At 35.3% G+C, this 144,179-nt stretch overlaps 1 protein-coding gene, 1 long non-coding RNA gene and 1 other non-coding gene across 30 annotated transcripts; 1 reads left to right on the top strand and 2 right to left on the bottom strand.

The window, feature by feature from the left end:
- Positions 1-5,470: 5,470 nt before the first annotated feature.
- Positions 5,471-5,573, bottom strand: LOC111773331 (U6 spliceosomal RNA). Its single transcript, XR_002807715.1, has one exon. It is a non-coding gene; the product is annotated as a U6 spliceosomal RNA (small nuclear RNA).
- An 18,488-nt stretch (positions 5,574-24,061) lies between these two features.
- On the top strand, positions 24,062-116,823 carry POT1 (protection of telomeres 1). 28 transcript variants are annotated; one of them, XM_070265016.1, is made up of 21 exons: positions 24,162-24,432; positions 25,225-25,409; positions 30,766-30,838; positions 36,314-36,405; positions 43,617-43,696; positions 49,478-49,588; positions 50,357-50,404; positions 52,652-52,766; positions 81,516-81,646; positions 84,114-84,404; positions 88,834-88,989; positions 94,306-94,475; positions 95,562-95,650; positions 99,330-99,386; positions 101,498-101,654; positions 103,172-103,377; positions 106,882-107,017; positions 110,105-110,193; positions 112,282-112,373; positions 113,998-114,103; positions 115,651-116,823. In XM_070265016.1, exons 5-21 carry the CDS (start codon positions 43,670-43,672, stop codon positions 115,761-115,763), a joined length of 2,094 nt encoding a protein of 697 aa, XP_070121117.1. In that variant the 5' UTR covers positions 24,162-24,432; positions 25,225-25,409; positions 30,766-30,838; positions 36,314-36,405; positions 43,617-43,669; the 3' UTR covers positions 115,764-116,823. The 28 variants fall into 28 exon arrangements, with proteins under 28 accessions (XP_070121120.1, XP_023495369.1, XP_023495367.1 ...); XM_070265017.1 differs by having other exon boundaries at positions 24,325-24,385; XM_070265014.1 differs by having other exon boundaries at positions 24,333-24,385; positions 25,228-25,409.
- LOC111773240 (uncharacterized) lies at positions 94,267-95,559 on the bottom strand. Its single transcript, XR_002807573.2, has 3 exons — positions 95,512-95,559; positions 94,950-95,063; positions 94,267-94,467 (listed from the first exon to the last, which is right to left on the bottom strand). It is a non-coding gene; the product is annotated as an uncharacterized lncRNA (long non-coding RNA).
- Positions 116,824-144,179: the final 27,356 nt, after the last annotated feature.

Here is a 144,179-nt window from a genome sequence, read left to right as displayed (position 1 = left end):
TTCGTTGGTAAAGTGAGGGAAATTTTTTTGCTAGAATTTATCAGCTAACTTGTTTTAACATGTCTGTGTATGTGTATGGACTTTTTTTTTAAGATTGGCCCTGAGTTAACAACTGTTGCCAATCTTCCTCTTTTTTTTCTCCTCCCTGAAGCCCCAGCACACAGTTGTATATCCCAGTTGTAAGTCATTCTAGTTCTTCTATGTGGGATGCTGCCACAGCATGGCTTCATGAGTGGCGTACAGGTCTGCACCCAGGATCCAAACCAGCGAAGCCAGGCCATTGAAGCAGAGCATACGAACTTTACCACTTGGCCACGGGTCTGGCCTCTATGTACAGAATGTTTTAAGGAATGCTACAGCTGAATGTAGAGCAGTCACTTTGACAAATTATTGAGGAAAACAAACAATAAGCTATTGTTCACTTTTAAGGAAAGGTGTTGGGTGGAGATGAAATTAGTTGAATTAAATATGATCTGACAGTAGGATGATAGTGCTGAACTAATTAGCGCAACACCAAGTGAAAGGAAGAGATCATTGGGCACCAAACCAAGATATCTCATTTTAAACAGACTCCTCTGCTCCTTTTTAAAGTATATGAAAGAAATGATCATGTCCAAATGAATTTCTCACCTGCCCCGTAAATTAAGACACTAACAGTGAAGAGGGTAAAAAAGTGTCACACGCCTCAGTGAGATTGTGGATCATTTAGCACTTCTATTTAAGTAGCCATTCTTTTCCTTCATTTTTTATGTAAGGCCATTTTTTATAACAGTCAAGACAATAATACCTTGAAATATAATAATTTTGTAATTATCGTTCTAGCCTGCTGAAGTCTTCTGTCAAAGTAACTGCTTTCACTGGAAGTTGCTCAATTCTAGGGTCAAAGTAGATAAAGCAGGGTACAGGTGAAAGACGATCATTCTCTTCAGGAATTGGTTGTAAAGTAGACATTCATGGCAGCAGGAGTCTAAGCCCTCATGTGCTGTGCCCTCTAACTCCCCATTTTTAGTTGTTGAGACAGATCATAAATGTGTTGCGCAGCCTTCACAGAGGGCTGGGCTTGACAAAGAAGAGTGGAGAAAGCGCACATCTATTGATAGAGCATTCTAGGGGTAAAGGTTGCTTAGGCTCACCATTTCTAAAATTCATATAGAACTGGTCCCCAGGTTCACAGCAGAACTGGTTGGTGCTGAAGGTTTGCATATTTCTAACAACTCTGGACATTTATCTGAAGCTGACTCACTCTCATATTTGTATCCAAGGGGATAGAACTTTGCCTGTTACTGGCAAAATATCTGGACCTTCTATTCTTGCTGGGATCTTCTCTTTTTCTTCTCTTTCTCCCTCTCCCTCACTCCTCCCCCCGCCCCTCCTCCTTCTTTGACATCACTTCACCTCCCTCCAGATCTATTCTTGATTTTATTTAGCTCTTCCTGCTCCTATGTGTGTTACCCTGGAAGTTATGGAAAATTTGGTTTTCTGGTTTGATAGTCATGCCCTACTCTCTGACACGCTTTACTTCTGGCCATAACAGAGCAAGAATAGGAATCAGACTCAGAATCAAGGAGAGGTTGCAGGCAGGAAAATGGCATTAGATAACAAGTCTGCCAAGTCGATAAACAGAGAAAAAAGGCTGTATGGCCAAGAAGATGAAAGATTAGAGACAAATTAGAACGTGGTGGATGTAATGTTAGGATTTACTCTTTAAGACAGTTACCAAGAAAAATGCAAGGATGTTGATGACCACGTACTTGAATTGCCAATTGTGTGTTGTAGAAGGGAGCCAGACAGCTTAAAAGGACATGTCCCTTAGAATGCCCTTGTCCACTCTCACCTCATCTGCCTGAAGAGCTCCTATTCATTCCTCAACTCCCTCCAACTGTCTCTTTCATATCACCTGCTTTTTTCTTTGATAACATTCGTCATCATCTACAATTAATGTATTTTATTTATTTGTGAACTTGTTTATTGTCTCTGTTTCCTAATACAGTGTATGCTATGTGATGTTAGGAGCCTCTTTCCCTTTTACAATTTATAGTCAGCACTAAGCATGCTGCCTGGGATAAAACTGATACTTAGTAATTTTGATAAATGCTGAATCAATGAATGAATGAATTCTAATTCAAGCCTCATATCCTTTGTGAAGTTTTTGCTATACATCTTAGCAACTTCTTTCTTGTTATAATGATGGCACTTTCTATATACAATTGTATTGTATTCTACTTTAATAAATTCATTTGTTGACTGTGAGTTCTAAAAGAATTTGAGTCCCTTAAAGATTGTGTCATGTGTTATTCCTTTTTGGAACTCTAGACCATTTAGTATGTAGTTTTGTGAAGGGATGAAGATTTTTGAGAAAATATTGTTAGGTTCCCAGAGCCATTTTCACCACATGAGATAATTTAAATTTAAAAGTTATCAAATATGGAAAATATACTTCTTTATAATTCAGATAGCAGACAGGTTTCTATTATCTTCTTATGGAAATATATCATAATTTAACTATATATTTTCTCCTTACCTGTAAATTCCATGGTCAATTTTAACCACTTCCTTGCCTAAAAATTTAGCTGTTCAATATAAGCAAATCCAAGGCTATGAAACATCTCTGAAGTATTCTTTTTTTTTTTAATAAAGATTTTATTTTTTTCCTTTTTCTCCCAAAAGCCCCCTGGTACATAGTTGTATATTCTTCATTGTGGGTCCTTCTAGTTGTGGCATGTGGGACGCTGCCTCAGCGTGGCCTGACGAGCAGTGCCATGTCCGCGCCCAGGATTCGAACCAACAAAACACTGGGCCGCCTGCAGCGGAGCGGCGAACTTAACCACTCGGCCACTGGGCCAGCCCCCTGAAGTATTCTTTTTAAGAATTGGTAACTGACTTCATAATTCCTTCACCTTCTTCAATTTATCAGATGTAGTACCGCTTGAAAATAATTGTCCATTTCTCTATAATACTTAATAAAATTTCCAGGAATATCAGAGAGTTCTTCTTCTTCTTCTTTTTTTTGAGGAAGATTAGCCCTGAGCTAACTACTGCCAATCCTCTTTTTGCTGAAGACGACTGGCCCTGAGCTAACATCCATGCCCATCTTCCTCTACTTTATAGTGGGACGCCTACCACAGCATGGCTTTTTGCCAAGTGGTGCCATGTCTGCAACTGGGATCCAAACCGGCAAACCCCGGGCCACCGAGAAGCAGAACGTGAGAACTTAACCGCTGCACCACTGGGCTGGCCCCTATCAGAGACTTCTTGACGACAGATATTAGTTTCAAGGAAAAGTTATTTTCCACTGTTTTGCAAATTCTTTACTCAATAAGATGTCCTACATTTAATGAAATTGGAAAGAGATACTTAGCCTACAAAAGTATAGACGTTTTCTTTTTTTTCTCTTTTTACTTTTTTTAATTGAGGTAACATTGGTTTATAACATTATATAAACTTCAGGTGTACATCATTATATTTTGATTTGTGTGTAGAGCACATCATGTTCACCACCCAAAGACGAATTATCATCTGTCACCATACACATGTGCCCTTTTACTCCTTTTGCCCTCCCCCTCCCCACCCCCCCCAGTAACCACCAATCTAACCTCTACATCTACCTGTTTGTTGTTGTTGTTGTTTTTATCTTCCACTTATGAGTGAAATCATGTAGTATTCACCTTTCTCCATCAGACTCACTTTGCTTAGCATAATAGCCTCAAGGCTTGTTGTTGCAAATAGCAAGATTTTGTCTTTTTTATGGCTGAGTAGTATTCCACTGTGTATGTATACCACATCTTCTTTATCCATTCATCCATTGATGGGCACTTACGTTGTTTTCAAGTCTTGGCTGTTGTGAATAATCCTGCAATGAACATAAAGTACTTATATCTTCTTGATTTATTGTTTTCATGTGCTTTGGATAAATACCCACAAGTGGAAAAGCTGGATCATACGGTAGTTCTCTTTTTTTTTTTAAAGTATGCTTTTTGGTGAGGAAGATTGTCCCTAAGCTAACATCTGTTGCCAATCTTCCTCTTTTTTTTTTTCCTCCCCTAAGCCCCAGTACACAGTTGTATATCCCAGTTGTAGGTCATTCTAATTTTCTATATGGGAGGCCACCACAGCACGGCTTGATGAGCAGTGTGTAGATCCATGCCCAGGATCCAAGCTGGATCTTTTCTATTATCTTTTTAGTCTCTGTTTCATTTATTTTCACTCTGATTTTTATTATTTCCTTCCTTCTACTGATTTTGGGCTTTGTTTGTTCTTCTTTCTTTCTAGTTCCTGTAGGTGTATTTTTATATTGTTTATTTGAGATTTTTCTTATTTCTTGAGGTAGGCCTGTGTTACTACAAACTTTCCTCTTAGTACTGCTTTTGCCATATCCCATAAATTTTGTTATGTTGTATTTTCATTTTCATTTGTCTCCACGTATTTTATTATTTCTCCTTTGATTTCTTCACTGAAAAAATAGTTGTTCAGGAGCATTTTGTTTAATCCCCACATATTTTTGACTTTTCCAGTTTTATTCTTGTAGTTGATTTCTAGTTTCATACCACTGTGGTCAAAAAAGAGGCTTGGTATTATTCCAGTCTTCTCAAATTTATTGAGACTTCTTTTATGGCCTAATAGGTGATCTATCCTGGAGAATGTTCCATATACGTTTGAAAAGATGTGTATTCTTCAGGTTTGGATGTAATGTTCTGAATATATCTACTAAGTCCATCTGGTCTAATGTGTTGCTTAAGGCCAATGTTTCCTTATTGATCTTCTGTGTGGATGATCTATCCATTGATGTAAGTGGAGTGTTAGTTTCCTCAGTATTACTGTGTTGCTGTCAATTTTTCCTTTTATATCTGTTAATAATTGCTTTACATATTGATGTGCTTCTAAGTTGGGGGCATAGATATTTACAAGTGTTATGTCCTCTGGTTGGATTGTTCCCTTTAGCATTATGTAATGCCCTTCTTTGTCCTTGTTACAGTTTTCATTTTAAAATCTATTTTGTCTGATATAGATATTGCTACCTCAGCTTTCTTTTCATTTCCATTTGCATGGAGTATCTTTTCTCACTCCTTTACTTTCAGTTTGTGAGTGCCTTTAGGTCTGAAGTGTGTCTCTTGTATCTCTTATATGTAGCATATGGCTCTTGTTTTTCTATCCATTCAACCATGCTATGTCTTTTGCTTGGAGCATTTAGTCCACTAACTTTTAAAGTAGCTGTTGATAAGTATGTACTTATTGCCATTTTGTTAGTTTTTTCTGGTTTTCTCTGTTACTTTCTTCTCCTTCTCCCTTCCCTTGTGATTTGATGGCTTTCTTTAGTATTATGTTTGAGTTCCTTTCTCTTTATTTTTTGCATATTTATTATAGATTTTTGGTTTGTGATTACCATGAGGTTTGTATATAATCACCTACTTAAAGAGCAATCTGTAATAAGTTGATAGTCTCTTAACTTTGACCTCTTACTAAAAGCCCTACAAAAAATATGGCATGCTTCATTAATTTGCATGTCATTTTTGCACAGGAGCCATGCTAATCTTCTCTGTATCATTCCAATTATAGTATATGTGCTGTGGAAGCAGGCATGATATTTTCTTTTTTTAACAATAGAAATAGAGGACTTTGATTAAGGAAAATTGTTAATATTTTTCTCCATTATGGATTTTAACTTTTGGTCTTTTGCTCACATATACGCTTAGATGAAATATTCAGTAAAAGATATAAGATGAGTGTGATTTGGATTTCTTAGAAGAAGAATGATATTATTGGGCAACCAACCATCCCAGTTTGCTGGGACTGAAGAGTTTCCTGTGATACAAGACTTTCAGCTCAAAATCAGACAACTCAGGATGCTTGTTCATCTTAGATTGATGCAGCATTATTTTTTTCTTTTTACCTTAAATAATATACTTGAAAGAGTTTCTAGAATTTTACAAGAATGCGTCACTAAGGTATAGTTAAAGAGAGGAAGGTAACTCATTTTTATTTGAAAGGCTGACACTTTTATGTTTTATTTTCATCCCAAGAAGATGATGATTATTTATTTATGATAGTTGTAAGGATACATGGCACTTACAAACACATAAAAGACAAAGCTCCTGTGAGGTTTCCCATCTAACTCAATATACAGTACACCACATAAGAGCAAAAGGGAAGATAGAAAAGGGCTGGAAAAAAATCAATACTGGAAGGCTTAGTGAAAGAAATGTGTTCTAAACTTTCAAGGAGAGATGTCAAGGAATAAAAGGAAGCTTGTTCAAGTAGGACTAATCTAGTTTTAAACCTTTTGAGAATTATACATGCATAAATAAAAAGAAAATGGGTTTCTTTATCTTTCGTATTATATCTTCCTAGTATTTTTTTGTAATTTGCAATGACCCTCTTTAACCTTATCAGTGTTTTCTGCCTTAAATTGTTTGCCCTGAGAGTTATGTAACTACATCAGCTTCTTGTAGTTAATATTTATCAGGTACATCATTTTTCTTGCTCTTACACTTTCAAGTTTATCACGTCACTATGTTTTGGATGCACCTTTTAAAAAAGCATATAGCTCGAAATTTGTAATCCGATCATAGAATTTCTGTCTTTTAGTTGTCAAGTTGTTTTACTTTTCCCCTTACTGTGTTTTTTAGTATTTTATTTTTGCCACCTTACTTTGCATTTTATGCTCTTTTGTTCTTTTTTACTCTCTTCAATTGGACTGATTATGTCTTTGTTCCATTTTACTTCTGTAAATTCTTAGAAGTCATACATTATGTTTCTATTTTAGCAATTCTTCTCAAATTTCTAATATGTGTAAACTGACCTGACAAAGTCTAATATTAATCACTATCTTTAAGCTTCTCACTCATAATATAAGAAAAGTAATTTATAACCCCCTTCTATGTCTAATTTAATTGTCTTGTTTTTAAACCACACATGATTAGTCATTATTTTTACAGTAATTTTAATTTAGATTTATCACAAATTTATCAATATCCATCTTACCATCCATTTATGAATCATGCTCCTACCTTCTGGGAACAATTTTCTTCTTCCTGCAGTAAATCACTGAGTGGTAATTTAAGTGATAGAGATTCTCTAGAGATTAAAAAAGAAAATCCAACAAACAAAAAAATCCTCTTTATCTGAAAACATCCTTTTGCCTCACTCTTAAAAAATTATTCAGCAGGACACAGAACTCTAGACTGATAATTATTTTCTCTTAGCATTTTAAAGTTATTATTTATTCTTTATTTTCTACCCTTTCTTGTTGCCTTTGAGACTTCTGCTGCAATCCAAATACTGTCTCTATGTAGTTAATCTCTCCCACCACTTTCTTTCCTGATTATCTTCTCTCTCCTTGTTGTCTTTAAGATTTTTCTTGTTGCCTCTGGTGTCCAGCAGTTTCAACTAGATACGATAGGTATAAGTTTATTTTTATTTACCTGGGTTAAAAATTATTTTGTTTCTGGACTATAAGGATTCTTATTCTTCCTCAATCTGGAAGAACTTTTAACCATTATCATTTCAAATGTTGCCCCTCTCTTATTCCACTTCCATAACTCATGTTAAAATATATGTTGGATTTTCTCTTCTAGCTTCCATGTGGCTTAGTCTCTCTTTCATATGTTTAATCTTCATATCTCTCTGGGCTACATTCTGAGAAATTTCACCAGTTAATCAGTTCACCATTATATCTTCAGCTTTATTTGATCTACTGTTTGATCTTCTCGTTAATTATTTGTATTTCAAGAATCATAAAATTTTTTTTAATTTCCAGAAGTTTTAAGTGATGATTTTTCAAATCAGCCTGCTCTCTCCTCATACTGCCTAAGTCTTTCCTTATGGTTTCTATCCATGTATGACTATATTAAATATACTTATTTCATTTTCTGTTTCAGATTGTTCTATTCTTCTCCTTTTTATATTTGCTGTGTCTCAGATGGATCATTTCCTTGTGAATTTTTTGATATTTGATTGTGGTCTTAGCTTCCAAAGCAACTATCTACTCCATAGGCATTTTGTGCAGCATAGATTATGGAAATATCTCTTCAGAGTAGCTTTGCACTTATTTTTTTCAGGTCTATCACATGTAGCACTACCCCAGGAACAATTTTTTGAACATCTTTTTGAGATAGGTCACATACTATAAAATTCACTAACTGAAGTGTACAATTCAATGGCTTTAGTATATCCACAGAGGTCTGCAACCATCACCACAATATAAGTTTAGAAAATTTTATCATCCCAAAATAAAAGCCTGTACCCATTAGAAGTTACATCTCACCCTTTCCTTTTCCCCAAGTAGCCACTAATATATTTTCTGTCTCTATAGATTTTCCTATTCTGGATTATATTTTTTAAATGAATCATATGATACGTGGCCTTCTGTGACTGGCTTCTTTCACTGAACACAATGTTGTAAAGGTTGCATGTTGTATCACACACCAATAGTTTATTCTTTTTTATTGCCAACTAATATTCCATAGTATAGATATACCACATGTTCTTTATTCTTTCATTAATTGATGGACGTTTAAGTGGTTCTTACTTTTTGACTGTTTTGAGTATTTCTGTTATAACTATTCATGTACAAGTTTTTGTGTGGATATATGTTTTCATTTCTCTTTGAATATATACGCAGAAGTGGAATTACTAAACCATATGATAACTCTATGTTTAATATTGTAAAGAACTGCCTGCTTTCCATATTGTTTGCAGCATTTTTCATTCCACCCAGCATTGTGTGAGGGTCCCAATTTCTCCACATCTTATCAGCATTTGTTATGATCTATTTTTTTATTATAGCCATTCTGGTGAGTGTGAAGTGGTAGCTCATTATAATTTTGATCTGCACTTCTCTAATGGCTAATGATGTTAAGTATCTTTTTATTTGCTTGTTGGAATTTTGTATATCTTTTCTGGAGATATGTCTATTCAGATGGCTTGCCATTTTTTAATTGTATTGTTTGTCTTTTTATTATTGAGTTATAAGTGTTTGCATATTTTAGATACTAGTCCCTTTTAGATAAATAATTTCCAAATGTTTTCTCCCATTCAGTGGGTTACCCTTTTACTTTCTTGATGGTATTATTTTCAGGAAAAAGTTTTAATTTTGATGTAGTCCAATTTACCTATTATTTTCCTTTTGTCACATGGGCTTTTGGTATCAAATCTAATAAAACATTTCCTAATCCAAGTTCATGAAAATTTACTTCTTTACTCTTATCTTTTCTTTTCGGAATTATATAGTTTTAGCTCTTACTTTTAGGTCTATGATCCACTTTGAGTTTATTTTTGTGTATGGTTTAAGGAATGGGGTCCAACTTCATTCTTTTACCTGTGGATATTCAGTTTTCCAGGTACATTTGGTGAAAAGACAATCATTGTTCATTGAATTGCCTTGGCACCTATGATGGTTAATTTTATATGTTAACTTGATTGGGCCATGATGCCCATATATTTGGTCAAACATTATTCTGGATTCTTCTTTGAAAGAGTTTTTTCTCGATTTTTTTGAATGAGATTAACATTGAAATTGGTGGACTTTTAATAAAGCAGATTACCCTCCATAATGTGGGTTGGCATCTTTGGATCAGTTGAAGGCCTTAATAGAAGAAAGGCTGATCTCCTCACCAGCAGGACAGAATTCTGTCAGCAGACTGCCTTTGGACTCTAACTGCAACTTTTTCCTGAGTCTCCAGCCTGTAGGCCTACCTTACAGATTTCAGATTTGCCAAGCCTCCACAACTGTTTGAATTAATTCCTTAAAATCTCTCTCTCCACACATACATATATCTTATTGGTTCTGTTTCTCTAGAACCCTGAGTAATACAGCACCATCATCAAAAATCAATTGGCCTTTATTGTAAGGGTTTACTTTTGGACTTTCAATTCTACCCCTTCTACTCCATTTATCTATATGTCTATCCTTATAACCCAAGTACCCATTGTAACACTTATGTTTCTATTTCAGGACCACACATGCAAGAGTCACACATACAAACAAGTAATTTAGGATCAAGCTCAAGCCCATGCATGGTACACACTTTGTTTTGAACTTTTGTAGGTTATTTCAGTTTTCCACCCAGAGAACTGAGCAGACACACGATAACTTGATTCATATTAGCTGACTGGAAGCATTTGCATAGGCATTAAAACTCAAATCCTTGGGCATAGTAGCCCATCTCTGAATTTGATAATGACGTCCTAGATGTACAGCATCAACTTGTGTTCCTAATTGATCTTTCTCTTTATTTCTGTTTTTTTTTTTTTTTGAGGAAGATTAGCCCTGAGCTAACTGCTGCCAATCCTACTCTTTTCACTGAGGAAGACTGGCCCTGAGCTAACATCCACACCCATCTTCCTCTACTTTATATGTGGGATGTCTACCACAGCATGGCGTGCCAAGTAGTGCCATCTCCACACCCAGGATCTGAACCGGCGAACCCTGGGCCGCCAAAGCAGAATGTGCACACTTAACTGCTGTGCCACTGGGCCGGCCCCTCTCTTTATTTTTAATAGTTTAAGATTTTCATTTGTTCATTGCATATATATATATATATATATATATATATATATATATATATACATGTCACTTTGAGTTACAATTTATCCATATTTTCTAAGTATTTATGAGGGTAGAGATATTTGGGTTACAATCTTTGCTAGAAGCAGGATTCAAATACACTGATTGTTTTGTTTGACAAACTCAAAGATCTGCATTAAAAATTCAAGTACAGTTGAAAAAGTTCAAATAAGGAATATATTCTCCTGTGGAAACAAAAGTATGATTACTCTAAATTCTATTAGTATGAATACTCACATTCTTTATATATTGAATGTACAAAGCTATTGTCAAGATTAAATGTGATAGTCTAAGCAAGGATATTAGTAATCAGGAAAAGCCAGTAACCCATTAATAAGTGGAATTTAAAAATGAATAGTTATATTAATTTTGTCATTATTATTCAGTTATACATAGGATTAAATGTGTGTATGATTTACCTTGGGAGTTACTTAACACTCAATATTTCTTTTTCCATAGGAAAAAATGCATTCCAAGTTCTAAATAACCTATCTACAAATGAATTTTGAAATACAAAAAAATTTCCATTCTATATTATATATAAGGCTCTGTTTACTTGAAGGCAAAACCATTTAGTCAAATATAAAGGCAGGTTATGTCACAGTGAAGCATGCAATTCCAAATGCTCTCCCTCACTGACAACAATGAAACATTCATGGAAATGCTTGATTTGAATAATTGATTTTTAAGGTCTCAGAAGAAAGTTTCCAGAGAAAATTTTAACTATTTTACTGTGAAAATAATCAGCTCTGGGAAACTTCCCAACTTCAATGATTAGTGCATCAAAATGATGCAACAAACCACAATAATCTTCACAACAATCACCTTTAACTCTTGAGATGGGCCATTCAGCTTCCATTTTCTAATGAAGAGGCAATAAAAGAAACACAATTCTAATATTTTCATTTTTAAGCTCACAGTGATGATCATGTTATTTTAAAAGTTCATCGTGAAATATATTTTTCAACTAAAATTTTAAACATTTACAATTTTTCATGTCAAAATGTCTTTGTATCTTGGAAGGTTTTCCAGTGTTATATGCTGTCAAATACATTTTTTAAGAAAAAATGTTGCTGAGGAACATTATCCCTGAGCTAAGATCTGTGCCAATCTTCCTCTATTTTATACATGGCTAGCTGCCACAGCACAGTTGGCGAGTGGTATGGGTTTGCACCTGGGATCTGAACTGGCAAACCCCGGCCACTGAAGTGGAGCACACTGAACTTAACCACTAAGGCCATGGGGCTGACCCCTCAAATACACTTTGAGAAGCAATAAATCAGTATTTTAATACCAAAATTGATTCTTTCCAAATAAATGTTTCAACAAAACATTTATTACAAATCAGAAGTTTTCTTACAAAACATGAATAATTTGATACAGCCCAAAAATATCTTCTAACCATACAGCTTGGATTACCTTCATCTTACCTAGTTAGAGAACTAGTGAGTTTGGTAGCCATATTAAATGTCTATGAGGTTTATTCAGGAAAGAAGACAAGCAAAATCCAAGATAAATAATGTGTTTAGCATGTATGAGTTTATAGATATGGTTTACTTCATCAATTAGAATGATTACTAAGCCACATACCTCATAACTGTATATACCATATTGTATAACCATAATTTTTCTTAGTTTCAACACAAAGGTTTTACAGGAGCAGATGGATATGTCTACAGAATGTAAAATGTTTAATTTTATATAACATGCTAAAATCATTTCATATATTTTTTAACCTGTGTTTTAGGTGAAAATTGATCTAATTTAAGCATCATTCCAGTTTATTAAAATAGATAGTTGGCTTTGCATAATTCTATAGGTTTGATATTGTAGAATGAAGCTTTAAACAAATGCTTTCTCAACAAAATTAACAACTGACATAGTCTGCCCTAGCTGTGCGAGCTTAGTTCACAGAGAATTGCTTTGCTCTGTTGCATTTCCCAATTGATGTCAATCTGATTTTCTCATAATTTAATCTTTAAAAATCTTTACAGGTGATGTTTTTATTATTATGTTAATTATCTTCTAAAGAACATTTATTTCCATGTGGAAATAGTCTACTCATTTTCACATTTAGGTGAAAGTGTTAAGATTTTTATTTTTAGCATATCTGTTTCTGTAGTTCATTTACTTTTATATAATCTATTATTTAAGTTTCCTTTGATTTGTTTAATGTCAGATAACAATGGTGCCATAAAGTAAATATAAGGGCTTTTCATTAAAGATATATGAGATACAATAGTGTCTCGATTAGTTATTGATAAACAAAAAATGTCTTTTTCCCCAAAACAACAGGAATAAAAACTTCACTATATTTATCTGAGAACTTTTCTGTTAAGATAAGGGAAATGGTATGATTGCCCTGCATTTCTCATATCTGAGAGGTGAAAATTCAAAGTTGAATTTCTGGCCCATCCCCATAAAGTTTTTGAAAATGTTGACAATTTCCTAGATATCAAGAATTATAAATTACTTCTAAAATAATTCTTAAATATTTTGGAATAAATTAGCATAATTGGAGGAATAATTTCAAGTACAAATACACTGTATAAGTTTTTGTCACTGCTTATATTTAAATTTTCTATAGAGATTCTCATTGGTGTTATAGTTTACCTAGCAGTTTTTCCGTAGAAAACTGTGTGTTCATAGAAAGATTCTGAAGATCAATCTGAGATAATGTCTGAACACAAGAATTGAGAGTAAATACGATTCTGTTTTCATTTAAAAATAGTTTCAGGGGCTGGCCTGGTGGCATAGTGGTTAAGTTTGTGCCCTCCGCTTCTGTGGCCTGGCGTTTGCTGGTTCTGATCCTGGCTGCAGACCTACGCAGTGCTTATCAATCTATGCTGTGACAGGGGTATAATATGCAAAATAGAGGAAGATGGGCACAGACGTTAGCTCAGGGCCAATCTTCCTCAGCAAAAAGAGGAGGATTGGTGGCGGATGTTAGCTCAGGGCTAATCTTCCTCAAAAAAGAAAAATCTTCACGTTTTTGAATTAGTTGAAATTCCACATGAGCTCTGTTATGAACAACAAACTGTGAGGGCATTCTCTTCTCACTGTAGATTTTGCTATGTTTTCACAATCTAAGGTTCCAGTTACCAAATCTAAAAACAGTAGCCTCTCCGGTTGCAAAGATAGCCTTCATGCTATAAATCAATGCACTAGCTTCTTGTAACCCGCTACGAAGCCAGACAGCCTGGAACAGTGTAACACTGAGAGGTGTGAATTTCCTCTATTTATCTTAATGAAGTGTTAACTTCAAAATATTTAAGTGCTTGCAGTTTTATTTCAGAATAAAATGCTCAGACCCAGTGATGGAAACTTACTTAAATCACTTTTCACTTCTCAATGTCTTTCTTAGGTTCTGCTCTTTAACCACTATTGTAAAAAGGAAAAGTTCTCCAAAACTAATGAAAATAATTGGTAAAATAAATTTCTGAGCATAAACACGAAAAGCGTTTTACTATAATGCCAAAGATTTTATCAATAATAGCACTGAATTCATCTCTCGTAATTAGATGTGATGTTACTACAGTTATCCATTGGCATAGAATAGGAATTGAGCTTGGTTATAAAGCACTGAGTCTGGAGTAAGATTTTCTAGATGGAGTTCTGGGCTCTGCTATTTACCATCTAAGACTTTTTTGGGGTAAATTATGTAACCAGTTTAGTCATGTTCCTCAGTTTAGTCATCTGTAAATGGAATGATAATGTTATTTCCCCATAAAGCTGTGATGAAGGTTAACTGGGTTGATATTTCTATTTAGAACAGTGCCTGGCATATATAAATGCTATATGTGAATTCAAGAAGTACTTGATCTAATAATGTATTACCATAACATGTTTTGAATAACAAGCATTTTCAATTTTATGATGTTTGCTCTTTCTGGATATTGGATTGTTCTGGATATAAGCAACACAAGTCAATCTCTCACCAAGAAGAAAATAAAAGACTTAGTAAATTTGTTAATAACCCAGAATTGAGAGTACAGTTAATAGTCTGGACAGCACACTGGCATTCAAAAACACCTGTTAGAAAAAATGAGCTGATTCTAGCCAGAAAATATTGTATGAGGAAATATAAAGTTCTATGTTTAGATTTTTTAAATACCACGTTCAGTCTTGTGTCTACACAAAATAACCGATAGCCATTCTATAGATAAGAGAGATAAGGTGACTTTTACTTGAACCAAGCGGAGGATTATAACCTGGGAAGGCAGGTAAAGGAAAGAACGCATTCCAGAGAAGCATGGTTTTCAGTACCGTCTTCTACCTTTTTAGAATAGAGAACACCCAGGATACATATTCACCAAAGTTTCAAAGAGGTATTCAGTCACAAACTAGCAGGTCAACATGATCCTGATGTCGGGAAAGGGAACTCATTTTAGCAGTACTCATATGGGCGCTACCGATAGGGCATTACCAAAACAGCATTACTGGCTTTATAGGAGGACAAGTATAAATTCTTGATTTAATGGTTAAAGCAGATGTACAATGTATGTTTGATAGGCCATAAATCAGGTTTTTTAAGTTCAAGCTGAATCAATTTTGAATCAGAAGAGTTACCCCATATACCCCAATATGTAAAAAAATCTCTTGTCACCGTCTACAGCCTCATAATCCAAAGTTTCTGATATCACCCAAGTCATCTAGGAATATCATTTCAGGTAAAGGCAGTGTTGAGGAAACAAATTAAAAACAAAATCTCCTCCCAATCCAGAAAACCTCTTCACAAAGGTAGAGAAGAAAGAAAACAGGTTTATTTGGACAAGCATTTTCAGACTGCAATGAGCATCACAAGCAATCTGCTGAGAGATTGTAAAGATAGAAAGCAATCTCGCTCTCCTATACAGACAAGCAGATACAATCTATTACATACATGTACTCAAGATAAAAAATAACTAGTCCTCAAGAAAGAGAACTTGACAGCACCATTTGTCACACATAGTTCATTCTAAATTTACCTGGTAATTGACAAGACCATCTGTGTTAGTTAATTGCCTTTATCCAAAGGAAACATAAACTTCTCATGTCTTTATGACAGGAGGTAGTTTTGCAACTTGGAATGAGGCACCCACCCAAGTAAAACTCCAAGTCTCCCACAGAAACCGACACACGGGGATGCTACCTTCCTCAATGGGTACATGGGGATGATACCTTCCTCAAAGGACAGATGGGGATGCTACCTTCCTCAGTGGGCACATGGGGATGCTACCTTCCTTGATGGATGATTACATTTCAAAGAGATTGCCCCCAGTTTCCTCTAGAGAAACACACTTAGGTCATAAGTGTGTTAGGGTTAGGGTTAGGGTTTAACCATTAAATCAAGAATTTATACTTGTCCTCCTATAAAGTCAGTAATGCTGTTTTGGTAATGCCCTATGATCTTTTATTTTTATTTCGTTTTGGTGGCTTGCATGCCATTGAAATATTTCTTTAGTTTTAAGTCCAGGAAATCTATGTGAAAATGTCGTAGCAGTAATAAACCTGAGAATTTAAATTACAATACAACGTCCAACTTCAATTCACTGAGTCAGATGTCTTTTTTAATTTCAGGACTTTTTTCTTGATTTATATCCTTAAATTGACTTTCTGTTCTAATTGTTCTATTCTCTACATGGCCCCCAGGTATGTATATATGGATCTATTTTGGCAAACTTCCTATTCTTTTTTTCTTTCGAATTATTTAAATGCTTTTTTCTTTCCAATTACGTTTAATTCAGTACACTCAAATTTGTCCTTCATTTAGGTAGATTTGTTTTCAATGGTGTGGATGTTTCAAGTTTTGCATCACTTACGTGGTTTTATTTTTGTTCTCACTTCTTTTGTTGTATTATTATTTCTCCTCTGAGTTCCTATATCTCTGTCTTGAAATCTCCATGCATGAAGGTCTTTTAAAAGTTTTTTTTCCATTTCCCAAGCTATTTGCTTCCATAAGAAAAGACTTCACCAAAGTTTTTATCTACTCCATGTTAAAATATTTTGTTGGCTGTATTTGTTTTTAGGTTTTCATTTTCTTGAATGACTTTTTTCCTTGCGTGTCCCTTTTACATTTCTGCTCACCTTTGAATGTGATTTCTTCCTGGCTCCAGTTATGTACAGGACTTAATGTGGGAAGAGACTGGAAGATTACCATAGGCTAACATGAAGAAGACTGTGGCAAATTGCTTTATTAGAAAAATGGGATATATGTAGAATTTTTCTCCTACCCCAACTCCCTTGCCACTCCATGAAGACAAAGAAGGATCAGGAAGGCTTCTTCAGCCCACAAACTTGATCTTCCTATCTAACACAAGAGTTAATTTTCCATTAGATGGTACCAAGCACTTTGGAAACCTGCTGCTCTGACAGATTTGCTCATGATCTGAAGTGGTTGTTGATATTTCTCAGCCTCTTTCAAAATGGTCCAATGTTCAATGCACTTGGGATCCTTTATTAAGATGTTTTAAAGTTTGGGATTATTGGTGCTAATATCATCTAAGATAAAATTTCTACTTCTACTTTTCATTTGCTTTGTTAGAAGTGGGCAGAGATTTTGTTTCTCCTCCAGCTTAAAGGTGACTATCTCCATCGTGTATTTTTTGGGTAAATCTTTTACTGTCTTTTCCATTCTATATGTAATTATTCATTGATTCATAGTTTCTATCACTTTAGAGCCAATTGGAGCAATTTATATTTCTCAGGAAAATTATCCATTTCAAAGCCTTTAAATTTTATTGGTGTAAATTTTTACAGAGAATTATTTTATACTGGTTTAATATTCTACATCTATCATAGGTCCCTTTATTATTTCTGATATTTTGGTAAAATCTAGACTCAGTCTGAAGATGTTAATTATGTGCCTTTTAAAGTCTCCTGTTTGATCTCGAAAATCTTGAGACTAATTTTTTCTCAAACTGGGTTTGGTGACTTATGCTAATAAAGCATATTTTTCTCAAAATTTTGGTGATGGTCTTGCTAGCTTCTCATATTTTGTTTGATGATTTCTGTTTGCTGGCTATGGATGTACGTTCTGACATCAGAACTGGCCTCAGGAGATTGTGAGAGCAAAATGCTGGTGAACTACGCCAGAAATTTCTGTCTGATTATGTCTGGCTTCAATGATGCAGGCATTCACCCTTGCTACTTTGCTCTAAGGGCAAATGCAGCTGATGCCCAGGGAAGGACAGAACTCTGTCCAGCTATTCCACATACACTCACCCAAATAATCCCTTCTCTGGGGACCTCTCCAACTGTTTGAATGTGTTGCTCTAGGCTTGATGCATCCTTTAGTACCATTTCGCATCTGCTGCTCAATCCTCTTCTGTATGTCTTTTGGGCTGTGGTTTACGTGAGCTTTTTTTCTGTTTTCTGTATTTATTGAATTCCTAAAATTACATACCTAATTGAGAGAAGATATTCCAGCTTTCCATCACTTTAGATTTTTTTTCTTTTAAATGTATCCATTTAAAGGCGGTTTGGGTTGGACAGGGTTCTTAGTTTTTGTCAGCCGTCTTCATCCAATGTCCTTGTCCAGCACTTCCTATGATTATTGATATTTGAAATCTGATTTTCCTCTGACCTGGGTTAAACATTTCTAAAAAGGTAATGTAGTATCTGTGTGGATTTATCTCTTCTAGAAATGTGGGGGTTTGTTTGTTTTAACGGTGTTTTTTGTGAGGGATTTGTCACTTGCAGAACATATTTTCCATATATGTTTAACGGGTGAGGCAGTTTATAAAGGCCACAATGGTAGAAGAATGGCCTGATTTTATCTTATGCATTAAAACCCAGTAATCTGTGGTGCAAAGATCGGATGAATATCATTAGATATTTTATTATCTAATGGTCCTAATTGAAAGGGGCCCTTTTAAACTTGTGATTTAGGTTATTTGCAGGGTTTTAAATATTTAGTAGTGTCCATGTTTTTTCATCTCTATGGTAGTCATCAGCACAGAATGCAAATATCAGGGTATGGGCATAGCGCAGATGAATCTATGCAAAAATGTGGATATTTGAACTCTCAGTTAAATGGCTGTTGTTTTTATGTTTGCTTTCCTTAAAAAATGGGGGATATATTAAAGATAACTTGGAAGGTCTTATATTAAAACTTGGAGCTATCTGAATGTAATCAAACTATGTAATTATAATTAGAACATGCTTAAACCATCAATCTATAAATATGACTCTAGCTCTAGTATGTATTTTATTATCTGACTCTGGGGAAAGCTGGAAAAGAGGATAACAATGGAAGTTAGGAAATTATTTTAGGAGGCTGCTGCTTTGAAATGGTGAGAGATAACTAGCTTGATGGAGGTGGGGAGAAGTGCCTGGATCCAGGATAGGATAGGTTCAAGAAGTTAAAATCAGAATTCCTAGAGCCTATTTTTTTAATTCTCCCATCTAGTATCAGATTTTGCTAAGTGAAGATTATTAGTGATGTTAGATGTCTTGTACCTATGAATTTCCTCATGTTCACCTGAAGGAAGGTTGCTTTTGACAGCCAGTAACAGAAAACTGAAAACTGAAAATGACTCAAACAATAAGGAAACTTGCTAGCTCATATAACTAGACATTCAGAGACATGCGAGGTTTCAGAGTTAGCTAATTTAAGGGCTTAATATTACATCATGTTCGCAAAATTAAAAAAAAAATCTGACATTCTGCTCCGTCACAACGGACTCTCTTCCTCTTAAATCTGGTTCCTTTTTGGTCATGGACTGGCTGCCAGGAGCAATTGGTCTATATGTCTCCTCACTTGGTACCAGGAAGAGAGGAGATTGATTTGTCATGTTATCTCTACAGAGAGAGAAAAAAATTTCTCCCAGAAGTCCCCAGCAAATATCTCCTCATCTCTCCTTGTCGTGACTTGGGTCACATGCTCATTCCTGAATCTGTAACTGTGGCAGAGAAGATAGGATATTTCTGATGCAGGAACAGATGGTATAATATAAAGGATATCAGGTAGAAATGCAAAGAAAAGAGGGATTTCTAATATAAGGAAAATTAGGGAGGAGATTGATCAAGATTAATGTTACTAGTATTTGGAAGTTTAATATGAATAGAATTAGATCACTTGGAGTACATAAAAAACTCTTGATGGAGGGGAGAGGAAGGCATAATCTTCAATGTCATCATATTTTATACCACGTTTGAATTTTGTTCTCCATGCCTTTTATAGCTGATTTTTAAAAATAGATAACATGCAATAAATAAATATTTTTCAAATGTTAAAACAAACAAACAAACAAAAACCTCTTGATGCTCAGATATAAATGACAAGACAAAAAGAATAAATTTCCTTTTCACCATTTCCTTTCATTCTAACAGACTTACAAGACTCTGTTAAACAAACACGACTCTAGACTTTGGACCCGTTTATGCCATCTTAATATGAAAATAAGTAGGAATGGCAAAGTATTCGTTTTTCTCCATCTGTTCTATTCCTTTGGCTATGCCAAACTGACACTTCACTCTGGGTTGAATATACCCTAATTAAACTGAAGTTTTTTCAAATGTAATTATATGGTAATCATTTTTATTCTGCTCTAATCATAGGAAAGATATCTTGGACTAATTTTTTACCATTGAGAATTAGATAAAAGTAGGGTCAAGACAAATGACATTTTATTCTCTAATTAATACATTAGCTATAACCCTATCATTCTACCAACACATAATCTTTGATGGGCAAGTTATGGCTAGAAAAGATAAATTGTCACAGCCATAGAAAGTTTCACGGTTATTATACACAAGTGAAAAATGGACAAAATACCTTCAGTTTTCATCAAGGGGACTCTGTGATGCTGACTTTTCCACTTCCTAAAAAATGTATGAATGTAATGAATAAATGCAGATTCTATTTAAACTAATAGAAGAAAGAGCTGACAAAATTACAAAATGTCTTTCTGTGTTAAAAATGTATTTTGAAACTAAAGCAAATGGTTCTCAATTATTCCAAATAACCATGATGAATTTAAAAAACATGCAACCTCCTAATCAATTTTCCATTAAAACTATTCATTATAAAGCTTTTAAAAGCATGCCTATTTTTGATCACTCAAAAAAGAAGGGAAAGAAAGAAAATATCAGACTAATGAATTGTTACCTGCTACTATGCTCTCCAACTTTTAGAGCTGGATCATTGTCTTTTCAAAAGAAACAAATTATAAACACAATTTTTAGTCTAAGTTTATACAGAAAAATGATTCTATGTGTGTTATTGCAGGATTTTCCAGAACATAGACATAGCCTCATGTTATAAAATGTAGGGCATGTAGAAAAGAGAGATTCTAAACTCAAGACATAAACCCCTGCTTCTACAGTGTTAAGAAGTTGAAAGATCCTCTGACTAATCCATCCTTCATGTCTGTTCATTTCCAGCAGGTCTTTTCCTCTCATTTTTCTTCACCTCCTTTCTGTATGTGCTGCCTGAATTATACATGTAACAATCTGAATGTAAACCAAGTTCCTTATTTCCTTACTGTGAGCTCAATACCTTTACTTTATTAAAGATTTTTTTTTTTTGAATGGCTGAATGGAGGACAGCATAGGCATCAAAGAGTGGCATCTATTCTGGGAATCCTAACACCTTCTAGCTTTTTTGCTGATTCCTCCTCAATTTTCCCCTCTTCCCCTTCTCTACAGAAAAAACTGAAGAACCAACCATTTTCTTAGGCAGTGTGGTTCTTCCCACACATAGGCCCCTGGGGTCTTGGTTCTTTTATAAGCAGGCTTGTCAGAAAATATTTCTCTGAATTAACACTCATCTTAATGCTCGTGATACAGTTTTTTTCATCTCAACATATTATATCTTCAGTGTAAGTTAACCAAAGGTTGTCTCTGTTGAGAGAGTCTATCTCAATTCTGTGCCTTTCACATTCTATGAGTCACTCAGATGCCACACGGTGTGGTCCAAAACAGGAGAATGACCCATTTTTCTTCATGGTGAAAACTTGGCCCTTCTTGCTTAGTCCATACCATGCTTCACACATTTGAATCCCCTGTTATGCTAACATGGCTTTTAGACAGTTATTTTCTCTTTCCATCCATTCACTTTTCCCTTAGAGTATGGTTGGTCCCTTAGCATTCCTCTCAGAGAGGGCTTTTCACTAAATTTGATTCGAAGGAAACCTAAAGTTATGCATGTACATGTAAAAAAATTTACTACTAAAACACAAAGGTTTGGGGACATCCCTTCAATAGACACTGATGTTTTTCTCAATTTGTGGTACTCAATATTATGTTTTAAAAAATATCTTTACTGTCTTCCTAATACGCATTGAGTGATTACACACATTACATTTAAATTTAAACTTGTTATAAGTTTCTTTGATTTTATCTTGTTTCAACTATATAACAATATTAAAATTTGATTCTTTATTGAAATAGGATTTTATGAATTGATCAGATGTTCAATAGAATTGGACAGAAGTGCTATCAGATCACAAGGAAATGAGCTCCAACCAATGTGCCCTAGCTATTACTGTTAGGAAATCTCAGGACGAAGCGGAAGATATTGTCAAGCTGTAGGCATGCAAGATGATAACAATAGCTGGTGGGGAAAATAGGTGGCAATTGGAATGGGTTAATGACTCTGCAGTGAATGCAAAGGAAATAAATTTGAAGTGTTGGGTGATTAGGAAATTCAATTTGAAATTTCAACATTAAAAAAGCAAATAGTTTAAAGAGGAACTTGAAAATGCTATTGAGAGGGAAAAAGTATCAGAAATTTGAGGGTTAATTCCTTTCACCTTTGATCAATTACTTATAACAACAGCACTGAATCTTTATATTTATGCTTTTCTTAATAAAAATGCCCATTCCACTTCTAGTACTCATTTATTAGTGAGAATCCCATTTTAACTTTTCTTAAAGTGGAGCATTTTTACATTGTAGATTTTATATCAAGACTTTCTTCATTTCACCTTTAAAAATTATAATTTGTAATAGTTTTTACATAAATTGTTAGTCTTCGAGTAGCTTTTTATGCTGTGTCAATAGACAGAAAAACAGTAATGGCTTGTTTTGTCATATATGACTTCAGTGCCTTATCAAGTTAATTCAATTACTTTTGTCCTTCTCTTATCTTAAATTGTACTGTATATTCATGTTAACTTTTCTTCATCTGTAGGGCACACTAATTCCTAATGCAAGAGAAACCAGTATAGGCTCTGGAGCCATATGCATCCCCAGCCCTGCTAACAACTGGAAGATCGTGAAGAAGAAACAAGATTAGAAGTGACTTGGATGTGTATGAAGTATTTGGGTCCTAGAGAAATTGAGAATAATCACAACCAAAAAAAGCAGTTATAGACACTTCCGTTAGATATTTTTACCACAGTAGAATATGGACATGATAGACTAAATAGAGGAAGAGAAAAAACTTTAAAAGATTCAGTTGATAGAGGATAAGAAGAAAACTAAGAAGACGTAGTAGCATAATGAAAATGCTTTTAAAAAAATAAGTAGGAAAGACTACAAAGTGTCCTTTTGGCATAGCAACAAAGAGCTCTTCAGTGATCTTGGCAAAGGCAGTTTCGGTGTAACGGGATGAGAGTCGGGGGCAGATGGAGCCGGGAAGTCAGAGGTGGGGAAAGAGAAACATTTGTTCCTTCAACAATTATTTAGCCCCCGTAATGTGCCAGACACTGCACAGGCTCTATGCACGTAACAGTAAACAATTCTCCCTGCTCTTCATAAGCTTAGGCTGCAGAAGAATGTGTTTAAATGCCGATGGCAAGGAACAAGGAGGAAAAGTTTAAAATATGTTGAGAAAAGATTTATAATTGATGATGGAGGTGAAATGAAACTGGCCAGGATTCAGAGCCAAGGTGGAGGACTTCACTTAGGAAGGAACAGTATTTCTGAGCTGGGTGAGGCCAGGGTAGGAACGAGGAGAGGATCAAAGCTTTACTAACCATAGTTTTCCTGAAATGGACAGCTCCTGAGCTCAGACTCTTGCCCGGCTGCTCTATGCACAGGTACATACAGGGTTGGGAGGGAAAAGGAAAGATGGTGTAACACTGAATGCTTCCTGCTGAAAAAAAATAGTTACTTTAAAAACAGTTAGCTATTTCCTCCTGCAAATATGTATCTACAGCAGATATTTTAGTCCAAATTAGCCTTGGAAATATTTATATAATTCTTTAATTACACTGGTTTTTGCACTGAAGTAGTTTCACTTAAATCAAACGAGCGGAGGCATAACTCAGAAATTTGCATAAGATTCACATTTAATAATACATCTTACTACTTATACCGCAGAATCATAGCCCTACAAGTCAACGAAGAGGTCAATCAAACCTCCCTGAAAATAGCATTACTCACTAGTGGAATTTTTTTCTTTGTAAAAAATCGCATTGGGGCTCTTTCTTCTGCAGGGAAAGAACTAGAGGTTAAAAAAAGGGGTCTGGCCCACAAGAGCTTCCAATTCACCTAACGGAATCTCAAATCCCGCCCCGGTTCTGGAAAGGCTTTTTATTGGTTAGAGGATTTAGGAGCCGCGCAGCGTACCGCCCCCGCTACCACTGCTGAGCCTTGGGCCTCGACGGCGAGAAATTGACAGGGGGCGGGGCTAAGGGGAGCGACGAAAGTTCCGGGTGGCTGCTGTACCGCCGCCCCACACTCCCTTTGGCGCCGCACCCTCTACGTAGTCCGTGAAACTTCCAAGGGCACGGAGGCCTGGGCACCGTCACCCAGTTTATCCTCCGCGGGCGCGGGAGTGACCCGCAGTATATCCCTGCCGACCGCGTACGCATGCGTGAGGCTGAGCGGCCAGCGTGCGTGTGACGTCACGTGCGCGCCGGTCGGGTTTCTTCCTAGTTTCTCTGTAGAGCGCGGGTGAGTAAATTTCCAAAAAAGTTTGGAGTTCGTTGCGTAGGTACAAGGTGAGTAGGAACCTGAACTGGTATTATAAAGAGGCTGATTTTGTTTAGATCAAAATTTAGTATTAGTGATTGCAGAGAAACCCTTCGTACTTGTCTTTATCGTGAGCCTGCTGTGTTGAGCATCTTGCTTGGCATTTTGTAAGCAGCTGACTTGAGTTAATCCAAGTCCCCGCCCTCACGGAGCTCAGCTGGCTTGGGGAAGGTTGGTGCGCACACATTAAAATTAAATATTGAACGCTAGTGCGTTTAGTCAAGAGGTTTGAGAAATCAGATTGAACCTACAACGCCCAAGTTGTCATGGGTCCAGTAGTCGTTTCTTTCGATTGTGAAGGGGCTGGAGGGAGGAGTAATATATTTTATATATTTTAGAGTAATTTTATATTTTAGAGTAATGAGCTTTTGGTGCGTAATTCGTGTACATGATATTCCAACTGCCAAAGGGATTCGAAACCAAAACCAAATTTTTCAACTTCCCCTCCTTCCTCAATAGCTTGTACATTTTGAATTACAGTGGTAAAGGCACTTGTTAGTGCAGTGTTCATAGATCCGAAAATTGGATTTTAGAGGTACTTCTTTAAATAGAAAACTAAATAGAAAAGGGTTGTTTCAGTTCTTTAGGAAAATGCGTGTCTTGATCCTTGTAATAAAATTATAGAATAATCCACCCTCCTCCTATCACCCCCCAACAGTGATAACTAACTTAAAGGAAAGGAAAAGCAAAACTAAGTCGAAGAAGCTTAAAGCAAATTGTTGATTACATTTTATATAAAGCACTGCTGTTTGTGTTTTCAGCAGCAAGCTATCAGCTTCCGTAATTGACTTTGCTTTGGAAAGCACTGTGAAGCAGATCTGATATGCCACTTGAATTAATAAAAGAAGTCAATGGGGTGCCTGAAATTGAGCCGCTAAGTAAATTACACAAAGTAGATTTCAGATCCCTACAGCCAGGTGGTGATTATAGCAAGAAATACATCCAGGTAAGAACTGTCATGACTCAAAATCGTGATCTTTGTTTTTTAGCAGTTGCGCTGTCGTGTGTCATGTGCCTAGGTGTGGTTTTTCTTTGAATTTCTTCTGCTTGTGGGTAACTGAGCTTCTTGGATCCGTTAGTCAAGGTTTTTCATCGAATTGGGGAAATTATTGGCTAATGTTTCTTTGAATTTTTTTTTCTACCACATTATTACTCTTTTCTCCTTTTGGATATTGTTACATGTATGTTTGTATGTTAGGCTGTTTGATATTGTGTCACAGATCTCTAAGATAGTGTTTCTTATTCTTCAGTATTGTGTTTTGGCTGAGCGGGATTTTCAGACGAGTAATTTCTACTTATTTACCTTAAAGTTCATGGAACTTTGTTTCTTCCATATCCAATATTCTATTATGCATATTTAGTGAATTTTTCATTTTAGTTATTGTACATTTAAGTTAGGAACTAAAGAGAGAGTTAGGAACTAAGCAGGAAGGAGGTGAAAGGGCTTATTAGTGAAGTAAGTCTGATAGTAAAAAACAGAGAAATAATGCTATATTTCAGTTTTGCCCTTCTAATCAATATTCTCCATATAGACGTTTGTTTATCTTTTATGCCTTTTGTTTTCCATTTTCCTCATATTTTCTTTCATATGAAATAAAGATTTATGTATTACAATTTGTCTCCTCTATTACATTTAAATTCTTATCAGATGCTTATTAGTATTCACAAACTCATTTTGCGTTTAGTAGATTAGCATGGTGTTTCTTGCATACGTGTAATTATTAATAAATTGCTGTGATTTGATTCCTTTTTGTTTCTGACAAATCATTAGTTCTAATTATTACTGAACTGTATCTAGTTTTATCATTCTTTTCTTATTTTATGTTTTACATAGAGGTATTTAAATGATATGGAAGTTTGCTCATTTGTTATTTTTGTCCTGATTAAAGTCTCCTACATATCCATATTGTTTCTTTATTTTTATTACTACTTATATTAGTGAAATATTTTTTCAATTCCAGCAGTTTTATTAGTATTATTATAATAAACCATTTTGAATATAAGTAAACATGTTAGTATACAGTAGCATTAAAACTAGGAAATACCTTTACTTATTTCTCATGGTTGTCACATTGTTATGCACAATGCTTACTTAAAAAAATAAGAGTGAAGTATATGATTTCTCTTCTTTCATCTGTCTGAGTGAATCTCTTATTTTTCAAGTCTCAGTTTAAATACTTAGATGCATTTTTCTAGCCTGCAGATATTTCTTATTTATGTTTCTTGAGTTTTATTAAATACATTTTACTGCTGAATTCTTTGTTTTTAGTCTACAGTTCTGTGAGTTTTGACAGATGTATAAAAACATATAACACAACCATAATCAAACTCTAGACGAGTCCATCCCCTCCTAAAATTTTCTAGTCAGCTGCTACCCCGATTCCAATCCCAGCCAACCGCTTTTTACCAATTTTCTGACGGTATATTTTTGCCTTTCAAGAATGCCGTGTAGATTGAATCACGCAGTATGTAGCCTTTTGGGTCTGGCTTCTTTTGCCAGCGTGGTACATTTGAGAGGCTTCCAGGTTGTTGTATTTATCAATAGTATTCCTTTTTATTGGTAAGTGGAATCCTATCACAGTCTGTTTATCCATTCTCATCCCCTAGTTTGGATTCTTTCCAGTGTTTTGTAATTAGGAATAAAGCAACTATAGACATTTGTGTACAGGTTTTTATGTAAGTAAAGGTTTTTATTTCATCTGGGTAAATGTCAAGCAATCGTGTAGTTCCTAAGCAACAGTGCATAATTCGGTTTCTAGATTGGCCTGCTACAGTTCAGTAGATTTGGCTGGTAAGGAGGCAAGGAGCCTGAAGTGGATTTAGACAGCAGGCAACATGAACTTCATTTTTGCATTGGTTCCCCTTGCCTCCCCAGGTCTTAGGGGCGCATTGCCCGGGTTTGTACTGTGCACACAGGTGGGTGTATCCCTTCTGAGGGACACTCCGCTTAGAAAGTCTTATAAGGGGGTGGTAACATTTTAATATCTATATTAATTCATTTTTATCCTGAAAGCAGACATGAGACTTCTGGAGAAGAGGCCAGCTGTTAATAGTACTCTCGGCTGTAACTTCATCAGTTCAGCATTCTCCATCCTCCTCATTCAAGGCAATAAAATGAGGGCCAAAGGTCTTCCTGTGCTTGTAAAAGGGATTTCTTACCTTGTAGGAGAGGAAGCTCGAAATTATGAATCTGGGAGTTTATGTAGGTCAGCTATTCAACTTCACTCTCTCCTCTTGAGAGAGAGAGAGAAATCTAATCTCCCTAATAAAAATCCATCATTTGGAATTTAAAGGAGTGTCCCTGGATTTCTTCCATCCCTTATTGAAATGTACACACGTAACTCCGGGGACATAAATCCCCTTGGAAGTTTCTCACTATCCAGTCATCCTTTAACTTCCAAAGCTGCTTCTTTAACTCAGGTTCCATTTTTCTTTGCTCAATTTAGCTAAAGACCGGAACAAATTTCATACCACCTTTCTAATGGAATAGCTCCTCTTGCAGGTAAAACTGCCTGCGTAATATGTAACTGAGGGCTCCATGAGCAACTGAGGGTATTTTCTTAAACACTTGAATGTTTCTTATAACTAACCATAGGGGCAAATCACATTGTCTTTTTGGTTAATTTCTGCTTTTTACTCAGGAAGCACAATCTCAAGGGCATACGTGCTACCCTTGGAAACAAAGTGTTTACAGTTGTGGGGGGCTCTCCCAAGAAGAACATAGCTCAGTCAGGCAGCACAGGTTGACAGGGTCACCTGTGTGGTCTGCCATCTGGTAAGCCGTAAGGCCCCCAGTTCAGTCCCAATAATTCAGTTTAATCCTTCTTTTCAGAGAGACTGCTTGAGGGCAGTTAATCAAATCTATCCTGCTTGTCCAGTTTGTTTTCCCTACAAGTTGTGGACACCATTTGGAAGTATCTTACATGGACAGTATAGGAGCTGGGCCATGCCCTGCTGGCTCGTGGTTAGAGCCATCAGCGGGGGGTGCAGTTAGTTTTACTTTCAAAGCTCTCTACAATTGGTGAGAGCAGCCTAGTGCGTTTCCCTTTGGGGTGAGGGAAAGGCTTCTGGAATAGTTATGAAAGACAAAGATTATTAATACCTTCCTTCCCCTCTACCTCCTGATGTCAAAGGAGTTTAATTTCCCAGATTCTAGGCCCTTCCCAGGTGCTAAAGATCTTTCCCTGGGTGCCTCTATTGTTATGAAATGGTTGTGTCCAGTTCAGTAGCTATAATTTCACATTTCTTCAGTCATCCCAAACTCTCACCCAGATCTTTCAGTTGGATCAGGTGCAAGAGTAACAGAAGTACCTGCCTTGAATTTAATTTGATTAATCTAATTTAATCTGATTTTGGTTCTCACTTGCTTTGTGTTTTGGTAGTGTGTTCTTTCTTGCTTTTTTGTATGCCCATAATTTGTTGTTGTAAGCTCTACGTCTTTTGAAGGGCAGTGAAAACTTAAGTCAATAGTTTTTATTTCTGGAAATGTGCTGGCCTTTCTGCTGGGACTTTACTGTGGGGTGTTGAGTTAGTCTAGCCCGGAGTTCAGCTCAGTTGGGCATTTGTTGTTGCTCTGGTTACTTCAGCACCCTCCAGGCTTTGAATTCCTTTTGAGTTAGTTTGTATTTAGGACGGGGGTCTGGTTGGCCAGAGAGTTTTGTCACCGTCTTCCCACCTTTAAGCTTTAGGTCTTTGCTTTGTGCTTTGCCTCAGATGAGGTCCTTGTGCTTCTGTCCTAGTAGGAAACCCTGTTACTTTTTACTAGACACTCGTCAGCCTTGTGATGAGTGGATGTCTTCTGTTCCGATTAAGTCTCAGTCTTGCCAGGCAGTGTGTTCCTGGGTCTTTGGGTGAGGTCTTAGTGATCCTCGAGCTGTAGGTCTGACCTTCGCACCTGTATACATATTCCTGCCCATCTGAGAAGGGGTAGAGGTGTTTTTTTTCTGTTTTCCCTTCTAGCTGCAGTGGGTTTTCACCAAAGCCCTAAGATTCATAGGTTTGTTGCCCTTCTCCCAGCAGTTTAAGGACTTTGTTCTGAAAGAGGGGTGGGGAAGATCCAGGCAGGGTTTCTTGCAGTGACTGCCACCACCCTTACCCCGCTTTCTGGCCTGAACCTGGTCAGGTGTGTGGAGAAGAGCTTGTAAGTGGGTGTGAATTCCCCTGTGTTTGCAGCTCCCAAAGGCTCCATGTCTTTTCGCTAGCTTGTACTTGGCCGCTAGCAGCTCATTGAAAATGTAAGATGAATTTTTCTTACAGATGTCAGGCAGCATTTGCCATTTACCTCAGGTAAGCAAGTGCTAACCTGCCCATCTCATTGGAGGGCTTCTGTTTCCTTAGATTTCTGGTTAGATGGCTGTCTTTAAGCCTCAACTCTGGTGAGTCAGGAAAAAGTTTAGTTTGAAATTTGCACATTGCCCATCTTTTTGTTGTTGTTCTTTTCGACTTGCTACCTCCTGAGTGGAACTATTTACCTTTACTTTTGTCTGAATCATTCTGCACTGCTGATAGCCATACTTTAATTTTTTTTCCCATTCCTATGTTGTAAGTAAAATTGATGTATGAAGATAGCTGTTATTTTTTTGTTGGCTATATCAAACTCTGTAATATTAGTATAGGAGTTATATATTATAGGATCTATTTTTAAACTTTATTAAATAAATTATATTTTGGTGTGGAAGTTTTCAAAGACCCCTATATTTGTTCATAGAATCATTCAATTTTAGAGCCAGAAGAAATTATAGAAACCATCCAGATTAAATATTTCATTTTATCTGAGACACTGATTAAATAACTTTTTAAGCTGAGGGAGCTGTTTAGTTACAGAAGTAGAACAAAGACTAAACTATACTTGTGCCTCAGTCCATTGATTTGTACACGCTGTCCTTATTTCTGGGATTATCATTTTATACTTTTTAATTTTTCTTTAATACATTTTAATTTCTAGGAGCAAGCTCTTCGTTTTTGTCGTTAGCAAAGAACAATATTAGGTTAAAGTGAAGCTCAAGTTGGCCTAGTTCATCTTCATCTATAAAATGAGGAATTGATAATATTTAAGTGATAAGATTGTTTAAGAAACTAAAGGATGAACCTAAAATATTTTTAGGTCCTCTGATTTTTTCCTAGAAAAATCACTTTCATGTCTTAAAAATAATGACTTGAACATAGTCATTGTGTTCACACTTCATTTCTTGAAAGACAAAAGTCTAATCCTTTTAAAAAAATTATTCCAATTTTTCCTTATATCTTGGTGTTACAATAAACTCTTTTGGCTTTTCGCTGTAACTATTTTTCTCTCATTTCAGGGAAAGCTTTCGTATATCTCTTCTTTAACTAATGGTGGAAACAGAACACTTGTTTTGAAGATTAGCCTACAAGGTATATAATATAATAAGATCATGCCTGCTTAACTTTTTGCCCGTAATCTACAAATGGGTAATTATATATATATATATATATATATATATATATTATGTATACTTAATATATGTATATATACTTGTGTGTATACATACACATACATATATATTATGTGTGTATGTGTATTATGTATGTGTGTATTTGTGTGTGTGTATATATACATATATATATATGTATATATACAAGCACAGAAATGATTTCTAGTGGGTAATACATGCACAGTAATATAAAAATCCATAGAATGAAGAGGTAATCTTTTCCCCACTAAATTTTCTTTTCAGTAACTATTCTGTGTTCCCCTCCCCCATTGCTTCTGTATTATTACTTCAGATTCCTTTAAACTCGTATCTGGACTATTACAGTAGCTAGCCAATCTTCCTACTTCTAGTTTCATTATCGTGACCCAAACAGCTTAGCAAACTTCACTTTCTCAAAATGCTGCTTTCAGCATGTTACTCCTTATCTACATGTAGTTACATGAGATAATTCCTTCTCCCTAGAAACCCTCAAATAATCCTGGTAAGCTAAGAAGAGCTACTGTGGAATATTTGGGGAACAAAGTGGATCTCATCTGGAGCCTGAAATTAGTTTGAAGAATGGTCTATAGCAGAGAATGGGAAACAACCTGTGAAATACAGCATTCTACAAGTATTGAAAACCAACAATATGTTAGATACTATCCTGGATATAGGGGATACAGCAGTGATGAAAACAAAGTCTTTGCCTACACAGAGTTTACATTTTAGAGGAAGAAATAAATTCAATAAATAACTACATAAGGTAATATTAGGTAAAAATGTGGTCTGAAGGGAAATAAAGCAAGATTAGGTGATAGGCCTGATGTATTATCCTTTTTATATATTGTTAGGTTTGAGTTACTTATATTTTGTTAAGGATTTTTGCATGTAAATTTTTGAAGGATATTGGTCTGAATTTTTCTTTTCTTGTAATGATTTTGACTGGTTTTGGTATCAGGGTAATGCTGTCCTCAGGAGAAGAGTTGTTAAGTGGTTACTTCTCTTCTGTTTTCTGGAAGAATTTATCTAAAATTGTTATTATCTCTTTCTTAAATGTTTGTAAAATTCACCAGTGAAGCCAACTATGCCTGGAATTGTCTTTAGGGGAAAGCTTTTAATTCTTAAGTTCAGTGTCTTTAATTGATATAGGGCTATTCAGGTTATCTGTTTTTTCTTGAGTAAGCTTTGGTAGTTTGTGTTTCTGAAGGAGTTTAACCATTTCATCCTAGTTGTCAAATATATTGGCATAAAGTTATTTGTAATATATTTTTGAGATGCTTTTAATATTGGTAGGGTCTGTAGTGATGTCCTATTTCATTGATAGATACTTTATGACTACTCTCTTTTGCTGTTTTTTTTTCTGATCATTCTGGCTAGAGATTTACTTTGTTGATCTTTTCATTGATTTTCTCTATTTTTCAGTTTTCTGTAACGTTTTCTTCTTTGTTAATCTGTTGTTAACTCCAATCAGCATATTAACTTCTAATATATTTTTCAATAACTATTCTAAAATCCTCTCTGGTAATCTTATTATCTCTTATCATTTCCGGAGAGTGACATCAGCATCATGATATAATGAGTTTTTCCCTTTGTTTCTCCCAAGTCACAACCAGTGGGACATGCATTGACCAACAAATGACTCCCTGTACAGCACCAGATCTCCTGAGAGATCTGTGCATCTATACATCTGAAGATCGGTGGACTGGAGGCAGTGGAACTAGGAGAGTAGGCCCCACCCCCACCCTCAGTGTCAGCGATCCAAAATGTGAATGCTTCTGGTCTCAAGGAGCACACTACCAGCACACTGTTATGTGCCTGTGGCCAGAGGCTGCAGGAGCAGACATGGCACTTGTGGCTTAGCCTCTGCCCCCTGCTCAGCATTGATAGGTGACACCCACGACCTGAGGCTCCAGGAAACAGCAATGCTAGTGAACCAGCCCCCTCTCTCTCTCTCGAGGCAGTGATGACTCTCTCCCTGGTCTTTCCAGCAGTAAGGGCTGCATCCAAAACATGGATAACACTGACAGGGGTGGTGGTGCCCTGACTTGAGGTTTTAAAAAATACACTGGTGTGCACTGTGACCAGAGGCTGCAGGAGCAGCAGCAGCACTTGCAGCTTAGCCCCTGTTCCTTTGTTAACAGTGGCATGTGGCATCTGTGACCAGAGGCTTCAGGAGCCACAGCAGAACCTGGGACCCAGCCCTCAGTGGTGGCACCCCCAGCACTGGCTCTACTAGCAGCAAAGCCTGTATACAAGACCGTTGGAGCCTGGCAGTGACAGAAACACCCATGAACTGAGCACCCCTGGCAGCAGTGTTGCCAGCACTCCCAGATAACCTGGGAGCAGCAGTACACGAGTTGCATGGTGCAGCAGCACCTGAGCCCAGGGAAAGCCAGTTGGGGAACATGAAGCCCAAACGACCCCAGAAGCAGCAGGAGTGCTTGCAGGCTGATGATCTTGGTGACAACACCATGACATTGTAAATAGCAAAGCACCAGCAACCCCAGAAGCACAGGCAGCACAAGGAGGGCACTGACAACGCCTCTGGCAGAGGCAGTGGAGGCCGGAAAGTGTTGCCTCTCAAATACAACCAGAAGCAGCTTGGGATCAAAGTAACCAAAGTCTTACCCAAATAAGAAAAGTGTTTACTACCACAAATGCACCAGCTAAGAATCAGCTCATCAAGCACCATGAGAACTACAGTACCATGGCAGAACAGAAAGAAAATGACAAGTCTTCAGAAACCAAATTTCAAGTCATGGAAGGTTACAGTCTGACTGACAGATTTCAAAATAGCTGTCATGAAGAAACACAATGAGTTACCAAAAAACTCAGAAAGACAGTTTAGTGAGCTCAGGAATAAAATTAATAAACAGATGGAATACTTATCCAAAGAGATTGATTCTCTACAAACAAAAACAAATGGGGACAGCCCTTTGGCATAGTAGTTAAGTCGGGCACACTCTGCTTTGGCGGCCCAGGTTCAGATCCTGGGCATGTAGCTACACCTCTTGTCAAGCCATATTGTGGTGGCAACCCACATACAAAATAGGGTAAGATTGGCACAGATGTTATTTCATGGCTAATTTTCCTCAAGGGAAAAAAAAAAGGAAGACTGGCAACGGAATTTAGCTCAGAGTGAATCTTCCTCACCAAAAACAAACAAACAACAACAAAAAGCAAACAAATTCTGGAGGTGAAGCACACAATTAATGAGATGAAGAGTAAAGTAGAAAGCATTGGGAATACAGCAGACCATATGGAAGAGAGAAATAACGAACTTAAAGATAGAAATCTAAAAATGATTCAGGTGGAAGAAGAGAGAACTAAGATTTAAAAAATGAAGAAATTCTATCATTGTGTGTTCTATTGATTGACACCCCCCACCCCTGCCTCTGCACTTGTTATGTGTTGGCCTGGTTTTCCCTTTTGCATGGCTGCTAATTTTTTACTGGATACTGGACATTCAGAATTTTATATTATTGAATGTTGGATTTGTCATTCTTTAAATATTATTTGTCTTTGTTTGGGGATACATTTAATTTTCTTGGAATCAATTTGATTAGCTTTTTTTGGGTGGTCTAGAGCAGCCTTTGTTTTGGGGCTAATTTGGCCTTATCACTAAGGAAATACCCTTCTGATGATTCTACTCTATGCCTTACATATGAGGGTTCCACTCTGACTGGTCAGAACAATTCCCAGCCCTGTGTGAGTCTCAGAATTGTTCTGCCTATTCCTTTCAGGGGGTTTTTCCCCTTTCTGGGACACTTTCCTCCTGTGCACTGTGCACTTGGAGATAGTGCTCAGGTAAAGACGTGAAGGCACCCATCCTCAGATCTCCAGAACACTGTATCTGTAGTGCTCTCCTCCTTTCAGCACTCTGTCCTGCAAATTCTAGCCATGCTGGCATCCTCAAATCTAAACTCTTACGAATTCCGTGAGGCTCCTGGGGTTGGTTTGACTTTTGCCTCCATTTTCTGCTGCCTGGAAACACTCCAGGAAGTAAGCTAGGGTTATTGCTTTGTTTTCCTTCTGAAGGAGATCACTTTCCTGCATTTCCTGTTGTCTAATATCTGAAAACTATTGTTTTATATATATTTCCTTAGTTTTCTAGTTGTTTTAAGACTGGAAAATAAATCTAATTTCTGTTACTCCATCATGGCCGGAAACAGACATCTGAGAATCATTTAAGATATTAAAGAAGTGTGTTATATTTTGGTTAGAAACCACTATGTTTTTGTATTTGAGGAACATTCACATTTCAATTTATGTTTATACCTGTTTTAAGGAGTTAAAGAGGTAAGTGAAAGGCAGCAATAGGTAGCTATGTGGTAGTTGTTTCATTGCTCCGTGCACTAGACCTAACAGTAGCAGATTCAGGAGTTCTCAGTCACACAAAGAAGACTGCCAGTTTTGGAAAGATTGTTCATGTACTTCATAAATGCATGAAAATCTGATATGATGGCATTTCTTGGAGTAGTTGAATGTTTGAAAGCTGATATGAGTGAGACTTTCCTCAGATGATATAATGGAATCTTAGCTTTTGGTCATGCTGCAGTGCTTACAGGAGATGACCTCTGGAGAATGAAGATTAGGAGATTCTTTCCCCAAGCCTAGAAGATACAAATGAGGTTATTTGCAGAATATTCCTTCCTTTTTTCCCAAGTAATTTTCATTTTCAAAATCACTGATAGTTCAGTCTTTAACTACACACACTCTGCACTTTTTTCTTCAGTGCCAGGGGAGTAGATTACACTTGTCTAGATTAAAACTTAATGGGGGCTGGCCCAGTTGTGTAGTGGTTGAGTTCACATGTTCCACTTCAGTGGCCCAGCGTTCACAGGTTTGGATCCTGGGCACAAACCTACACACCACTCATCAAGCCACACTGTGACAGCATCCCACATACAAAATAGAGGAAGATTGGCACGAATGTTAGCTCAGGGCCCATCTTCCTCACCAAAAAACCCCCCCAAAACAAAACTTAATGACAACTGTAGATTACTAGAAGTTCAGTAAAAATGAAATATATGGGGGGTGATGATACATTATACAGTGTAAAGATTGAATAATTAGTACCTTATTCAGTTTTTTCTGATTATAAACATGGGAAAAGAAATAGAAAGTGGTCATTGTATGATGTTAATGTGATAATTACAGAAATTTGTAAAAGGTATTCCAGTTGAAACTTGTTATAATTTTTATTTTAATGCTTAGTAGCATTCTATATGTTGTTTTTGCAGTATTTAAGGTATTAGACTAAATTAGAAGTGAATTATAAACATTTGAATTATTCTTCATAATTACATTTTGAAGTAATTGTAGTTTTTAGAATGTAGTTGTCATCAATTTTCCTGTGTGTATAAAACTGCTGTAGCTAATAAGTGTTTCTCTCTTTGTGCATTTTTCTCTATAGAACAAGAAAATTCAGATTCAGAGGTCAACACCATCAATGTATCATTTTTCGGAAAATTAGCAAAGGACTGTGCAAAAGTTTTCTATGAAGGGGTAAAATATTTTCATATTTCTTTATTTTAGAAGTAGATTTAGAATTATTGATGATGCTGTAATCATCCTGTAGACCTTTATTTTAGAGAGTCATTATATATTTGCAGATACATAAAAATGATACTTAAAAAAGTGACATCTTTAAAATTGGAACAGTCCTAAAAGCTCAGTGAAACTTATCATTGACATAAAAAGGAACAATATTTCCTCTCACTTCATTTTAATTTTTAGTATTCAATAGAGTATCTTACAAATATATACATTTTCTCCTCACTTAATTAAAAAATAATTCCTACTATTTAAAAAATATTATGATTTACAACTCTCTGTATGTTTATAATATTTTCTTATAGTTGTTTTAAAAATAACGTGCCTGCTAAATCAACAAGATACTACCAAACTGAACCCAAGAGCGTATTAAAGGAGTAGACACCATGACCAAGTGGAGTTTATCCCAGGAGTACAGTTTGGTTCAACATAAGAAAATCACTGATTGTAATATATCACATTAATAGAGCAAAGGGAAAAAACAAATGATCATCTTAGTTGATGCAGAAAAGGCATGTGATAGAATCCTACACCCTTTCATAATCAAAACAATCACAACTAGGAACAGAAGGGATCTTCTTCAACGTGATAAAGGGCAATTATGAAAAACCCACAGCTAACCTCATACTGAGTGGTGGAAGACTGAAAGCTTTCCCCCTAAGATTTGGAAGAAGACAAGGATGCTCGCTTTCGTCATTTCATCAGCTGCCATTCAACATTGTACCGGAAAGTGTAGCCAGAACAATCAAGTAAGAAGAAGAAATAAAAGACATCTAAATTGTAAAGGAAGGAGTAAAACTCTCTCGGTTCTTACATAACATGATCCTAGGTTTAAAAATCCTAAAGAATCCAGAAGAAAGATACCAGAGCTAATGAATGAATTCACCAGTGTTATAGGGTACAAGATCAACACACAAAAATCAATAGTGTTTGTATACACCTACAATGAACAATCTGGAAAGGAAATTATGAGAAAAATTCGATATATGATAGTGTCTAAAGGAATAATATACCTGGGAGTAAATTTAAACAATGAAGTGAAAGACTTGTATACTGAAAGTTAAAAAACATTGCTAAGAGAAATTAAGACCTAAATAAAGGAAAGAGGTGCATGTTCTTGGGTAGGAAGACTTAATATTGTTCAGCTGTCAATACTCCCCAAAGTGATCTATAGATTCAGTGCAACCCCTATCAAAATTCCAACAGCCTTGTCTGCAGAAATGGAAAAGTTGATCCTCAAATTCATATGGAGTTTTAAGGGGCTCTGAAAACCAAAACAATCTAGAAAAAGAATAACAAAGTGGGAGGACTCAGGCTTTGTGATTTTAAAACTTGCTACAAAGACACTAATCAACACTGTGGAAATGGCATAAGGGCAGACATGTATACCAGTGGAATAGAATTAAACGTCAAGAAGTAACCCTTATATTTATGAACAGTTGATTTTTGACAAAGGTGCCAAGTCCACTCAATGTAAAATGATACAGCCACTGTGGAAAACGGTTTGGTGGTTCTTCAAAGAGCTAAACATAGAATTATTGGATGACCCCTACTAGATATATACCCCCAAAAATTGTAAACAGAGACTCAAAACAGATATTTGTACACCACTGTGCATCACAATGTTATTCACAATAGCCAAAAGGTGGAAACAACTCAAGTGTCCATCAGCAGATGAATGGATAAACAAAGTGCTATATATATACAATGGAATATTATTTAGCTGTAAAAAGGAATGAAATTCTGATATATCATGGATGAACCTTGAAAACATTATGCTGAGTAAAATAAGATAGACACAAAAGTACAACTATGTTATGATTCCACTTTCTATGAATATGCAGAATAGGTAAATTTACAGACAGAAAGTAGATTCGAGGTTACCAGAGGCTGGGGAGAGGGAATGAGGAGTTACTAGCTTAATGGTTAAAGAGGTTCTATTTGAGATGATAAAAAAGTTTTGGAAATAGTGGTGATGGTTGTACAACATTGTGATTGTAATTAATGCCACTAAGTTGTATGCTTAAAAATGGCAAGTTTTACATTATTTTTACTTTGCTTCAATAAAAAAGAAATACATGCCTGCTATGCACTGTTTAAGTAATACAGCTGTGTATTAGAAAAAGGAAAGTCCCTTGTGATCGAAGTCCTCTAGAGCAGCACTGTCCCGTAAAACTATTATGATGTAATGATGGAAATGGTTTATATCTGTGTCATCAGTGTGGTAGCCACTAGTCATATTTGGCTAATGAGCACTTGAAATGTGGCTGGTACAGCTGAGAGACTGAATTTTAAATTTTTCATTGTTTTAATTAACAAATTTAATTAGCCACATGTGGCCAGTTGATACTGTATGGGACAGCACATCTCTAGAGATTAACCACTGTTTGGTGTATCATCTTAAAGATTTTTTTCTGCTTGTATATTAAAATGATTTAAAATTAATTTTCTTTAAGACTCTTATGACCTCTTTGATGTTAATTGGAGACCCCTATATATTTGCAAAACCAGATTGAGCAATTAGCTAATATTAAGCATGTAGCTATTAAATAGATTGTTGAGTGAGCAAGAAGTCTCCAAAGAGTTGTTTAGAGGTAGGCGGTACTTCTAAAATAATGTTGCTGGAATATTAGATAGATGGTTTCAATCCTTTTTGATTTGTGGCTGTTACTAACAAGTAAATGGCATATGGAAGAAACTCTGGTTTCTGCAAAACCACAGAGTCCACTGAGATTGTACTTACTCTCTTTTTTCATTTACATTCATTTAATGGGTTCAGTAAAGATTTATTAAGGGTTGCCATTTTGCTAAACACTGTGCTAGGCTCTGGAGAAACCAAAAGGTGTAAGCTACAGTGCTTGACCTTATGGAGCTCATAACTCTAGTCTAATGGAAAATCACTTAATAGTGGTAACTATAGTAGAGCTATAATAGCAGCCTCAATCAACTGAATCTGCCTGGAGGATTTGGGAGAAACTTCAAATGGTAGGCAACTTTATTTTTTAGTGGGACATTTTATTTACTAGTCTTTAAACTTTTTGTTATAGAAAATTTCAAACATCTAAGTGGTGAGAGTTATATAGTGAATGTCCATATACCCATTATCTCACATCACCATACAGCCTGTCTTATTTCATCTGTTTCATCATTTAATCGTTTTACTGGTATAGATTATTTTGATGCAAATATCAAGAATTATATAGTTTAAGCCATAAAAATTTCGGTATGTAAAAGAGAAAAAATTCCTAAAATTATACGTATATGAGTGTATATTCATATACACGATGACTACATACCACAGTGCCATTATATTACTGAAATATTAGCATCAATTTTTTAAAATCATGAAATATCAATGTAGTCATATATATATATACACATGCAATCTATATATGTCTTTGTCTTCCTCTTTATATGTGTACACATGTAAAGACACAATTTCATTATTATCCCTAAAATAATTTAACAGTAATTCCTTTATATAATCAAATATCAAGTCAGTGTCCCAGTTTCCCTGATTATCTCATAAAGTATTTCTCAATTTATTTTCTTCTATCAGGAGGAGACTAAAATAGGGAAATCAGCGTGGAGACTTTACAGTAATTCGAAAACTATCCTGGATGTATAAAGACCAAAACTAAAGCATTGGTGGAATTGGATAGAATTGATTAGTTGTGCATCTGTTTGTATATTTGTGGGTTAGAGAAAAGTAGTTGTCAGTTTTTGACACAATGCTTATTTAAGTCTGTAAGAATTCCTGAAGTTCTTAAATTGAATTAATCCTGAACAATAATTTTTCCTAGTTTTTTCTACATTAAATAAATATTTGAATAAAAACAGCTGTCCTTGGTTCTTACCTGTTCCCTATAAATTTTGTTAATCTAGTATAGCATGTATGTCTAATGTTCATTTGACACTATGAAATGCATTACCTAGGAAGTTAAACTCTGTCACTTTGGGGAGGTAATCACCTATCAGTATGTTCTTATCCCTTAAGATTTTTTTTTAAAAGCGTTTAATTCTGTGTCCTAAATTATTTAGGGAAATTTCGTGGCAGATTACTGACAGCAAAAAATACAAGTTATAGTGAAATGGTTACCCCCAAAAGTCAGCTTTCATGACGGGATCCTCTTTTGTTGCTGATGTATTCAAATGAGCACATAAATATGTGGATGGTGTGGAAATTTGTGGTAAAATTTGGACCTTCTGGTTTTCTCAGACCAGAGTATTTGTAGCTCTTCTCTTAAAAAGGCAAGTTTGAACACTATCTTGCCATCTTTTTAAAATATTTTCTCTTCATTTGTTAGCTGATGAGATCCTAGAGTCAGTATAGCATCTAGTAATGATGAATGGGTTGTGTCATTTGTCTAGTTAGGTGAATTCCTAAATAATGATGACAATGCTGGGAATGAGGAATATGTCCAGGACTGATACTCAGCTATTATGCACAGGTTAATGGCTGTGCTGGTTGAAAAATATTCGAATAATGCTGTAGAGAATGGTGAATAGTTGTTCGGAGCTCTCCAAGACCTAGCCATATGACCCAGGGAGCCCTGATGTGAAGAAGCGCTCCCTCACCTGCCGCCTTCCCTGCATGCTCCCAGCCTCGAGAGGGTGGGAGAGACCTTGCCTCTCAGATAGCTAACAGAAAGTGCAGGTGTGCGATTCTCCGAGTGTTCTAGTAGTTCTGGCCTACTGTAGTTTCAGAAATTGTGATGATTCATAAATAATTCAGTGGACTTGAGAAGGGGTGCTCTTTTTGCAAAACCTGCCTTTGGAGTCTAGAATAAAGATCCGTTTCAAGGAAACTGTCAGAGCATCTACTTTTTTTTTCCTTACACAAGAATTTTGGGAATAGATTGTCAAACTCAAGGTTTGTCTTTTGTGCTACAGCTTCTGTGAAGAGGTGATAAATCAGTTAATTTTTTTCCTAATTTATAATTTGAACAAACGAAATCAGTGTAGTGGTTATTTTTTTCCCTCTCTGAAAAGCTGTTATTAAATGAGTAATATATCTTAAAATCTTTAGAATTTGAGGAAATAACATAGTTGCCATACCATTTCATGTTCTAAAACTCCTAGAACCATTCATCAGACTATTTCTCTTGGAATGATAATTAGAATAATTATAGATGCAATTTTTAAAATATAATTAAGATACAGTTTTATTCTAGTTGATATGGCACAGTGAAGTGTCAGAAGCAAATTTACCAAAAAAGAAGTGTTAGATCTGACAGTCTCCTTCAGGCCCTTCAGGTAGGGGAGTCCGCAGCTCTGTGTAACTCTTTTGATGAGACACTTCTTTGCGTGGCTCCAGTTAAAGGCCTGTTGTCGTTAATATTATTATTCCTATTATTATTTTTGCCCTTGAAGGCATAACTTTCTTTCAGCTCAGTTAAAATAATTAATATTCATGATGACAGTTTTGAATTATTAAGAATTCAGTGTTTAAGAAGAATCAAAATCATGCCATTTTTTCAAGGAAGATAACTCTTCAGAAATGATGAGATCGAGAAGGGGAAAGCATATGAATGAAAGTGAGAATATTAAGTAGTTTTAACGGGAAGATTCACTTATTTAGAAAGATAAGTTACATATCGTTTTTCTTTTGAACTAGAAAATAATTCATTACAATACTTTGTCGAGATAGGGGAAAATAAAATAGTTTAATTTGCATGTGAATACTTATAACATATTTTTTCTGACTCCCCATCCTTCCAAAAAAAACCATACAAACAAATGCTGTTAACAGCTTCCTTCCTCATTCTTCAGGCTGCTAGGTATACAGAGGTAAGTTTTGCCCTAATATGTTGAATTAGTAATATTTAGTTTTCATGGATTATAGAATGTATGAAATATACATGAAATGTAGTTTCATGTTCTTATTTCACATGAACTTTTTCCTTTCTGTAAAGACATACACTTTAACATTTTCAGAGATTTCAAGGACTTGGGCCAGGAAATTTTAATGTACTTCCTTTCAGCTTGCTCAGATCATTAAAGGTGCCTTTCCTTTCCTTCTCTACTGATCTTTTTTTATTAAGTAAGACATTAAATGGTCTACTTAAAATTCCTGTTGGGGAGAAAAGGCCGTTCTAATGCATGATCAGGAAGAAGCTCTAGTCTTCTGTTTTAAGGGTCAATTAGCTGTAAAACTGAAGCCTATTTCATTTTTTGTGATAGGACCTGTAGTTTGTAGATGAAGATGAGTATCCTAGGGTGGAGGGGTCTCCAGCGAACCCCTAGCAGTGTTTACATTGGCAAAAGGAGTTCTTGTACCAACCAAAAGTGTATGTATTTTTTTTTGTTTTTCCTGAGGAGGCCATCTGCAACTGTGGTATCCTTCTCAGAGAGATCCATGAACCCACGATCATTGAGAACTGGTTTTTAAGGACAGAATTTCATATGATTCTATCATGGTTTATAGTGAAGTTCATATTGAGCTCCTAGAGTCATTAGCTCTGTGCCCACATTATACAGAAACAATAATAATTTGATATTAGAAATTGGTAACTTATAGAAATCTCCTTGAGTCATTTTTAGGAAAAACATTCATATTCATGAAAGTGAAGTGCTAATGTGAATTCAATATTTTAAGTTCTCTTGGAGAATTTTTGAAACGTTTTTAAAAACAACACAAAAGTATCTTTGAGGGAAGTATTCTAGGTAGAGTTGGTATGAAAGCAGAGTGTGTGTGTATTTTATTTATTACATAGAGATTTTTAAATTTATTTTACCTAAGTGCATGGATCTTTTTTATCTTATACTTTCTTCCTCCTCCTTACTCCTGGGGTGTGTCTGACTGTCCACGTGTGTGTGCATATGCACATGTGTGTTAAGTTTTTGGGGAGGTTCATAACTTTTAAAGAGATTTTCTGGCTAGCATGTATTGAAATGGAATGATATCAAGAGATTGTAAATTCTAATTTCTAATGATTTAAAGAACTCTGTTTTGTTTCCTATCCTTTGTTTATTTTAAATAGTTCTATAGCAGATGGTACAGGCTATATGTAAAAGGCTGTTAGGCAGATTTTGCTTAAGAAATAGGTAGTAGAAAACATTGTTTTACAAACATTTATTATAGCTAGCTCCTAATGTTTAACCAGTTCTTATCCTAATCTTTTCCTAAGAATATTCTATTACATTTGCGTGGAATTTTACAGATGCAAAGTGCTTCCATAGCTGTTTATCATTTGAGCCTTCAGTGACCCCTGTGATGATGATCATTAGGACTCTTATGAAGGTAACCATTCTAAGGCCAAGGTTTATTATAGGACTTATAAGCAAAGAAACTATCTCCTCAGCTATATTCTTTTCCTGCCTCAGGAGGTATTGTGGACTTGAATTAGGTCTTGCAAATATTTGGCTTAGAAGATTTTGTTCCTCTTATGTGGTCATGGCCTTAAAAACATTCACTGTGGAAGGGTGTAACCCGAAAAGCTAAAGCTGCCCCACTCCCTGTGAGCCCACTCCCATTGTCTATTCCCATTGTTGTATAAAACCACTGCTATGCTTTTGTTTTTGTATCCTTCCAGCTTTTATATATATCTTTATGTATACTTATGTATGTGTGTATATATGCATGTGTGTGTATATATATATATATATATATATAACCTTATATATGTATACTTTTGACCAGATGCCTTTATACTATCCATGTTTGTAAATTGCTTTATTTTACAAAATATCTTGGACATCATAGGGTTTTAAAAATAAATACGTGATATTGAATATTAGGGATCTGTTTGCTTATATTTTAAATACATTTTCATCTTTATCCTTTAAGATTCTTATGTTTATTAAATTACTTGAGAAACAATATAAAAAGGTTGTAATATAATGAATTAGCAAAACATGTACAATATATTAGATATTAGTATTTTACCTAATCGACATATGAAAAGTGTTTTCTGCTATTGAAGTATATTTTAGATAGGTATTCATTAAAATACAATAGAACTATACTAATTCTAATTAGTACTTGTCAGATAATAGAGAATGTTAATAATGGTACGTCAAGGTTTCTCGCTTTTAAAATATGGTGAGAAAACTGAGGTCACAATTAACTTTAAATTCTTTCTGGGTTTAAAATCCATGAATGCTAATCATTTGGGAGGTCCAATTGGGTTATTTATTTTAGACTTTATAATATTAAGGTTAAAGATTAAAGGTAAGGTTACAATCAAAGGTAAAACTTTTTGCATAAAATAATTTTCTAATTTAATTCTTGCACCTTTCTTCTTTGTCACTTGCTTGTTTCCTTAAGGTTAGTTCTATATTTGAAAATGAAAAACAATCCTAAAACATTAAAATGAATTTTAACCAAATTTTAATTCTTGCTTTGCTAGACTAGTGATACAGTTTGCAGGAATACGTATGCTCTGATTGACTCTTCCTCTATGTGAGGCATTTTTTTCAGTTTAGCTTTCATTTAAAGTAAGATTTAACTTTTAATATGTGCATATTAAGTATGAGGAAAGACTTTTCCGAAGTATTTTGAAAGTTTTAAAAAATATTTTATCACAAACCTGGGAAAATTATAGACAGTTATTAATACATTTTTTCCCATCCCTGTGAAGATTTAGTTCTGAAAGAGGATGTAGAGCAGTGCCTGTCTTAGAAGTCAGGAGATCTGGGTCTTGCTTTGATCTACAACTAATTAGCTGTGTGTGACCTTAGACTGCTCATCTATCCTCTCTGGCCCTTCTTTTCTTTTTTTTTTTTGAGGAAGATTAGCCCTCAGCTAACTGCTGCCGATCCTCTTCTTTTTGCTGAGGAAGACTGGCCCTGAGCTCACATCCATGCCCATCTTCCTCTACTTTATATGTGGGACGCCTACCACAGCATGGCTTGCCAAGCAGTGCCATGTCCGCACCCGGGATCCAAACCAGCGAACCCGGTCTGCCAAAGCAGAATGTGCGAACTTAACCTCTGTGCCACCAGGCCGGCCCCTCGTCCTTATTTTCTTATCTGAAAAATGAAGGTGTTTGATTACATGATCTCTCAGGTCCTTTTCAGTTCTAAAATGCTAAGATTCTGTGAAGTAAGTTTTGTAGTAGAGCAGTTTATTTAAGATCCAATGCAGGAATAGTACATATATATGTGAGTGTTCATATGTTTGACTATTCATTTGGTTGTCCAAACACTTGTTGAGTGTTTTCTGTCTTCTCATCATGAAACAGTGTTCAGTGGGGAAGACTGGAATTAAACGACTATCATGGAATTAATTTTTTATCTAGTTGTGATGTATAACCAAGAACATTGAGTGGCAGAACGAGAAAGGAAGCAGAAAGAAAGAGCACAGGGGCATGGGAGACTGGCTGAGTGAGAGAGACCAGCATATGCAGAGGCCTTGAGGGAGGATTCGGGTATGCTAAAGAATTATGAGAGGTCGGGATTCCGGAGTGAGTCACGCAGTATGTGGCTGTGAGATGGGTGGGCATCAGATCATATAGTGATTTGTAGGCCATTTAAAGATTGTGATTTTTATGCTAATATTTCATATATTACTTCAGGTTATTTCCTTGATGTTGCATGATCCAGTAAATGCTAATACCCATGAAATAAATTTTTTATATTAGAGAAAGATTTTCTGTCAATCACTGCACTATCGATGACTATTAGAACCCTGGTTTCTCCCTGTACCCTTCACTCTTTAACAGTGTTTTAAAATATAACCTAACAAGATTTGCAAGGTCAGTATATTAAAAATTACTTAATGCCTGTTAAAGTCAGATAAGTGTTTTTCTTTTTGGATTATCAATTGTTTCATATTTTCTGTGCCCTTACCCCACTCATTAAGTGTAATGACTTGAGAATTTTTCATATCTTATCTGTTAGAAATTAGCAAATTTATACAGTAGTCTTGTGGTTTACATTTTTGTTGTTCACCTATTGATTTGCTGCTTATTTCACCACTGATTGTGCTCTTTATTAGGAGCTATTAACATGTGAAAATCATATGTTAATGCGCAAATAAGCTGTTTTTGTTTTCTTTCTAAGTTAATTGTTGATTTTTAAAGAACACTTCTTTATGTTAAAAAGACCTGTACTGATTTCATTCATTTTCTCTGAGACCGCTTTGCAGTAGAAATATTCCTTTTGGCTAAACCATACAGGAAATTGTTTAAAGACAAGGACTCCCTCTTCCTAAGGCACTGTGACAGGGTGGCACAGACACAAAAGGGAAATGAGCCATTTGCTGATGTCTGAGTATCCTGAGTTAGTTCAGAGATTTCAGTTACACCAAATGTGTGTGCACTTATAGAACATTTGTGCCCAGATAGTGATAAAGCCTTATCACTTTCAGTAGCATGGTATTCTTCTCAGGCTAGGTTCCTAATACTTCTTTCAGCAGATTGAGATAAACACCTACTGTGGTATATTCTGATATACACTCTTAGCACTGAACTGTGTAATTCCCATTCTTGTTTGAATAGCTTCAGTATGTTCTTCTAAGAAGCTTAGAACTTAGAACAATGCTTATTAAATCTCATTTTCAACTCAATCTAATGAGTGGTTGTCCAAACTAATACTGCCTATTATAAATCTGTGTATTTGAATTAATTTAAAAGCCATTATCATTTGTAAATTCATGGGACCTGAATCTTAAGAGCCATTCATTTTTTCCCTTCTTGTTTAGATTTGTTCTTTAATTTTTACCAGTATTAATTAATTTATTCAACAGATATTTGTTGACCACTGACTATGAACAGAAGACTCTGCTGGTCACTTGTATGGAATACACAGATAGATAAGACTTTATTCTCAGTCCCAAGGATCTTACAGAGTTTTAAGAGCATTAAAAACATTAAGAAAAGTTTATAAATAACATGCAAAGTGAAAAATATTAAAATGCTGCATAGGAGAGCTCAGAGGAAGGAGGGAGAGAGACAACCCAAAATAGACCTCACGAGGGAGAAGCGTTTATAGTCCTGACTTTAAAAGATAGAGTCAGATATGTGCGAAAGTGAAAAATGCTATGTGTTATTAGTCGGGATTCAGAATAAGCAGAGAATGTACGTGGAAAAACACTAGGCATATAAGAGAATCTGATCTGTATGGCACTGAATGGAAGTGTATGGAGATAAAACAAGCAAGGTCAGTTGAGGTGAGATAACTGAGGGCCTTCAATACAATTTTTGTATTTTCAAATGTAAGTTCATGTTTATAAATACAATAAATTAAACACGTTATTTTTCTTTTCTTAAAAAATATTTTTGGTTTTATGTCCATGTTGCTGAATGTGTGCTAGAGGGAAAGTTGTAGCTGTTTACCGACTTGTGTTGCTAATGTTAAAATAGAATAGCCTTTTGAAAAATTTTTTCCTATGGATGTTGATGTCAAGCTTTTAGTGATCTATTCTCTATTTAAAATGTTTTCTTCATCATAAAAGAAATGCTCATTATTCTAAATGTTTCGATTATACAGAAAAACAGAAAGAAAAATGTCCATCTGTTCCCCTAACACTTGCAGTTAGTGTATTACTTTCCACATAATATTTATGTTTAAGACGCTTTTAAATAAAATATAAAATAACATGAGGTAGGTTATTTTTTGTGCTTTTAAGAGAATTTAGAACTAATGACTTCCCAACTTCTGTTTATCTTGCTGTGTTAGTTTGATTAAGCAACTTTAAATCTTTGACTAAAATCTTACGTGTTCATTTAAGTCAGAATATATTGATCCGAGGTAAATTGAAGACATTGCTTATTTTTCAATTTTTAAAAGTAATTTATTCCAGAAGCAATCTTACTGTTTATTTCCCTTTAAAACTGCCTAAAACGTGATAGGAACAGAAAATCTTCAGTGAGAAGGAAAATTTTCTCCTATTTAACTATGAAGAGTTGTGGTTATTTAGCATTATCAGCACAGACACAATTATGTTTGCAGTCTCACCTGAAGAAAAAAAAATCCGGAAATATGCAGAGCTAAAGTATCTGTTTAGGGCCAGAGATTTTAGAAAGGCAGTATAAATATAAGAGCCTTCTTTTGATTCACTGACAGTGTTGTTCCTGGAGAGCCTAGGCTGTGCCAAGCCTGTAAATACAGAGCAGAGTAAGACATGACCTGTCATCAGGGTGCTCACAGCCTCCTTAATGGATCTGAATAGAGCATCCTGGGCATCGACGCCAGATCTTTGTATATGCAAAGCAAAAGTCAGTAACGCAAAAGACTTCCACTTGGTAGAAATTAAGATTATTGAATGAAGCTGCCTAAAGCCCAGGAATTTTCGTGTATCTTAAGATTTTTGTATAAAATTAGAGTAAGATAAAAAATATATATAACGCAGCAAGACAAAACTCGTTGAGTTTGTATGTTTCAGTATTTGGAAAATAAGAAAAGTGAGATTTAACTAAAGAACAAGAGAGGCAGGAATAAATAGAGAATGGCTGCTTACTACTACTCTAAACCTAAGTAGGAAGAAAATATCTCTGTTCTTATTAGTATATAAATGGATATTTCTTATTTATGTCTCATGCCCTGGATTTTTTTCTTTTTATTAATTTTATTGTGGTAACTGATTTAGAACTCATGCCTTGTATATGTACATATCATAACCTTATAATCATGTGGAGTTTTTGCACTAATGACATGTTTTTCTCAATGTAGTCTCTCAACTCTGAGATTTGGTTTTGTTTAAATTCCATTCTTAATACTGTTGGATCATCTCTTATCTCTCCATTGTGCTTACTCATGCAAACTTACTTGCATAAACTGAGATAAACATCGATTTTTGAAGTCCCACTAAATAAAATTTTCAAAGTGATTTAGTTAGTGTTTTCCTGGCCCGTGAAGTGGTGGGGCATTATGCTCATCCTAGGCTACATTGATAAATACCCTTGCAGAGGAGGTGGTAGTCTCAATCTTATATTCAGAAAGCATTAAACAAGATTAGGCTAACTAGTTTTTCATTTTATAGCGGTGATTCCTATTTTTAAATAGTAATAAAAATCAGGATTTATATGGCATTCAGAATGATAGATATTTTGATGATTAAAAACTGTTTTTTGCTCTGTAGGACACTATTGCAGTGGCTGGATTTATTGTTTTTTCGGCATCATCTACAAGCAGAGATGGTAAACAATCCTTACTTTTGAAAGCATTTGAAGACATTAAATCAACTGTTTATGTAAGTATAACTTTTAGCCTCTAATCATATTATGGTTTTATTGAACAAAAGTGATGGAATAGAAGTAGTTTTTCTGTAAATCTGCAGATAAACTATTTAGTCTGACTGAATTATTCACTTGAGTATTTGAAGTTTAAAAAATAGAAATTCTTTTCTTGGCTTTATGTTTAGAATGACTCCAGGTAGAAAAGAAAGATACCTTAAAGATATTTGTTAATGAAATTTTAAAAACTTCACAGACACTCTAGACCTGATCTTGTTTCTTTCGGTGATACCGTCAGCTTCTTTTGATGATTTACTTGATTTCGTTTTAAATTGGTCAAGTGCCCCTTTTTAGGTAAAACTGATTTCCTCCTGTTTTCTTCTTTATGAAGGTATTCATCTTTTCCCTCCTTCTTCACCCCCCACACACGTACACACACATTTGGAGACCACCTCTTTGGTCAAGGCTGTCAGGTAGAGAAGTAGAGTTGGGCTAAGTCATATGCCTGCAGGCCAGCCGCTGCCTGTTTGTTTCTGATAGACACAGAGGCATTCTATGGGCTAGTGTGGTGGTCCTATGATATTAAAATTAATGAATTAGACTGACGCTTAGCTTAGACAACTTTGCACATGTCACTGTTAATTTGTAAGCCGTAACTTCATGCCATTCTAGTGAATTTGAATATTCTACGGTTAGAAGTATAATTTTACTGTAATTAATAATTAAGTTTGTAATCACATTGGAGGTCATTTGTATATAAATAAGCCCTTTCTTTTTTTTTTCAGGTTTATGTTAAATCTGTGAAAGATTTTTCTTCAGAATCAATGTCTTTGGTAAGATGATATTCAGTTTGAGTTAGAATATGTGCACAGAACCCTACACATACACGCATATATAGATACACACATATACGTATAAATATATATATACATAAAAATATATATATTTTTGATCCACTTTATAGTCTGCTTTTGAAATACTATCAGTACAATGAGAAAACATAATCTCTACTTTTTTGGTATCTGATAATGTTGCAGTTGAGTTATATATTTACCTAGTAATTGCTATTTGGTTATTCTCTGGTCTGGAATACCTGCTGATATTTTGCCTGAGCTACATATACAAGAAAATTAAAATGGAAAAAAAGTTTTACTGTATGAGGACACTTGAATTTTTACTAGTTTTAAACCTCAGGCAAATTTATTTCTATTTTTTTTCCTGCTTTTTCTCCCCAAATACCCCCAGTACCTAGTTGTGTATTCTAGTTGTGAGTGCCTCTAGTTGTGGCATGTAGGGCGCCACCTCAGCATGGCCTGATGAGCGGTACCTTGTCCACGCCCAGGATCTGAACTGGCGAAACCCCGGGCTGCTGGAGCAGAGTGCACGAACTTAACCATTGCACCACGGAGCCGGCTCCTGTTTCTATTTTTTTCATTCCCTTGTATTTAAACAGATTATTATGTGGTGAATTGTGATTTGACAAAGTTTATCATTTTAAATAAAGAAGTTTTATAGTTATACATTTTGCTTTTCTTCGTTTTTTTACCACTTTTTTCAGTGTTAAAAAAGAAATTTTATCTCATAGCAATAGGAAGGTTCCCATTTTTACAGGTGAGTTGCTTATAGCTGAGTGAAAATGGAAAGAAGATAATATATGGATAAAATTTAAGGTTAAGTTTATGTTCTATATGTGTTCTTAAACCTTTAGTTTCTAATGGACAGACAGAATTTAGGGACATTGTTTCTAGTTGGCAATGACTATGGGATACTGATTTTAAATTCTGAATAATGGTATAATAGTGTAATTAATATAATACATTATATAATATAATGTAATTAAATGGTATAGTAGTTTAATTAAAATTTGTTATTTAGGAAAGCTGTAACCAATGAAAGGATTGATGTAATTTTTAAAAAATGTGAATTAGCCCCAAGTGTTAGTATTTCTCAAAATTGGTATAGATTGGTCAACTTCAAATATTTGATATATCTATGAACTCTTCAAAAAGACAGAAATAAACCAAAGAGCCTCTGAACTTGGCAAAAATGGTTTTTCGTAAAGTTCAGGTATTTTGAACTATTAGAATATAACTTAGCTGCTGTGCACACATACTGGCTGATTTACATGGAAAGCCAACTTATAATAAAGAAGATGTTTGTTGATTGTGAATTAACAAGTACATAACTTGGATGACCATAATGGTTAGGGTCATTGTGCTGTACTGGCCTTCCCCATTCATCTCTACTTTAGGGAGATACTTATTAAGATAGTATATTAGGTCCAGTTATTTTGTCACTGAGTTCACATCTTCTCTTTTCTGTCCCATATGCTGACCATTATTCTTTCATCATTGGTGAACTGCAACTTTTTTTTCCTATCAAGGTTTGATGAGATTTCTAAGTCCTGCCTGCTTGTGTTTGACCTGAGGGATCAGCTTCTTTGAAAGAGCCAATAAATTAATTTTGATTTGATCTTTAAAATTTTAACTCTTAGTGTGAAAGGAAACTTTGTTTCCAGTTGTTGGGTTGGGTGGGTGATGGGGCCAGATAGCTGAACCCTTTTAGGATTGTTTAACTAATACACAGACGTATCCTTGTAAATCACTTTGCCTTCTCTTACCAAACTCATGCATAGTTATTTCGGAAAACTTGTCTTTTCTCTTATTACCATTTTTAATGTCTTTATACCATTTATAAGTCAAAACCTGGCTTTATTTTGACCTAAACAAAATCTTTATAGCACTATAGGAAAAAAAAAAGAAATATATACCATAAGTTTTGAAGTCATCTTGGTTAAGGTTAAAAACCAGCACCAAAACCTCTTAAACTGCATTTCTTATAATTGTTTACAAATTACACCATTTATAATCAGCGTTACTTCAAGGAAAAACTAGTTGATTTGTATAGTAACCTTTATTAGCTATACATTTCATTTTTTTTTCAGGCTATAGTGTCCTTTTAGACACTTAGAAGGAAAAAATGCACTTAAATGGATTTGCTAATTTATAAACTTGATCATAACATGATTCTAAAATGTAAATATTTAATATTGATATATTCACTGTCTTCTCTTTCTTTAGGTTCCAGCAACACATTATGTATATACACCCCTGAATCAACTTAAGAGTGGTACGATTGTCAATGTCTATGGTGTTGTGAAGTTCTTTAAGCCTCCATATCTAAGCAAAGGAACTGGTAGGTATTAAAATTGGTTGAGATTTTAATGGACTGGAACTACTTTATTGGTTTCAAGAACACAGCTCCTTCACTGCCCTAAGTCTTAGAAGCTTAGTTCTGATTTATAATTGCCAGACAACACTAATACATATTTTTTGGCCATTTTTATTTATGAAATAAGTATAGTCTTTAGATTCTGAAAAACAAATGAAGAAAAGGATGTTAAACAGCAGCATGACAGCATTTGAATGTATAAAATAGGCTAGAAAAGGTAAATATATAGACAAATACAGAGTACTATAACACTGTAATGATGGTATGTAAATCACTTTTAATTCTGGTATAGATGTTAAAAGACAAAAGTATAAAAAAATAACTACTTGTAAACATCTGTTAGTGGATACACGATATAAAAAGATATAAATAGTGACATCAAGAACAAAGTGTGGGTTTGGGGGTAATAAAAGTGTAGAGTTTTTGTTTGCGATAAAAGTTAATGTTTTTCAGCTTAAGATAAATTGTTATAACTATGAGATGTTTTATGTAAACTCTGTGGTAACCACAAAGAAAATACCTCTAGATGGTATTCACAAAAAATGAGGAAGGAATCAGTATTTCACTACAAAAACATCAACAACACACAAAGGAAGACCTTAAGAGAGGAAGTAAAGGACAAAAGAGCTGCAGGGCAGACAGAGAACAATGAACAAAATGGCAACAGTAAGTCCTTCCCTATCAGTCATTACTGTAAATGGAAAGGATTAAACACTCCAGTGAAAAGACACAGTACTTGGGTTGTTTTTAAAGATAAGTAAAAAGTGTAACCTATTAATTCTACATAATAATGTAAGCTTTTAAACTCATACAAAGAATGAATCAAAAAACTTGAATTTCAGTTTTCTGTCATTTATATAGTGGACAGACAACACACTTTCACCTTGGTTTAATTCAGTTTAACTAAATTTAACATTTATCACTCTATTTAATCTAATATAAAACAACGTTTTTTGCAAAAGGCATCGTTATTTTATGACTGTTAAGAAAAGTGCTGCCAGTTAAGCTCTGCTTCACTGTCACTTGTGAGATGTAGCCATCTTCTTTAGAGGCGTTAAAAATGTGAAACATTGGTGGTGTTGCGTCTTTATCTTTGCAGACCAGGAGCTATGGCTCATGCTGGGAACACAAAGATGTTCTCATTGAGTTCATATTTTTAAAAGATTTTATTTATTAAAGTATACAGATTCAAATTTTATTGTGGAATAAGCTCAAAGTGTATTCTTTAGGGGAGTGGATGGGGGGAAAAATCTTATTTTCCTGTGGTCAGAATATTTTGTTAATGTATAATGTAAAGACTTCGTCTATGTGAAAATAACTGTCTGAAGACTATTAAATCTAGAGATGAGAAGTTTGAAATAGGTGGTAACTAAGTCTGAAACCACAAAGATGTTTGTGGTTTCTGTTTTCAAACCCTGATGATTTCTGTTGTTTTAGCAGAAAGGAAAACATTAAACATGAAGGTTGAAGCAGAGAAATTTTTGTTTAAATATGTATTTCTCAAATATTTTCATTTGACTTTACTTTTTCCAAAAATCTACATTCCCCGCCCCGTTCATACCATTCAACATACACTTGCATACTTTCACTTTAGTAGTTACTTCTCATCATCAGATTTTTCCCCCTGAATCTTGCATGTGCCCATTCTGGGAATTCACTATAAAGGTGTGATCACTGTGACCCTCTTCCTGTTGCAAGTGTTGTGTGACTGGCTTTAATTGACTTGCCAAATCTACATTAATGTTAATGTCCACCTAACTTGGTGGAAGATAAAATTTAAAAACATTTTTTGCATTTAATATGTTGCTAATTCTTGTCATTGAAAGTGTTTAGCAAATTAATTCAAAAATATATTATTTTTAAAAGTGGCTATGACTGAATATTAATTTTAAGTTATTCGACAGCATAATCATGTTTTATTCTGACACCATTACTAAATTATGTGTGTATAATGAAAGCATTGGGGAACTGTAATATTTGTTATATATTCATATTTATCTTATGTCTCTAGCAGATATGTTTATTGGATCCAGTCCCTTAATAAAAAAATTCATGAGTAGTAATAAGCCCTCTGTTATCACAAAAATAATGTTTCTGTATTTCTTCTGAGATACTAAATTAAAGTGAATGTCATCAATTTTATCTGAACATATTCATTGAAACTGTAAAATGTATTTTTAAGATAGAGTGAGATGTCTTTACTACTAGCCGGATGGTGAAGTTTTAAAACTGTCTTACAACTTTAGTTACACTTAGGTTTTTATTTCTGTTGATAGAACTCATCCTTCCCCATGCTGCAGGAGAGTCAGATAGCACTGATTTTTGTGTTCAGGAAAGGATCAGCTTAAATGTACAGGGACAATCCACAGCTGTGCCTTTTTTGTATTACATAAAGCTCCGTTATTTTGCAAATACAGGGCCACGATCTAAATATCACATCCGGATGTACGTAACTAGTTATATGGAGGAAGATTACCTTTATGCAACTCAAATTTAGGTAGAAGGAGAAAAGTTTATTATCATTAGGTAGAATTTTTCATAAAAATTTGTTTCATAAATGTTAAATTCAATGTGGTAGAGGCTTTTGGTGCAATTTAGCATCTTTACTTCTTGACTAAAATTTTTCTTGAAGACTTTCCTCTCATCCTCAGTAGTAATGATTACATTCTGGTAATATTTTTGTAATATTCTGTAATATTGCATCCTGGTAATATTTTGGGTTTGTGTGAGTAATTGTGGTAGCAAATGCTTTATTTCCCAAGCTTTCTGTTTGGTCTCTTGGAGGACTTATAGGTTGCACTTTGCAAAAGTCTCAGTCTTGCTGTTCAAAGAACGGTAGATGCTCACATTCCTATTCAGTCGTGAAAAGATCATCATGAAAACTGAGAATTTATCCAAGATTATGGAGACAACACATCTTAAAAGATCATTGTATCATCAAAATTTATTTTGCTGAGGACTCATTAGGCGTAAAGACATGGCCTCTTTCTATAGGAAGATGAGGGCATTGCTGCCTTCTTAGGATTTTGAGATATTATAGTAGTTGTCATCTCTGAAAGTCTCATGTCTGCTTTTGCTTTGGAGAGCTGGCTAGATGGAGTTAGAAGTGTGGTTTTTTTCCTTGCACAGAAAACATTGATCATATTTGCTTAGATAAGATGTAAAGAAGTTTAATTTTAGCTTTATCTCAGATTTTAAGAAATAGCTTAATTTTTTTTTAAACTTGAGACGCATTTGCTCTGTTCTTATTGCCTGTTCTTGCTAAATAAGATAAGTGTGTGTAGGCCATGAAACATTTCAAGTCTTGATAATAGTATATGGTTCATGCTTGCTTGTCTAATATCATAATGCCTGCTCACTCAATGAGCCAGTGGGAAGAGTAAAGGGAACCGTATTGTGCTTATTCTTCTAATATTTAGTCCACAGGAAGGAAGAGAACAGTCAAAATACTCATATCATCATTTTTTGTTGTTCTCTTCTTTTTATTCTCTCCCCAAATTTTGAGTCCCTAGAGGTCCCAACCTTTTTGTGCCCCATAATGTGGTGCATCACCTGTGGTTCCCCAGCTTGCCTCAGCAATGCTTTGTGGTCCTAAATTGTTTTTCATACCTTGCCTCCCATTCAAATTCTCCATTTTAGAAAAACTGATTGATTAAACTGAGCAGTTTTGGATGTTACAGTGTTTCTAGAAGAGAGCTTTCTCTTGCTGTTCATCATCTTATAAAAGGATACCTCCTGTTTGAGCCACTTCACTGAGAATTATCATCAAATTTCTTAGAGTAGTATCCAAAACGATGGACTTCTGAGATCCTGTATCTGTTTTACTTACTTTTAGTTCTTGGGATGTGGTGCTAGGATATAGGACCCTAGGATTTTTTCTTTTCTTTTCCTTTTCTGTAATCCTAGAATGCTATTTTTGGCTGTGTAAAAATATTATTTTCACTTATGAGAATGACTTGCCTTTTATGCATTAAAGTCATGTAGCATGATTGAATATGTTTGGTTTGTATGAGTAATATTGGTTGCGTGTTAAATGATTATGTGGTTATTGTCTTTTAATTTTTTGAAGTGTAACAATAAACTGCATTTTCCACATTAAAATCGTTGAAAAAATTTATTAATTACTGAATAATTAATGACTCATTAATATGTCATAAGAGCCAGAGCTTTCTGGTTCATCAAAGAGAGAGTAAAGCATCTAGCACAATGCGAAATTATATGTAATATTTCATTACCTAAAGAGAAACTCTGTTCTAAAACACATATTATTCATCCCTCCTGCACCCCAACATACCTCTGGGTTAGAAGCTGCCCTATATGCTCCCAAAGTACTTGTTACCGCACTCCTCACTGCAAAATTAATTATCTATTTGACTCTAGCTTCTCTCCCTGCTCTATAGCGTTTAGCTTAATCTTTAGTGTGTATCAGTATTCATTGGTATTTAATGGGTGAATGAGTTAACATTTAGCTCAAATATCTTTATCTGTTTCTGTAGTTATTTGGATAATTATGGAAAAATTTTAATAAAAACTCTGAACGTAATGTTGTTACATTAGAAAATGCAGGTTTATCTTTCACTACCTTACTTTTTCCTAAGATTCTGGTAAGAGAGTCAGTGTTTTGGGGCTTATCAACTCCATCTTTCTTGGGGAAACAAATTTAATAATCAGAACATTCTTCTAGTTGAGTTACATTAACCTTTACAATGTTATCTTCAATTTGTGATAAGTTTTGGATCAAAATAAATGTCTGAACTTTGAATGTGTCAGTATAATTTTTCAATTCCATATTCAAGGAAATAGGGCATACTGAATTTTGAGTAATATCATCTACAGGCTATTAATTAAGGGAGAAAGGATCTGGTGTGTGTATTTAAACTCTTTACATTCAAGTTACATTAGAAAAAAATTTTAAAACTGTATACAAAGTAGAAAGTGGTATGCGCTGTGAGAAAAGATAAACTGCAATAGAGAGTTCAGAAAGGGGAGGTTGCTTGTAGTTGTGGGAATCTGAGAAGGCGTTTTAGTGAAGGGTCTGCTTGAATATGCAGTGCTTTTAAGAGTACATGTTCTCATACCTAACTCGTAAGAGTATTTTTTTATGTATTATCTCATTTAATCCTCACAAAACTCTTGTGTGCTAGGTTCTTGTCGTTATTCCCATTTTACAGATGAAAAACCTGAGACAGAGTTTGAAAAGCTTGCACAGGGTGGCAAAGGTCATAGAAATAGAATTTGGCTTGAAGAAATTCAGACAACATAGTATATGAAGAAAGTCATAGACGTGGGGGCACTCCAGGATTTAGACAAAGAGAATGAAGTTCAGTTTGTCTGACATGTAAAGTGCTTGAAGAATAATGTGGAGAATATATTTGGAGAGGTAGATTAGTGGCAAATTGTGTTCAGTCACATTCCTGGCTAAATACTTAGGATTTTCTGCTGTATGCAGTATAAAATACCTGGGGCTGTTTCAGAAGAGGGACAAGACTGAGGAAAACAACATGGTGGTAGTCTGATAGTACTGTAGAGAGGATAGTGGCGGAGCTAAAGAGACATTGTTAGGAAATTATTACAGTAACGTGATTGTGAAAGGAAAGGGACATAAACTTGGGCTGTGACATTGAGAAGGAAGAAAATGTGTGATTGTAAAATAAAATATGGACGTGGGATCAGTGGAAGTTAGCAATGGATTGGATTTGCCTATTATATAGCTTAATTCATGTTTATGAAATTATTGTATAATTTTTTGAAAGCCCTAAATGCATATAACTGCTAAGAATTATATTTAATGCAATCAAAAGATTTTGAAGTTCTGCTGAATATGTTATTTTTTCCTTTGGTGGATTTTATTTTATTTTAATTAACTTATTAAAACTCCCAAACAGTTCATCATTTGCCCCTTCTCCCCCACCTCTGGCAACCACTGATCTGTTCTCTGTATCTATGAGCTTGAATTTTTATGTCATATATATAAATGAAATTTAAAAATTTACGTATATATAAAATACACAAATCATGTATAAATATTTATAGAAATATATATGTATTTTAGATTCCATATAAGAGAGATCATACAGTATTTCTCTTTCTCCAACGTATTTCACTTAGCATATTGCCCTCGAGGTCCATCCATGTTATTGCAAAATGAGATTTCCTTCTTTTTTCTGCCTGAATAATATTCCATTATATATGTATACCACAATTTCTTTATCTATTCACCCGTCAGTGGACACTTAGGTTGTTTCCATATATTGGCTATGGAAAATAATGCTGCAATGAACATGAGGGTGCATATATCTTTTCAAGTTAATGTTTTCATTTTCTTCAGATAGATACCAAGAAGTGGAATTGCTGGATCATATAGTAGTTCTATTTTTATTGATTTGATGAATCTCTATACTGTTTTCCATAATGGCTTTACCAATTTACATTCCCACCAACAGTGAACAAGAGTTCCTTTTTTTCCACATCCTTGCTGACACTTTTTAAATTTTTGGTGAGGAAGATTGCCCCTGAGCTAACATCTGTGCCAATTTTCCTCTATTTTTCGTATGTGGGATGCCACCACAGTATAGCTTGATGAGTGGTGTGCAGTTCCGTGCCCAGGATCTGAACCCGCAAACCCAGGCCACTGAAACAGGGCACATGAACTTAAGCACTACACCGCTGGGCCAGCCCCTCACCAACACTTTTCATTTCTAGTCTTTTTGATAATAGCCTTTCTAATGGGTGTGAGGTGATACCTCATTTTGATTTTGATTTGCATTTCCCTGGTGATTAATGATAGTATCTTTTCATGTACCTGTTGGTCATCTTTATTTCTTCTTTGAAAAAATGCCTTTTCAGATTTTCTGTGCTTTTTCTAATTGGCTTGTTTGTTTTTTTGCTCTTGAGTTGTATGGCTTCTTTATATATTTTGTATATTAGCCCCTTATCAGGTATATGACTTGCAAATATTTTATCTCATTCAATAGGTTGCCCTTTCCATTTGTTGATGGTTTCTTTTGCTGTGAAACTTTTTAGTTTGATGTAGTCCCACTTGTTTATTTTTGCATTTGTTACTTTTGCTTTTGGTGTCAGATTCAAAAACTATTGCCAAGACCTATGTCAAATAGCTTACTGCCTATATTTTCTTTTAGGAGTTTTATGGTTTCAGGTCTTATGTTGAAGTCTTTAATCCATTTTGAGTTAATTATTGTGTATGTAAGACAGTACTCCAGTTTCATTCTTTTGCATGTGACTGTCCAGTTTTCCCAATACCATTTATTGGAGAGACTGTCCTTTTTCTGCTGTATATTCTTGTCTCCCTTGTTGTAAATTAATTGACCACATATGCATAGGTTTATTGCCAGGCTCTCTCCTTTTGTTCCATTGATCTATGTATCTGTTTTTATGCCAGTACCATACTGTTTTAATTACTTTAGCTTTGTATTATAGTTTGAAATCAGGGAGCATGATGCCTTCACCTTTGTTCTTCTTTCTCAAGATTGCTTTCACTATTCGGGGTCTTTCATGGTTCCATACAAATTTCAGGATTGTATATTCTATTTCTGTGGAAAATGCAATTGGAATTTTGATAGGGATTCCATTGCTTCTATAGATCAATGCAGCTCATCTACAAATTATAGATTTGGGAAGTATGGACATTTTAACATAATTCTTCCAGTCCATGAGCACACAATATCTTTCCATTTATTTATGTCTTCTTCAGTTTCTTTCATTAATGTCTTGTGGTTTTCAATATGCGAGTCTTTCACCTCATTGGTTAAATTTGTTCCTATTTAGTTTACTGTTTTTGATGCAGTTGTAAATGGAATTTTCTTAATTTCTCTTTCTGATATTCATTGTTAGTGTACAGAAACACTGCAGATTTTTGCATCTTCATTTTGTGTCCTGCAACTTTACTGAATTCATTTATTAGTTCTAACAGTTTTTTGGATGTAGTCTTTAGGGTTTTCTGTATATAATATGTCATCCACAAATGCTGACAGTTTTACTTCTTCCTTTCCTATTTGAATGCCTTTTATTTCTTTTTCTTGCCTAATTACCATGGCTAGAACTTCTAATACTGTGTTGAATAAAAGTGGTGAGTGGGCATCCTTGTCTTGTTTCTGATCTTAGAGGAAAAGCTTTCAGCTTTTCACCATTGACTATGGTATTAGCTGTGGTCTTGTCATATATGGCGTTTATTATGTTGAGGTACATTCCCTCTATACCTGCTTTGTTAAGTTTTTATTATAAGGGAATGTTGAGTTTTTCCAAATGCTTTTGTTACATCTATTGAATGATGATAGGCTTTTATCCTTCATTTTGTTGTTGTGTATCACACTGACTGATTTATGAATGTTGAACTATCCTTGCATCCCTGGAATAAATCCCATGTAATGATAGTATATGATCCTTTTAATGTATTGTTGAATTCGGTTTGCTAATATTTTCTTGAGGATTTTTGCGTCTATGTTCGTCTGGGATATTGGCTTATCGTTTTTTTATCTTGTAGCATGCCTGTCTGGTTTTTGTATCAGACTAATGCCAGCCTCATAAAATAAGTTTGGAAGAGTTGCTTCCTCTTTTGTTTTTTGGAAGAGTTTGAAAAGGATCGGTATTAATTATTCTCTCAATGTTTGGTAGAATTCACCAGTGAGTCATTTGGTACTGGACTTTTATTTGTTGGGAGGTTTTTGCTTACTATTTCAGTTTCCTTTCTAGGAATCAGTCTTTTCCTATTTTCTCCTCTATCATGATTCAGTCATAGTAGTTTGTATGTTGCTAGGAATTCATCTGTTTCTTATAGGTTGTCCAATTTGTTAGTGTATAATTGTTCATAGTAGTCTCTTATGATCCTTTGTTTTTCTGTGGTATCAATAACATCTCTTTTATTTCTGATTTATTTTCTTTGAGCCCTCTCTTTTTTTCTTGGTGAGTGTCTAGCTAAAGATTTGTCAGTTTTGTTTATCTTTTCAAAGAACCAGCTCTTAGTTTCATTGCTCTTTTCTCTCTCTTCTTTTTTTTAGTCTCTATTTCATTTGTTTTTGCTCTAATCTTTGTTATTTCCTTCTCTCTAGTATTTGGGTTTCTTTTGTTCTTTTTCTAGTTCCTTGAGGTGTAAAGTTAGGTTGTTTATTTGAGACTTTACTTGTTTCTTCAGGTAGGTATTTATCACTATGAACTTCCGTCTTAGGACTGCTTTTACTGCATCCCATAAATTTTGTATGTTACATTTCCATTTGTCTCAAGGTATTTTTCCCCTTCCTAAAGCCCATGTGCATAGTTGTGTATCCTATGTTGTAGTCATGTTAGTTCTTCTGTGGGAACCACTACCACAGCATGGCAACTGATAGACTGGTGGTGTGGTTCCACAACCAGGAAGCAAACCCGGGCTGCCAAAGCAGTGAGTGCCGAAATTTAACCACTAGGCCATTAGAGCTGGCTCTCTCAAGGTAAGTTTGGATTTCTCTTTTGATTTCTTCTTTGACCCATTGGTTGTTCAGTAGCATGTTGTTTAATCTCCACATTATTTGTGAATTTTCCACTGTTCTTCATGTAATTAATTTCTAGTTTCATACCATTGTGGTTGGAAAAGATGCTTGATATGATTTCAATCCTCTTTATTTATTAAGACTTATTTTATGGCCTAAAATATGATCTATCTTGGAAAATGTTCCATGTGCACTTGAGAAGAATGTGTATTCTATTGCTTTTGTATGGAATGTTCTGTAAATACCTATTAAATCCGTCTAGTCTAATATGCCATTTAAGGCCAATGTTTCCTTATTGATTTTCAGTCTGGATGATCTATTGATTGATGTAAGTAGGGTATTAATGTTTCCTATTATTGTATTGCTGTCTATTTTTTCCTTTAGGTCTGTTAATATTTGCTTTATATATTTAGGTGCTCCTATGTTGAGTGCATTCATATTTACAAATGTTGTATCTTCTTGTTGGATTGACCCCTTGATCATTATCAATGCTCTTCTTTGTCTCTTGTTCCAGTCTTTGTTTTAAAATCTATTTTTTTTCTGACATAAGTATAGCTTACTCCAGCTTTCTTTCGGGTGCTATTTGCATGGAATATCTTTTTCCATCCCTTCACTTTCATTCTGTGTGTATCCTTACGTCTAAAGTGAGTCTCTTGTAGGTAGCATATAGGTAAGTCTTATTTTTTTATCCATTAAGCCACTCTATCTTTTGATTGGAGAATTTGGTCCATTTATGTTTAAAATAATTATTGCTAGGTATGTGCTTATTGCCATTTCATTAATTGTTTTCCGGCTGTTTTTGTAGTTCCTGTCTCTTCTTCTCTTGCTCTCTTCCATTGTGCTTCGATGAGTTTCTTTAGTAGTATGCTTATATTTTTTTCTCTTTCTCTTTTGTGGATCTACTATAAGTTTTTGCTTTGTAGTTACCATGAGGATTAACTATAACCACTTATATCTGTAACAGTCTATTTTAAGTTGATAACTTAAGTTTGATCCCATTGTAAAGCTCAATATTATTACTCTCCCTCATCAGCTTTATGTTTTTGATATCACAGTTTACATCTTTTTATCTTGTGTATTCCTTAAGTAATTGTTGTAATCATAGTTATTTTTACTACTTTTGTCTTTTAACCTTCGTACTAGCTTTATAAGTGGTCAATTCTCTACCTTTACTATATCTTTACTTTTCTAGTGAGATTTATTCTTTCATATGTGCTCTTGTTAGTAATTAGTACCCTTTCTTTTCAGTTTAAAGTCCCTTTAACATTTCTTGTAAGGCTGGTTTAGTAGTGATGAGCTCTTTAGCTTTTGCTTTTCTAGAAAACTCTTGATCTCTCCTTCAATTCTGAATGATAACTTTACAGGGTAAAGCATTCTTGTTTGGGAGTTGTTTTCCTTCAGTACTTTGAATATATCATGCTGACCCCTTCTGGCCTGCGGTTTCTGCTGAAAAATTTGGTGATAGTCTTGTGAGGGTTCTTTTGCATGTAACAAGTTGTTTTATTGTTGCCGTTTTTAATTCTCTCCTTGTCTTTAACTTTTGGTATTTTAATTATAATGTGTCTTGGTATGGGTCTGTTTGGTTTCCTTTTATTTAGAACTCTCTGAGCTTCCTGGATGTCTCTTTCCTTCCCCAGGGGTAGGGAAGTTTTCAGCCATTATTTTTCCAAATAAGATTTCTGCCCCTTTCTCGCTCTCTTCTCTTTCTGGGAGCCCTATGATGTGAATGTTAGTCTGTTTGATGTTGTCCCTTAAACTGTCTTCACTTTTTTTCATTCTTTTTTCCCTTTGCTCCTCTGATTGGGTGAGTTCTGCTCCTTGTCTTCAAGTTGACTGATCCTTTCTTCTGTTTCATCTAGTCTGTTGTTGAATCCCTCTAGTGTATTTTTTGGTTCAGTTATTGTATTCTTCAGTTCTGTTACTTCTATTTGGTACGTTCTTATATCTGCCACCTCTTTGTTGAAATTCTTACTGTGTTCATCCATTCTTTTCCCCAGTTTGGTGAGCATCTTTATGACCATTACTTTGAACTCTTTATCAGATAAATCACTTACCTCTGTCTCATTAAGGTTTTATGTCATTCTTTCATTTGGAATATATTCCTTTGTTTATTTATTTTGCTTGACTCTCTGTGTTGGTTTCTATACAATAGATGAAACAACTGCCTCTCCCAGTCGTGAAGGAGTGGCCTTGTGTAGGAGAGATGAACCTTGTTGATCAGCCTTGCCCTAGTTCTTGGCTGTCTCTCAAAACTTTGTTATGTCCAAGCAGCAAATTTTATTTATAATGGCTCCCAGTAGTTGAGGATGTGCCAAGACCTGTCATGTCCCAAAGGGGAGGATCTCATCAGCACCTAGATTCAGGGTGTTTAGAAACCAGACCCTCAGGCATCAGCTTTTAAAAGTATGCAAATATATGCAGTCCTGTGAGACTACAAGTATGAGCCCCACTGTCTGCCAGAGCCAGGCAGTCTGGAGGTGTCCCTTGAGTGGCAGCTACAGAAATCAGTGCTCCAGATAAGTGTATAAGCTCTTTTCTGGTGATATTAGTGAGCTGGAGCAAGGTGGAGGAGGAGCACCAAGATGGTGTCCACAGCCTCCATCCCTTGAGAGTAGCTCCATAGGCCACAAAATGTGTGCCAAACCTGAGGCCTGCCCCTCATGCCAAAGCTTCAGGGCAAGCAAAAAGCCCTCCTTTACAGAAAGACTGGAGAGTGTGCCTCAGTCCCCTGTCTATGCAGTGCCCTGGGGGTGGTGGCCTGCCAAGAATCATCTCTCCAATTGCCATGGGCCTGTGGCACTCAGGAATGCAAGCCCCACTGGCCACCAGAGTAAGGCAGTGAGGGGGTATCCTTTCTGGGTGACACCAATTATTATAGTCTCATTACAGTCTCCCTTTGCCATTCTCCAGAACATCAGTACCGTCCAGAAAGGAACTTTTACACCTGTCTGGTGCCCCAGTTTTTGGGCTGTTGCCTAGAAGACATTTCTTCATTGCTTGGCACTGAGGCCAGTGGAGCTTGCATTCCTGGTCCTATGAATATGTTATTAATTGTCCTTTTTCCACAATAGATTTGATCTGTGTGATTTAATCTGTTGCTGCATTTAAGCCATAAAAGGCTCTAAAATCAGAAAGAAGACTTTGTCTCCACTGAGGAACTGTTTCACTCGTCTCCAGCTAGAGATAATTTTTAAAATATGAAGTTAAGTATGAAGAGTTTTAAAACGTTACAATATAGTACACTGAAGTTGTTTGTGAAGCACAGAGATTTACTGTTTTGTTCTGTGAAATTTGTGTTGCCTGTATTCTTCAGGGGTGTGCCTCTCTAAATAATAATATTGCAGTAATTATTTACTAAATTCTGTTTTGTCTTTTATATATGATTGTCATTTTTCCTTTACAGTGTACCGTAAGTGTGATGTAGTGCCTTCTCTATTTTATAGATGTGCAAACTTGGGTGAGAAGTAGCACAGGTTATGTTTTCCCCTATTCCAAAGGCTTTTAAACAAATTACACGTTGTGCTAGTTACTGGCCCACGGTATCACACACTGTTCAGGAATGCCACTTCTCCATGGGCATTCCTGTGGCTCATCAGTATGCAACTTGACTCCTACTAGTAACCCAATTTTATGAGTCTTAGACTCAGCAAAACAGGGGTCAGATGGCTTAGTTGGGAAGTATTCTTAGGTTACTAATCTAATTAGTAGTTGTACTAGTGACTTCCTCTTTCACACTTGAGGAGTTTTTGGTTGTGATTATGAATAGGTTAGAATAGTTTTAGTGGGTACATAAAAACTGAAAGAAATGTATAAAGAGGGAAGATAAATAATTAATGTGTAGAAATCACATGGCACTTAAACTGTAATACTTACATTTAGTGCCTTAAAGCAGCTGTTTAACCAGATAGTGGTAGTCATTTTTTTACAGCTTTATTGAGATGTAATTCACTATAATTTACCCATTTAAAGTATACAATTTAGTTGCTTTTAGTATATTCATGGGGTTGTGCATCTACCGCCACAGTCAATTATAGAACATCTTCTTCTCTTCCAGAAGAAACCCTGCACCTCTCAGCTGTCAAGCCTTCAAACTCCCCCTATTCCGCTCAGCCCTAGACAACCACTAATCTACTTTATATCTGTGGATTGCTTATTCTGGACTATTCATGTCAATGGAATCCTATACCTGCTCCTTTGTGACTTGCTCCTTTCACTTACCATAATCTTTTCAAGGTTCATCCTTGTTGTGGCATGTATCAATGCTTCATTTTTTTTATTGCTGAATAATATTCCATTGTATGGATAGACCACCTTTTATTTATCCATTCATCTCTTGATGGACATTTGGGTTGTTTCCATCTTTTGCTATTACAAATAATGCTGCTATGTACATTCTTGTATATGATTTTGTGGGGACATATGTTTTCATATCTCTTGGGTATATATCTGGAAGTGGAATTGTCGGTCCTTTTTGAGTGTTTTTGTCTCTTAAACAGTTTTTCTTACTAGAAATAATTGTTGAGTTGCTTTGAATGTCATGGTCTTTTATATCTTATACTAAGGATATTGTTACATCTCTATTATTCTGCTTATTCTTTTGTCTCTCTCCTGCCTTCTATAATGTTTTGCAACATAATAAAAATATGAGGGGAAATGATGGAACCTCACGCCAGCATAATAAAGGGAGTAGTCTTGTATGCGTGTTGTATAGTAAGTTTCCTGATACAACAAATAAGATTGCAGCATATAATATTTCCTTGATTAAGTGATTTGCCTTCATAGCTTTTACTTAAGTGTTTCAACAATAAATTGTTATATACAGGAAAACTTGCTGAAATACTGTTTTAAAAACAACAGCGCTTTAGTAGATAAAAAAGTGAAGCAACTTTCATGGAGGAATTTTTTTGTGGATTGTATAATTTATGCATGCATGCTTCTTTGATTAAAGACCTTGCTTACCAGCTTTCCCTTATAATAAAACTCCAAGGCAATTTACACTTAATCATACTGAGGAAATTAGGTGACTTGCTCAAGGTTGCAGAATATAGGGCTTAATTTATCATTTGTTATCTTTTTCAGATTTATATCAAGTTAGGTGAAATATTACCTAAGTGTTAAAGTAGTTAAATACTTCGTCATCAGTTTAAATATGAGGTCTTACTGAATCATTAAAGTAGTTAAAGTCAATACTTTATTAAGAGTTTATGTATTTTTAGAGATTATGTACTAGGTAAAGTAAGAAAGAATACTGATTTGTTAAGGATCTTTCTACTCTCCCTACCTGCCTTCCCTGCTGATGTTAGCTATCAAGAAAATACACTTAAATTACCTTTTAGCTTTGTAACTTTATTATTGAAATATGAAGTTGTAGATTGTAATTTCACAGGTTTAGTTTTCCTTCATTTGAGAATGAGTAAAAAGTGAGGCATGGGGAAAATAAATATTTTTGCTATTTAATGTTGTCATTATTGAAGGATTATTTATTTGTTTATTAGAATGCTTCACTTTCTCGGAGCAGTTCGATAAAACTTATTTTAGCAGTTTGCCTTGTTCATATTTGTTAAAATGGGTGGCTTGGTTTCCAATCATGTTATGAATCTAATGCTAATTGAAAGAACCTGAAAACTATTTAGTATTTTATTTAGATTGCTACTTGTCTTTATTGTTCTGGAAAATAAATTATTGGACAAATTTTTTTTTAATTCCCCTTTTCTCTTGAATTTGAATTTTCATTTCCTTCTGTTATAAATATATACATATTTAAATAGAAAAATATGTATATAAAAATGGTATTTGGAAATTCCTCATTTTATAGATAACCTTAGATTCTAAGAATCTCGTCATGTGTAGTTACGCCATTCTTTGTAGTAGTAGATGATATTTTGGAAAATATTGTCTTGGAAGTCTATTTGGGCCTGCAGCCCAGTAATTGAATAGAATCGTGTATGTGCTTATGCCTGCAAAGAAAATAAAGTTATATTTAATATACTAAGAAGTAAGCTTCAAATGAGATATTTTTAAATTCTATTTTTGTAATCCTTGATGTTAAGAAAGTAGTTCTTTGATAGTTCTGTAATGAACTATATACACATCTGTGTATGTGCATATATTTACATGTTTAGCTTTTTTTTTTTTTTTTTGCAACTCAGAAATAGTCATAGATAATGTGGTAGCACTAGAAGTTCTTTGGTAAGAGCAGTGATGTGATGAAAATGTTTCAAGAATGCTGTTCTAATTGTTATTTCTTAATTTAGTATGAGGAAAAGAAAATCTGAAGGTAGGAAAAATAATTCCAGATTATAACAGTAGTCCAAAATTAGATCTGTAGAAATAGAGAAGCAAATCTGCAGAATAATGTACAGGGGAATTTTATAATGTTTCTGTTTATCTTTTCAGTGTGCAGTATTTCTTTTTGAGTGCAATGTATGTGCCCTTTCCCTTAGTGAGCACACCAGATGTTTATAGTATACATTGCTGTAATTACCTGAATAAGGCAAAGCAGTTAAATTCATTGATGTGGAGTCCTAAGCTTTGTTGTGAGTATTTTTGATGTGCTCACTGGAAATCTTACCTAACACAGAATTACAATGAGTATGGATATATTAATGTTACCATTTGAATTTATAGTATGAGTTATTTGAGGACAAAGTTGTCTTAAAACAATAGAATTTATACTGAAATGTATAGCTTTCTTTTTTTTTTTTTGAGGAAAATTAGCCCTGAGCTAACATCCACCTCTAATCCTCCTCTTTTTTGCTGAGGAAGACTGGCCCTGAGCTAACATCCATGCCCATCTTCCTCTGCTTTGTATGTGGGATGCCTGCCACAGCCTAGCTTGATAAGCAGTGCCTAGGTCCACACCTGGAATTCAAACCGGCCAAACCTGGGCCACCAAAGTGGAACATGCAAACTTAACCGCTGCACCATGGGTCCGGCCCCTGAAATGTATAGCTTTTAAACAAATGACTTAAAAGTAGATTGTCTTTCAACTTTCTTCAAAAACTTTTCACTTTACATGGTACATGGTAACCCTAGCTCCCCTGTCTCCCCTTCCCTGAATAAAAACACAAACAATTATTTTTTGTTTAAAAAAAGAAAAGGATAAAAGCAAAGTAGAGGTTTGGAATAGAAAAACCATTTAAAATTAATTTATACATTGGAATATTTTTTATCATTGTTTATGCTTTAAATCTTTAGTTTTAGAAATTTGAAATGTTTTGCCTTGTTTGGAAAATGTGGAAGAACTTCATAGGATTGTGTATATGCTTGGATATTATTACTTGTTGAAAAACAGTGAGTTTGATTTTTAGAGTAGAATGATAAACTAAATACATCTTCTGTGCTTTGCAGAAACGTCATAAGAAAATTCATATTTTAAGTTAAATATTTAAAGTTTTATTGTCATTTATATGTACATATAAATTAGGCTTACGCAAAAGATTATTGGGAGCATCTAGCAACAATGGAATAAGAACTGGGAAATCCAAATGAACATCAGTCAACATTAGAAATAATTCCGATCATTAATAATAAACAGAATGTGTACTCCCCCAGTCTCTACCGCTACCTCAACGCTATCTATCACTTTTTAGCAGACTCATCAGGCTTGGATAACTCAGTTTTCCAGTGTGCATGATACTTTGGAAAGACCAGTATCATCACCCACAGTTACCTTCTGTAACTGAAAATGAGATTCACGTAGGGTTATAACTGGAGAACACTCCACATTGAGAAAAGAACAGAGATCAAAACCATGGTTTATTGATTTATTAGCCTTCGTAATATCCTTCCTAATGCTGTCAAACTATTTTCTTTCTTTCTTCGTTCTTTTAAGATAGGTTTGTTAACACTTTTTAAGTTCTTTTATGATTAATTCAGAAGTTTTTGAGAATTTAACAGATTAAAAGGTTCTGTAAAGGTGTTCCGGTCAAATAGCTAATGAAAATTATGAAGAAAATAATTTAAAATATATAAAACCCCACTTGTTTTTCTCGGCATTTTATTGTAAAAATATTTAAATATACAGAAAATTGGAAGGAATTATATGGTGAACACCCATCATATACCAACCATCTTTATGGGTCCATTAATTGATGTTTTTTGATCCACTTCAGAGTAAGTTGAAGATATCAGTACATATCATCCATAAATATTTCAGCATGTATATCAATAACTGTCAATGACTAGAGTTTGGTATTTATTTATGGTTGTTTTTATGAGAAAAATATTACATACAATGACATGCATGGGCATTTTGTTCATGTTGGCTACTTAAATCCATCATATGTATTGCAAGTTTATGAATATCTGCTTTTGTCTAACCATAATAATATAAAACCAAATGCCATAATACTTTTGGACCCTTTTAAAAGAAATAAAAAGCTTTATTATTTCATTGCTTAAAAATACTCATTTGTTTAGAAAATAGTAAATATAGGTCTATAAACTTCAGTATAAAGAAGATGGAAACTGTTAGACTTTACTGATTGCCTTTGGGGTTTTGTTATAAAGGTTGCCAGTTACTTAAATTATTAAGGAGAGGTTATAAGGCTACATATTTTATACAGGTTTTATCTCACCCAGTTGCTTCCAAGTTTATTTAGGTCACTTGGTTTTATAGTTTATGTAAATTGGGAAACATTCGTCAAGATGGCAGTTGCCCCATACTCATTTTCTGGACAAGTAAGTATGCCATCCCTCTTCTAATCCCCTGCAGGAGGCATGGGAGAAGTCAAGATAGCAATTGGTTTGACATCACGAAGCATCAAAGTGGAATTTAATCTTTTGATTTTTTTTTCTTTCTTTTTTTGAGGGAGATTAGTCCTGAGCTAACATCTGCTTCCAATCCTCCTCTTTTTGCTGAGGAATACTGGCGCTTAGCTAACATCTGTGCCCATCTTCCTTTACTTTCTATGTGGGACGCCTACCACAGCATAGCTTGAAAGCAATGCATAGGTCCGCACCCAGGATCTGAACTGGTGAACCCCAGGCCACTGAAGTGGAACGTGCGAATTTAACCGCTGTGCTACTGGGCTGGCCCCTCTTTTGATTTTTTTTGTACTCTTGTAACTGACAACAAAGAGGGAGATAAAAAGGCTAAAAAAAGAGACAAAAGTCTGGAACAGTACATTGCCCAGAGACAGGGTAGGTGATGGGAGGGCAAGAACTGCTGGAGAGAATGTCCCAAGACAACAGTAAAGTCTAGTATGGAGTAGCTCTCTTCCTCTTCATCAAGTGAGGCTTTAAGGTAACCAATTTTCTCAATAATCCTTCTTTTGATCTGCATAAGCTTTTAGCAAAGCGTTTTCAGTGGGTGAAACACCAGTCCTGTGAAAGATTCTATGAAAACGTGGGAAATTCTGCATTCTGTCTCTTGAGATTCATGATGCGTATTTGCACATTATCACCTCTGAAAAGTTTTATGAAAGGAACCTGTTTAACTTTGTTTTTAACATATTTCTACTTGAAAGTGCTTGAACATGGAGCCCTTTTGAATGTACTCTGACTCTTAATTGCTGAAACTGTTGTCCCCTGGAATCAAGTTTAGGCGTTGTTGACCTAGGTTGAGGTTGGTAGAGCTTCGTTTTCAAGCAATTTGTTATCTGTATTTATTTTTTTATCCTCATTTGTTTATTGTGAACTGGGAAGGGAGAAGGGCCAGTGGTTTTTGTTTGTTTGTTTGTTTGTTTTAGTGCTCCTTTATTCAGAGAATAGCATGGAGTAGCATGGGGACAGGACCCATGGGCAGTAAGAGCTGCCAAAGGGCCAGTTTTTATTTATAATTTGATTGTGGTAGAATTGCAAAGGACCTTGTCTCTGTAGTGATCTGTATTAGAAATTTTCACTTTTAGGAAATATATTGTTGATGCTCTAAATCAGTGCTTCTCAAGTTTTTTATATTCTTGAAAATTATGAGAACCCTAAGGAGCTTTTATTTATATAGGTCATAGTTAGAGATGTTTAAACATATTAGGAATTAAAAGTGAAAAACTAACATATTTAATAATTAAACAACATTAATAATTCACTGAAACTAGAAATCTATTACATATTAACATAAGTAACATTTTTAATGAAAAGTATATTTTCCAAAAATATGGAGTGTGGTTTTGTTTCACGTTTTAAGATATCTTTATCTTTAAAAAAATAATAGAAAATTGCAGGATTCTCTTTTTATCATTCAGTCTGTTATCACATGTTATTTCAGTTGAGATATGTAAAAAATTTTGACTTCACCCAGCTACGTAGTTGGAAAAGGGAAGAGTATTTTTATAGCCTTTTCAGACAGTTTTGGATATTCTCTGATACTACCCAAAAATCAGCAAATGGTAGCTTCTTAAAGGTTGGTTGCATGAGCAATCTGAAACCATAGCAGTGAATTTTCATACTCTATTGAGTTAAAAATCCGTTAATATGTTTTACACTTTGAATAGATCTTTAAGTTATCCATGCTTTGTAATTTAATGATCGTTTGGAAAAAAAACATTTCCCAAGATATGCAGATCTTCTAAAAGTTAACACATTTCATTGTACAATATCATACGGTACCAAAACATACCAACACCCCAGATTCAAAGTTATTTCTGTCACCCCTCAAGTTTATCAGGAAAACCTTTGAATATTGAGAAACTATCAGTATCATGGTGGCAGATGGAACTTTTCCATTATTCTAATTTTTGCCTAAAAACTTTTGGTTTTATTATTGGCAGAAGATGCTGCCAGTTGTTTTCATTGAACTGACAGATTCATTTCATTCATTTTTGTGAAAACCTCTGACAAATACCAAATTCTGAATAACTATAATTTGTCAGTCATGCTTTTACATAAAAATGCTGTTCCAACAAGAAAAAAGTGGCTAGTTCAACTCACAACTCAGTCCCACAGTGCTTTTCCTCAAAACAACCATCGTACTTTGGTAAGCAGTAGAAATATTTTGTGTTTACGTCCCATTTTATCACATAGAATATTAAAAAGATGTGTCCTCAAGGGTCAAAATACAATAAAGTTTTAATTCTTCATCAAGTACATTCTTGTTCTTTAGTAAAACTGTTGTGGTTTTTGTCTGTTTAATGTTACTGTGTGGTGGTGAAGAATACAGTGACCACTTCTACAGTTTGGTGCCACGGCCTTGATTCTGGCCAAGACTCTAGCAGTTTTACTCACCATTGCTTCTGCATCGTTAGTCCAAAGGTCAACACAGTTAAAAAGGCAAATAATATTGTAGTATTATTGTGAAAATACTTTTGACTTTCTGAAATCCATGAAAATGTCTTGGAACCCCCCTGGTGGTTTGCAGACCAAACTTTGAGAACTATTACCCTGCAGGAAGTTGAACATTTCTTCAAGCTGGGATAGTGTATTGTCTGGTGAATTTCTTTATCCTAATTTTTAATTGAGGTATTAGATCTTCTTGGCCCTTGATTATCCTTTTGCTCCATTAAAATTGTTCTATATAGTCGTCCTTTGGTATCTGCAGGATGGGTTCCAGGATACCCCCTGCCTCTCCACAGATACTAAAATCTGTGGATGCTCAAATCCCGTATGTAAAATGGTGTGGTATTTGCCTATAACCTATGCGTATCCTCCCGTGTACTTTAAATCATCTCTAGATTACTTATAATACCTAATACCATGTGAATGCTATGTAAATAGTTGTTATACTGTATTGTTTAGGGAATAATGACAAAAAATAGTCTGTACATGTTCAGTACAGAGGCAACAATCGTAGGCCTTTTGATCCGTGGCTGGTTGAATCCACGGATGCGGCACCTGCAGATACAGGGGGCTGACTGTATTATCCTTAACATTTTAATTTTATGAATAAGATAAGCGGTTCATGCTATTTTCTGCCCTGTATCTTTTCAGATACTCTTTGTGTTCCCAGGTGAAATTTCTTTTGAGGACCAGATGCTTCTCTGTGGAAGGTTGATAGTACCATATCTAAAAGCAACTAATCCAGATTCCAGTGGAAATTCAAACTGAAACTTCCAGATCCTTAAATCTATACTTTCATTTCATATGCCGACTTTGGTTTGGCACTATATCTTGGCAAAGTATCTTCAGATACTTTGTCAAGACAGATTCTAAGATAATATCTAAGTTCCTTAGAAAAGTGTGTTATGATTAGCAGTAAAGAAATGCTGCTGCTGCTGCTGCCACCACTGGCCAGCTCTTAGATAGCCCTTACTTCACCACGTGTTAGGTGCTATTCTAAACACTTTACATATACTTACTTATTTAATTCTACCATCATATGAAGTGAACGCTGTTATTATCCCCATTTTTCAGATAAGGAAATTGAGGCACAAAGAGGCTAAATGATTCTCAGTGTCTGCCATAGCCTTCAGAGAGGGAGAATTTTTGCAAGTACCATATATTTGCTGTAGTAATAACCTGCATTAATTTTGTAAGGCTGATTGATCAGCTACTGTGTGTTATAGATGCTGTGCACTGAGAAGACTAAATACTAAGTCTCGAAGCCTAGCTGTCTGTGTTTTCTGATTAAAAAGTGTCTGCTTCCCCTCTGGCATTCTTCAGAAATTGTCTATATGTAGTCACTGTCCTGAAAAATATTTGCTATGTTACACATAGATCAATTGTAATACAATAAAGATATGTAATTTATACATCAGGCACCTTCCCACAGCTAAGCTATTATTAAAATTAGAAACTCTCTTAACCAACCTCTTCTTACCTGATTTGACAACAAATAAACGTTCTCCAGTCCATCTGCAAAACCCTGTAACCAGTGCTTATGTCATCCTGAACTCTCACGCTTAGGAATGGCTACCTAATGCCCCTGCTCATTTCTGTTCCCACTAGTGGAATTGTATTCTTAGAAGAATTGTGTTCTTACAGTTTTATTCCCAAATCTGTTTATACTCCTTTTACTTATTCTAATTAGGTAATTTAATTAAATCTTGTATAAACTGATGAATGTGAATGTGAAAACACTGATTTTATGAAAACTTAGGTTGAGTGCTTTGGAAAGATAATAAACAGGCAGTGGGCCGGATTTGGCCTGTGGGCCATAGTTTGTGGATCTTTGATTTATAATATTGTGCTTTCTACTTTTTCCTCTTAACACCCACAATTCAGTTAACTCCTCCTTAGGTAGTCTCACACTTAAACATACATCTTCTTTTATTGCCTTAGTCTTTCCACTAGGATTTCGTTCTTTTTCAGATACCTCAGGAGGCACTCTCCTTAAAAAAGGAGGGAAAAGTCTCCTTTTCTTTTATTCATTCAGTTTCTGAGTCAAAAAATAAATCTTAAGTATTGCAAAGAATGTAAAAGTACATATAAGTGTCATAAGAATGAATTCTTTTGTGGGAGTAGGGGTTGAGGAAGATTGGCCCTGAGCTAACGTATGTTGCCAATCTTCCTCTTTTTGCTTGAAGAAAATTGTTTCTGAACTAACATCTGTGCCACTCTTCCTCTACTTTGTATGTGGGACACTGCCACAACATAGCATGAGGAGCAATGGGTTGGTCCACACCTGGGATCCGAACCTGTGGACCCCAGGCCACCGAAGTGGAGCATGTGAACGTAACCACTACACCACCAGGCTGACCCAAGAATGAATTTTTATAGAATCTTTCTATGATGATGTCCTTGGGGTCTGTTTCTGTGAAATAACTTTATAGGTGAGGTTTCATTATAATGATATTTTAACTCTTTGGTAATGAACTTTACTTTAGTATGGTTAAGACAAATGGATAAAATAGTAAAATAGTAAATAATAAAATCTGGATACAGTGTAACTTTACCTGGTTAGAAAAACTCTCAAAAAAGCCTACATCATAGTTTTAAGCATCATATTTTACTTTCTTGGGGATTATTCTTTATGTTTAAAAAAACATGCAACATGAAGACAGTACAGTGTTCTGGTTAAACATAGAAACATAGGAATCAGACATGCAGAGTTTGTATCCCACTTCTAACTTACAAGATGTTTGCACTTAGGTACCTGCCTAGCCTTTTTAAGGAACTAAATTCTTTTGTTTGTAAGCTGGAGGCAGTAATTTCCACTACATACAACTCTGTAAGAATTCAAGGAGATAGTGTATACAAATTTCTTGGCACACTACCTGGTGTATAGTAAACCCTCAGTAATTGCTAACCACTAAATAATATATAATTTTCCTCCAGTTAGAGGCCTGAGGATAACATACCTTGCTTAACATAAGTACTGTATTTTTATTTTGTTTCCTTTCTGAGAAGTAAAGTGCTTTATTCCATTTCTAAAAATTAAATTGGAATAGTATTTATTTTGCATGTTATTAATTTTTATTTGATAAATACAAACTATATTTAGGACTGTAAATATTTTTTACCAAAATTCAATATCACTTAACGTTAGACATAATTTCAAACTCTGGTTAAACCTGTCACAGTTAGAAATTTAACTTAAGGTCTCTTGTGTTTTGAACCACAAGGTTGTGTATGAAATCCACAAAAACTTTTGTTTTTTACCATTTTTCTAAAACAAGAATGCTTAATGTAATGCTCACCAAGGATCCAGTACCATCCTAAGGCTGTTTGTTTATCCAGTGCCAAGCTTAAATGTCAGTTTCCAGTTATTCTAGAAAATGTCTTGTGAATCATTAATTCTCCCTTTATTGTGATGAATTATTATGTATACAGGAAGTATAAATTCTGTACATTAGCAAACGTTGGCATATAAAATAACACACAAGCTAAGATTATAGCATTAGTTTTTAAGGATATAAGTCAATATAAGGAGAGTATAAATTTTCTAGGAAAAGGTGCCATGCCTTATTTATTTATTCTCGCTGAATAGCAGTTACACCTAGCACTAAGTAGACACTCAGTAAATTTTAGATTAATTTGTGTACTAAATTTTTAAAAAACTGTTGTATTGGAAAATAGTGAAGGAAAGACTAAGTAGGGTTCACTAAGCAGAACAGAAGTATTCAGCGCTCTAGAGTGGTGGAGGGAATCCCCAGGGAGATTTAAATTCTAGAGGGGTTTATTCAAACTATGCAAGTATGGTCATTCCCCTACGGTTAGCATCTATGGTGATTCTGCTGTTGTATAACATCCACTCTACACTCACTGCTGTTAAAGAGTCTTACTGAATTAAATCTTATATTTGTACAAATTCTCATTTATCACTCTATGTATATATGCAGTATAGATTTTTTTTTTGCTTTCAAGGAAGCTTTTGCTCTACAGAAAGATTTTCTCTTCTTTTTTCTTTCTTATTAATAAAATCATACTTTATGAAAGGATTTGAACACATAGTGGATTCCTTTGGTTTATACTTGCTAAAAGTCGCAGGTGGTACTTCCAAAAGAGAAAGTGTAAGCCAAGAGAAAGGAGGTAAGGAACAGGGACTTCACATATGATGATCCAGATAAGCAGTACACAAGTGTACTCCATCAAGGAGATGCCATTTTCATTCACATAGAGTCACTTATAGGAAAAAATGCATGTGTAGATTTCAGGCCAATTCCTGATGCAGCTGGGAAGCGCCCTCTTCTACATAAACGTGTCCCAGTGCGTAGAGCCATTCCATTTACCCACTCGGAATTCTGAATAGGCCCAAACTGACTCTGGAACACACATCTGTTGTGCTGCTCTTTGGGCAGACCCTGAGGTTGCTTCTCTCTGTCTCTCTCTCTCTCTGTCTCCCTCCCTCCCTCCCTCTCTCGGCAGTCCATTCCCACCCTAACGCTGAACCTGACAAAGATGTGTCTAGGGGAATGGGGAGAAGGAAGGGTCTGGAGAAGGAGTATGCATTGCAGGTGACACATGTGTCCCTGTTTCAGAGAGTTTGTGTGAAAAGGCCAGAATGTAGATGTGTGTGTCTGTGTGAGCAGCTGAGGCTGCTACTCTCTTGGGCTCAGTAAAGTTCCTTTGTAAAGCTGTTCAGGTTGTATAGTATTTCCATTTGAGAAAGGAGAGTCTTTGTAATTTGCACAAAGGCATGCCAAAGCTAGTGGTGGCCCTATGAAGACCCTCTAGACACTGGGCCTACCCAGTGTTTCTCAGTGTCACCTGGAATCCTTTGCAGTACATCAAGTCGTCTTATGGAAGGCTGACATTTTCTTAGGAAAAAACAAACAATAAGACAATTTTCAATGTTTTGAAGTTTAGATTAAATCTGATTATTTTAAACCAAAATCCCACTACCCTTTTTTCAGTTATCACATTCTTTAATTTTGCATATGTGCTACAAGGACTGGGCTCTGTCAGTTCATCTTGGCTAACCTTTACATTCAACTATTTACTATTATTTATGCCTGTTAAATTTGCAGTTTTGTTGTTATGTTATATCCCTAATTTACGAAAGTGGCTTGTTATAAAGCATTTAAAGTCAGAGGACTAATGTAGAATTCCTGCGACTTAAAATAACATTATAAATATAAGTAGTAAATAGTTCTCTGGTACAAATGTGACATGTGAGTTTGTGTATTCTGTTACACATGAATCTGATATGTGATTTTGCAGAATCTGTCAAGAATCCAAAATGTACAAAAACCAAGATTGATAATGTGTGCTTGAATTGGATTTTGTTAGACTAGTGATCTTTGCCATTGTGTTTTGTCTGTCATGAAATTTTACGAAACTTAAAACCTTCAGAGTGTTTGTCTTTTATTCAGAGTACATACATCATTATCACTAACGTGCTGCTATCTGTTTTTGCATTCAGCTTCTGATTCATCTACCAACAATTAAAGGACTTCCCTGTCAATATTATTCTCTTTGACTATTGGAAAAATTTTTGAGTTCTAAATTCTTAACTGTGTTTAAGTAAAGAAGAAACTACAAAGATAGTGTTTCCAAACTTCTTTTTTATCTTCTTGAAAGGTGTTGTAATACTTTGAGCATTGCAGTGCAATGGGGATGATTCATTTCATTCTTGCATCATTCTTCTAGACAATTCCCTCATTTCCCATTTTTAAAATTTAGTCTTTTTAAACTATAGATAGGAATAATGATGAAATAATTACTAGGATAATGAAATGGCAGACTATTTCAAGATAAAGGAAAAAAGATGAGTAAGATCCCATAATGTATCTTAGATTTATAAAAGGGTACAATAGAGCCGTGTGATAATTGCAAGCAAGAATGTGTTTTATTCTATTAAAAAATAAGTAAAACTTATCTTTAATCTTTGGAAGACTCTTAAGAAAGAAAAAATGTCATGAAATAACACTTCTTACAGGTAGTTAGAACTACTGAAAAAGGAAACTGAAAAACTAAAATTGGGTCCAATGGATCCTGCCTAGTACGTCAAGAGATGAGGATGTAATCTCTTTACTCTTTTTAGAAAGGCTTATTAAGGTTTTGTTTTTAAAGTTTTTTTATGTTTTCTGAATTCCTTCCCCCCTTCACGGTAACAGGTTTCTCTTTTCCTCCCTCCCTCCTTACCTCTCCCTTCTTCTCTCCCCACTTTCCCCTCCTGTTCTTTCCCCCTTCCCCTCCACTATTCTCTCTTCCAGTCCACCTATCTCTCCCCTCCCCCTCCCAATGTCCTTCCTTCCTTCCTTCTTTCCATTTTCGTTCTGTATTTACTAAGTGTTTGCTGTCTTTACATTTACAAATGTAGGCATGGTTTATTTTAGGTTGTAGACATTTGTTCTTTTGCTTTGTATAAAAGTAGTTTGTTTTTTCACTTGATCTCCTCCTTGAATGGGAAATCTGATAAAGACAAGTAGTACTTGCACAGGGCATGTGGACTGAAAGCATCAGTCCAGGGTGGGTGGGAAGAGAGCCTCCTGAGGCTGTAGGCCCCCTAATGTGATAATGTGGAGGGAGTTATTCTGGGTGCTGACACCTACATTAGAAGTGTTACCACTTCCAATTTTATCAGTGAAACTTCCTTGGAAAACAGCCTGTGTTCCAGGAAGTGGTGGGGTTAAATACTAAGATACCAAGCCTGCTTACCTAAAGTCATTTTAATGGGGAGTGGGGTTAGGATGGGTGGTCATTGAAACAGTTGTTCTATGTCTGAGCTTTTCATTAGCCCTGATTTTGGCTATATTTTTCCCCCCCATCCTTAATCCCAATGGCTCCTGTCTTTGTGGTAGCCACATTAGAGTACCTTCTGGATTGTAGCCTCCTCTATTCATTTTATCACCTAACTATCTGCTTTCCCATTTCCTGAAGTATGTTGATATTTTCTCCCCCTCTCCTTTACTCCTCTTCCTTCACTGTTCTGGGTTTATTCTTTTCTTTTAAAGATTGACCCTGAGCTAACGTCTGTTGCCAATCTTCCTTTTTCTTCTTCTTCTTCTTTTTCTCCCCAAAGGTTCCCAGTACATGGTTGTATATTCTAGTTGTAGGTCCTTCTGGTTGTGCTGTCTGGGACACCACCCCAGCATGGCTTGATGAGCAGTGCTATGTCCCTGCCCAGGATCTGAACCAGCAAAACCCTGGACTGCTGAAGTGGAGAGTGCAAACTTAACCACCTGGCCACAGGGTTGGCCCCTATTCTTTTCTATCTTTATACTCTCATCACTAGAGTACTGGGAAGGAGAGGAAGTCAACACATTTCCTCAGTATGCAATTTTCTGAAACATGCATATTAAAAGGCAGCATCTATTACCATTTTTACAACCGTCAGTGTTTGAAGTTATCATTTTTGTGGTAAGCTATCAATTTTTTTTGCCGGTTTAAATTGTATAAAAGACCTCTTGTTCTAATGTGTAACCTAGTATAGGTAACTAGCAAATCATCATTTTCCCCTTTGAATTTATTATTATATAGTTTTCTATGAATTGTGTGTTCATTTGAATTACACATTTTTTTGTGAAGTCCTAGATTTTATAACCAATTTTCATGGAATCTTTATGCAGTATATGACTCTTCCTTGCTGCAAATATCTTCTAGTCTTTTGTTTTCACTCTAAATTTGTTTATTTTATAAATTATGTATTTTTTGAATATGTTTATCTGCCTCATGATTTCTAAACTTTGAAGTAATGAAAAAGGTATTACCCCTCCACACAATTTATGTTAAGTAGGATTTTTTTGTTTTGTTTTACTAAGATTTCTAAAATTCATTTTTTGAAACAGTTTTGCAAAATAATTTGGCAGTGTATTTTGAGAACCAAGAAAGCGTCTCTCTGTTTTGATTCCTATTCTTAGGAAACTTAATTAGAGAGGGGAATAAAATTTGTTTGGTGTTCTGAACTCAGCATATTCTTATTTGTTATATGCTTTGAAATACTAAAAGTCAGGGAAAATATTTTTGTGTTTTCCAGATTACTGCTCGGTTGTAACAATTGTGGACCAGACAAACGTAAAGTTAACCTGCCTCTTCTTTAGTGGAAATTGTGATGACCTTCCAATGATTTATAAAAATGGAGATATTGTTCGCTTTCACAGGCTGAAGGTATAGTTCATACTGTCTAGAACTTATGTTTGTTTGCGAGAACTCTGTATTGTTCACTAAAACTAGGTGGCACTAATTGGTTGTTTTGTTAGAACATGACATCAAGCATTTCAGGAGATAAGAAGAAATGTAAGTAGTGAGACTTCAAATAATTTATATTAGGAAACTTCTTTTGAAGAAACTGCCTGCCCTCCTTCCTCAGAAATGTGTTGGATACCGTGATTCAGACTAGTTGCTTTCTGTCTTCTCACTGCTAATTATAGATTGAAGCTTTAAAAGTTTTCTATATAGAGTTTGATTAAAAAACACTTGTTAAAAAAAAGCTTTAGGTCAACAACAAAGAAAGTATACAAAGACTGGGAGATCATATTATTCTTTTCTGTTTGTTGTATTAATTCAAGTACAGTGAAAGCATTGAAATATATTAAGCAGAAAATCAAAGTAAGTTGATCTTCACTTATGAGAAATGTGTTAAAATATGTACAGTTATTTAGGTACTTTTAAAATTACACTAGCAGTTAAAAACGTGTATGAAAACCTTTAGTATGAAAGTACAGCTATTGAATAGTATGTGAATTTTTAAAAATAAGGTTTTCAGTGCTTTAATATTTTCAGTTCCCTATGTTTTAAGCATTTCAGTTCCTTCATCTTTTCCTCTTGTCACATGAGTTTCCATGCAAACCCTTCATTATCTTAGTTGTCTTTTTCTTCTAGTGCTTCAGTTTATGTGTCCCACATGGTCAGTGTGATGCCCATAAATGAGTGGAATATTCCAGGTGTGTTCTATTCTTAGGTATAGTGAGAATTTCCTCTCTTGATCTATTAATGCCTTTTCCCTGAGATTAGAAGAATAGTAGAAGATATTGCCTGAAGATAGAAGAATAGAAGATAATGCATGAAGATGAATAGAAATATTATTGTTGTAGCACTGTATTACAGGCTTATCCAAACTTCAGAAAATAGCTTATTTCTCACACACTGCTGTTACCTGTACTATTTATATTCTAACAGTTCCCCCTCGCCTCCTAACCTTTTTAGTGCTTGTTCTTATTACTGTTTAACTGCAGTAGAAATACATGTTTCTGTTCACAGTATGAGCATACCCGTGTAACCAGCCCTCTAGAAACTTCCTTCATACCCTCAGCCAGGGGAGTTATTAACACTTCTCCCACTCCCCGGAGTGGAGAGTGTCGTAACTTGGACAACCTAGATTAGTTTCATCTGTATTTGTTCTTTATGTAAAGGGAATAGACTGTAGCTTTTGGTTTTTGTTTGTTTTTCATGTCTGGCTTATGCTTGTGTGATTGAACTATATTACTGCATATAGTTTTACTTTGTTCATTTTCATTGCTCAGTGGTATTCCATTGTGTGAATACATCAGAATTTATATATTTATTCTGTTGGACATTTTGGTAGTTTTCAGTCTGAGAGTATTATGCTGCTATAAACAGTCTAGTACATAGCTTTTAGTGAGTATATGTTATAATTATAAGTATAATTATATACATTTTAATGAATATCTTATATTTAGTGGATACTGTATATTATAATTATACGTAATTATGTACATTTATGTGTAATTTATGTATAATTATATAATGCTTATATATATTTATGTAGTTAGATAGAGATGCATGTAGTTCAGTTGATTATATACTAAGGAGTGCAGTTCCTAGGTTCTAAGATATTGTTATATTCATCTTTAGTTTTCCAAAGTGGTTTTTACCAATTTCCAGTCTCATTAGTAATATAAGAGAATTCCACTTGCTCCACATTTTCATCAACACTTGATATTTTCAATTTTTTTTTATTTTAACCATTCTGTTGCATGTATATTAATATCTCATTGTGGTTTTAACTTGAATTTCCCTGAAAATTTATGCAATTGAGAACCTTTTAAAATTTGAGTATCTTCTGAAATATAAAGGTGTCCATTCAAGTCTTTTGCTCATTTTTTGTAGAATTGTATCTCCCTTTGTTAATGATTGGTAGAAGTTCTTTATGTATTTAGGCTACAGACCTTTTGTCAGGTATATGGAAAATATCTTTTCCATATTATGACTATATTTCCCCTCTCTCTGGATTGTCTATTTACCCTCTGGCTCCTGACAGGTGAGTGGTGGTGTTCCATGCCCAGGAACCAAACCCAGGCCGCTGAAGCAGAGCGCACCAAGCTTTAACCCCTAAGCCATCAGGGCTGGCTCCCACCTAGCTTTTAAAATATAGAAATAAATTTTGCATAGTGTTTTACAGTTTACATGATGCTTGTAGATCTTGATATAGCCCAGCTGATTTTATAATTTCATGTGCTAGATACTGAATTATAGAATTATGAGAATTATGTCCTCTGTTAACTATGCTGGTGAGATTTTGTAATCTCTTGAGTTTCTTCAGTTCCTGGCTTCTGTATCATTAAGCTGTTTTGTTTGTCTCTGTTTTGTTCTCTACTTTGCCCCACTTTCTTAGATCCAAGTATATAAAAATGAGACTCAGGGTATCACCAGCTCTGGCTTTGCGTCTTTGACATTCGAGGGAACTTTGGGAGCTCCTATCATACCTCGTACTTCAAGCAAGTCTTTTAACTTCACTGCTGAGGACCACAAAATAGTAGAAGCCTTACGTGTTTGGGCATCTACTAATATTTCACCTTCTTCAACATTAGTAAAATTGTGTGATGTTCAGCCAATGCAGTATTTTGACCTGACTTGTCAGCTCTTGGGCAAAGCAGAAGTGGATGGAGCATCATTTCTTCTAAAGGTAGATATTTTTAAATACTTGAAATTGTAAGTTAGCAACATAAAGAGCTTATATTTCAGCATTCTGATGGAATAAATATGCACACTGTATATCATATTAAGATCTTAAAATCTAACTTACCATTTTTGATGAGCCTGGTTGTTCATGCAACTCTACTCTCAAACTTCTCATTTTTATCCTGTACTTCCAGAGAAAAATGGTATTATCAGATCTATATTTTAAATATAGTATAGTTTATGCTCTCTTTATGTATTTCTTATTTTAGTACTAATAAACTATGGACTTATTTTGTACTGTTATCTTTCAGTTGCATTTTTGCATATGGATATTTCTGCTTTTCTGTCAGTGAAGCTTTCCTTCTCACTCATATATTTTCTCAGCCCCTTGATAATTGGGTTCTCTTCCCAGGTCATTTCACTGCCTGCTTTGTGGGTAGATCATGGACAGTTTTGAAGTGTATGTTGTTGTTCTTATTACATTTTATTTTAAGTCAACAGGATAAAAAAGTAACATGAGACCCATCTAATCTGTGTTTAGGCCTTCCCCAGTTTACTCAGAAATAGCTTCTGGAGAAGACAATTGTCTGATGTTTTCCTCACCTGCCCATCCTCAGCAGGATGCATTTAAACAAACACTGCGTCAGCCCTACTCTTGTGGTTATTTCTTGAGCTTCTCACTCTTTGGAACAGCAGGACAGGAGATGGAGTACAGTGGCACTTGGACGAGCATTGGGGTTTAGCATTATTGTCATTTACCTTGCCTATATTAAGGTATGCTGAAGACAGAAGTCGTTGAATAAAATATGAAAGTTTTGAAGTCGAAAATAGCACATGTTTATATACACATGAAATACTCTGAGAAAGTAAATTCATACTATAAAAAATGTTAAATAAATCAAGTATGACAAAGCTGAAGCTAAAACAACATGAAATCATCCAAAGTTAGAAGGATCCATAGGTCAGCCAGTCATACTTTCTGCCCAAAGTGACATTCTTAACCAATGAGCACTTACTAATCACTGAATACTTCCAAGGACAAGGAATCTACTGTGCACAGAAAGAAGTGTACGCCCTCTTTTGACTGCTGTGATGTTAGAAAATGTGTAAATTCTAAGATCAAATCTGCTTTAGCTGACACGGCTGAATCTACGTTTTCTCTCTAAAGCAACAAAACATATGCCTCATCCCATTTTTATAGATAGCCTTTTCAGATAAGTGAAAACAGCTTTCATGTAGATGTTATTTTGAAATACCACATTCAGAAGTGAATGTAGGAAATTACGTTAGTAAAGCTTTCTTGAGGACGATTTAAAATAAATCTCAAGTCTTTGTATACTCTGACTCAATTCTATTTTTGTAAATGTTTTACAGTAATTTAAAATGTGGAAAAATGCGTTTAAAAGAATATTTATTGTTATATTTCTTACAGTAACAAAAATTAGAAAAAACTCAGATACTAACAGTAGAGAATTAATTGTGTGACGTATTTATGTATCATGGAATACACACTGTGTGACTATAAAATGACATTGTGGACGTATACTGATTGAGATAGACGTTCATGATATTCTGTTCAGTGATTAATGCAGCTTCATTTATATACTAAAAATGTATTATATACATAGCAAAAATATATTGAGAAGAATATATAGCAATATTTTACTATGGTAAGTCAAATTTTGAGTGATTTTTTTTTCTGAAATTGATTTTCCTGTCACAAACCAGAAATAATTTTTTAACTTATGTTTTAAAAGCAGAAGGAGTCAGACATTACCCCAAATGAGGTCTAGTCGGCATGGAATATAGCATAATTATTTTCTGTCTCAACCTGGATATGATACTAATATTGTTCCTTTTATTAGTAACTGCGATTCATTCATTTTAATTATTCTAGCAGACATGTTACACCAATGGTTTGCATGAAAATCATGATTTAATATAGCAGTAGGCCTACTAACATTAACCCACATTCTTCTCTATTACTCTGTTTATACAGCTTTATCTTTCTGAACAGTGAGCTCTTAAATTGGACTTCCTTTAAGTACTTGTATTTTTTGGATATCCACAGCTTTATCTTTTTAGTGTTTTGTTTGTTTGTTTATAAACAGCTAGAAGTTATTGGTAGCCAGAGCTGGTAGATAGTTTATATATCTAATCTGTAATGTGGTTTGGAGATCAAAAAAACATAACATAAGCCAGAAAATCATCATATTAAAGGGACTACTCTGATTTTCACCACTTAATTCTTTATATGGAAACAGCAGAGAAATGCTACATAGCTAATCTAAGAACAAGACTGAATCTCATATAAATAATTGAGTTAATGCCAAAGAAATAAATCACTATTATCATAATTTTTTTAAAGAATCCATAATTTACTATGCATATTTATATACAAAAAACTATTTTAATACATAAAAGTTTTTGTCAAGACCTTTTTGGTTTGTTTTTATTGTATAAAATACTGACTCAGGAGTTAGAAATGAATTTAAATCATTTTTAAAAGTCAGTGATTCCTATCACTGATATTATAACATTATGAAATAAAAGGTTGAGTTAAAATTTGAAAATTATTTACTTGGTAATTGTGTATTTCTTTTCAAACTCAAATGTAATAGAATTCACCATGGAGATATTTGTAATTCAACAAGAAAAGTTTGATTGAATCTTAAGATAATAATTTTACCATAGCAAAATTACTGCAAATATTTATTCCCCAAAAATGAGATGTTAAAGAATACATTCTTTTGACTAGAATCAATAAATGTATAAATTCAGACATCTGTTACAAATCAAAACCAAATAGTTGGATGTTAAAAGAGACGATATTCCCCCACACACTGTTGTTTCAAAGAGAAATTAAGTATGGTTATAGGTTATAAAGAATGTCTTCATGAACAAAGAAAGAAAAAGAAAAGGGATAGCACATGAGAATAAGCTTTCAACTCAAGAAATTGAAGAAAATAACAAAACAGAACTATAGAAAGTAGGAAGTAGTATTTTAATAAGGTATTTAATATTTGGGTAGGTAATTTTAAGATTTTCCAGAAATTTAAGGGATATTTCTAAATGATATATAGACCAAAGTTTCTATCCCTGACTCCTTCTCTTGTCCCCATTTTCTTATCCCCTTAGTACTGTCACCAAATTATTTAGTACTTCCTCTGTAGTCTGACACTGGCAGCTACCTTCTCTATAGAAATGTAGTTTTCCTATTCAAATATCCTGGTTACTCTTGTCTAGCCAAACTTCTTTTGATGTGCAGAGGAATTCCCCCTCAAGCTACATGTCTTTTGTCATACCATTTTATAGCATAGCGTAACTCAGCTCATCTCTTAAAACCCTAGCACCGCACAGGCCAGCTCAGATCTTAAGGATGGGGTAGTGCATACTTGTCCTGGGCCCTTGTTCTCAGCCTTATCTCTGCGTAGCTTACATAGCAATCCAACATACTTTTCTTTTTCCAGCACCCATAATTTTTATTCATTTGTATTCATCATTTCTAACATAAACAAAATATTCATATCTGTACTTTTAAAGCCCTTTTCCAAATCAAAACAAAATGAAAAAATAGGTAAATGGAAAAATGGGTAAAAAAATGGGTAAATTCTTAGCTTAATTTTAAACTTAAGAAAATTAGCAGAGATACTCATAAAGGTTTATACACAAGATGGTAATTACTAAATTATTTAAAATTGCAAAAAATTTGGGGCTGGCCCCGTGGCCGAGTGGTTAAGTTCGCGCACTCTGTTGCAGGCGGCCCAGTGTTTCGTTGGTTCGAATCCTGGGCGCGGACATGGCACTGCTCATCAAGTCACGCTGGGGCAGCATCCCACATGCCACAACTAGAAGGACCCACAACGAAGAAGATACAACTATGTACTGGGGGGCTTTGGGGAGAAAAAGGAAAAAATAAAAAATAAAATAAAATAAAATCTTTAAAATTGCAAAAAATTTGAAACAGCCCAAATGGCCAATAAAGGGATTAGTTTAATAAATTTGTGTGTATCTGTACCATAAAATAATGTGAAGCCATTGAAAAGCATATTTTAGAAGAATACTTAAATTGCCTGATAAAGTGCTCAACAACAAACTAAGAAATGAAAAGCAGAATATAATGCGAGTTTGTTAAAAAGAAAAAAAGGCATGTATTATAAATACACAGAAGAAAACAAGATAAAGTAAGTTTAACAATATGTTAATATCTTTTCTAGGCTCCTGGTAATGTGAATTTTTTTCTTTACGTTTTCTGTATTACCTGTAGTTCGTGTATGTAGTCCTTTTATAATCGGAAAACATATTTAAAGTTTAACAGATATTTGGGGGAATACATTTAAAATTACTTTTAAGTTATATTACCAGCAAATAAAATTCTGCCTCCACAATTTTACAAGACGATCATTAAACTTGGCTTTACCCTCTTATGGCAGGTATGGGATGGCACCAGGCCCCCGTTCCCGTCTTGGAGAGTCTTAATACAAGACCTTGTTCTTGAAGGCGATTTAAATCACCTCCATCGGCTGCAGAATCTGTCCATAGACATTGTAGTGTACGACAACCATGTTCAAGTGGCAAAGTCTCTGAAGGTGTGTTGCGTAGTGGACATGTTTGCTGTTTTGTGTTTTTATAAATTTTGGGGGTCAATCACATTTATAGGTGATATTTGGGCTCTAGAAGTTAACTCCAAACTTATTTTTTCATTAATTTTTAATTTGTAAAATGTGTGTTTAAAAGAAATTATTAGAATATCTGTTAAATTATAATGGCTTGAACAATCTTTTAAAATTAAAGAATGTTTCCTGAATATCTTTCAGTTTTACCCAATTTTACTATGGAAATAGTAAAGAAAAATTTTATTCTGCAAGATAATACTGTTTTAAAATGACAAAGGGTGGGGCTGGCTCCGTGGCCGAGTGGTTGAGTTTGTGCACTCCACTGTGGCAGCCCAGGGTTCGGATCCTGGGCGCGGACATGGCACCGCTCGTCAGGCCACGTTGAGGCGGCGTCCCACATCCCACAACTAGAAGGACCTGCAACTAAGATATACAACTGTGTACAGGGCAGGGTTTGGGGAGATAGAGCAGAAAAGAAAAAAAAAAAGATTGTCAACAGTTGTTAGCCCAGGTGCCAAACCTTAAAAAAAAAAAAAATTAAAAAAAAAAGAGGAAGATTGGCAACAGTTGTTAGCCCAGGTGCCAATCTTAAGGAAAAAAAATAAAATGACAAAGGGTATATCAAATATTTGTAAACTTATTCTTAAATATTTGTAAACTTTGTGAATTGGTTTGATAAAATCTAGCCAGTAACTTTGTACTCATTAGTTTAAGAAATTGTTATCCGCCTGCAGTGTTCATCATAAACTGTGTGTCCATGTGTGTGCTGTACAGTTTAGTAGAATTTGCCCACTGTTTTTGAGATATAGTTGTTTAGGTAAAAGTTCACTGCAGAGATTGGCACTTATTGCTTATTCATGATATTTTAGGGAATATTTTTGTCTATTTCATTCTCTCTTTTATTTGCTAGTATCCTTTCTAGCAAAGAATGGTATCAAAATATCATTTGTTAAGCACATCCTCTGTGTTTAGCACTATCCTGCGCAGTCGGACTGTCATCATTCCTGTTTTCCAAGTGAGTAAACAGGCGCTCAGAGGGTAAGCCCAGGTTTCACAGCTTGTTGGGTGAAGCCAGTATTCAGATCTACAGTGTGTTTCCAGAGCTAGTCCTCTTGAGCAGTATAAAGAAATGACTTTTTTTTTATTGCAAATAGCTTCTGTCCTACCTTTAGGGAGTTATACAGCTGACTGGTAGGAAGAAAACAGTAAAAGTGCATTGTGGGTTTTTTTAGATGTGAATTTTAGGGCCCATTTTCCCTCTGTAAATAAATGTTCTTGGACGAGGAAATACTTCTCCTTGTAAACTGTGTTGCAAATAAGCCCACCCGACTCAAGTTAATGTATTAGGTGAAAGTCAGGGCAGGAAGGTGAGAACTGCACTTCTTGTCCTTAATGTATGTGTGTGTGTTTGTGTGTGTACATGTTCACACTTGATGTAGCAGAGAAAATTGACGGTTAAAGATATATTTTTGATGCTTTTCTCCTGATTTTATCTACATCAATTAGTATTATTTCAAAAATAAATGTAATGACGAAGCCAATTGTAAAGGTTTTTTTTAACATACAGATAGCATTCTTTTGTGAATGGGAAAGATTTACGGTTTAGATTTTACTCTCACCACTGAATTCCCTTCTGTTTCCCTATTCTGCTTCTATAGGTCTTACGTTCCCCTCACTTGTCCTGGTTCCTTTGCCCAAGTCCTGACAGCACCTCACACAGTGCTTTCGATGTAGTGAGGATGAAGTAAATAATAATATCTGCTGGAGAATGAATGAATCAATGAGTGCTGTGAATTTTTTTCAGATTTTTTTTTCATCTCCCTTTTTATTGTCTGCTTTATCTCACGCACTAGAGGGTGCTCTGAACACATAATTAAGAAAATGTAGGCTACTTAATTTTTTTCTAAAGATACCATGACATTATATTATGTATCTGCAGTATAATAGGAAAAGGAAAAAGATTTTCTCCATGTGTAAATAATATAATTTTAGGCTTTTGTTTAGTGTATATTGATACCACATTTATTTGTTCTGAGACAACCTCTATGCAATTTCATACTAATTTAAGACATCCCCAGAGTCAGGTGACGTTGATGCAAATGAATTCTTATCAGCACTTGAAGACAACTGCTTAAAATTGCATTTTTATACCAAAATATATGGAACACATGTATTTTTATTGTATAGGAATGGGGAAAAATGTGGGGTCTTTTTTTTTAACAAAGAGTACAGTTAAAACAATTATAAAGTATAATATAATTGATTTTTATATAAAATACATTTTATAGCCTATGTTGCCCTCAACATTTTTCCTAAATCTTGCTTTTTAAGTGAGTTATCTCATTCCCTAAATATTTTACACAAGCACACACAAACACACAAACTGATGTTTCACACCTTTTGTCTAAAAATTAAAGTAGTGTATTTTCAATCCCCAGTCTTAGCCTGACACAGTTTGAAAATAACTATAAAACATACACAGTCATATTTATGTTTTGGCCTTCAGTGACCCAAGAGCTGTAGTTTGGTTATTTTTAGACATATATAGGTCATTTAAAATATTAAACCTGAAGGGAAATTCTTGATAGTTTGTAAGGAATATTTAAGTGTATTTTTAAAGGGATACTGATTTATTAATACCTATGTTTGGTTTGCTTTATTTTTAATGTTTCTGTATTGAAGTGGGCTTTTATAACAATTTTTTAAAGTATATTCTCATAATTTTCTGGTTATGATTCACTTTTAATTTTTGGAATCTTATCACATTACTGATAAGACTAAACAGTATTTGTCTATGATAATACAGCATCTGGCACATTTCGTAGTGTATTTAGCAATCTTAAAAAAATACAATGCTGCCTCCAGAAGGAATTTCTGGAAATAACAATTTGTCATCTTTATGGCCTATTTATATAAATAAATTCTCTCTTGGTCTTTAAATTTTGTTTTATTATGAAATACAATAGTAGAGAAGATAGTATAGTAAACACCCGTGTGCCTGCCATCTAAATTTAACATTTCTAATTGTTTTGCCACACTTATTTCAGGTACTTTTAATTTTTAAGAAATAAAGCTCTACATGTTGAACCTTGTTTATACTTCTGCTTGTTCTTGCTTTTTGCTCCCCAGTATCCTCTTTCCATTTAACCTAACATGTAGGTATGTGCACCTACGTTTATTATGTTTTTATTTTATGTTCTTTTGTCTGAAAAATGCATATAGTATATGTATCATTCTGTAATTTGCTTTTTACCTCTGACATTATATTAAGATTTATCCATGTTTATACTTGTGTCTGCATTAAATAGCAGACTGTCTTAATTATTATACCTTTATTTTTAAGTGATAACCCATAGGTCAGAGAAGCTCCCCCCCCCCCCCAGCTTAGTCTTCAAAATTGACTTGCTCTTCTCTTTGATATACATTTTTGGATCAGCTTTTCCAGTTCCTTTAAAACACACTGGGGATTTTGATTGAAATTGCATTGATCTTAAAGATTAATTAATTTGGGGAAATTGTTGTCTTTTTAGTGTTGAAGCTTTTCATTTATGAATATGGCATCTTTCTCCATGTGTTTGAACCTATTAAGTCCTTTGTAGACTATATACATGTACTGTACTAGGATATTATGTATATTTAAAAGAATCACAGAATGATAAACATTCAAAAAGAATAAGAATAAAAGTAATTAGAAGTAGATTGTTTTATATTTTCTTCCAGTGTCTTACTTTGGAGACCATAAGGAAGATCAGTTTTGTCTTCTTTTCCTTTTTCTTTTTGTGTTTTCCTTCTCTGACTCTCTACCCTGCTCCCCTGCTATGATGTAAGCGTCAGTGGAAAAAGTCAGAGAAGAAAAGGCTAAATGCCTTCCCTTCTCCTCACAAAACCCAGGACTGGATGGGAATGGACCCTTGAGAATGAAGGAGGAGCATCTGGGAGTGTGGATTTCCCCCCTACTCTTTTATTTCTCCCCTCTTCCCCCATCAAATCCAGAGGGTGATTAACTGAAACAGCAATAAGCGGAGGTGGGAGGTTGGTTTACGACCTCATCTTCTTTAATATTCCGTCTTCTGTAGCTTTCTGTTACATAGAATCTCACCACTGTTACTCAATCCTGACCTTGTAGGAGAAAAAGAGAATGTTAGTCCCACAGTCATCAGCAGTCAGTGCTGCTTTATGCAAGTGAATTAAACTCTCTCCTTGGTAACTCCTTTTGTTTAGAAAGCTTCATAAAAATAAATGTGATTTAGGGGCCGGCCCCGTGGCAGAGTGGTTAAGTTCACGCACTCCGCTGCAGGCAGCCCAGTGTTTCGTCAGTTCGAATCCTGGGCGCGGACATGGCACCATTCATTCAGCCACGCTGAGGCGGCATCCCACATACCACAACTAGAAGGACCCACAACTAACAATATATAACTATGTACCGGGGGGCTTTGGGGAGAAAAAGGAAAAAAATAAAATCTTTAAAAAAATAAATAAATAAATGTGATTTAGGTTAGATGGCTTCTTCCTTTGAGTAGCTGTCAATTTCTTTGATAAACATTCTGCATCTGTCTCATTTTAAGTCTTCTACTTTAAAAGAATATCAAATACTCATGAAGACATTTTTAAGACTAAGTTTAGCAAAACATCTAAAATTAACTATAGAACATTTAGTTCAAAACTATAATTGGTTTAATCCTATATTTGAAGTCATAGAGTGTGTTTCACATTATAGTGTACAAATACAAATTGTTTATTACAAAACTTTTCTTTCCATAGAACTTGTGCGATGGGGGGATGTTTATTATTTTGATATACTAGCACGTTTAAAATTGTTTTATTTTATTCTCCTAATGAGAGTGCTTTAGTGATATTTAATTAAATCTTAACATTGTTAAAGCTTGTTATTTTCAGAAACCTTAAATAGCTTTCTTAATCAAATAGAAGGCTTGGATTTGATTTCGGCAATGGGTGTCTTAACTACTGTATTTTATCAGTGCTAAGACTCAATCTTATTTCACACTTTAATATCTCTGAAATGGAAATATCTCTTACATTTGAAAAAATATGTATATATACATGTATGTATACATGCATGCATATGTACATACACACACATGTTTTGGTTTTGATACACATGGTGTCCTTGGGCCTGGTATTCAGTACATAGCTGTATCACATACCAGTATCCTTTCTGATTGGCCTCTGGTTGTTGGTCTCTGCCCCATATTGGTTGTTAAATATTTTGAGTATCAGAAATTCTTTGACTTTTTCTTCATTTTCTAATAATAAATAATTTATTCTTAGGTTGGAAGCTTTCTTAGAATTTATAGTCTCCATACCAAACTTCAGTCAGTGAATTCGGAGAACCAGGCAACATCATTAGCTCTTGAGTTTCATCTCCATGGAGGTACCAGTTATGGTCGGGGAATCAGAGTCTTGCCAGAAAGTAACTCTGATGTGGATCAGCTGAAAAAGTAAGCATGTTATATAACTATTTAGAAATTCTAAATAAGGTATTAATTAAGCTGATTTCTAAAATAATACTATTCTGAGTTGGGGAGGAGGGGTCCAATCGGTTCCTTGTAATTTTTCCTCATAGCCTTCTATGCCACTATCCATTTCTTAAAATAGGTGAACCAAATGAAACAGAAATCAAGTGATTGTAGGTTCAAATAGCTAAATAGTAGCAGAGCTCAAGTTATAGTCTGAGTTTTCCAGTATCTACTCTTTGTACTTTTGCTATCCTACTATTTGCCACATTCTCCAAGTACAGCAACAAACAGTGGAAACTGGAGTTTAGCTAAAATTTGGAAAACAAACATACTTAATTCTGCCATGAAAAAATATTACCTTTCTAAAGTGCCTATTACTGATAAAACAAGTACCAGAAGAATTTTAGGCTATCATATTTTTCAAACTTTCAAATGTGCCCAGAACGTGAATCATACCTTAAATCCTGCTATGCATGGAGTTCTCTTTTTCTTGAAGTTTTCCTACTGGTCACTCTGGATAGAAACTTTTGACCGGTATTCTAGAGAAATAAAAATAAATCTTCTGCATACCTTCAAAGAGATATAGAAAATATCCTGTTCAGTAAATTGAAATGAAGTAATTATTTTCTAAGTTTGAATACATTGAAATAAGTATGACTTTAAAGTCAATTAAATTAGCTGTTTTAATGATCTTATATCAGTGTCACTACTTTATTTGTCATTGCAATATACAGCAGCATAGTATTTCACTTGTTGAATCTATAGACTGAGATTTTTCTGATTCAGATTGTTATCCATTCAATTCCCAGCTTCTTTTTCTTTGCAATATTTCATCATCCCACTGTTTCATTTGTATCTTTCTAGAGTCTGGTTGTTTAAAATTTGGGGGGGTCCTTGAGACCCCTAGGATCGTCTGATAAAAGCTGTAGACATTCTACTGAAGAATGCTTACACACACATACAATTTTTTATACAATTTCAGTGGGTTTTTGGTTTCTATGGTTAGAGCTAAACTGACCATATTGACTTCGTTTTATGCAGTTTGAACTTACATTCTTCCCATTATAGGGTTTTAGAATCTGCAGATTTGACAGCCAATCAGTGTTCAGAGGGTATCTGTCCATCAGAACGTGAGGACAGCTTTCCAACTGTTTCAAGTAAGGACAGTTTTTAACATTGACAGTTTCTCCTAAGTAAAATGGCTTTATCAACATTCATCTTCTTTTTAAATATCTTCTTATCTCTGTTGCTGTTTTTGTTAAATTGTATTCATTGTAAAGCAACACGCTAAACCTTTATCTGTATCCTATATGAAGGTAAACATTATTCCTCACTTAATTGTGTAATTACATTTTCAAATTGGGGTGGTAGGGATTACTTGATTTGTGATATCTGTAGTATTTATGTAAATATATATATGTATGTGTGCATTTATTTATTAAAAATCTGTATTAATTTCCAGGCAACTGTTTGTTTGTCAGTTTCTAAAAGAACAAAGGTTGTTTTTCCTGCTTTATTTCAAACAGCCTAAGTATTTTTTGATCATACATGTCTTAGAGGTATACATCGTCCCCAGTTTTTACTGAGTCAATCAAGTGCCTAATTATGAGATATTAACAAACAATTGGTTGTGTATTTATATTGTTGTCTACCTGAATAGGTGACTATTCAAATCTAAATTTTAAAATTCTCAATCTGTAAGATTTTTTCCTTTACCACTTTGTCTTAATGTCTGTTTGTACATTCTGGGACCTAGCATCTATATCATGTTTTTATCCCGTTATCATTTTTTACAATCTAACTCTTTGCCTTCTATGATCCAAGGAAGCATTTTATTATTGTTTACTCTCCTTCTATATTAATAATGATAAGCAGTAAAATTAACATGTATGGCTTGGTAGGCACACATGCGTTATTGTTTAATCCTAACAGCACTCCTGTCAGGTTGATATTAATTTTCCCCTTGTACAGAAAGGAAACTGAGGCTTTGAGTGATGTGGGCCATATAGTTTGCACAGCATTATTTAATTGTTCACTGATGGCAAAGCCGGTCAGATTCAAATGCAGGCTATTTGATTTTTTGTACATATTTTATATTTATTCTTTATTCTCTCTGCCTTAAAACTCTCTACATATACTAGCACCTTAGTGATGATATTTTAGCCGGATCTGTGATTACCTGAACTACCATTAGGAGGCCAATTTACTTCAACTGACAATCATTTGCAGACGGTATAATTCATAATTACACTTTTTGAAATCTTTCTTTTTTTACAAAGATTTTTAAATTACAAAAGTAATACATGTCATAATATCGAATTACATAGCTTTCCCATGCCTTTACGCCCACTCCTTGAGGTCATGTTAACAGAGTGATTCCTTCAGCACTTCATGTTTATACAAATATATGTGACCTGTATGTAAACAAATATGACTTTCTCCTCTGTTTAAAAGTTTTATGTATACAGAACCATACTATACAGTTGCTTTCTTTAACAATATATTATAGACCTCTTTATGGTCTATTTAATATAACTCAAATTCATTCTTTTAGTAATTGCATAGTATTTTATAATATGAATCTAGTGTTATAAATTCATCCGTTTTCCATTTGATAGGCATTCACTTTTTTGCTCTTGCTAATAATGCTTTAATAACCGTCCTTGAACAATTGTACTTTCATGCTTGTATTTCTCTAAAATAAATTCTTAAAAGTGGGGTTGAGGGATCAAAGGGTAAACCCATCTTTCCTTTTAATAGACACTGCCAGATTATAGGCCAAGATGTCATAGGATGCATATGCAAACAGTGCAGGAAACTGTCCTTTCTCACACTCTCAGCAGTATTGGAGGTTAACAGTATATGTAATTTTTGACTATTTGACAGGTGTGAGGTAATGTCTTATTTAGTTTCCCTGAGTCCTTGGAAACTTGGAATTGTGTATGTGCTGGCCCCTTTTACTTTCTCTTCTTTGAATTGTCTGCTCTTATCCTTTACCTGATGTTCTGTTAGGTAATGTTTTTCTTATCAGCTTGTGGCAGACTGTGTATATATTTGGCACATATTTTCTCTTATTTTCTTATTATTTGACTACTTTTAAGGTTTTGCCATTGTTTTCACTTCCTACGGAACAGCAGATATTAAATAATCAGATTCGGTGAAATTGTTCTTTGCCAGCTTGAGATGTCCATTCAAATTCTCTTGCTGTGGACTCTTGTGCCATTTATTAGTGATGTTGAGGAATAAGGACAAGTAATGCATATGTTTGTATGTGAGGCACAAAATAAATTATAAAAACATAATATGCTATTATATGTAATACAATAAAGTAAGCTAAAGTAACTGCGAAATATGGATTTTTTTAAGTCTTAAGTTCTTCATTTTAGAAAGCATTATTAAAACTTACTGCTCTGTTATAGTTATACTTTCTTGTTAAAGTAAAATCCTATTTTATGATGTTCATCATCATCCTATTAAATTTAGTAAGTTTATTATTTTAGCCATCTCTCCCTTTATTTCTTTCACAATATATTTTTCCAACATGATAAAAAGTTCCAAACATACAGAAAAGTTAAAACAGTTGTATAGTGAACACTCATATAGGCACTACCTAGATTCTCTGAATAGCGTTTTACTCTATCTACCTCTCTTTTAATCCATCAGTCCATCTTATTTTTTGATGCATTTCAAAGTAACTTGCAGACATAAGTGCACCTCCTAAATACTTTAGAATGAACATCATTAACTAGAGTTCAGTATTTTTTCGGATTATTTTTTATTTTTGAGTTAAAATTATGTGCAGTGAAATGGACAACTTAAATGTACTGTTCCCTGAGTTTTGCCTAACACATAAACCTGAGTAACTTAAATCCCTCTTAAAATCTGGAACATCACCCTTGTTGCAGAAAGCTGCCTCATGCTCCTTCCCATCACTCCTCCTCCCAGAAGTTCTGATGTTTTTCCACTGTGGATTAATTGTGGCTGTTCTAGAACTTCAAATAAATGGAATAATATATTGTGTACTCTTGTACATACTGTCTGTTTTTGACACCTGTCCATATAGTTGCATATATCAACAGTTTGTTCCTTTTAAATAATGCTTAGTAGTATGATATGAGGTAGACAATTTTTTAAATAAGAATTTCCAGTTGTTGTAGCACCGTTTGTTTCCTTTTTTCTGTAAGATGACTTTGGTGTCTTTGTCAAAAATCAAATGGCAATAAATGTGGATCTATTTCTGGGCTTTCCGTTCAATATTTAGTAGTAGGTGTGAAGTAAGCACATTTTTTCCCTCACACTAATTTCCAGTTGTTGCAGCATCATTTGTTGAAGAGAGTTTTGCTTCCCCTTTGGATTACCTTGCTTTTATCAAAAATCAAATGACCACATAAATGTGGGTTTATTTCTAATAGGGCTTTCAAAAATGAATTCTGTTTATGTTTGTCAGTCTTTATGCAAGTACCATATTGTCTTGATTACTATGGCTTAAAGTAAGTTTTGAAGTCATGTAGTATAAGTCCTTCAATTTTGTTCTTTTTCAAGGTTACATTCTAGATTCTAGATTCTTTGCATTTCCAGGTGAATTATAGAATCTTGTTTCTTTCTACAGTAAAGCCTCTGTACTTTTAGTTAGGATTGTATTGAATCTACAGATCGTTTTGGGAAGGATTGATATCTTAACAATATTGAGCCTTCTAATCCATGAACATGGCATTTCACTATTTGTTCAGATTTTCTTCAGTTTTTCTCAGCAATGTTTCATAGTTTTCAGTGCCACATTGAATTTTTAATGGATTTTAAAACTGTCTGATTCTTTTCTCTTTCTCTTTCCTATAGGCTCTGGATCAGTATCACTGTATGAGGTAGAAAGATGTCAACAACTGTCGGCTACAAGTAAGACCTTGTTTCATTTTTGAAATATGGGCATAATAGTGTACATAGTAAAGTCTGTCCTTACCTTTATCAACTAATTCATTCTTCCCTAATCTTGAGAGCAGATTTCCATGAGGGAAAAACTATATCCATATTCATCTTTTATTCCTCTACCTCATCCTAACTGACATAAAATGGAACCCAGAAAGATACATGTTTTTGCATTGAATATGTATCTTAAGTCATGTGTCTGTTAGGTTTATAAAACATGTTCAACTACTTAACAGTCTAGTGGGGCTTATTTTTAGTTTAAGAATGTAAAATATCTTATATGACATTAATTTTGATCGGTTCACACTGTGCCTTTAGCAGTGTATCCAGAAAGGAACTCCTTAGCACATGCCCCAAAACTTTAATGTTAGCAATGATGGTAAAGCTTTTAGATGCCCTTCTTCTGTTACTTCATCTAAGATATAAAAAATTTAAGAAAAAAAATTTTTAAGCACAAGTCTATTAAATAAAGTTCTATAATATCCTATTATAAAATATGAGTTTCTCATTATTGGAGAAAGGACGTATAACTGTGAAATGGGGGAAGGCTGGAAGAAGGAAGCTTGTAGTATTGTATTGGAATTGAAAATATCAGTATATACTCATGGTTTTATAGATAGATACAGAAGTAGATATGGATGTCTGTATATATGCATTCACTCACATACTTATTCATACATATGCAGGGACATGTGTCTTAAATATAGGCATGACCATGTGTGCGCAGATATCCTAGCTCTCAGTGAAAGAGCACAGAAACAATGGCATCCAGTAGCACTGAGCACACTCAGTGCCCAGATCTTGGTTTATAAATAGTATTTCCCCTTAAAAGGAGTCAGGGCTTTCTGGAGAAATAGCAGATTCCAGGGTTAGGACAGGAGAATTACAAGATGAGTCGGGAACATCTTGTTGTGCCAGAAAATAAAGAAGTTCTTGGTTAATGATGGAACAGAACATGTCAAATCTGGTACCATTTGAGCATCAAAATAAAAAAATACTAGTGATGGAATAGAGCTGTTGAATAAAGTAGGACTCCATTAGTCTATGTCAATAGTAAATAAAAGAACAAAACAAACAAATAAATAAATTGAGTGGAAAGCTCTCACTTAAAATAGAATGGCCACTAATAAATGTAAAAGGAATGATGAAGTTAGGAAAAAAAAATCACCATTTTGCAACCACGATAGTAATAATTGATTTAGTTGTGAATAATCAATAGATCCTAAAGTAGTGGGATCGTAAATGGTTAATGAAGATTGGAATATTTATATTTTCCCAAGTACTTCCTTATTAATTATAAAGGGGAAAAATAATCAGTTTATAGGAGAGAATCCTGTTGAACATCACCTTAACCAGCTGCGTGAAGTCAGCATCCCCAGGAATGGAAACACTATTCCCTGTGCTTCTTGACGTGATGTGCTAAGAAGGCCGCAATATCACTTATATAGTAGTATCCCTACCAAAAATGCATGATCTGTGTTTGATCATGCGGAAAACCACACACACCCAAATTAAATGGCCTCTACTCCTCAAACATATCAATGTCATGAAAGACGAAGAAAAGCCGAGGAACCATTCTACATTAAAGGAATCCAGAGAGACAGGAAAAATAAATACAAAGCACGGTCAGGACCGGATCCTGGACGCAAAAATAAAATGCTAAATAAGAACATTATGGGGACAACCGGAGAAATTTTAATAATGTGTTTTGATTCAGTGATAATATTACAACAATGTTAAATGTTCTGATGTGGAAAATTGCACTGTTGATATGTCAATGAAATTTCTTATTATGAAATACACACTGAAGTATTTAGGGATAAAGGGGCATGATGTCTGGAAATTATTCTCAAGGGATTTATATATATATGAATCATGTATCTGTAAGGTTTATATATATGGAGAGAGAGAGAAAGACAGATGGAGATGATAAATCAAATGTGGCAAAATGTTAACAAGGTTCACAATTAATGCAACTTAATTAGATTTTGTTGTATATATTTGGTTCAAGGGGATTCATATCATAAATATACTTATCACTTTTGTAGATTATCCTAACTTAATCTAAAAATTATTTATAGTACTTACAGATCATCAATATTTGGAGAAAACTCCACTATGTGCTATTTTGAAACAAAAGGCTCCTCAACAATATCGAATTCGAGCAAAATTGAGGTCTTATAAGCCCAGAAGACTCTTTCAGTCCGTTAAACTTCATTGTTCTAAATGTCATTCACTGTAAGTATTTTCCATAGTAAAACAGAAGTTTTCATTTCATGTTTGTATATATACGCTTTCATATATATCAGATTAAGTCCTGGCAAGGACTAAATTCTGCCTTTATGTATTGTATTTGAAAGAATGGTAATGTTTTTAAGAGAAAATACTAAATTCTTAGAAAGTAAATCCTTCTGGTATTGCTTATAATAATAAATAAAAGTAGGTGCTATTTTCAATTCAGTTTAGTAGCTCTGATAAATGCAAACTATAAAAATATTTGGGGAGACTTTTTCATTTATCACCAAAATCTTCTTAAAAGTAAATCGTTATTAATGAAAATTCTTAAATAAAATTCTGCTTCGTTGAAATTTTTAAGTAATATAGAAAAGCCTTGTTGGAAATATTTCTTCTTGCTTAATAACTACAATAAAGTAAATATAACTTAAGTTTTTGTTAGTAATTAGGAATTTCTCAGTATCTCAAAGTCTTTATTCCAAACACCAATTATTATGTAAGTATACAAGTAAATTTATAAGATATTAGAATGAATATATACTTATTAGCTGAAGACATATTCTGAAAATTATTTTTAATCCCTCTTCCCCCTTTTTCTGTAATTGGACTCTCTGCCCTCTAAATATGTAATATGTAAATATATATACATCTCCATTATATTTGTGGTGTATATATTGTTTTGTGTGTGCTTCTGTGTAGACTAATATACAAAATTTTCCCCTCCAAAATCTAAATATAATACCATTAGTGGAGATTTTTGATCATCAGATCTCCTTAAATAAAATGAGGGACTGTCTTCTTCTCATTTGAGCTTAAAATGGTAGTTGGAATTAAGATATAAATACAGATTTTAGATAATTCTTGAAGTATTATCAAATTCTGTGAAATCATATAGCTTTGCCAAACAAAACTCCTGTCCATGATTGTTTTTCAAACAAATAAGCAATCGTCTCAGAAAGGTTGCTAAAGTTACACAGCTGTTTGGTGACAGAATCAGAACAAGGACATAGACCTTTTGACTCCAGATCATGCCATTTCTACTGCATCGTACTTTACCATCAGACTTTTTAAAATTATTATTCTAAATTAAAAGGAATCAAAAGGAATATTGGTTTGTAAAGTAGGCGCCCTATGAAAGTGAGATTACTTAGATGGCAAGTGGATATTTAACTGGAGTGAAGACAGGGCTTCTTCATTTTTTTCTCCCACTGGAGAGTTTAGCGTTCCCTTACAGAGGTGAACAAATTGATGCTAGAAATAATTATAAGCAATCTTGGTATCACAAAGCCAGGCAAGGAAATTTCAGTGGTTAATATTACTATAGTATGGATCTGCTTAATCATGAAATATCATCAAATATATTTCTATTGATTCATTTAATCTGCAAAGTGAATTATCTCCATGTTTTAAAATAATCAGTTGACTCATTGGCATATAAGCCAATTTTTTTAATTGGATAATTTGTTAGATTTGAATTTCCAAGCTTACACCAAATGTGTTAATTTCATTGTCAATTTTAGGCAAGAAGTTCCAGGTGAGGGTGATTTGGATATAATTTTGCAAGAGGCTGCAACTAAAACCCCGGATACCAAATTACAGAATACGTTATTATATGATTCGAAAATCTGGACCACTAAAGATCAAGGAGAACGAAAAGTAGCTGTTCATTTTGTGAAAAATAATGGTATTCTTCCACTTTCAAATGACTGTCTAATTTTGATAGAAGGTAAGATATTTAAGTTACTGTTTTATTAGAATACAGCTTTCGCTTATGTCTTTCTATAATTATTGTTAAATATACTTTACTGGCAACCTAGGACATATAAAGTCAAAATATTGTTAAATTCCATAAAATGGAATATATTGTATAAAACAATTCAATTCAGATATCTACATGCACACATATTTATAAATTTATCTGAATGACATTTTGAAATCATACATTAAACTCAAATGTTGGATTTCTGCATGTAATCGTAATCAGATCCAAGGTGATTGTTGAACTTAGTGATAATCAAGAGGTCCTTCTTATGTACAGTTGCTATTATCTTGGCCTCTGGATGTCACTGTTGTTTCATAAAAATAGAATGAGTCATCAATTGATATCTAACTCAAGAAAGGGACCCTTGAAACAGGTAAAGATAACTTGGCATGTTTTAAAAGAATGAAGCTTTGATTCATTTTTATTTATTCATTTCCTTTCCATTTTTGTCTTATTTTTCCCTAGTATATATACTACATATTTTTCCCATGCCAGATTTAGTTTCATGATTTTCCTTGAGACTTTTCTTCCTTAATAATATTCCAGAATAAAAGGAAAACATCATCTTTAATTTGTTAGAGAATAGTTTCATTTTATGTGAGCTGACCTTTAGTACAAAGAATTATGATCATTTTTATTACTGATATTTTTCTATTGTTAAAAGTAATACATAATCATTTTAGAAAATGTGTATATATGAATACATATGTATATAAACATTTGTATCATTTTCATGAACACTTCTTGTATAATACATTTATAGCGTAGCAGAAACTATTTTAATTAATTTCTATGTATTAATTCATTTAATCATCATTCATAATTCTATGCATTTGGTACTATTATAAGCTGTTTTTTATACATAAGAAAACTGAACCGCAGATGAGTTAAATGTCTTTCCCAATGCAGATAGTAAGTGGTGGAACTTAAGTGTTTTCTGTTTTTTAACATAGTAACTCTGTGACAAACTTTTGTCTCCCCCCTGGATGAAGTGTAATTATGGGGGCACAAGGAATTAAGTAAATATTGCCCAATTACTTTCTAGTAAAGTTATCCTAGTGTGCATATGCTTTAGCAGCATGTGAGATTATCTGTTCCCCTACCCACATCATCATATACTGGGTTTTTAAAAAACTTAGCCACTTTGATGAGTAGGATGCGGTATCTTGTTCCACTAGCAATATTTTAATCCGTACCAGGAGAGAGATGTAAAAACAAAAACAGATAGACACAGACACAGGCACACACACAAAAAATGGAATAAGACTATTCATATGCCCTAAAAATAGCATAAAGCCATAGTTCTATCGGGTTCTATAAGAATGGTCCTTGTAGGGCCAGCTAAGAGGGTGTCACGTATGCCTTTGGGTCCTCCTGTGTTATCCTGCCTCCCACAGAATTCTATGCTGAAGCCAAGTTGGCCTTGAGGGTCCAAAGAAAGCTTGAATAAAAAGTCTCCTTAGCTCCCAATTCTATCTTTAATTACTACTCATCCCACAAACTTTCAGTCTCATCTTCTGCCATTCCTCAGTTCCCATTCCACCCTCCAGCCATGTTGAGCTGGTGGCAATTCCTACACACAGAACATGTTTCTGTGCCTCTTTGCCATTCCATTGCTATTCTCCTGAGAATTTCTGCTCTAGTACATCTCCAGAAGTAAACTCAATGATTCCCTTTATTCACCAGTTTATATGAAATATTTAATGGACACCTACATGTACCAAGCACTTTTCTGATTCGCCAGGCAGATTTGAGTGGTTTTCATTACATACCGTGTGAACTTCCAATACAGCGCTTTTCTGCTTGTATCATATTTGTGTCATATCTGTCTGTTTAGAGATTTGTTTCCTTATTAGAATGTAAGCTCCCTCAGGACAGGATCCGTGTTTATTTTAATCTGTGTATCTTCAGCACCTAGGTTAGTACACCTGGCATGTAACTGGCTCCCAGTAAATATTTATTGAATAAATAAGTACATCCAAAGTAATACACTTTTACAGAGCTTTATTTATTTTATTTTATTTTTTTTTTTGAGGAAGACTAGCCCTGAGCTAACTACTGCCAGTCCTCCTCTTTTTTGCTGAGGAATCCTGGCCCTGAGCTAACATCCATGCCCATCTTCCTCTACTTTATATATGGGATGCCTACCACAGCATGGTGTGCCAACCGGTGCCATGTCCACACCCGGGTTCCGAACCAGCAAACCCCGGGCCACCAGGAAGTAAGAATGTGTGCACTTAACTGCTGCACCACCAGGCCGGCCCATACATAGCTTTTTAATGAAAGTGTATGTGAAAGCACTTTAATGTTTAAAAGAGTTTCATCAAAATATAAGCTATTTTTATTTTATCATGTTTCTGAGTATTATAATTCTAACCATAGACTAGGATCTAACTGCAGTATGACATGCAGAACTGTGGTTTCCAGCTGTCACAGAGCTGTGGAGAGAGGGATGGGAGCGGGGCAAGTTAAAATGCCACACAGCTTGCTCTTCTTACCAAGACTTACCACTTCTTTTGAAATTAACACTCCTTGGATTGTTGCAAGCCTTTGGTTAATTTCTAGAGTTCTGAAAAAAGTCATATTTGACAGTTTTTGGCAATGTTCTTTTTGCTTTTACGGAGAGTTGTATTTTTGGACGTCCTTACTCTACTATGCTGGAAGTGCTTCCCCCTCACAGTTGAATTTTAACATTACAAATTTTACACAAATTTTAGGGAATACATAGAACTGTTTTTATAAACCATAGTCTCTTTCCCTAGAGAGGCAGAATTGTCAATCTAAGTGAAAAGTACACCAGAAAGGGTACCAGTAGGTTTGAGTTATCATAGGTAATGCTGCCTTCCAATAATGGTGCACCATGGGGCATACTGTATCTTCTTGGCCAGCGTAATGGTTTTCATGCCCGCCCTGTCATAGAATTAGGGAAAGTGTGATGATTTTCCCAGGAAAAATGAACAAACACTATACATGAATTCATATTACATCAACTATTCATATCTGTATTTAAATTTATTGTTGACCTGAAAGTTTAAAAGATTTGTTTCAAACTCAAGGCTAAATTTGCCTAGACATTAGTAGTATATAGCAAATTTAATAGTGAGAATCCTGTCATACTTTGGATCTCAGTTTAATTCTCTTGTGAGTATTTGAACTAAAATGTTCCTGGCATGAAGAGCAATTTTTTATAAATTTAAGAAGATGGTTAAAATTTCACAAGCCTTATATTTTGCTCAAGTCTCAGCATTTTTGTACGGTGGTTTCTTTAATCAATGTGTAGGATCCTAAGTTTACAAATTATTATTTTTCCCAATAAATATATGTCATCTAAATTCAAGGCTTGCATTTATCTTTTTCTGTCAACCTCCTTAGTCTTTTACTATAACTCACGTGTTACTTTATAGACACTCCATTTTGCCTCCATTATATTTGTGCTACTAGAGCGGTTTATTTATTCTCTTTTAACAGGAGGTACACTCAGTGAGATGTGCAAACTCTCAAGCAAGTTTCATAGTGTAATTCCTGTGAAGTCTGGCCGTGAAGATCTGGAACTCCTCGATCTTTCAGCACCATTCCTTATACAAAGAAAAATACATCACTATGGGTATGTTCTCAATTCTGGACATTTTTGGAATTAAAACTGTTTAAGAGTAATTTTTATTTTTATTATTTTATCTCACTAGTTGCTATATATTCAGTAGATATTTATTGAGTACCAATGTATGTGTACTAGATTTTTCTGGTATATATTTATTCTTTTGATAGCATGTATGTTGAGTACCTACCATGTGCTAGGTATAAGGCTAATATTCATTTGTTTTCTCTCACAAAGATTTAGATACTAGTTATAGAGAAAGGTGCAGAGCTGCAGCCCAGTAAAAGTTAAGTGATTGGCTTCCAGAATTTCTGTGGTACAAAGTTACAAATTGGTTCCCACTGAGGAATTAAAAGATAACAGGATACATAAGAGCTAGAAACAGACATGCATTTCAAGAAACTTCTAGTCTGTCATACCTTTTTAACTCTGTGGTTTCTTTTGTTTTACAGATTTTTTAAATATTAATCTGGTCATATTTACCTAAATGTTTGTCAAAACGTTAAAGGTTTTACTTATTTTACTCTTAAGATTTTCTGTTTCTTCTTGAATCTGTTTTATTCATGAAATTTTTCTGGAAAAATATTCAGTTCATTTTTTTAATTTCAATTTATTGACATGCGGTTCTAGTCCGTTTAAGTCTGTAGTTTTCCGCCTGAGAAAATAGCTGTAGCTTTAACCCAAGATTTGTTAGATAGTGTTTTTCTTGTACCTTCTAAATGTTTCATAATTCCCATTATAATTTCTTCTTTAGCCCATGAATTATTTAGATGTGTATCTTAAAATTTTCAAACACGCATTTTAGGTGTTATGTTTTGGTTTGTGTTTTAGTTAGATTACTTTGTAACCAAATAGCGTGATGCCTTTCATAATGGTTCTTTGAGATTTCTTTATTGCTTTATCCTAGAATATATTCGTTCAGATTTTGTATATATTGCATAGGTTGCAAAGAATGTGTATTCTAATAGTTGTGTTTAGTGTTTAATAGCATTTAGTTATGTGCATTAGACAAGCTTGTTAATCATATTTACAACTTTTCTCCTTTATAATTTTGTCTGTTTAATCACTTCTTAGAGAATATGGTTAATGTCCTCTGTGATTGTGGGTTTATGACCTTTTGTCAGTGTTTGCTTTATATATTTTGAGACCCTTTTGCTGGTTTATTAAGGTTCAGTGTTTCATTTTCCTGATGAATTAATTGTTCTGTATATCTATATGTAATGACTTTGTCTCTAACCCTGATTTTTTTTGCCTTAAGCTTTATTTTTTTTTCTCCAATTTTTATTACTGTATGAGGGATTTTTTTAGTTGGTAATTGCTTGGTATCTTATTTTCATCCCTCATTTCTTTGTTGTTATATTTTAGTAGGGCTCATTAATAAGTACTTAGGATTAGATTTTATTTGTCTTCTAATAGATGAGTTTAAGACATGTTAATTACTGATGTATTTAGGTTTTATTTCTACCTTTTATTTTGTTTTCCACTTAAATTACTGATTCCCTCTTCCCCCTCCTTTTTTTTTTTATTATTTTGCTTATTTTTTCCTCAAGTCTTCTGTTGGATTGATTTATAAAAATGTGCTTAATTTTCTTCTTTTTCCTGTTTTACTGCTTTGGAAGTAATGAATTCTCTATTTAATTTTTACTTGTTACTCTTAATTTTTAATCTGTATACTTAATTTTTAATTTGTATACTTGCTTTGTCAATGTCTAAAGTTAATATCACAGCCCTTTTTTTAAGGCAGGAATACTCCATTCAATTTCCTTTTTTGTTAAAAAAAAACTTGTTTATATTTGAAGGGTGGAAAGGGATAACATTTAATATAGTTACCTTCTATTTTTCCCTAGATTGCAAATGAAAAAGAGTCTGCGTGAACCCTTTAAATGTTGATTTTATATTTTTATTCACGCATATTTTCTTATCAACATCTAAACATTGTGATGATATATAATAAAAAATAAATTACAGGGCCCATCCGGTGACATAGTGGTTAAGCTCACATGCTCTGCTTCAGCGGCCTGGGGTTTGCAGGTTCAGATCCCTGGCATGGACCTACACATTGCTCATTAAGCCGTGCTGTGGCAGTGTCCCACACACAAAGAAGAGGAAGATTAGCACAGATGTTAGCTCAGGGACAATCTTCCTCAAGCAAAAAGAGGAAGATTGTCAACAGATATTAGCTCAGGGCCAATCTTTCTCACCAAAAAAATAAATAAAATAAATTACTTGTACTTAAAATATCTTTGTGTATAAATAAAGCAAAATACCATACTAAATAATGTGCAATTTTAGTACATTATATAGTTTGAGTGATTTTTTTATTACAAAGGATAGCTATAGAATTAGGCATCATAAACTCTGAACTTCTAAATATGTGATTACTGAATATATTACCTAAAATCTTGCTAGTGTTGACTTCTTTAGTCAGAATAATTTTCTCCTATTGGCTATATTTAATTAAGACCTTGGCTGTTATATATTGTTCACAGAGACTAAAATGAAAGAGTCTTGGGGCTGGCCCAGTGGCACAGCAGTTAAGTGCGCACGTTCCACTTCCGCGGCCCAGGGTTCACCACTTCGGATCCTGGGTGCAGACATGGCACCGCTTGGCATGCCATGCTGTGGTAGGCATTCCATATATAAAGTAGAAGATGGGCCCGGATGTTAGCTCAGGGCCAGTCTTCAGCAAAAAGAGGAGGATTGGCAGTAGTTAGCTCAGGGCTAATCTTCCTCAAAAAAAAAAAAAAATGAAAGAGTCTTTAGAGATTGTCTCTTTAAACTTTTTCATTTTACCAAATAAGGAAATTAGCCAAATTAATTAACAATCTGGACCTAGAACCTCTCTCTGATTCTCAATTTAGTTTATTCTGCGCCACACTATCTTTTTGATTGCTTCTATTGTAAAAGGCTTATTTTTTCTATAATTCTGTTTGTAATATGCACAATACAACATAGAAGGTGCAGTGCTCTTTTGTGTAATAATCTGCTTTTTAAACTGTGCATGCTTGAATAGCAAAAATGGTATAATAATTGAGTTAATAATTATAATAAATTATTTTTAGATGTATATAGTTTTTTTCCTTTGATTAATTTCAGGTGTAAACAGTGTTCTAGTTTGAGACCAATACAAAATCTAAATTCCGTGGTTGATAAAACATCATGGAATCCTTCTTCTGTGGCAGAAGGTTAGCTGAATTTCTATGTCCTACAATTTTAATTGTCTTTGTATAAGGTGATTTCACTCATTATATTTCAATATTTGTGGATACAGTAAAACCAGAGCAGAGGCTAAGCTAAGCTTTAATTTTCCTCAAACAAAATCATTCACAGTGATTGTACTAAAAGTATAAAGTAAATTTTTAAAATATTTGAAAACTTAACTTTCAAGCATATGCTAATATCTTTTAATCATTGGTTTTACAATTAATCATTAATCATAAATACGACTTCTGAAAAAATCTCTCCAGTTCGTAGTATCTTGAGATTGAAAAGGGTTTTAGAGACAGCTGTTACAACTTTTTACCCAATACAGGTCTTCAGCTGGAGCAAGAATCCTCTTATATCACATTCTTAACTGTGGTCATTCAGCCTTGGCTTAAAATTCTTTCAGTGGCAGGAGACTCATTACATTGCAAGCCAACATATCCATTTAATTTCTCGGCAGTTCCTGTTAGTTTTGCAAAATCTGCTTATCTATAATTTTAAGATGGGCCACATCCTGTCTACTGGAATTAGAGTACATTTGTTCCCTCTTCTGTAAGATCCACAGACTTTGTACATTTGACGATATGTGTCAAGCCTTCACTGAATCTGTTCTCCAAGCAGGCGCCCTCACCTCCTTTGGTACTTTCCCACATTCCTTACTATTTTATTCCTCCTGCTTAGTAAACACTCCACTTTACCAATGCTCTTCGCAAAGTTTGGCATTCAAAGCTGGAAATAGGGCTGTAGATATTGGCCAATTCGGAATATGAAGAAAGCTTTATTTCCTTAAAATTGGACACTCTGCTTCTACTAGCCTGAAATTTTCGTTGTATAAATATGTATTGATGTGCTTCTTTTTGTTTTCTTCCTCTTTTAATTCGGCTATATGATACTGCTATCTCCCATTTTGTTTGTGGTCCAGTGAGATTCCAGGGTACTTTCGCGTGAGCTGCTTGTTATCAAGCTTGGTCTCCCCATTGCTTAATGCAGTTCTTTGTGTGGTCCCTCAGGGTAGGTTTTCTGTTCATCCCTCTTGGTTTTAGCTCACAGTTTTAATCCATTGAGACCATTTGAATCCTAAAAGTCAGTTCCTCTGTATTAACAATTTCTGTCATGTCTGTATGTCCTAATTCAGTTCTCTTTGCCCTAATTTATTCTTCTTACTTGCCCCCTTAATTAGTCCTCTTTAAATATGGGTTCCAGAAATGGAGGACAATATTCCATTTAATAAACATATTGAATGTCTTCCGTTTCCAAACACAAAGTAAGATGTTCGCTTTAACCTATAAATTTTCTTGCGATTTAGTAACTTTCATTTCTTCCTTTTTCCTCATCAGATTATGAAATCCCAGATTCTGACATTTTTGTCTAACTAGATGATATCTTCTAATAAATGAGTGATCTCTATGCTTATAATACAAAAGGGAGAGACATGTTACAAAATCATAAATATTGAACTGAGTGCTATTTTTTTAGAACATCCTGGTATTTTAATTTTATCTTTCATAAGGCTAACATGCAATGAATTGCATTTCATGAATTAGTTTTCAAGTTTTCTTTCAAGATCAACTCATTTTAAAGATAATTATGTTAATATTTAATCAAAAAGATACAATTGCTCATGAGTCATTGTCCTTGTTGTAGGTACAGCATAATGTTCCAAAATGAACCTACTAAAATGAGCTTGATATATTGGTATTGGAGAAGAAAAAGGCATTTGTATAAGTTTTTCTTTATCTCTTGGATTATTTTAGTAAACAAAATGAACAGGGGGGGCCAGCCGGGTGGTGTAGTGGTTAAGTGTGCACACTTGGCTTTGGCGGCCCAGGGTTCACAGGTTTGGATCCTGGGCACGGACCTATACACTGCTCATCAAGCCATGCTGTGGCAGCATCCCACATTTAAAAAACAGAGGAAGATTGGCACAGATGTAGCTCAGGGACAATCTTCCTCACTAAAAAAAAATAAATAAATAAAAAGGTACATACTATCATAAAACAATTTTTACTTTACTTTGATTATAAGGAATGGATGATTCATATGATTTGTTCTTTTTTTTTCTTCACTAGCACTAGGTATTGTACCCCTCCAATATGTGTTTGTGATGACATTTACTCTTGATGATGGAACAGGTGTGTTGGAAGCTTATCTCATAGATTCTGTAAGTAACAGAAGTAGTAAAGATATTTCTAACTAAAAAATAATACTTTTTTGAATTTTAATGTATTCATTTGTACCTACTTTATTACCTAGAAGATTTAAGGCAACTTAGAAGAATAAATAAAATACAAGTGCATAAATTGCATAGGTATTCAGGGGGAATGAAATTACTTTGATAGGGAGATAGTTATATTGTGTGAAGCTAGGAAACAGTCCACAAGATTGCCCTCATTTCTGACACCAATTCCAAGTTTGGAGGTTGCTAAGACCTTGCTCACTTCTGACTCCAGCTGCAAGTTTAGAGGCCCCCAAGACCACTCTTAGTTGTGATAATTCACTAGAAAGACTCATAGAACTTACTGAAAGCTATTATAGCTCACTGTTATGGTTTATTATAGCTAAAGGATACAGATTCAAATGATCCAAGGATAGAGGTGCATGGGGTGGAGTCCAGGAAAGTTTCAACATGGAGCTTCCATTGTCCTCGTCCAGTGGAGTAGTAGACAGCATTACTTTCCTGGCAACGATGTGTAAGAGTACACATGGAATATTGCCAACCTGGGAAGCTCAACTGAGTCTTAGTGTCCAGAGTTTTTATTGGCGCTCCATCATGTAGTCATGGTTGACTGCCCATGTGACTGATCTCAGTCTGCAGCCCTCCAGAGGTCAAGGTAATACCACATGCCTCAAACTCCCCACCCTAAATCACATTGTTAGTCTATCCAATGTGACCCAAGGTCCCCAGGCCAACAAAGACACTCCTATCAGGGATGACATTCTAAAGACTTAGAGATTACCTCCCAGAAGCCAAGGGCAAAGGCCAGTAAGGTTAAATTTTTTACTACACACATTGAGGAGGAAGCTGGGGTAAGGTTAAGAGGAGAATTTGTCTCCTGCCTAACAATTCATTTATCCATTTATTAAACAAATACTTAATGAGCACTTCTGTGTGCCAGGTACTGTTCTGTGTGATGGGGATATTGCAGTGAGGAAAGCAAGGAAAATCCCTTCCCTCCTGAAGCTTATCACCTAGTAGAGGAGAAAAAAAGTTAAACAAATAAATATAGGGCTGGCCTGGTGGCACAGTGGTTAAGTTCATGCGCTCTGCTTCAGTGGCCTGGGGTTTGCAGGTTTGGTTCCCAGGCATGGACCTGGCGCTACTCATCAAACCACGCTGTGGCAGCCTCCCACATAAAATAGAGGAAGATTGGCACAGGTGTTAGCTCAGGGCCAGTCTTCCTCACCAAAAAACACAAAACAAAACAAATGTGTACTATGTGTTATAGTCTTTTAAACGTAGCCCACATTGTAGGCACTCAGGATATATGCTATGAAGAGAATAGTAAGCTTCACTGTTTTCCAGTCATCGTTATTCTTCTTATCATTAAGTCAAAGCAATTTAACTGGAGTTTGTATATGTATATCTCAAAGCTGTTTTTAGATTAAAGTAGTAAATCAGGTTTTAGAGTTCAGACTAGCACTCCAGTTTATGAATTCTACAATCTTGATAGAATGAAATAGTGTAGATTATTTTAATTAGATAATATTGAAATACTTTTGTATTAATTATAACTTTAGAAAGAGATCAATATCGTTTCCTTTTTTCTTCTGTAACTTTTTTTAAGGGCAAGTTCTTCCAGATTCCAGCATCAGAAATCCTCATCAATGATGACTTTCAGCACAGTATGGATATGATCATGGATATGTTTTGTCCTCCAGGAACAAAAATTGGTAGGCAGCAATATTTTCACAATCCCATTTATTTTTTTTCTTGAAATAGCACCTAGCGTATATCTAATATATGGACTTTTAGAGGTATGAAAACTTTGAAATCTGCATCCAAATAAATTACTAAGTAGTAATTGATTACTGTATGATCTACCTTTGGATGAAGACAGTGGCAGGGATAAAATAGGTATGAATTCCTGAAAGGAAAAGATTTTCAAAATGCTTTGAATATAAGTGGAGGCAGTTTTGATCACAAGCATATTTGATACTTTGTTTACACGTACAAACATTTTAGTTGAAATTATACCAACAGGTATGAAATTTTGGCAGGAAACATTTCCTGTAACTCCGTTTAGCCAGTTTAATTCACTGATGAATTTTCTATTCAACATGAAGTAGTCTCAGATTTTACAAATTTTTATTTTATTAATTATTATTATCAGCTTCAGTTGTTTTCTGGATAGCATTGGATTCCTCAGCCAGATCTCTGGGTCAGGTTGTATTGATTAAATCTGCTACCACTGGACTCTTTTTGTGGCTGTTATTTCTGTTTACGTTGAAACTTGCAGATCTAAATCATATCAGGAGAATTTGGCTCTTCTAATAATTTTTCATCAGTAACAGATTTTACGAGCTGCAGACTTAGCTGTTGTTCAGTTTAACTTTTATAGGTTACTTTTAATCAGGCTTTATTTTCCCCTGGTCGATCTTTGCGTTTTATAACAATTCCAAAAAGATAAGTTTTTTACATCTATAACAATATTTAACTTAGAGACTTCTGTTTGATGTCAGTATTAATTTATTTTGGCTGTTTGGATTCTTTTCGGTAGATTTCTGGAAATAAAATTGCCAAATCAGAACGCACAGGCCTGGTCGGCTGTTGATACATCCTGCCAGGTTGCTTTCCAAGAACATTTTACCCATTTCTAGTTTTCCCAGCCGTGTAGGAGAGTGCTGTCTTGCTTGACCCTTGCCAGTACTGAGGACTGAGTTCAATGTCTTTCAAACTCATACTTGAAGAAACATTAAGAAACTTTTCTAAAAGTTATGCATTTATTTACTGTGGTCATGACCAAAGCTTGAAAATAGTATCTGTGCTACCAACACTGCCTGGACTCAATGCCTGGTACCTAATGGGAGTTTCAGCTAGACGGGCGAAAGGCCTTGAGCCGATTTGAACTTCAGTTTCAGTTTATTTCTGTCAGCCAAGACAAAACAGGGAGGTCAGTAAGCAGTCCGCAGGAAAAAAAGGAATAAAAATTGGAAATGAGATGACTTATGACCTTTGCTATCAAACATTTTGAAAAGCCCACATTTAATTACTTTTTCCTGTTGTTGGGAAGAAATTCAAATTAGTCAGGATTGCTGCAAAACAATAGCATGAATCCAGTGTGTATTTGGAAGAGTACATAATGTTAAATTTGGTAAGTGTTTGTTTATTTTTCAAGTTAAATATGCTCATTTTTCCAGCTAAGCGTTATGCTTAGATACATACTTCAGTTATTTGTTTAGTTTTAATGGTTAAATAGCATTTTCTTTTTGATTTCTAGATGCATATCCGTGGTTGGAATGCTTCATCAAGTCATATAATGTCACCAATGGAGCGGAGCAGCAAATTTGCTATCAGATTTTCAACACCACAGTTGCAGAGGATCTTATCTAGTATTGACGTTCAATTTAGCATATGTAAAATATTGCAGTTTTAGAAAACATTAGTATTTCCTATGAGAGTGCTATAAAATACATAAAAAATTTAGCTCTGTAGTTTATTTTCCATTTTAACTGCTATTTAAATTTTTTTTTTGACAAATAGACGTTGTGTTAATCTTACCACCTTGTGAGTACGTTAAAAATGTTCTCGTTGCTCAGAATATCTAGTAGGATGACTGCTAGGGATGTAAAAGAAAGAGAAACATTGAATAAAGAGGACTGAGTTTTAATTTACTCTTTGCAGCCCTTTCACAGAAGCTGTTTTGCTCCCCCGCACTAAAAACCACTTTCCTGTTGGCTTTTGCCTGTTATCAGCCGCTGGTTTCTTGCCGGCCGCCATCCCTGGTTGAGCTGCTTTTCCTGCCCTGATTTTTGTATCAGCAATGTTGATAATTTCAGCGTGAGTATGGGATTAGAAGATGTCTTACCTTCAGTCTCTCAGCTTTTACTGAGTACAAGGTGTGTAGCGGGTAGTGGTTTCATTTTGTTTTTGTACAAAGGGATCTGTTTAAACAAGTACTCCTTAAAGAAATGCTTGTCTGAATTACAGTGGACTTTAAAAGAGTGATTTCATGTAAGTGGAAGTGGCCAGATTGCTTTCTTTGGGTGCTGATGTTGACCAATTTAGGATAAATCCATTCCTTCAGACCTGAATTATGTGCTTTGATTGCTTGTTTCTCTACATGATGTTAGAAGTTATTCCATCGCACCTCAGCCTAATGAAGTGTTCAGATTTACAGTGTTAGTGACTTACTTATATTACCCTTTTCTTAGTGTGTAAAATATGCTTAGATTTCAGGTTGAACATTGATTGAGATGTTAACTCAGTGTAATAGTCTGCTTTTTACTTGACAGTATTTGTCAAATTTCAAATCATGAATATTCAGTTTTTATACAAATGCTTTTATATATTTGTATATATGTGTAGATTTCTGTATGATATTTGCTAAAGACTGAGGGAGAGAGATCTGCCTACTTCAATATTAACAAAGAATAAATAAATGTACATGTTTCATCTGTTTCATTTATTTGCCCTGTGTTGAGCGGAGGCATGACTTGAGGCAAAGAGTCAAAGAAGGTGTGTGGATATAGCAGCTGTGTAGGGCTGTCCGCACAACCAGGACTGTGCTAAGCACTTAACATGTATTTGAGTTTCACGACTACCCATTTTCCTGATAAGAAAACTGAGACTTAATTGACGAGCTGACTTGACTAAGTTAAACAATTATGAGTACTAGTCAGTACTTGAATCCAGATAATCTCTGTTCAGAGGCTGCACTGTTAACCACTCCATGACTCTGGAGCAAAAGCTAGCGTGGAGTTTTCTGCAGATGAGTCCCGCCTTGAATATCTGCAGTAACGTTAGGAATAGATTATAAGAGGAGTCAGTGATGTGTTTTCTTACACTAACCGAAAGGCTTTTAAAAAAGGATTCGATATCTGACTTTCTCTGCTCATAATAACGCTAAGTTCTAGTTCCTGAGAGCATCAGCACATCTCCAGACCTAACCACCCATCTCCCCTTCACTGAGTTATCAGCTTGTTTGAGGCAGTGAAAGACACTGATGCTGCTGTTTGCGGATGTCAACTCTTGGTTCAAAACATTTCAGGAAAAAATGTGAAGAAGCTCCACTGAACAGATGCGTTTCAGTGTTGATGGTGTGCTGGGGATACGAAGGGGAGGGAGGGCTTGTCTCCTCGTTCCGGAAGCACCCGTCTAGAAGAGCAGGGTGCAGCGGGCCCACAGGGTCGCCCTGCGCCATCTCCCAGTTGATGAAGTCAGGCTCTTCCTGTGAATCTTCATGATGACAGGCTATTTCTCTTTTTGTTTTGTTTTCTTTTTTTTGTTATAAACCCCCACATTGTCGTCATTTGTTTTGTTTTTTAGCTTTTCCATTTTGAACAAGAAGAATTCCGTCAACACCTAGTGACTATACAGTGTACCCTAGTCGGGCACCTGGAACATTAGGAGAATTCCGTTTCTGGAGCAATAACTAGACAGTAGCTCATTGTGCCCAGATTTGAGGCCTGTCCCGTTTATGCTCTATGTCAGGATTGGTAGAATCTTCCCGTCAGATTTAAAATTACATCCATTTAAAAACATAGTTTGTGGACAGCCTGTTCCTCAGTTTCCCATCTGCAGCTTCCTTTGTTTAGACACTACTGGACTGTCTCGGGTGGCCCCTGCACTGTTTCGTATGAGGAGGCAGTAAATTATTCTTTATCCAGATAGGATAATGGAAAATGTGCCACTTGCAGGCTCTTTCCACGGCCGCCCTCATTATACTGTTTTACTTGAGGGAACTGTATGTGCAGAGATGTGCTGCATCATTCTTTGTTTCTTTTTTTTTTTTCTTGAGGAAGATTAGCCCTGAGCTAACATCTACTGCCAATCCTCCTCTTTTTGCTGAGGAAGATTGGCCTTGAGCTAATATCCATGCCCATCTTCCTCTACTTTATATGTGGGATGCCTGCCACAGCACAGCCTGACAAGTGGTATACAGATCTGCTCCCTGGATCTGAACCAGCGAAGCCCAGGCCACTGAAGCAGAACATGCAAACCCAACCGCTGCACTACTGGGCCAGCCCCCCATTTCTTTTTCTTATATGAGGAAGATTGGCTCTGAACTACCAACTATTGCCAATCTTACTCTTTTTGCTTGAGGAAGATTGTCACTGAGCTGACATCTGTACCAGTCTTCCTCTGTTTTGTGTGGGATGCTGCCACAGCATAGCTTGATGAGTGGTCTAGGTCCACGCTCAGGATCCAAACCTGCAAACCCTGGGGCACTGAAGCAGAGCATGTGAACTTAACTAACTACTATGCAACCAGGCCAGCCCCATTCCCCGTTTTTTTTTGGCCCATGTTCATGTTGCACATTGGGAGTTGTTTCTGAATGAATATATAAAGATTTTTGATGGAACAGAGGTAGCCAAATACATCTCTGTCCACTTGAGAAAGCAGCCTCCACACAGCAGGGCACTGGCTGCCCCGTTTCTAATTCACTGTAGATCCTGTGCTGTAGCTACTTGCACATCATAGGAATGGGCCAAAATCTTTTCTGTGCCCACTTCCCAGCTGGCTGTGCCATTCTCCTTCCGAAGTCAAAGCATGAGTTTGACACTAGTTGTGACTCTCAATCCAGCCAATTCTCTTCTACACTTTCTGGAAGCTTCCCTTGGTATCTGGGGAAAAAGGTAGATTCTTCTGATTATTTTCAACGTTTTAAATTTTAACCATGTATTTCATTGTTTTGTTTTTATCCAGTTCCTTTTTTTTTTAAATAAAAGTAATATGTACTTGTGAGAATTTGAAACAACATAAAGTATGTAAAGTTGAATTAATTCCTGCTCTAACTAGTAGCCCAGAGGAAACCACTTTTAACAGTTTGGTGTATCATTTTCCAGCCCGTTTTCCCTAAGAACATGTAAATATGTGTGCATATATATATTTTTTTAAATAGCATCATGCTCTAAATATATTTCTGTTCCTTGCTTTTGTCTCTTTATAGAGTAAGCTTTGTTTTTTTATGTCAGTAGACATAGAGGGAGAAACTTGTTTGTAGTTACTCAGGATAAGTAACTTTTTAATAGGAATTCTCTGATTATTTCACTTTTCATTTCTATTGTGGTTTTTGGTCTATTTAAGTGTTCTATTTCTTATCATGCCAATTTTGTAATTTTATATTTTTATAAGACTGTATTCATGTTATCTGTTTTGTTGACTTCATTGCCTTGTAGTTAGTTCATAATATGATTTTTTATTATTATTTTAGTCTGTATTTTATCTGCTGTTGTTTTCCCTTTGAATACATCTGGGGCTCCTGGGACCTGGCTTCACACTTCTCCTGGAGGTTTTCAGGGGATCAGAAGTTTGAAAGCCTGTTCAGACTTCCTAATAACAGATTGAGACTCTGCCATAGCATAGTTGTCTTAAAATATTCTTTCATTCTTCAGAGAACTCATTGTGAAAAGAATTATGTTAATGTGAGGAAGGAAAACGCCTTTTGTAACGCTTTTCATTAGGAAATTCAGGCTCTATGCAGGCTCTGATGAGTCAGACTAAAGTTCTAGAACAACATTTTAGGGGAAATAAAAATCGCTCTTCCTGTGCTGGCTCCTCAGGATCTCTGGATACTGTCAAAGCCTCCTACCCACTCCAGGAAGAAGGAGAGCTAGTCAGCTGGTAGAATCTGGGCACAGCGATCTTCCCTTCCCTCTGCTACTTGGAATAGCACTGGGCCTCCCAGTGTGCTCAGGTCTGTGAGATCATGTCTCTCGGCAGGCAGGCAGGAAGTGCGTCGGTAGCACTCTATTCTTTCTCCCTGCAGTATGGTGATTTAAGCTGTTAGGAAATTCAAGATCACTTAGGGTTTCAAAGTGATGATCATCTTACATGGAGATTAATGTCCCTTCCATTCAGGACTGCGTTTGATGGCTGTAGAAGTGTTAGGCATCAATTACAATGATAAGGATAATGCATCAATGTATATGGGAGCTCTCCCTCAGAGGTGCCAATTGGTGAAACAAGGATAGTTCAGAGACTCTTCTGCTATTTTTAGAATATAGCAACATCTTAATGAATGTCTTTTTTTTTCCCCCTTGAAATCTAGGCCACAAAGTCACATTGGTGTAGAGTGTGTGTGTGTGCACGCGTGCATGCTTGCTTTCTTGCTTGCCTGCTTTCATCCTCTGCCTTGAGTTTGCAGGCTAGTGTATTGGAATTTACTTGACAGCATAGTCCACAACTGCCAAAGAAAGACATTTTCCACTTTTGTGAAAAGGTTCTTTTATTTCATGTATTTGTTCACAATATTTTGAATATTTGGAGCATATGTTTATTGAAAACTTTAACATTCTTATCATCTATTAATAAAATAGTCCATCAAATATTGTAGCAGTTTCCAAACAAGTATCTTTTCATATATAACCCTGAAGCTCTGCTTTGTGCCTTTTTTCTTTTTTTCTGTATCATCAGAATGATTTTTCCCTTCTTTGAAATTGAACTCCCAGGTAAAAGCAATTTGTTTTTACATATAACACTGTTCCTTAGCAGATTTTTATCCTCTATTAGAGGGCAAAGTCCTTCTAGAATTTAAAATCTCTTGCCAAGTTTAGCTACCTGTTAAATGACTTTCTATCCCAAGCTGCCATAACAGTTAATAGGAAAAGTAACACATTTTAAAATCAAAATTATTAACTTGTAGAGTCAAAGAAGAAAGCTTGCAGTAGATAGGCATGGTTGTGGTTTTATTGGGCGGGACAGGAAATCCTATGTGCTTATTCCTCATTAGATAAGGTTCTAGATTGATAAATTTGTCCTTAAATTTTGGAATCATTGACAAATATTTCTGCACAAGAATCAAAGCTTAAACGGAGGTTAAGATAAAGAATACAAAGGAGAAAATACATATTTAAAAGTCAGCTCATACATTTACATTCATTTATTATTCACTCAATGTGTATCCAAAAAGGATTTGACGTGGTTTACAATAAAAGACACACGTGGGACACAACCTTTAGAAATAGACCAAGAAGACAAGAGCTAAATAAAGACAAGAGTGTTAAAACAATTCAAAATCCCTAACCTATGGGATGCTACAGGTTTTGAACAAAATTTATACATGAAAATGCAACAGATTACATTGTTCTTATTCAATAACAAAATTTATATCATGTTATTAGGAGAGGCAAACATTTATCTCAAGAGTAACAAGGTGGACTTTTATATTAAGTACATTAACCAAAGAATGACTTGTAATTAATAATAGTTATTTAAAAATGCAGAAACTTGATCCCAAATAGTGGAAGGTAAACTCTGAAGATGGGAGAAATAGAGCAGAGGAATTTTCCACTGGCTATTCACCTTTTGGCTCTTATTTGAGGCACTTTTTTGTTTTGCTCTTATTATTAGTGATTAAAACATTTCAAATATCTCCACATACTCAAGAATTATTAGAGGTATTAATGAGTTACCACAGGAGAAAATTAAAAAATCAATTCCCTTCTGCTACCAATATCACTGAGAAAATTAGCTCCCCTTACCTTTTCCTTTTCTAGTTGCAGATAATGGAATAAAAGAAATGTCTTGTATTTAATGTTTTGTGTCAGGAAGAATGTGGGTTTTAATGAGTCACGGTCTTTTGGAAGATGCGTGCTCCAGTCTCTCACCTTCAGTGCTCCAGGAAGGGTGTTGCTTAGTCATGAGTAAAACAAGCTTCACACCGGTTCCCAAATGGGAATTTGCTGGGAGAGTATTCTACCTACGCCATATTTACTAAACCCAAACTTTAGATCTAGTCATCCTTGATTTCTCTCATTCGAAGCCGACATCCAATCCATTTGAAAAATCATCATGGCTCGCTGTTTAAAATATACCCATAATTTGACTACTTCTTACCACTTCCTCTACTGCATGCTGGCCATGCTACCATCTTCTCTTGCCTAGGCTACAGCTATAGCTCCTTACCTGGTCTTCCTGCTTCCACAATTGCCCCATACAGTATATCCTCCATACAGCAGCCAGGCTGAGCCATTAAAGCACAAGGCCGATCCTAGAAAACATTTTCCAGTGTTTTCTAATGTCAGAGTGAGATTACCATGACCTTCACCACACAATGTGATCTGTTTCCTTACTGCCTCTCTCACATCTTTTACTATCACTTTTCTGCTCTCTCACGCTTTTCCAAACACTGGGCTCCTTGTTTTTTCCACGTAATGGGTAAACTCTCGCTTCAGGGACTTTGTACTTGATGTTGTCACTTTAGTCTGGACATTGTTGAGCTGTTCCAGGTTCCGTAGTTCACTCCCTCGCATCCTCTGCAGAGTGACCTTATCAGAAAGGCCACCCCCAACCATACAAAAGACGGCTCTACCGAATCAGGCTCCGTGTCCCATTCCTGACATTTTTCTCCATTGTGCTCATCCATCTGACATACATTCATTTGTTCATAGTCTGTTTCCCTTCCCAGCAGAACGTGAGCTCCTTAGAGGCGAGGAGCTTCTTCGTTCACTGCTGTTTATCCAGTGCTGAGAGTTCCTGGCATCTAACAGGTGCTCAGTGCTATTCCTAGAATGAAGGAAATCTTTGAGAACCCAGACTCGAAATCTCAGAATATTGGAATTTATTAGCACCTAAAATGATTTTAGAGCACATAAAGTGAGATTAGCACTTAAAGTGATTTCCGGGACCCAGAAATGTGCATTTAAAAATAAAACCTAGGTAATTCTGATGAGGATTGAACTAAGATTCTGTGTGGCTGAGGCTCAATAATTTGCATTTTTAACAGTCTTCCCATGTGATTCTTTTCGGGTGAAAGATTCAGAACCATTATTTTAGAAATATTTAAAGTATGAGGGCTGTGTCTGCTTGCTTCATTTATTTTACTTGCCTGGCTCTGAGAGCTTTTGAGTTGAAGCACCTCGATCTAGAATCGGTACCCGTCAGTGTTTCTGAACCCTGGCTTCATCCCATCACCTGCGGACAGAGCTTTAACAGCATCAGCTTCTGGGGCATCACCTGGGCTCTTCCTGAGACTGGATTCATCCCCAGTCTGCGCTCCAAACTAGTGGTTTGACCTTAAACAAGTTGGTAGTCTCTCTTGAAAACTGGGACTAGTAATACTGCCTGCCTCAGAAAACCACAGAGGGATTGGGGAGGCAGGGGTCAGGGATATATGTAATATGTGTAAAATGCTTAGAATCTGGCACATAGGAAACCCTCATAAAGGGTTAGATATTATTAAGCTTTGGTAAGAAAAACTAATCTTTATTGCTATTATCTTAAAAAGAAGATTCGAGATTTATTTATCTTCCTCCTTTGCTGATTCCTTAACATCCGAGCAAGGCCTGCTGCAGTCGTGACAAAGGGAACCGACTACACCACCAGGTCATGTCAGGCCCCATCCAGTGAAGCTGCTACAAAAATGGGAATGGGATGGAGTGAATATCACTGGACCAATTGACCAAAGAATCCTCTCCCAACATGGTTATCTTGGATAGTTTTATTTCAAATCTTATTTTCTCAATATCTCATTCTTATTGTGAAGAATACAGAGAGACAAAGAAAGTCAAGATAAATAGCAATCATTGTGTGCCAGTAGGGCTGATACTTATTTTAAAACGGGATAGTTTGACTAAGTGACAAAGGGAGGAATCTGAAACTAGCACAGTGTTCAAGCCCTGAGAAAGAATGACTATTTTTTCTGATTAAAAACAGCTCTGAAACAATGGTGGAAAGGGAAGAAGAAATCATATGTAAATTCTCTGGGGAAATGTTTTTTACGATGTAGTCAGTTTGTAAAAGTCTTTTTAGTTTCTTTATTTAAGTCACAAAACTAAAATGCAAATAAAGCTATGGGTTTCCCAATGCTTTTATCATTCGAAAGTGGTTATATTTGATAAGTCATTCACTAGCCATTAGTTGTTTTTCACAGAGTCATCAAGAAAGTTTTTTCTTAATATTTGGTAGGATCTAATTTGGGGATGGCCTTAGATGACGCCGTGTGCCTGTCTCTTCTTATTATTACAGGGATTTAGACAAAGAATGATGATGCAATACACCACTAGCGTTGAGTCCCTGTGGTTTTAGTTAAATCTAAATGCAAATCAAAATGCATTTTTTATGCCAGAATATTTGGTGAGATATGTTAATGCTTATTTTATGGTTGCACACACTGTAACTGACACCTATTTGAAAGCATTGAATTTCCAATATTGAATGTGCAAAATTACTTTCTACACTAAGATCACAAAAAGGGCATGTGGCATATATCATAACTTATCTGCCTCAGAAAAGAAGATTTGGTTCTTACAGAGAAGACACATATTAGGTCCTTAAAATTTGCTGAAACCTGGCTTCCGTGTATTCCTCAGTCTTTATGACACAGCACTTGGTTATCGTAAGCTGTGATAAAACAGATTTTCAGAACCAGACAATACCTACAGGATCATGACAGAGGAGGTTAAACGGCATGGCACAATTCAGTTACTTCCCTTATATGCGAAGCCAACTCTGCAAGCGTTCATTATGTGATTTCCCCAGATCCATTGTAGATAGATCAGTGTTCTTTTGGAAAGTTAAAATCTGGGGCCAGCCCCATGGCTGAGTGGCTAAGTTTGCACACTGCACTTTGGTGGCCCAGCGTTCCCCAGTTCGGATCCTGGGCGTGGACGTGCACACCACTCATCAAGCCATGCTGTGGCGGCATCCTATGTAGAACTAGAATGACCTACAACTAGGATATATAGCTATGTACTGGGGCTTTGTGGGGGGAAAAAAAGAGAGATTGGCAACAGATGTTAGCTCAGAGCCAATCTTTCTCATCAAAAAAGCATACTTAAAAAAAAAGTCCGCTTTATGCTTGCCTTAATCATTGGCTCTCTACCAGAAATATCTCTCTGCCAAAAGAGTACCTACTGAGAGGTTGATCTTCTTAGAAGAGCTTCGGTTCTTTGGTTCAAGGCCTTATGTCTTTGTAAAATGCAAATAAGTCTGGAAAAAGGTAATACTTGATGTTATGAATATTTAAAATTGATATAAAAGCTTAAGTGGCATCTTGGTGAAAATAGAGGACTGTGCAGGGTTCCCAAGTACAGGAGTAAGAGGGCCACATTGCCAACTCCAGGGATCACCCCTCCCACAGACTTCAGTTGGGTGGACCAGCCTCTAGGACGTTTGGAAGTGGAGGCAGAAGTACATGAGGTTCCTCATCCGTCCCCTCACCTGTTGGGGGTCAGCAAACTTGAGATCCAGTCCCAGCCCTTCACATTAATCCGCTTAATCCTGAGCCGGCCACTCAGCGTCTCTGGACTCTCATGTATAAAAGAGACCATTTGATTCCAAGTTTTCACCACTGATTAGTTTTAAAGGCCATACCTGTGAAATTTCACCTATTAAATAAGAATTTGTTTCTCATTTTTATTTATTAAAAACAACAGTAAATAAGAGCTTTTGGTCTGATTAATGTAACTATTGCTGTCAAACTAAATTCATCTAATCCTAAGCAAAAGCAAGGAATTGGTGCAGATTTCTCATAAGTAATTGTACAACTTTTTAAGTTTTTTTGAAATGTTGAAAATGGTTTAAGGACCCCACTTTCTTCCCCTTGTTCCTTTGAAGTCCTACAATAGTTCAGAAGTCCAGACTGTAAACCGGTGAACAGATGATCTTTAAAATCCCTCCCAGTTCTGATATTTCTCTGATTTAATGAATCTTTATTTCATTTTTGCCAGAAACACTTTTGTATCCAGCTGTTGTTGACCTCCCTACAATAGGGCTTCAGTGTATCCAGTAGCAAATGTCTAGCACCATCTAACTGAAAGGCTTAATTTAATGAGCATTCTCAGTGGAAGAGGGGAAGGAAGTAACAGACAACTGCCTTACATGCTGCCTTCAGACATTTTTTAAGAACAAACAAACCCTAACGTGGCCTAAGGGAAGAGTAAATAGAAACCAAAAATATTATCACCAGTCCAGAGTCATTGCTGACTTTTATTCCTCTCACAATTCCCTTGCTGTTGGGTTTCTTTTTTCTTCCAAAATGAGAATTCCTCTTTGGTACCTGAAAGATCTTTCTTGGAGAACTTTAAATTGTTGGCATTCATTTCAGTGTTTTAAGAAAACAGAAAATTACTCAGCTGCTTCATCTGAATGAAGCTTTTCTTACTATTAATTTCAACCTGTAGCAAGGTGAGCACTAGTTTTCTGGCAAACTAAAATGTAATCATTAATATTCTTTAAATTCTTGGCAGTTCATTTAGGAAGTAGGTGATATTTTAAAGGGAAAATTACAGACTTAAAGAAATAATAATGTCCATCTGTATAACCCTTTACAATATATAACACATTTCTGTAGATAGAGTGCAGACTGTAGTATTGATTTGCCCCAGATTCTCTTATATCTCTCTTCCAACCCTGGAGGAATAATTGATTTGATTTTCCCTATTTGTAGAGAGGACTCACAAATATAATCCCATGTATGTGGTACGTGGTATGAATTACATAGAAAAAAAGATAAAGGTGATATTACAATGTTTATTTCGAGTCTTATACCTCTCTCCAAATTTTCCTCTTTTATGAACTATGAAAAATTGAGAATGACAATAATGCCCAGAAAGTACTGTTTAGAAAAAGTGGTATCAACCATAATATCACAGAATACTGATTAGATAAATTATGGATCATCCAAAAAAAAAAGGAATATAATACAGACTTCGAATATCATGTTTTAGAAGAATATTTAAGAACATTCTTATGTTTACCATTATATGAGAAAAGAAAGAAGTCTATTAACAGTCTGACTCTGTTTCAATCTGTGTGTCTATGCATTCATTCAACAAGCAAATTTCATGAGTCTTCACCTTTTTCAGAGCACTGTGATGAGAACTGAGAAGGCAGAGTCAATGAGCCAGTCCCCTGCCTCCAAATCATATGCCTGCTAGAAACTACAGGCAGGACCAATCTGAATGCTAACAGGTTTGGATTTTTTGAACCTGTCTATACTTGCCAGAATCCTATGAGGATCATGTATCAACTCAGACTAAAGCATAAACACATTTTTGTAACTTTACTCACTCACTTTACTCTATGGCTTGATGCAGAGAAACCCTAGCTGCATAAAAGTGGTTTTCTTAAGCAGCTTGAGAAAAGCAGTCTCACTACATCCGGCATTTATGCTAGTCTTCACAAGGTGTTGCCACTCTGTAGGATAAGGTGAAAAACTGATACGAAGAGCACACTAATTTCTGGTACTTCCAGTTTGCAACTAAGAGAGACATTCTTTAAAAATTTAGTCAGATGTCTTCAGGGAAAATTGATACAAAAATGGAAGAAGCTTACTATATTATTGATGCTTTAGCTATTCAGATTTTGTATAAAATCACTTCATTTAACATCTTTTCAATGAAGTAGAACACCATGCATGGTCTGTCATTTTTAACTTTGCTTAAAAATCCCATTTAAAGATGTCATTAAATAGTTTAAGTATCGATTTATAATTATCATTGGAAAAACTTTTTTGATTCTTCTAGGATTCTAGAGGGAATGCATAATTCAAGAAAACCATTGCTGAGTTGGTTAACATCATGTAAAATAAGTCCTCTACATTTTTTGTAAACTTCACATTAAGCAGAATTTATTATTTCTTATGCCCTTGGTGATGAGGTTAATTTTTGTAGATAAATAAAAATTCAAGTTAATATTAAAAGACTTGACAGGAGCTTTTTGCTACTTTTTTCAGTTGTGAATTAGGCTGTGATTTCAATGATTAAATTTTGTTATACCCTGAAATAGATATCAAAATCATGCTTCAGAGAAAATAACACTTAAACTGGAAATAACCAAGAAAATTCAAATTTCTGCTGGCAGTAGGCCATTGAAGGCTTACTCATAAAATTAAGGTAATTAATATATATCATTGTCTTCACTTTAGTGAGTTTGGATTTGATAGGCAGAAAATAATCCACTTGATAGATCTTTTTTGCAATACTCAAAAATTTTCTGTTTTACTCACTCAGAGCAAATGTGGTTTGTGTGCTTTGGATTTGCTTATTTCTCCATCAGAAATTCATTTGAAATTGCTTTCCAAAAAGAAAAGGGATGAATGTGGGGCTTGTGATTTTCAAAGAAACTTACTGCACATACTACAAAGATGTGCTTTGGACTTCACAGCTTACAATGTTGACTTTGTATCAGATGCATAACATCTGAGTCTTGAGTATGGGGAAGAATGTCGGAATGCTAACTAATTTTTGTATGCAGGCACTATTTGTTTCTCTTTAAAGAGCAAACTCCTTTTTTTGTGTGTGAGGAAGATTGTCCCTGAGCTAACATTTGTTGCCAATCTTCCTCTTTTTGCCTGAGGAAGATTGTCGCTGAGCTAACATCTGTGCCAATCTTCCTCCACTTTATGTGGGTTGCTGCCATGGTGTGGCTTGATGAGCAGTGCTATGTCCGTGCCGGGGATCTGAACCTGTGAACCCTGGGCCACCCAAGCGGAGCACGCCAACCCCACCACTATGCCACTGGGCCTGCCCCAAAGAGCTACTCCTTTTGGTTTAAAATAAATCTGAGTAAAAGTATTGGAAGTAAAGTTCTATGAGATCAGTCTGGCATTAAATCCAAACCAAATTGTCCTTGTTCTTGTCCTGTCTTGTCCTGATAGAACAAATAGGCTAAAAAAAATTGTGTCTATCAGAAAACCAATATTTGTTTAAAGTTAAAAACCATGAATAATTTTAGATGAGTTTAGGAACCTTTGATCCCATAGTTTCAGTCTCTTCATGAAAGTTTTTTTAGGCAATGAATTTTACTAAATAGTTCACATGGTTCATTTGGGAGAGTATTTTGTTCATTCTTTTAATATATGTGCATGAATATCTGCTATTCAACAATAGTAGTTGATAATCCACTGTGATTATCAAGAACAAATTGAACAATTCTGTGTGAGATTTCGACTAAGAATGGAAATACCCAGTAGGCCAGGAATGTTCTTATAACTGAGAGAAGTCAGCTGGACTCAAATGTCCTATTGGTTCTGGCACTAACCTATCATGTCATCTGCTACAAATGACTCTACTTCCTTGGGCTGCATTTTTTTTTTCAAGTTCAGACATGAATATATTTGCCATTTTGTTTTGTTTTTATTTTTGTTTTTTGGTGAGGAAGATTGGCCGTTAGCTAACATCTATTGCAAATCTTCCTCTTTTTGCTTGAGGAAGACTGTTCCTGAGCTATGTCTGTGCCAATCTCCCTCTATTTTGTATGTGGGATGTCACCACAGCATGATTTGATGAGCAGTGTGTAGGTCCACACCTGGGATCTAAACCTGTGAACCCCAGGCCACTGAAGCAGAGCACCCAAACTTAACCACTACACCACCAGGCCGGCCCCTATTTGCCATCTTTTGAAACTCTATTAACTGCCTGTCTTCTAGTTTATCACGCTATTTGCCCGTTGTAAAATTAGTGCAAAACATTTTCATTAAGGCCAGCAGAAAACTTTTTTCAAGATTTTGGAAATCTTTGTTTTCTGATCTCAAATGCAATTACATTTGGTCTTAAATTTCCTCCACAATTTAAATCAAAATAACAAAGATTATTTGCAATTTTGTCCTAAGTACCATATTTTGCTCTTCTCCTATAGCAAAACAAAACAGCAAAATAAATATTTTATAGATGTGTGCCTTTATATCAGAAAAAAATTTGTGTTAAGAAGGTTGATTTGTTTAATGCAGATTTTATTTCAAATAAACAGAGGCAGAGATAGTCTAATTCAGTTTGATAGAATTCAGATTGGCTTTTCAATCATTTTTTTTAATTCTAGGCTTACTGACATATAACATTGTTTAAAGTTAGGGTAGTCAACGTGTTGATGTGATACACATATATCGTAAAATGATTACCACCATAGTGTTAGGCTGACACCTCTTTCACATCAAATAATTACTCTCATATATTTCACACCACGTGTAACACTTGATGAGACATCTTCCCACTCCCTTAATGTATTTATTTTGAAGCTCTGGTTATTTCCAGTATGACATTCTCTTCTTTCATGAGCTTTTCTTAGAAAGGAGAGATTATTTGATTAAAATGAATCAGATTAAAATTCACTGTGAGAAATTGCCTTGTATAATCTTTTCCCATACTTATTCTGTGTTTAGGTGTGAAATTCCTCAGGTCTATGTCCTTGAAGTGGGTATTTGTATCAGAGGAAAATTTAGTAAAGAAGTCAATTGCGAACATGTGCATTTTTTCGTTTTCTCAGATTCATTACAAAGGAGAGAAAGATGGATGCATGTGGGGCAGCAGAGTGGCCTCCACTTTTCTTATTATCTCACAAATACACAAAATGTCACTAACAGTCGGCAGGTAATAGAGATTGAAATTTACGAAAGTCTTTAGGTGCCAAAGTGATTTGAAATGTCAGCATACTAGTAATATAATTTCTTCATTCTCCCTCTTCTTTAGGTATATGTGTGTGGGGTGGGGGGTTATAGAGGAATGGAGAGAGAAACGTGAGTATCAGAGTTTTATTTTCTTAATGATTAGTTTTTACTGTTAAAAAGCAATGAAGAGTTTCAATAAGTGTGTAAAGGTTAAAGCCACAGCTAAGGGTCTTGACGTTTTGTTCATTGTTACTATTTATGGCAAACGCTATCAATTGGCTGACCCAATATCCAACCACTAGCCCCTTCTCTCTGGTGACATTTCAGCTAGTGATGACCATAGAACACATTTCTGGGTCAGAGCTATCCAAGTAGAAGTTTGCTGTCTGAGGGGTTTGCTTTCCTGATACAAAGAGAGAAATTGAGCTGGCGGCCTGTTGTAACATTTATGCCTTTTATTCCTTCCTCCTTTTTCCCGCCTGGAAGGTAGATGTGATCCCCAGAGACAGCACCACTTTCCAATCATGTAGGCGATGACTCCAGAAACCTTCACACTGAAGATGATTGAGAACAGCGTTAAAAACGAGCCTAGTCCCCAGTAGCATCTTTGAGAGGCTGAACTAACTTCCCACCTCTGGACTTACTGTTCTGGGTGAAAAATGAACCCTGTTTGCTTAAACGTCTATTTTTCTTTTCTGTTATTTGTAGCTGCATCCATTCCTAATCAATTTACAACTTTAAACCTTTCAGTTATCTGCCATTAATTGAGTACTTATGATGTACTAGGCACCATGCTAAATATTTTAGTCCATGTGACAGCCATGAGGAAAGTAACAGTTTATTACGGACAGCATGCTGGCATACAGGGTGAATGGATCCCTGTGTGTCTGGAATGGATTAACAAATGAAACAGAAGCACAGAAATGTTAAGCAACTTTGCATAGCTAATAACTGGCAATACTAGAATTCAATGTCCGTCATTTTACAAAATCTCATGACTTTATAATTTGCATGACTTAAACTCATTTTCACTTGTACTTGATTTGTGGTGAGGCTGAAATTCTTTTCAAATATTATTTGTTGTTATTATTTATTTTGCCCACTTTTCTATAAGGATATTTCTATTACTAACAATGGAGCTGAACCTCATCCATTCTTTTCTATTTGTCATTGGTCACTTTTACTTGACTTAGGGGCTTATTTTTATTTATTTTGTCATGCAAAATAATATTATTGTGAAATTAAATTTATTTATAATCTTTTGCACTTACTGCTTATTATATCATACTAAAAATTTTCTTGGGCCATGTTTCTCCTGTAATTTTATTCAAGTACTTTTATAGTCTAATTCTTTCTTTTTAAATCTTTGGTCTACCTAGAATTTATTTTGGAGGAAGACATGAGGCGAACAGTCTCTTTCTAAGCTTATTAGAATGCTGCCTCCATCACGAGCAAAACGACAGAACAAGGGACTTCACAACCTAGTCACAAATATTTGGTGCATCTTTGCCAGTCACTTTTGCCACCCCACATTTGTCCTACTCTGCACTAGAATTCTCATTTTATTTATTTATTGAGGCAACATTGGTTTATTGCATTATATAAATTTCAGGTGTACGTCATCATATTTCAACTTCTGTATAGACTACGTCATGTTCACCACCAAAAGTCTAGTTGCCATAGAATTCTCATTTTATCCAAATGCAACATGCAAAGTCACACCCTCCTAGACCCTTAGCATGCTGTGCCCTCTGCCTGTCATGTCCTCTCCGGTCATCTCTTTTACAAATGATCACTCACCTTTCAAGGACTGTTCCAAATGTCACCTCCTTTCTTTCATTTTCCATGAGCAAATCTCCATGAAGACACATCAATAGCTCTGTCTCCCGTAACACTTTGTTCATGCTACTTAGTATACTGAACTAGAGTGATTTATGATGAGTATGTATCTCCGGCTAGATTCTTTTAAGGGTGGAGCCTACATGATGCTCCCTTTCTATGTTTTAATCCCCGACTGTTATCACAGTGGTAATGTGCAATAGATGCCCATTACATGTTTGGTTAACTGAAGGGAGTCCTGAAGGAGGGCACTGTGGACACACAAAGTCAGAGAGGCATTTTCAGAGTGCTAACCTGAGATGGAGGGGAAGAACCGGGTCGCTGGAGTGATGGAGTGAGGGCAGACCTGGAGCCCACGTGACCAACAGTGGTCATGGGGAATGAGCACTTTAGAGTATTAGATAGTTAAAAGGTGAGTCCAACTGGGGATCTTTATATTGCTCTTAAACATATGAAGGGAGAAGAGTAGATCTACCCTCTTAATTCTGTTTTTTTTTTTCATAGACCTTATCACTGCGTGACATTACTTTCTGTATTTATGTATTTTTCTGTCTTCCTATTTCACTAGAATTTCAGCTCTCTGAAACAGGGAATTTATCTGTTTTGTTGACTGGTGCATTGTCAGAGTTAGGAAGAATGCTCAGCACATACGGTATACTCAAAAATAGATATTTGTTTAATGAATGGTGAGAAGAAGAGCTTTATTTTAAAAACAACCAACCAACTGACCTAACAAACAGGTGTTCTGGTTCTGATAGTGGTGGAGAAGGTTGTACTTGATCAACATTCCCGCTGCCCCACCCTAGATAACAGTGATAAAGGTTTTTTTTCTTTTTCTTTGGATATAATTGACATACAACACTGTATAAGTTTAAGATGTACAACATAATGATTTGATATATGTGTATGTTGTGAAATGATTACCACAATAAGGTTAGCGTCCATCCATTACCTCACACAGTAACAAATTACAAAATCTTAAAGAAAACCTTGGAAGCCCCTGGAGAATGACCAAAAGCAGAATTAAACCCTTGACATAAGGGAACTACAATTGTCCTTCTTTCCCACCCGCCTTTGTGTAGTATAGGGTAGAAGGAAGTCAAGCAGAGAGCTGCAGTGTTTTGGGTTTGAGTTGTTAAAGAGCGAATTTGGGGCTGCCTAAGTGGCTGAGCATTTCTGCCCAGTAATGAAAGAGTTATAGAGGAGGGAGCGCCACAGTATAGATACAAACTTTCCTCCAATTGTTGGCGACAGTGTAAGTGTAAGGGACAATCTAAGGAGCTCAGAGGAAAGCAATAGCTCAGAAGCTTAAAAGGCTCAATAGAGATTTTAGCTGCTGCCCACTACGCTGAAGACAAACATTTGAAGTGTGAGGCAGGGCAAGTTAAATGACTTGATGAATACCTTGGGTTTTCCACTGAAACCCAATGCTTTCAGACTAAAAACTCTATCACAGGATTTGCCCTACGGGATTTGCCCTGAGATATGAACCATGCAGAATTAGGCCTGCTTTAACAGTATACAAAAGCAAGCCTTCCCAAGTTCAAGGTGAGCAGCTAATGATGTAACTACCTGCTAGGAAAAAAAAAAATCAATAGTAGAGAACAACAGCTTCTCACCAATGTATCACCCACAATGTCTAGAATATGACAAACATCACTAAGTACGTGAAATAAAATTATGGCACTAGAGCAAGAGGAAAAGTGGTCAAAATAAACAGACCAACAGACCCAGAGATGGATAAAATGCTGGAAGTGTCATAACACCTTTTTTCTTTCCTTCTTCATCTCTTTTTATTATTTATTTATCTTTAACTTTTTCTTTTTAGTTGAGGAAGATTTGCCCTGAGCTAATATTTGTGCCAATCTTCCTCTATTTAGTATGTGGGTTGCTGCCACAGCATGACCACTGACAAGTTGTGTACCTCTGCACCTGGGAACCAAACCTGGGCCACCAAAACAGAATGCACTGAACTTAAGCAGTAGGCCACTGGGTCGCCCCCTATTTATTTGTTTTTATTGAATAAATGTGACATGTAACACTGTGTAAGTTTAAGATGTACAGTGTGTTACTTTGATGCATTTATATATTTTAATGTGATTGCCAATGTGATATTTATCACATTATATAATTACAGTACAATGTCAATGTCTATATTCATTACACTGTGCACTAGATCTCTATGACTTATTTATTACTCATTACAAGTTTGTAACCTTAAACACTACCACTCTTATCCCTCCAACCACCACTTTACTTTCTGTTTTTTAAAGGTTTAACTTTTTTAGATTTCACCTATAAGTGATATCATCCAGTTCTTGTCTTTCTCTATCTGACATATGTCACTCAGCATAATGTGCTCAAGCGTCACCCATGTTGTCCCCAATGGAAGGTTCAAGCAACACCTTTAAGACTGCTTTTATAAATATATCCAAGGACTGAAAGAAACAGATGGTTATATTGAGTGAATTTGTAGAGAATCTCAGAAGAGAAATGAGGACTATAAAACAGAACATAATACAAATTCTAGAGCTGAAAATTAAAATATCTGAAATAAAAATGTCACATGATGGGCTTAACTGTAGATTGAAGATGGCAGAAGCAAAAGCCAGTTGAAGACAGATCAGTAGAAATTATCCAATTTGAAGAATAAAGAGGAAAAAGAACAAAGACAAGGAACAGGCATTCAGAGATAAGTGGCATAATATCTAGCTGTCTAATGTATATATACTTGGAATTCCAGCTGACAAGAAGAAGGAAAATGGGAAAGAATATATATTAAAAATATAATGTCTGAGGGGCCAGCCTGGTGGAGCAGCAATTAAGTTTGCACGGTCTGCTTCCATAGCCCAGGGTTCGCCTATTCAGATCCCAGGTGTGGACTCACATACAGCTTATCAAGCCATGCTGTGGCAGGTGTCCCATATATAAAGTAGAGGATGATGGGCACGGATATTAGCCCAGGGCCAGTCTTCCTCAGCAAAAAGAGGAGGATTGGCAGTGGATATTAGCTCAGGGCTAATCTTCCTCAAAAAAAAAAAAAAAAAAATATATATATATATATATATATATATAATGTCTGAAATTTCCAAAACTTGATGAAAAACACAAACTTCAGGTATAAAAACTTCAGAGAACCCCTGCTAGAATTTATACATAGAAAACCGTAATATACACATCTTAATCAAACTGCTGATAATCAAAAATAGTGAGCCAATCTTGAATACAGACAGAAGTGTGTGTGAGGGCTAGAATATTATTATATCCAGGGAAGCAATGATTCAAAGATGACTGACTTCTCACCAAAAATAGTGGAGGCCAGAAGACAAGGGAACAAAATCTTTAAAGTGCTGAAAAAAAAATACTCTCAACTCGGAATTCTATCTCCAGAAAGAATATCTTTCAAAAAGAAAGGCAAAACAAGGACTTTCCAAATAAATAAAAGCCGATACTTTACCACCAGTAGACTTGCACTACAAGAAATGTTAAAGGATTTTCTTCAGGTGGAAGAAAAATGATGACTGGAGGATTCAAATCTTCAGGAAGGATTGAAGAGCAGAAGGAAAGATAAATATGTGGATACATGTAAACGAGTATCTTTTTTCCGCTTAACTTCTTTAAAAGGGCACTGCCTTTTAATGCAAATATTATAAGGTTGTATTGTGGGGTTTATAATGTATGTAGATTTGAAATATATGTCAGTAACAGCACAGAAAATGAGGGTGGACAGGATTGTGGTGTTACTAGGCTCTGGCATTTTAGGTCAAGTGGAAAAATATTAACTCTAACTAAACTTTGATAACTTAAAGATGCATGTGGTAATTATATATAAGTTCTAATTATATTTGAGTTACTTTTAAAAAGTCAACAAAGAGGTGTAGCTAAAAGCCAAAAACATTTAAAATGGAGTGCTAGTTAATATTAACTAACCCAAAAGAGGGGCAGAAAGAGATCTGTCCATTTTATTCCATGTAAAATTTTACTTTAATAAAACATAAGAAAAGATACAAACAAAGTGAACAAAAATAAATCTAGTGGATCAGGATATTCCTATAGAAATAATCTAGTGGGATTCAGGAACTTATATTTTCTAATATCCACTCGCCCCAATCGTGATGATCATCCATGTTTGAAACTACCGACTTAGTGGACCTTACCGACTTTCCCGTGGTTTTGAAAGTACAAGGCCACTCACAAGGCTATTCTCTCCTTCATGCAGACACATAACTCAATTGTAAGAACAGCGAGAACCACAGGCTTGTCAGCCGGAAGAAGCTGGATACGGCCTAATGGACTGCAAGAACTATGTTATCAAAATGACAGCAGTTATGAAAGCCTTGAAGAGTTTAACAGCTTGCTATTTTCTCTTTTATTCTTACATACTTCTTGCTAACTTTTATCTTGCCTCAATTTGTCTGCCTTTTATAAGCATTTAATGGAGAGAGAATTATCATAATCTGACACCTCCTCATTTTGACAGGCAAAGGAGACTTGCAGGGAAATATCAGTGTTCTCTGTCAACTCACACATTTATGGCCTGAGCGGGTTTGGCATTGAGGTTTTAAGGAGACAAGTCAGTGGCACTTGCTGTATTTATATAAAGCCAAAGCTTTGTGGAAGATGGAGAATCTGTCAGAAATGCTGGAGAGCCCAGTGGGACCTGCAGCACATCATTAGGCAAGTCATGAGAGATTTGATATAAACCTGTTTCTTGTGCCTCTAGATGTCACATGCCATCACACTGAGGCAAAAAAGTAAAAGGAATGGCTTCAGGAAATATGCTGATTTGAAATCAGGAAAATAATTTATAGTGCTAGTGTGCGTGTGCTGAGTGTGGAGATTACATGTGAAAATCTCAACGAGGGTAAAAAAGTATGGAATTCATGGATTATAAATGCTTATTTAATGTGATATAAACTAAAGGCAATTTTTATAATCATTTTGGAAATATTAATATTTTTTCCAGTAGCCTTCCAGGATGGCAGATAATATTTCATATTTCGAGGTATACAATCTCATAGGAATCCTCTAGTTTTTCTTAATATTTTGATTTAGGGTTACGTCTACTTGATTTCTCTATTTCTGACTCTCTGAGTTGCGATTTTTTTTTTTCATTCATTCAATATTTACTGAGAACTAATGTGTTTCAGACTCTATGGTAGGCCCTGGGGACACAATCCCCATCCTTGCGTCTCTCGATCTAAAGAGAGATGCCCGCAATTAGAGAGAGAGTTAGGACATACTGTGTTAAGGGCCGTGAGAAGGAGGTAGATAGAGCACACGGGACAGGGTGAGTCCTTCAGACTTGGGAGGTCAGGGGAAGCTTTCTGACAGACATGGTCTCTAAGATGAGGTTCCAAGAATGATTAGGCTTAGGAGAGTTACGGGGGAAGAGAATGGAGTAAAGAAGAATATTCCGGGAAGAGGATCCAGCACAGGCAAAAGCACAGATGTAGGAGAGGGCATGGCAAACTTAGTAAACCCAAATCACTCAGTCTACCTGAAATATGGAGTGAAATGGAGTGAGGAGGTTAATTAGTGAGAGAGAGAGAGAGGCTTGTGAAGAAAGTAGGTGCCAGATCATGGAAAATGGATAAGTGACCTTTAGGAATTTGTAGTTCATTCCAGAAGTAACTAGAGGTCACTACAGTGTTTTATAGGAGAGAATGGCACGGTCAGGTTTGTACTGTAGAAAGATTATTCTGGCTGCAGCGTAGAGAATGGGCTGGAACCCAAGTTTGGAAGGACTAGGGTCAGGAAGACCACTGTGGGTATTGCGAGGTAATCCATGTGAGGGGTGACAGTGACGTGAACTGGGGTGGGGACAATGGGATAAAGAGAAGAGTGCAGATTCCCAAAACACTTAAAATGGTAGAATTGCAGGACTTGGAAGATAAGAGAAGGGACATTGGGATCTAAACTAAATTATAAAGGATGTGAATATCAAAAGGAGTTCACAGAAGTGGTTTCAAGGGAACCGAGATCACTATGAAATAAAACAATGTTTAATGGAAGTAACAGAGCGAGAGGGCTGGGAGAGTAGGAGCTTTCCTACGCAGAGTGGGGCTTTCAAGCGAAGATTTCAGAGGTGGCGAAACGTCAGCTGATGGTAAAGCCCAGGCTGTGCTATTGGGAGTATGTGACTGAAGCTGAGGCGAGGTGAAGCTCACTGGAGACAGGAAGCCACCGAGGCAGTAGGCACCACACTGGATGAGATTTCTGCATTTTTTTGAATCTTAAGATGAAACTTGAGGCTGAGATGAAAACCGTGAGTCAGACACTAAGGTTTCAGAGAATAAGCAGGAGTTACGGGGAAGTCAGTCGAGGTTAGTGTAGACCAAATGACATTGTAGTAAATGAACCTGTCTGTATGACTCAGAAGAAACAGGCAGAGAAAAATTTCCTTCGGTGACAGTCTTCTCTAGCTTGCCAGGTGTCCCAGATGGAAGCTGATGAGCGCAGTAGCTGCTCTCACTTTAGTTAAATCTTTGACAGCTCTGCCTCAGTTAACCCCTGCTGAGTCACCATTTTAGGATCCCTTTGAATCCCAGTTCTCTTGCTATGCTGCTCCAGTGGTTTCCCCTAGTCTAACATTTACAGCAACTCGGAGCTGTGTGCAAACACGTGTGCCTCTGTGTGTGTGTGTATGTGTGTTGTGGGAGGTAATGGTCCTTCTGTAATTTTTGCTTCCCGTTCTTGGCTCACATAAATGATGATCCTTTGGGTCTAGAAGGAAAAACAAGTCACATGCTGAGAGGTCCCCTAAGTACACAAACGTACTCAGGAGTACATGACGGACATAGACAAGCACTAAAGATCCAGACCCTGAGAAGTTCAAGAATTGCTAACAGCAGCAAGGAGGGAAGAGAACTTTGGTCTCTGCCATGTTACTTAGATGGCTGTGCTTGGGGTTCTGGATTCTCAGGACTTACGGGAACCAGAATGAAATAGGTCTGTAGGAGTTGATCTTTCTATTAATGGGGACACGGAAAAAATGAAAGTGGGATGGAGGAGCAAAATGGATCTATAGAAACCATTTTCATGAGGGCCTCTTGTTTGAAAGTAACTGCTGTAACATGGGGAAGGCAGGGCCCTTTACATGTCTCCAGACAGCGAGGTCACCGAGAGCAAACACTGTGGCTTATTCTCTCTCCTTTGCCTTTAGGGGTCGCTGCAATTATATTATAATGTTTTTAGGTGTGAATGTATTTATTGTTTCCCTCTTGGGATTCTTTGAGGTTCCTGAATCTAAATACTGACGTCCTTTAACAGTTCTAGAAAATCTTTAGCCATCATCTCTTCAAATACCTCTGGTATTTATTCTTCTGGAATCTGAATAGCTGCATATTCCTTTTACTCTGTCTTTCCCTCTTCTTACTCTTGCTTGCACTTTCTGGATAATTTCTTTTCCCTGCAAATTCAATCATTCTCTCTTCAGCTATGCAAGTCTGCTGTATAATCCTTTCATTGGGTTTCTTAACTTCAATGTTTGTCTTTTCAGTTTCTTAAAGTTCTATTTTTTAGAAAATTAATGCCAGGACTGCTTTAAATTAAAATTTCTACTTATACTTTCTTCAGACCACAAAAGTGGTGATAATTTGGACTAGAGACGTGAGTGAAAGCTTGCTCGTGGTTATAACTCCTCAGAGGAGGCATCAAGCTCTAGACAGACAGTCCTGCCATGGGGGTGTCAGAAACCACTGCTATTAAAGCTAATTTTGTCACTTACCACCCCACGTTCTTGATTTCTCTTCAGATTAGGACTCTATTCCTCAGTTTTGTGCCAGATCAGCTACGCATCTTAAAAGATTTTTTTTTCGATTGTCCTTGAGCTAACATCTGTTGTCAATCTTCTTCTTTCTGCTTGAGGAAGAGTGGCCCTGAGCTAATACCTGTTGCCAATCATCCTCTATTTTATGTGGGATGCTGCCACAGTGTGGCTTGATGAGTGGTGCTAGGTCCGCACCTGAGATGTGAATCTGCAAATCCTGGGCTGCTGAAGCAGAGCACGCAAACTTCAGTATGCCAGCAGGCTGGCCCAAAGATTGTTTGATGTTATATCTAGACTGTTTGATGTTTCAGTAGATGGAGATTTCAGGATATCTAACTTGAAAGCTATTTAGTTTACCATGAAGCAGGAAAAAAGTCTAATTTTGAGAGAGAAAAGATACAAGGACTTCCTCAGAGTGGATGGTGAAAGTTACTGGGAGTAATGGAAACAGAGAGTGTTACCTAGTCTACTAAAGTCACACAGGAGGAAGCGGAATCTAGTCTTTGATGAGCAGGAAGGTGTGATCAAGAACTAAGACAACGGTAGTTAGAGAACACTGGTTTGTGTTGAGGAAGCATGAAATGTGCCTCACAGGAAGAGTGCATTTTATATTATAATGGAGAAAAAAATTGCCTCTCATTAGCAATTGATTGGGAGATCTACTCTAAACTTATAAATTGAATGCACTTTATATGGTTAAATAAAATAGTCTTCTTTTATTAAAAATCAGAAAAATATGCCAAGCATTATTATTATGAAAGCAAATGATAAATTTGAATCTTGCCTATGAATTCAATGTTTATTCCTTTTTATTCCTTGGAAAGGACAAAAGAACTACAAAAGCAAAGATTGGAAATGAAACTTGGGAGGCAAAGTAAAATGACAGTACGACTTCATCTTTGTGGGAAAAGGAAAGGACTAAAGACAGTGGTTGAGGTTTTAAAGGAGAAAATGAGGAATATGGACAGTAAGGATGGAAGATAGAAATGGCAGGTAATATCATGAGGGAAAAAAAGCCAAAAGGATAAACATCAGATGATATAAACGGGAAGGAAGACTAGGAGAAAAACACACAATGAAAATGCTTGAAAAACCAAGACTATCTGAAGAAAAAAACTGAATACACTAAAGAAATATATAGAGATGAGTAGCAGAAAATAAAAATGGAACAGAGTTCAAAGAAGAGATGAGAGATGGAAATCCTGAGCAATGAAAGAGAGTGAATAAGTGAGTGTGTGTCCCTGTCTTTGGATTAGCTGTGAGAATGTCTATGGGCATCTCCAAAACCATGGTTTCCAGCCTTTGGGGGAACGTACTGTGGATTATGTTCATCCACAGGGAGCGTCAGTGTTTCTTTCTTAGTAGGATAAAACAAAAGGCTGGAAGAGGGATAGTACCCTTCCTGTGAGCAGTGACACCAACTTTCATAAATAACATTTGCTTAGAAGTTTTTAGTTTTTATAAGATTTGACTTCTTTCTTAAAACTCTTTAAATGATTTTTTAAAAGAATCATTTAAATAGCATATAATTTGAGTAATTATCTAAAGGAAAAAAATTTTTCCTATTCTGTCATGACTCTGCAAGGAGATACTCAGGACCTACTCCGTTTAGATCCCTATATAGGGAGACTCCACAAAATTTTAGTCCAATTTGTGACACATAATTACAAGCCAGACAAAAATACTGGATCCATTTATTTGAAGGCAAATAAAACATTTACAATCTGTTTCTTGCATTAGTACAAGGTACTTAAAAGTACCTTGAGATATTCTCTAGGTTTGCAAATATGCAAAAAAAAAATAATTTATTGGAGGATTCCCCGCATATATTGCTAGTTTTGAAATACTTAAAATTTCACTTCATTAAAATGTATGCAGATGGTCTCCTCATAAGAGACTTGGATTTAGGATGGTAACGTTACCACATGTCTAACTCCCTCTGTGCAGATTTCTGTTAAAATGACCAGTCGATTATTTAACAAAAAATAAAGAAGGAACAAAGATAAAGAAATCCTTCACCTGTGCAGTTAAATATGAAACAGTGATAACCACTCTCCAGAAACTGAGAGATCTCTGCTCCATGTAGAGCAAGCAGCAGAAGAATGAAGGGCAAACTTAAGCTGCCAGCTCACAGCAAAGCATACCTTTGAGTAAGTGGAGATCTCAAAGAAATCCTTGATGCTCACCATCTGGGCGGCCTGGGATCTTATTTGGTCCTAAAGCCACAATGAGTAGGATGCATCCTCCAGATTTCACACGTCCTAATTTGTCATACACACAAAAATAGTGCCCTATCCTAGTTAATTTCCTGTTGTCAATCAAATCAAAGAAAATGATATCTTCAAAGAAAAAGTGTGCACCTCTTCGCCTCCCTAGTTGTTGGATCTCAGCCTGTCAAGTAAATGTACAGCCTAGATTATCCTTTTCTTCTAACTCTGAATCCAAAAGATTCAGACAGGGATCTATACCAACATCTGATAGACCCCATTTCAAGTATAGACCTTCTTTTAAAAGATGAAGTAAACAAAAACAAAAAGGATCATTATCAGACATAAAAATACATTCTAATTCACAACAAGAAAAGTACAAATATTTTCTGCTTAAAAGGAATGCAACAAACAGAAAATTTTATAAAATGTTTTTTCCTTTTCTTCAATAAATATGTACAACTGCTATAATTAGAAATATTATGCAGAATATTTCCAATTTAGGAACCAAATGATATGTATTCAAAGTCATCTAAAATATCTCTTTTTATTAACTCTCCCTCCTTGTGCTTGAACATATGTCAGCATTTGGAATCAAAAGATGTGGGTTCAAGTCTTGGCTCTTTAAATTGTGTCAGCTAAGTGTTCCCCCAAATATTGTTTAGTATCTTCATCTACAAAAAAGAGGAAAAAATATTCTAAGATATTTTGTCCTTGGAGCACTTAATATGAAAATTAAATGGAATGAAACATAAAAAATGCCTATTCTGTGGGGGGATTCTAAATACATTTTAGTTTCTCTTCCTTCATCTCACCGTCTTCTTCCTGTCTTCCTTCCTTCCATCAACTCTTTCCAATTACTGGCTCATTTTTCTCCTCCACCTCGTAACGACATTTCTTTAATATACATTTTACATTTGTCCTTCTACATTTTCTTACACCCATTCCACGCTTGACACTATATCTCGCTATCTCACTGAAGCCTTAGCATCTATGAAATTAATCTCTGCCCACATCCTGACCAAATCTACTTTTCCCCTTTCTGCTTGCCCTCAGACCAAAAGCTAGTATTTCTCCTTCTTGAACTCTTTCTTGGCATTGTAGCTGCCATCCTAGATTTTTTAACTCTAACTTCAGTTCCACACCAAACTCATTAGCCAATAGTGTACCCAGGAAATGCCAAAGAATTGTGGGCATTTGTTAGTTGTTAGTTAGTTATTAGGAAATTAGTTGTTAGTAATTTTTAGTTAGTTATACTAACTAAATGTAATATACTAACTATACTAAATAGTAATAGTTGTTAGTAAATGATTGAGTCTGAAATGTACAATGTAGTGGTTAAGCACATGGAGTCTGGAACCAGACCTTGGTTGAAAACACAGCTCCACTACATCCTGGCAGTGTGAGCTTGTCAAGTTGTTTAATTCTCTTGGCCTCAGCTTGCTTAAATTTCCTTGAATTCTAAATGTTTAAAGAGGGTGGTGAATGTAAGGTGATTAGCACAATGCCTAGTACATAACAGTAGCTAACATTTATGGAATGCTCAGTTAAGTGTTAATTCATACTACTTTAAGGATCTTCCAAATGAGTGATGAAAATTAAATAAAGCACAAATGAGTGACATTACTGAAAATTAATTACTTTTTTTTTGAGGAAGCTTAGCC

Source organism: Equus caballus, chromosome 4 (assembly GCF_041296265.1).
Source record: "Equus caballus isolate H_3958 breed thoroughbred chromosome 4, TB-T2T, whole genome shotgun sequence".
Classification (NCBI taxonomy): Eukaryota; Metazoa; Chordata; class Mammalia; order Perissodactyla; family Equidae; genus Equus; species Equus caballus.
The sequence above is the reverse complement of the archived record's forward strand: the minus strand, read 5'-3'. Positions and strand labels throughout refer to the sequence as shown.

What these genes read in the sequence shown, in the direction of transcription:
- POT1 (XM_023639601.2), top strand. Translation starts at nt 25,287, where the DNA reads ATGCCACTTGAATTAATAAAAGAAGTCAATGGGGTGCCTGAAATTGAG. An exon ending in AAGTGGCAAAGTCTCTGAAG is followed by an intron (nt 88,990 to 94,305) that starts GTGTGTTGCGTA and finishes ATTTATTCTTAG; the next exon opens with GTTGGAAGCTTTCTTAGAAT. An exon ending in AGAAAAATACATCACTATGG is followed by an intron (nt 107,018 to 110,104) that starts GTATGTTCTCAA and finishes GATTAATTTCAG; the next exon opens with GTGTAAACAGTGTTCTAGTT.